Source organism: Nycticebus coucang, chromosome 12 (assembly GCF_027406575.1).
Source record: "Nycticebus coucang isolate mNycCou1 chromosome 12, mNycCou1.pri, whole genome shotgun sequence".
Lineage (NCBI taxonomy): Eukaryota > Metazoa > Chordata > Mammalia > Primates > Lorisidae > Nycticebus > Nycticebus coucang.
Genome location: NC_069791.1, coordinates 96,498,109 through 96,627,216, shown reverse-complemented (window position 1 = coordinate 96,627,216; position 129,108 = coordinate 96,498,109). Strand labels below are relative to the sequence as shown.

Here is a 129,108-nt window from a genome sequence, read left to right as displayed (position 1 = left end):
CTGAGTCCAGATATCCTCAGCATGGACCATTTTCTCCCAGTTTGGCAACATTCATGTTATGACTTTTTTTTTTTTTGTGGTCTCTGGCCAGGGCTGGGTTTGAACCCACCACCTCCAGCATATGGGACCGGCACCCTACTCCTTGAGCCACAGGCGCCACCCATGACTTTTATTTAATAGTGTATAATATGTGTAGATGGGCTTTTTTATTTTTGTTTTTTTTTTTGAGACAGAGTCTCACTTTGTCCCCCTTGGTTGAGTGCCATGACATTACAGCTCACAGCAACCTCAAACTCTTGGGCTTAACCGATTCTCTTGCCTCAACCTCCCAAGTAAGTAGCTGGGACTACAGGCATCTGCCACAGCACCCAGCTATTTAGAGGCAGTGTCTTGCTCTTGCTCAGGCTGGTCTCCAACCCATGAGCTCAGGCCATCCACCCGCCTTGGCCTCCCAAGTACTGGGATTAAAGGCATGAGCCACAGCGCCCAGCTAGGCTTTTTGGGTTTTATTGTGTGTGTGTGTGCTTTTTTTCTTGAGACTAAGTTTCACTCAATTGCCCCAGGCTAGAGTGGGGCAGATCAGCCTAGCTTACAGCAACCTTAAATTCTTGGGCTCAAGAGATCCTCTTGTCTTAGCCTCCCGAGTAGCTGGGACTACAGGCATGCACCACCATGTCCAGCTCTATACATATATGTATATATGTGTATGTATATACACATACATATATATATATATTTAGTTGAGACAGGGTCTCACTCTTGGTCAGACTGGTCTCAAACTCCTGAGCTCAAGTGAGCCTCTCACTTCTACCTCCCAGTTGTTTTTATTTGCTGTCGAAGTTGAGCATTTTTCCATATGATGATTAGAATTCATTATTTTATTTTTTTTTTTTTGAGACACAGTCTCAAGCTGAGTAGAGTGCTGTGGCATCATAGCTCGCAGCCACCTCCAACTCTTGGGCTCAAGTGATCATCTTGCCTCAGTTTTTCTGTTTTTAGTAGAGACAGGGTCTTGCTTTTCCTCAGGCTGGTTTGTTTTGGGTTTTTTTTTGCTTAGCAGGCCTTGGCCAGGTTCGAACCTGTTACCCCTACACGGGGCCAGCACTCTAACCTTTGAGCTATGGGCACCAAGCCTAGAATTAATTATTTTTGTGTAGAATCTGTTTATTCATTTTCACTGAACACTGGTCTAATGGACTCAGAATGTATTTCTGTAATTTGGAGATACACACACAAACACAAAATTCCCACACATTTGAGCTTTTCTTTCTCTTCCTACAGTTTCTTCTTTTTTTTTTTTTTTTGTGGTTTTTGGCCAGGGCTAGGTTTGAACCCGCCACCTCCGGCATATGGGACCAGTGCTCTACTCCTTGAGCCACAGGCGCCATTCTTCTTTTTTTTTAAGAGTACTCAAGTGCAATAGTGAGAAGATGGACAGAGTAGAAGAGGATCTAAAACTGACTGTGAACCATCAATTGAAATAATTCACTACCTTTGGATCAGCCTCTTCATTTTCTTCAGTATGTATTTTGTACATGTGTTTAAATTTTTTAAAATTAAATTTAAAAATTAAACTTATTATTAATTGTCTCAAACTCCTGGCCTCATGCAATCCTCCTGCTTTGGCCTCCCCAAGTGCTCGGATTATAACAATTACCCACTGTGCCTGGCTCATGGTTAACTCTAACACCAAACCTGGCAAAAGATGTAAGTACACCATAACAATCAGAAATCCCTAGCCCAGCACCACGGGGGCTCGAGCCTGTAATCCCAGCACTCCAGGAGGCTGAGGTGGGTGGATTGCATGAGCTCTGTTGGAGACCAGCCTGAGCAAGAGTGAGACCCCATCTCTAAAAATAGCCAGGTGTTGTGGTGGGTGCCTATAGTCCCAGCTACTTGGGAGGTTGAGGCAAGAGAATCACTTGACCCCAAGAGTTTGAGGTTGCTGTGAGCTATGATGCCACTGCATTCTACCAAGGGCGACAAAGTGAGACTCTGTCTCAAAAAACCCCACAAACAAACAAACAAAAAAAATTCCTTCCCACCTCTACACCTCCAGAGATAACCCTTAACCATTTCCTAGGATTCTTGAATATGCTATATGTATATAGGTAAAAACATATGTGTAACCTGTGTGGTATTGTGAGTTCTGCCACCCAGAATCTGATGCTGCCAGCTTTAAAGGGGACCAGTTAACACTCTTCTCAACGTCTTCCTAAAAGCTCCTGTTTCTATTCAGAAAAACAAAACATTTTTGTAAGCCCACAGTGACCTCCCTATTTAAAATTGCAATTCTTTTCTATTTTATTTTTTTTTGCAGTTTTTGGCCAGGGCTGGTTTGAACCTGCCACCTCCGGCATATGGGGCTGCTGCCCTACTCCTTTGGGCCACACGCGCTGCCCCTAAAATTGCAATTCTTGCAGAATGTTTGAGCTTCTTCCAGAATGTTTAAGGAAGTCTAAGGATTCTATGGAAAAGAATAAAAATCACTTACACCTCATCGCTCATCACTAACTTTTGGTGTTGTTTTCTGTGTTTTAGCTGAATTACCCTGATAATGCAGCTTCATACACTGACTCTTCTCATGGAGCTCCTACATGGCCATGTAGTTGGTTAGGTCTTCAGGCTCAGAAGCTTCCTTAGGACAGATTTCTAGAAGAAGAATTACTGAGTCAAAGGAATTGACTTTTCAAGGCAATACATTACTTTTCAAGACAATTACGCAGTCTTATAGTTGCAAAATTGGCTGTTTGAGGTCCACTGCTGGTGCCCTTCCTGACCTGGAGTAAGTTCAAGGTTTAGCAGAGACTATTTCCATATCTGTGTCTGGGCACAACAGATCCTGGGGGTAGCTTTTAGACCACAGGCCACAGAGGGGAGGGAAACCATGGTACACTACAGGCTCTTATTTTCGAAACTCCTCCCAGTAGGGGTCTCCAGCCAGAGTGGCAGCAGAGGCAGGGACTGGAGAGTCTGCAGTCTCTAGGCCTAGGGACGTGGGACTGGTGTGTGGGGCAGTGGGACCAGTGTGCCAAGATAGTAGCCTTAGTAAGTCAGTCTGGATTATCTTGTCCGCTGGACCCCCTTGGACTCCCTCTTCCTGAGCAGGATGACCTTGAACCCCTGGAGGTCCAGGCAGGGGGGTTGTAGGGTCTGTCGGTGAGAGGGGCAGTGATCCCCAGGAGGCCTGAGGGCAGGAGATAAGGACTCCTGCCCTGCCTCTTTAGGTCCACAGCACCCCTCTTTCTGTGGCAGACCCACAGGAGCCTTGTTGAGCAAGGTCCCCTCCCCAGCCTAGGACATCCCATGCAGGTCTCCCAGCCTTTGCCTGAGCTGGTGGCCCTTTGCTGGCTCTCCATTCTGTGTGACATTAATCTCTGCCTGTGTCCTAGAGTGCCCACTGCTGTGTGTGTCCACTCAGTCTTCTTTCCCGGGCTCAGGCTCCTAGAGCCATTGCAGCATTTGATGTCCTCATGTGTCTCAGAGGAGCTGGGTCTGAAGCAGCTCCTGCTCCTTCCCACAAGCCCGCCACCCACTTTGCCCTGGCCTCCCTGTCTGCCACTCTCTCCTCCCGAGGCCGAGGCCAGAAAGCACAATCACCCCATAGTCACCCCTGAAACTTGACATAGTTCCATCCCACATGAAGGAAAGCCCTCTCTCCCTCTTCTTCCCACCCACTGGCCTCCTTGATCCTCCCGGGGCTTCTCCCCCAAGGTTCTTCCCCAGTATTGTTGCTCCCTCAAATGTCCCCATTTTTATAAGCCCACAATGACCACCCTATTTAAAATTGCAATTCTTCCACCTCTGTTAAGCCCCCACTAGCCCACTTTATTTTTTCCACTGACAAAATTGTTTCTGTTTATCATCCACTAGAATGGAAGCTCAAGAAGGCAGGGAATTTTTGTTTTCAGTTTTATTTACTGGTTTATCCCTAGCACCCAAAACAGGACTGCCCATAGCAGGTTTCCCCAAAATACTTGTTGAGTGACTTGGTGGCTCCCATGCCTTAACTGCATTGCCTCCTCCCAAGCTGGTGGTCCTGTCTGTCTCCATGGGACACTGGGCTCAATGGTAGGAGGTGTCGGGTCTAGCATCTACCTGGTGGTGGACCAGGAAGCTGGCACTATCTTCATGGAGTGGACACACACATGCTCATCTTCAGCATGAGCAGGTGCTAGTTCTTTGGAATGTGAAAGGGTCCCTAGGGTCACCTGGGGATATAGGGAAACTGAGACACCAAGGGAAAGAGAGGCTGGCCAAAGTCACAAAGACTGCTGGAGGTAGCATCAAGGCCTCTGGAAAGAGAAACTTCTCAGAGTCAGGAGTATGTTTGCTCAAGGCCAGCGGGACCCAGAGATCAGGCTCTCATCACCTGCCCTCCTACAGCTCCGGTACAGTAAGGTGTGTACTCCTCTTCCTGCACCCCTTATCCAAGCCCTGGGATGAATCCTCCCTGGAGAAAGGGGGCCCACCTGGGCACCCCCCAGGACAGAGTTTCTGTGCAGCACTGAGAGCCTCAGACTCTAAAGTTGGGTGAGCAGCAGAAGCAACCTTGAGTGGGCCTGTAAAAGCTCCCAGAAGCTCCACTCATTCTTCTAGAATTATGTTTGGCCACTGGTCCCAGGCCAGGCCAGCTCTAACAGTCAGGGACACAGAGTGGGACAAAAGGAAAGGAGTACCTCTTTGGGGCTGGGGTTCTGGTGTCCTGGAGTGCCCACTACTGTGTGTGTCCACTGGACTCCTCCCCTGGTGGGGAAAGGACCCAGCATAGAATATGTGCAGCAGCCAACAGCCAGCATGTTAGTGAGAAGCAGAAATGCCTCTCTGAGGTCTGAGCTCCCACTGCCAGGCCTGTGCTCTCCTATCGGTTGTAACATTAAAACACCAACACCAGATACAGACACTCTGTGGTCATGATGGCCCAAGACAAAAGAACAGATAAGATCTGAACATCATCTAAACCACTAGACTAACCTGGCTAACTAGACTAATCAGAGTGACTGCTGATTCCTTACCCTTATCTTTAGCCTCATTTTGGGCTTCTCGCCTTCTGGATAAGAATTGTTGAGATACCCACTCATAAGATTATTTCCTGGCAGCATCTAATCCAGAGCCAAGTCCTACTCCCTTAAACTCTTCCCCAAGTCATCTGACACAAGCCCTTTTACTGAGACTTCTACAGTTCCCCATACTGGTTGGTCTTCTTCATCTCAGTGAGTCAATAAACCCGACTTATTTGACTAGAGAGGTTTTCCAGGTGGGCCTATGGCAGGCAAGGCAGCATTGGCATTAGGAAGGAAAAACAGGAAAGATAGGTAGTGCTGAGAGGGGCTGCAGTTTTAGACAAGATGGCCAGGGAAGATCTCATGAGAGTAAATTTGAGCAAGTATTTGAGTAGATGTACTCTCCTGAGTAGGTCATGAGATGTTTGGGGGAAGAGTATGTGTAACGGATAGAGGAAATAGCAAGTGCAGAAGCCCTTAGCCGGGGCCATGGCTTGATTGCTTAAGAGACCACAGAGGACAGTGACTGGGTAGTGAAGATGTGAGAAGAGGGTTAAGATCAGATCTTTCTTATTTATTTATTTATTTATTTTTATTTATTTAGAGACATAATCTCACTCTGTCACCCTGAGTAGAGTGCCTTGGCTTCATAGCTGACTGCAACCTCAAACTCCTGGGCTCAAGTGATCCTCCTGCCTCAGCCTCTAGAGTAGCTGGGACTATGGGTACCCGCCACAATGCCTGACTAATTGTTCTATTTTTTTTAGTCGGGGGTCTCACTGTTGCTCAGGTTGGTCTTGAACTCCTGAGCTCAATCTATCCACCTGCCTCTACCTCCCAGAGTGAGTACTGGGATTATAGGCATGAGCCAACACGCCCCGGCCCTCTTATTTAAATTTTAAAATGTTATTTTATTGTTTTGTAAAACAGGGTCTCTCTCTGTCACCCATGCTTGAGTGCATTAGTATGATCAGAGCTCACTGTAACCTTGAACTCCTGGGCTTAAGCTAAGCTATCCTCCCATCTTGACCTCTTAAAGTGCTGGGATTACAGGTGTGAGCCACCAGGCCCAGCCCAGCTCAGTCCAAATCTTGTAAGGAATAGTATTAATGGGCCAGGTACGGTGGCTCACACCTGTAATCCTAGCACTCTGGGAGGCCAAGGAGGGTGGATTGCTTGAGCTCATGAGTTGGAAACCAGCCTGAGCAAAAAGCGAGACCCTGTCTCTACTAAAAATAGAAAAACTGAGACAAGAGGATCGCTTGAGCCCAAGAGTTGGAGGTTGCTGTGAGCTATGATGCTACGGCACTCTACCCAGGGCGACAGCTTGAGACTGTATCTCAAAATAAAATAGAAAAAAGAATAGTATAATGATCTCTTATATTCCCCACCACCTGGATCCAATAATCTTCAACACTAGTCATGTTTGATTTGTCAGTATACTGTATATAGGAGTGTACTTGCATGCGCTTTTTTTTCCTGAACAATTTGGAAGTGGTAGGCATCATGAGGCTCTCTGCATATACTTCAGCACACATCTCCTAGAGGGAAAAGATTCTTCTAGCTAAATAATCACTGGTATGTTACCAATCTACATGAATTAACGTTGCCACATATCAAATTTCCCCATTCATCCCAAATGTCTTTTAAGTTCATTTGCTCAAATCAGGATCCAATCCAGGTTCAAACGTAGCATTTGGTTATCTCCTAGTTCTTTAATTCTAGGAGCTCTCCTTCCCCATATCAAAGCTTTTTTTTTTTTTTATGAGACAAGAGTCTTAGTATGTTGCCCTCAGTAGAGTGTCATGGCGTCACAGCCATCTGAAACTCTTGGGCTTAAGCGATTCCCTTGCCTCAGCCTCCCAAGTAGCTGGGACTACAGGTGCCTGCCACAACGCCTGGCTATTTTCTTATTGCAGTTGTCATTGTTGTTAGGTGGCCCAGGCCAGGCTCAAACCTGCCAGCCTTTTCTGATTGTTTCCTTGAAGTGTCATTTAGCTGCTTCCCCTGTATATTTCCTGTACGCTAGAAGTCAGGTTCAAAGTCTTGATTAGGAGCTCAGTGCCTGTAGCACAGTGGTTATGGTGCCAGCGCACACACCAAGGATGGTGGGTTTAAACCCGGCCTGGGGCCAGCTAAACAATTGCATCAAAAAAATAGCCAGATGTTGTGGCTGACACCAATACTCCCAGCTGCTTCAGACGCTGAGGCAAGAGAATGGCTTAAACCCAAGAGTTTCAGATGGCTGTAAGCTGTGACTCTACCTCACTCTACTGAGGGTGACATAGTGAGACTCTGTCTCAAAAAAAACAAAAAAACAAACAAAGGCTTGATTAGGGTCAAGCTAAAGCTTATGAGCAATAAAAGCCCATGGGATAGAAGAAAATATTTAAAAACCATATATATGATAAGGGACCATATATATTATGATATCCAGAATTAAAAATAACTTTCTTTTTTGTTTTGAGACAGAGTCTCACTTTGTTACCCTCAGCCAAGTGCCATGGTGTTATAGCTCACAGCAACTTCAAACTCTTGGGCTCAAGTAATTCTCTTGCCTCAGCCTCCCAAGTAGCTGGGACTATAGGCATCCTCCACAACGCCCGGCTATTTTATGACTCAACAACAACATAAGAACTCAATTTAAAAATGAACTAAGTAGTTCAATAGACCTTTCTCCAAAGTAGATCCAAAAATTGCACATGGAAAGATGGTTAACATCTTAGTCACTAGAGAAATGCAAACCAAAACTGTAATGAGGTACCACTTCACATCCAGGAGTATGGTAGTAATAATAATATCAAAAAAGTAAAATAACAAATGTTAGTGAGGATGTGGAGAAATTGTAACTCCCATACATTGCTGGTGGGAATGAAAATGGTGCAGCCACTGTGGAAAAGAGTTCTAAGAAGTTGAAACATATGACCCAGCAATTGTATTCCTAGGTATACACCATAGTTAAATGAAAACATACGTCTGCACAAACATGTGTACTGGGATGTTCATGGAAGTACTAGTCACATAGCTCCCAAATGGAAACAACCCAAATATTCATTAATGAGTGAATAGATAAAGAAAATGTGATATATTTATGCAATGGAATATTAGTCATTCATAAAAAGAAATAGAGTACTGATATGTACCACAACATAGATTAACCTCAAAAATAATATGCTTAGGGCGGCACCTGTGGCTCAGTGAGTAGGGCGCCGGCCCCATATACCGAGGGTGGTGGGTTCAAACCCGGCCTGGCCAAACTGCAACCAAAAAATAGCCGGGCGTTGTGGCAGGCGCCTGTAGTCCCAGCTGCTCGGGAGGCTGAGGCAAGAGAATCGCTTAAGCCCAGGAGTTGGAGGTTGCTGTGAGCTGTGTGATGCCATGGCACTCTACCGAGGGCCATAAAGTGAGACTGTCTCTACAAAAAAAAAACAAAAAACAAAAAAATGAAGTTTAAAAAAATAATAATAATAATATGCTTAATGACAGAAACTAGACACAAACGGGTACATATTGTATGATTCCTTTATATGCAATATGTAAAATAGACAAATCCATATAGATAAAAAGTAGATTGAGGCCAAGCTCCATGGCTCATGCCCATGATCTCAGCCCTTTGGGCCTGAGGCAAAGAATTGCGTGAAGCCAAGGAGTTTGAGACTAGCCTGGGCAACATAGCAAGATCCTTTGTCTCAAAAAAAAAAAAAAATTAGCCAGGCCTAGTGGTATATAACTGTAGTTCCAGCTAAAGGAAGGAGGAGGATCACTTGAGTCCAATAGTTCTAGGTTGCAGTGAAAAGAAAAAAGGCCGGGTGCAGTGCCTCACACCTGTAATCCAAGCACTCTGGGAGGCCAAGGCGGGTGTATCACCTGAGTTCAGGAGTTCAAGAGTAGCCTGAGTAAAGCAAGACCCTGTCTCAACTGAAAATAGAAAAACTAGCCAGGCATTGTGGCAAGTGCCTGTAGTCCCAGCTACTCAGGCAGCTGAGGCAAGATGATTGCTTGAACCCAAGTGTTGAGATTGCTGTGAGATATGACACCACAGTACTCTACCCAGGGTGACAGACTGAGACTCTGTCTCAAAAAAAAAAAAAAAAAAAAAGGCCGGGCTCGGTGGCTCATGCCTGTAATCCCAGCACTGTGGGAGGCTGAGGAGGGAGAATCGCTCGAGCTCAGGAGTTCGAGACTCACCTGAGCGACAGTGAGACCCCAATTCATGAAAAAAATGGAAAAACCCAGCCGGGCGCCGCGGCGAGCGCCTGTAATCCCAGCGGCTTCCGGAGGCTGAGGCAGCGGGTGCCCGCAGCCCGAGTCTGAGGTTGTGGTGAGCTACCACGCCCACTGCACTCTGCTCAGGGGCATAGGGTGGGACCCTGTCTCAACAAAAAAAAAAAAAAGAAAGAAAGAAAGGAAAAAAGAGAAAGGAAAGAAGGATTAGTGTTGCCAAGTACTGGGGAGCAGACGCTGTTGGGGTGCAAACAAGAAGTGACTGTTTAATGGAGACAGGGTTTCTGTATGGGGTGATGAAGAAGTTCTGAAAATGGATGTAAGACTAGCCTGAACAAGAGCGAGATCCCATTAGAAAAATTAACCGGGCATTGTGGTGGACACCTATAGTCCCAGCTACTCTGGAGGCTGAGACAGGAGGATTACTTGAGCCTGGAGTTTCAGGTTGCTGTGAGCTAGGCTGACGCCAGGCACTCTAGCCTGGGGCAGCAGAGTGAGACTCTGTGTCAAAAAAAAAATAGATATAAGTGATGGTTGCGTAACATGGTGAATATACTGAATGCCACTGAATTGTATACATTAAAGTGGTTAAATGGTAAATTTTAGGTCATGTGTATATTTTATCATGAGGAAAAAAGGAGGAACTAATTTGCAAGTGTCACAGTGATGATATGATCTTTACAAGCATCTCATAAAGGGGCATAGTATGTCAGATTGCTCATCTTCTTGATGGTAAGTTTGGTCACTTGGTTAAGGACAGGCCTGCAAGGTATCTCCATAGTAAAGGTATCTTTTCTCCCTTGCCATTGGTTAGGAATTTGGGAGTAATCATTTTGGCACTGTGGAAATGAAATATCCTGTTCCAAATAACCTTCATCCAATGGTTTTAGGAATCGCTGATGACGTTCCTTGAATCCGTTATGTATGTCATTGGGGATTACAGAATTGTGGTTTTCCAAATTTATGGTCCCTTCTATATTTATTAGCTGGCATTCTTCTGTAAAGACTTCTGAATCAGTTGGGGATGAAGGAATGATAGTTGCTCTAAAAAGGTAGAATTTAGGGCGGCGCCTGTGGCTCAAAGGAGTAGGGCACTGGCTGGAGGTGGCAGGTTCAAACCCAGCCCCGGCCAAAAACTGCAAAAAGAAAACAAACCAAAAAAAAGGTAGAATTTATATTTTCTTATTGACTTTTAATTGACAGTTTTTTTTTTTTTTTTTTTGTAGAGACAGAGTCTCACTTTATGCCCCTCGGTAGAGTGCCGTGGCATCACACAGCTCACAGCAACCTCCAGCTCCTGGGCTTAAGTGATTCTCTTGCCTCAGCCTCCCGAGTAGCTGGGACTACAGGTGCCCGCCACAGCACCCGGCTATTTTTTTGTTGCAGTTTGGCCGGGGCTGGGTTTAGAACCCGCCACCCTCGGCATATGGGGCCGGCGCCCTACTCACTGAGCCACAGGCGCCGCCCGACAGTTTGTTTTTTTAAACAGGGACTTGCTCTGTTGCCCAGGCAATAGTGTAGTGGCATTATCATAGCTCACTGGAACCTCAAACTCCTGTGCTCAAGCAATTCTCCTACCTCAGCCTCCTGAGTGGCTGGGGCTTACAGGTGCATGCTACAATGCCCAGATGATATTTTTTGTCTTTTTTTTTTTTTTTGTAGAGACAGAGTCTCATTTTACTGCCCTCAGTAGAGTGCCGTGGCATCACACGGCTCACAGCAACCTCCAGCTCTTGGGGTTACGTGATTCTCCTGCCTCAGCCTCCCGAGTAGCTGGGACTACAGGCGCCTGCCACAACGCCCGGCAATTTTTTTTTGTTGTTGTTGCAGTTTGGCCGGGGCGGGGTTTGAACCCACCACCCTCGGCATATGGGGCTGGCGCCCTACTCACTGAGCCACAGGTGCCGCCCCAGATGATATTTTTTATTTTTTGTAGAGATGAGGTCTTGCTGTTGCTTAGGCTGGTCTCAAATACCTGAGCTCAAGTGATCCTCCTGCTTTAGGCTGTCAGAGTGCTGAGATTACAAATGTGAGTTACTGCTCCTGGACATATTTATTTTATTTTATTTTTGTTTTTTTGTTTCTTTGAGACAGAGTCTCACTATGTTGCCTTCGATAGAGTGCCTTGGTGTCACAGCTCACAGCAACCTCAAACTGTTGGGCTTAAGTGATTCTCTTGCCTCAGCCTCCCAAGTAGCTGGGGCTACAGGCGCCCACCACGATGTCCGGCTATTTTTTTTTATTTTTTATTTTTTAATTTTATTTTATTATTAAATTATAGCCGTGTACATTAATGCGATCATGGGGCACCATACACTGGTTTTATAGACCATTTGACATATTTTCTTTCTTTTTTTTTTTTTTTTTGTGGGTTTTGGCCGGGGCTGGGTTTGAACCTGCCACCTCCGGCATATGGGACTGGCGCCCTACCACTTTGAGCCACAGGCGCCGCCCGACATATTTTCATTACAATGGTTAAAATAGCCTTCCTGGCTTTTTCTTAGTTATTGTGTTAAGACATTTATATTCTATATTTACTAAGTTTCACATGCACCCTTGTAAGATGCACCACAGGTGTAATCCCACCAATCATTCTCCCTCTGCCCATCCTCCCCCCTCCCTCCCCTCCCTCTTCCCCTTCCCCATATTCTTAGGTTATAACTGGGTTATAGCTTTCTTTTTCTTTTTTTTTTTTTTTTATGAGACAGAGCCTCAAGCTGTTGCCCTGGGTAGAGTGCCATGGCATCACAGCTCACAGCAACCTCCAACTCCTGGGCTCAAGCGATTCTCCTGCCTCCGCCTCCCAAGTAGCTGGGACTACAGGCGCCCGCCACAACGCCTGGCTATTTTTCAGTTGCAGCCATCATTGTTGTTTGGTGGGCCAGGGCTGGATTCAAACCCGCCAGCTCAGGTGTATGTGGCTGGCACCTTAGCTGCTTGAGCCACAGGCGCTGAGCCAATAACTGGGTTATAGCTTTCATATGAAAGCCATAAATTAGTTTCCTGGTAGGGCTGAGTACAATGGATACTTTTTCTTACATTCTTGAGATACTTTATAAGAAGACTATGTTCCAGCTCTATCCATGTAAACATGAAAGAGGTAAAGTCTCCATCTTTCTTTAAGGCTGCATAATATTCCATGGTGTACATATACCACAATTTATTAATCCATTCGTGGATCGATGGGCACTTGGGCTTTTTCCATGACTTAGCAATTATGAATTGGATGCCCGGCTATTGTTTTGTTGTTGTTGTTGTTGTTGCAATTGTCGTTGTTTAGCTGGCCTGGGTCGGGTTCAAACCCACCAGCCTGGGTATATGTGGCCAGTGTCCTACCCACTGAGCTACAGGTGCCACCCCATATTTTATTTTTGATAATGTAAAATATTTACATTAATTCAAAGGTTAACAGTATGCAGTTAGGCTTGGAGGAGCTTCCTTTCATTCCTTCTGACCATCCCACCCCACCTTATCACGTGAATTCATTTCCAGTTTATCCTCCCATGGTTTCTTTTTGCAAAATTAAGCAAATAGAACTGGCATGGTGGCTCATGCCTGTAGTCCTAGCATGTGGAAGGCCAAAGTGGAAGAGTTGCTTAAACCCAGGAGTTTGAGATCAGCCTGAGCAACATAGCAAAACATAGTGAGACTCTGTCTCTATTAAAAAAAAAAAAAAAAAGCAAAATTAGCTGGGTAAGGTGGTGTTCATCTGTAGTCCCAGCTACTTGTTTTTTTTTTTTTGTTGTTGTTTTTTGTGACGGAGTCTCAAGCTGTTGCCCTGGGTAGGGTGCCGTAGCGTCACAGCTCACAGCAACCTCAAAATCTTGGGGATAGACTGTGGGGAAGAGTGTGTCTGATGGAGCACTTGGATTCAGCTCCTTTATTTCCAACATGGAAGAAACTTACATCGACTCCCTAGACCCTGAAAAGCTATGCCCCTATGATAAAAACCACCAGATCAGAGCCTGCAGATTTCCTTATCATCTTATCGAGTGGAGGAAGAATCATCCTGATGTTGCAAACAAATTGACTACTTGTCCCTTCAATGCTCATCACCAGGTTCCTCGGGCTGAAATCAGTCATCATATCTCAAGCTGTGATGACAAAAGTTGTATTGAGCAAGATGTTGTCAACCAAACCAGGAACCTTGGACAAGAGACCCTGGCTGAGAGCACAGGGAAGTGTCCTCCTTGCGATGAAGACTGGGATAAAGATTTGTGGGAACAGACCAGCACCCCATTTGTCTGGGATACAGACAACTACTGTGGCAACAACAGCTCTGCAAGCAACGTAGTCATGGAACGTAAGAGTAACCTGGCTTCAGGCATGCGAGTTCCCAAATCTTTGCCGTATGTTCTGCCATGGAAAAACAATGGAAATGCACAGTAACTGAATATCTCATCAAATGGCAGATCCTAGAAGATTCTTTTTTTTTTTTTTTTGTGGTTTTTTTTTTTGGCCGGGGCTGGGTTTGAACCCACCACCTCTGGCATATGGGACCGGCGCCCTACCTGCTGAGCCACAGGCGCCGCCCATCCTAGAAGATTCTTACTGATTCCTGCTACCAGTGGGTTCTTCATTTTTCTCCTAATCCAATTACATATAGAATGATAAACAATCTGTGACTTTCAAACTGACAAGTACCTTTTTTTTTTTTTTTTTTTTTTTTTGTAGAGACAGAGTCTCACTTTATCACCCTCGGTAGAGTGCCATGGCATCACACAGCTCACAGCAACCTCCACAAGTACCTTTTTTTCCTGCCCCCCTGAGTCCTCATTTGATGCAAGAACACTTATACTCAGAAGCTTTCAAATAAACCGTCAATGTAGATTAAAAAAAAAAAAATCCTGGGCTTAAGCGATTCTCTTGCCTTAGCCTCCCAAGTAGCTGGGACCACAGGAGCCCACCACAATGCCCAGCTATTTTTTTTGTTGCATTTTGGCTGGGGCCAGGTTTGAACCTGCCACCCTTGGTATATGGGGCCAACACCCTAGTCAGTGAGCCACAGGTGCCTCCCAACACCTGGCTATTTTTTGGTGGTAGTTGTCATTGTTATTTGGTGGGCCTGGGCTATTCAAACCCACCATCTCTGGTGTATGTGGCTGGCCGCTTGAGCTACAGGCGCCAAGCCAGTCCCAGCTACTTGTGAGACTGAGGCAGGAGGGTCACTTGAGTTTAGGAGTTTGAAATTGCAGTGAGTGGCTTGGTGCCTGTAGCTCAGTGGCTAGGGCACCAGCCACATACACTGGAGCTGGGGGTGTTTGAACCCAGCCCAGGGCCTGCCAAACAACAATGACAAATACAACCAAAAAATAGCTGGGTGTCGTGGCAAGTGCCTGTAGTCCAGCTACTTAGGAGGCTGAGGCAAGAGAATCACTTAAGCCCAAGAGTTTGAGGTTGCTGTGAGCTGTGATGCCACTGGCATTCTACTGAGGGCAATGAAGTGAGACTCTGTCTCAAAAAACCAAACCAAAACAAAACATACATATGAACAAACATACTCACACGCTCACACAGCTGCACACAATGGCTATGCATATGTGTGTTTTCTCTCCTTTCTTACACGAAAAAATTATACTCTTTTTTCCTTTTTCACTTAATAAATCCAGGACATCACAACTGTACATACATTAGTAGAAATTATCCTTCTTTTTTAGTTCACAGGTCTTCATTGTGTGGACATTCCTGGTTCGTGCAGTTGGCCTCTGAGGGTGGGCACTTAAGTTTACTTAGCGAAGTAGGGTGCTGCAGTCATTTTGTGCCTCTGCGCCTGGTCCCTCTGCTGCACAGGTAGGAGGGGCTGCCTGCTCAGTGTGGTCAAATTGTTTTTTTTTTCTTTTGACACAGAGTCTCACTCTGTTGTCCTGGGTAGAGTGCGGTGTAGTCGTCATACAGCTCACAGCAACCTCAAACACTTGGGCTCAAGCGATCCCCTTGCCTCAGCTTTGGCAGTAGTTGAGACAACAAGTGCTGGCCACGATGCCCGGCTAGTTTCTGTTTTTAGTACAGACCGGTCTAGCTCTTGTTCAGGCTGGTCTCCAAGTCTTTGAACTCAGGCAATCCTCCCACCTCGGCCTCCCCGAGTGCTAGTATTACAGGAGTGAGCCACTGCACCCAGCCTGAACTCTTGGATTTTTGCTCATCAGGGAGATGAGAAATAGATCTCAGTGAGGTTTTTTTTTTTTTTTTAGGTTTTAAATGTAGTGTAGTGTTAATTTGCATTTATCTTACTGAGTGAGGTTCACCTCTTTTTCATCTCTGGGAGCCGCTGACATGTCACCTTCGATTTCCCCATTCAACTGTCAGCACCTGGGACAGGGTGCTTGTTTATTTTAGCTGCTGTATTCATAGTATAGAAAAATGCTTGGGCTGTCTGATGTGACAATAATTCTTTTTCAGGGGGAGACAGAGTCTCACTTGGTCACCCTGGGTAGAATGCTATGGCATCTTAGCTCACAGCAACCTCAAACTCTTGGGCTTAAGAGATCTCTTGCCTCAGCCTCCCAAGTAGCTGAGACTACAGGGGCCCGCCACACGTCCCGCTATTTTTTAGAGACGGGGTCTCCCTCTGGCTCAGGCTGGTCTGGAACCTCTGAGCTCAGGCAATCCACCGGCCTTAGCCTTCCAATTGCTAGGATTATAGGTGTGAGCCACTCGCCCGCTGACAATAAATGTTTTAATTGAGGAATGGAAGCGCGAACAAGTGCATGGCTCATACATCCATCACTGCCTTCTTTGTTCTGATCATGCCTACATCAGGAAATAGGACAAATTCAGGAGAAATAACTACAGAAACTCCAGGGAAACTCTAGGCTCCAGCACTGTCCCCAGAGTAAGGAACTGATGGTGGCCTTCCTCCACCAGCCTGGTCCGAAGTGCCCCATGCTCTGGGAGCTGCACACCCGTCTGCCCTTCTAGTGACCCTGGGGTCGTTGTCAAGGTCACCCGCAGCGTACCAGTGCCCCCAAGGCAGCCGGGGCGTCCCCCACCTCTCCTGCCCCATCTGCCCGCGGCCCCAAGGACCACAGAGACCAGCTGGACTTTGATTTATTTATTGGATCACCACAGCAAAAGGGAGGTCTGGGGAACCCTCAGGACAAGAGCGGGGTCGCTCAGCGGTACTTCTCGGTCAGGACAGAGGACACGACCGACATGAATTTGTCCCAGGCGGCGTGGGCCTCGGCCGTGAAGTCGGCAGGGAAGCGCGCGGCCACGGTGACCAGCAGGCAGTGGGACAGCAGCTGGAGGCGCAGAGGGCAGCTCAGAACGCTCAGCGTGAAGGGTTCCGGCGGCTGCAGCCCGCCCCGCCGGGACCCGGCCCTCGCCCCGGCCCTCGCCCCGCCCCGCCCCGGCCCACCTTGAAGTTGACAGGGTCCACCCGCAGGATGTAGGCGTGCAGCTCGCTCAGCTTGGCCAGGGCGCCGGAGATGTTGTCGATGTTCTTGACCGCGTCGCCCAAGGCGGCCACAACCTTTGAGCCGTGCGCACGCAGCTGCGCCGACCCCGCGTGCAGGTCGAAGTGCGGGAAGTAGGTCTTAGTCTGCGGGTAGGTGATGAAGAGCCTGCGGCGGTGGGTTGCGAGCTGTAGGTCTCCTTAAAAAGGCGCCGCAGCAGTCCCCAGAGCTTGGCCGGACGCCCCGGCCGGTGCCCAGCCTGCTGCGGCTCCTCGGCTCCTCGACCTCCCTCTGGGCTCGAGGCCCAGCTCTTGCAGCCCCAGCCCCCTCTCAGCCCCGGCCTGTGTCTTTGTTCCCAATTGGTCCCCAAGTCCACTGCGCTCTGCCTCCAGCACCTGGAGCGACCCGCCGCCCGCCACATCTCTCCCTGGGGAGAGGACCTCCCTCCCGCCCTGGACCAGGTGGCCTGCTGTGCCTTCTGGCAGGACTCATGTCCTCCCAACAGTATTTTAAGAGAGGAAGCTCTCTCTCTTCAGGAAACCTTCCTCTGACTTCCTGCCCGAGACCAGATGCTCTGATGTTAGTGGTGGCAGCAACCTGACTGCCTTGGAAGGCACTTAGACCTGGGAGGAAAACGTTTCCCCTCTTCACGTGCCAACTGAGCCTGGCCCTGCTCAGGTCTCTGTGAACTGTGGGTGACAGAGCCTGTGCACCTGGTCTCCTGGCCTTGTTCCCCCTCCTCCCCACTGATCCCCCCTCAGTGGCCCCTCCTCACTGACCCCTTCCTGGACACCCCCTCCTCACTGACCCCTTCTCACTGACCCCTGGCCTCTGACCTGTCCCTCAAGTAGTCTTGTCCAAGACTCACCTCTCCAGGGTCTCAGTGCCAATGATGTCAGCCTGCGTGGAGATCTTGCCCCACATGGACACGATGATGGCCCTCTCAGTCTTGGTCAGAGACATGGTGGTGGGGGTGGGCAGCTGGGCTGGAGCTGGGTCTGCTCAGGACTGGCCTCAGTGATGCTCAGCCCTCAGGGTCCCCTTATATGCAGGCATCTGGCTAGGCTGTGGCTGTGGGTGGGGAGAGGGGAGGTGCTGCAGGGGTGGGCAGCCCTTATTTTCTTATCAGATCCAGTGACAGGGCAGGCAGGGCCTGGTGGGGCTGGGGGAGGTGGCGTGAGGGGCTATCACTCCTGCCTGCCTTGCTTGGCCTTAGAAGGGGTGTTGTCCACAGTCTGGCCACAGAGTCCAGAAGAGATAGGGGCCCAGCCATCCCAGGGGGTCATCCCTGTAGTTGTGGTCCACTTCTGCACTGTCCTTACTGTGCTTCAGAATCACAAAATGGAGGAAACCAGAGGAGCAAGTTCAGAGACACATCCTCTTTGAGAACATCCCTGCACCATCCTCAGGTTAGCATAGGTCAGCCGCATGTCAGTTCCCTTCCCAATCCCTGGGTATGTCTACTGAGAAAGCTTCTGTTGCCCCAGCACTGAAGAAGATGAGGTGGGACTGTTTGCTGACCTGTGGGAGGAGGAAGCAGGTTAATAGAGGTCACCTAGTATAAGATGCTGTTGGTGACTGCAGTATTGCTGTTCACAGCAGGCATTGTAGCACCAATGAGGCAGATATTCCTTTTAATTTTATTTTAACATACAATGAAATTTACTTTATATTGTCTAAATACAACACATATATATCAATTTGCATAGCCACGGCCACATCTGGACGCAGAGCAGCTCCACCACCCTCATACACTGCCATACACTGACTTCTCATGAGCAGTCTCACTCTCTGCCTTCCCCTAACCTCTGACAAAGGCTATAATTTTGTGGGGGGTTTTTTGAGACAGAGTCTCACTATGTCACCCTCAGTAGAGTGCTATGGTGTCACAGCTCACAGCAACCTCAAACTTTTGGGCTCAAGCGATTCTCTTGCCTCAGCCTCCCAAGTAGCTGGGACTACAGGCACCTGCCACAATGCCTGGCCATTTTTTTGGTTGCAGTTCTCATTGTTGTTTAGCAGGCCCAGGTTGGGCTCGAACCCGTCACCTTTGGTGTGGTTGGTGCCCTACTCACTGAGCTACAGGCGCCGAGCCTAATTTTGTGTTTTTCAAAATACAGTATAAATGAAGCATCACAAGAATGGAGAAGCATGAATCCAATGTACTCAGTTCTAATATGAAGGTAGTAGATGAGCTAATATAAGCGGTGGGGTAGGCGAATGAGGAAATGGGGTGAGGGGAAGAGAGAGGGGATGGGGGGTTACGGTGTATGGCACACCTTTTGGGGGGTGGGACACAAAAAGAGGGACTTTATCTAACAAATGTAATCAGTGCAACCTAATTCTTTGTACCCTCAATGAATCCCAAACAATAAAAAAAATAAAATATAGTATAAATGGAATCACATAGTATTGTGATCCTTTAACACTGGCTTCTTTTATTTAGTATAACGTCCTTAAGTTATTCAAGTTATTGTGTGTATCAATAGTTGGTTCCTTTTTATTCCATGACATGAATATGTTATAGCTTGTTCATCCATATGCCCACTCAAGGACACTTGGGTTATTTCCAGTGTAGGGCTATCACCAATAAAGCTGCCATGAACATTCATAAATACATCTTTATGTGGACATAAGTTTTCATTTCTCTAGGGTACTTGCATTTCTAGGAGCAGGATTGCTGGGTCACATACCGAGTGTACACTGAACTTTATAAGAAACTGCCAAACTGTTACCCACAGTTGCTGTATTATTCTACATTTCTGTCAGCATTGAAGTGTAGTTGTAGTTGCCCCACATCTTTGCCAGTATTTTTGCATTTTAGCTATTCTCAGAGGTGTATAGTGATATGTCATCATGGCTTTCAAAGTACTGGGATTACAAGTGTGAGCCATTGTGCCTGGAATTTTTTCTTTTGCCCTTGGTAGAATGGCTATGGCATCGTAGCTCAGAGCAACCTAGAACCCCTGGACTCAAGTGATCCTCTTGTCTCAGCCTCCCGAGTAGCTGGGACTACAGTCGCCTGCCACAATGCCTGGCTAGTTTTTAGAGACGGAGGTCTTGCTCTTGCTCAGGCTGGTCTCAAACTCTTGACCTCCAGCTATAGTCCCATCTCAGCCTCCCAGAGTTCTCAGATTACAGGCATGAGCCACCACTGGCTGTTTTTTTGTTTTTGTTTTTTTTTTGAGATCGAGTCTCAGTTTGTCATCCTGGGTTGAGTGCCTTGACATCATCGTAGCTCACAGCCACTTAAAACTCTTGGCTTGAGCAATCCTCTTGACTCAGTCTCCCGAGTAGCTGGGACCACAGGTGTGTGCCACTACGCTCAACTATTTTTTCTATTATATGTATGTATGTATTTTTTTTTTTTTTTTTTTTTTTTTGGCCGGGGCTGGGTTTGAACCCACCACCTCCGGCATATGGGACCAGCGCCCTACTCCTTGAGCCACAGGCGCCACCCCGTATGTATGTATTTTTAAGGCAGTCTCACTTTGCTGCCCTCAGTAGAGTCAATAGCTCACAGCAATCTCAAACTCCTGGTTCAAGTAATCCTCTTGCCTCAGTTTTTCTATTTTTAGTAGAGATGGGGTCTCATTCTTGCTCAGGCTGGTCTTGAACTCCTGAGCTCAAGCAATCCACCCACCCAAAGTGCTAGGATTATAGGCGTGAGCCACCACACCTAGCACCTTTCATGTTCTTATTTGCTATCCATATACCCACAAAAATATACCCAATTTACTTTTTATAAATAAGAGGAGAAACTAATTCAGAGAAAATGTACAATAATTTCAACAAATAATGGTGGAACAATTGGACATCCATGAGGAAAAATCAACCTAGACCTAAACCTCATAAAAATTATCTCAAAAGGGATCATGCATCTCAATGTAAAGCATAAAACTTTTAAACTTTTAGGCTTGGCGCCTTGGCGCCAGCCACATATACTGGAGGTGGCAGGTTTGAGCCCAACCCGGGCCTGCCAAACAGCAAAGACAACTACAGCCAAAAAATCGCTGGGCATTGTGGTCGGTGCCTGAAAACCCAGCTACTTGGGAGGTTGAGGCAGGAGAATCGCTTAAACCCAAAGAGTTTGAGGATGCTGTGAGCTGTGATGCCATGGCACTCTACCGATGGCAACATAGTGAGACTGTCTCAAAAAACAAGAAAAAATATGTATGTAAAAAAAAAACAAAAAACTTTTAAGCTTTTAGAAGAAAACACAGGTAAAAGTCTGTGTGTCCTGTGGTTAGTCAGAAGGTTCTCAGGAGTGACACTGAGCATGATTCTTTTTTTTTTTTTTTAGAGATAGAGTCTCACTTTGTCGCCTTTGGTAGAGTGCCTATGGCGTCACAACTCACAGGAACCTCCAGCTCTTGTGCTTAGGCGATTCTTTTGCCTCAGCCTTCCGAGTAGCTGGGACTACAGGCGCCTGCCACAATGCCCAGCGATTTTTTTGTTGCAATTTGTCTGGGGCCGGGTTCGAACCCTCCACCCTCAGTATATGGGGCCAGTGCCCTACTCATTGAGCCATAGGCACTGCCTGAGTATGATTCATTTTTTTTTTTTTTTTGTAGAGACAGAGTCTCACTTTATGGCCCATGGTAGAGTGCCATGGCATCACACTGCTCACAGCAACCTCCAACTCCTGGGTTTAAGCGATTCTCTTGCCTCAGCCTCCCGAGTAGCTGGGACTACAGGCGCCCGCCACAACACCCAGCTATTTTTTTTTGGTTGCAGTTCAGCCGGGGCCGGGCTTGAACCCGCCACCCTCGGTATATGGGGCTGGCGCCTTACCGACTGAGCCACAGGCGCCGCCCGAGTATGATTCATTTTTAAAAGGCCAATAAATTGGATTTCCTCAAAATTAAAACCTTTGCTCTATAAGAGTTTGTTAAGAAACTGAACTGGGGTGACACCTGTGGCTCAGTGAGTAGGGTCCCAGCCCCATATACCAAGGGTGGCAGGTTCCAACTGACCCGGCCAAACAAAAAAATAGCCAGGCTTTGTAGTGAGTGCCTGTAGTCACAGCTACTCAGGAGGCTGAAGCAAGAGAATCGCTTAAGCCCAAGAGTTGGAGGTTGCTGCAAGCTGTGACGCCACAGCACTCAACTGAGGGTGACAGAATGAAACTCTGTCTCTAAAAAAAGAAAAAAAGAAAAAAGAAACTAGGACGATGCCTGTGGCTCAAAGGAGTAGGGTGCTGGAGGCAGGTTCAAACTCAGCCCTGGCCAAAAAAACAAAAAAATAAAGAAAAGAAACTGAACTGATGCTGGGTGCAGTGGCTTACGCCTGTAATCCCAGCACTGTGGGAGTCTCAGGAGGGAGATTTGCTTAAGCTCAGGAGTTCGAGACTTGCCTGAGCTAGAGTGAGATCCCCAACTCCTAAAAAAAATGAAAAACTCAGTTGGGTGCAGTGGCGGGTGCCTGTAATCCCAGCAGCAGGATGCCCACAGCCGGAGTCTGAGGTTGCAGTGAGCTATGATGCCATTGCACTCTGCTCAGGGCATAAGGTGAGACTGTCTCAACAAAAAAGAAAAAGAAACTGGGGCGGCGCCTGTGGCTCAAAGGAGTAGGGCACCAGCCCCATATGCCAGAGGTGGCAGGTTCAAGCCCAGCCCCGGCCAAAAACTGAAAAAAAAAAAAAAAAGAAAAAGAAACTGAACTGATAAGCTATGCACTAGGAGAAAATAGCCACAGGTTGCATACCTGATGAAGGATTGCATTTAGAATAGATACAGAACTCTAAAATTTCACTGATAAGAAAACACATAATTTAGCTGGGTGTTGTGGCAGACGCCTGTAGTCCCAGCTACTTGGGAGGCTGAGGCAAAAGGATCTCTTAAGCCCAAGAGTTTGAGGTTGCTGTGAGCTGTGATGCCACAGCACTCTACCTAGGGTGACAAAGTGAGACTCTGTCTCTAAAAAAAAAAAAAGAAAAGAAAACACATAATTTAAAAATGGGCGAAACAGGGTGGCACCTGTGGCTCAACAGAGTAGGGCGACGGCTCCATATGCCAGAGGTGGTGGGTTCAAACCCAGCCCCGGCCAAAAAAAAAAAAAAAACATCAGCGAAACAGGCAGCGCCTGTGGGTGAAACACTTGGAAAGAATGAGACCCTCTCTCTCCACAAGAAATAGAAGAATTATCTGGGTGTAGTGGCTTATACTTGTGGTCTCAGCTAGTTGGGCAGCTGAGGCAGAAGGATCACCTGAAGCCACCTGAAGCCAGGAGTTTGAGGTTGCAGTGAGCTGTGATGATGCCATTGCACTCACTCTGGACAAAAACCACCACCTCCACCAAAAAAACTAAAAAAGACATACTGGTACACATCTACTAGGATGACTATAATTAAAAAGACAAGTGTTTGCAAGAATGTAAAGAACTTGAAATCTTTATACACTGTTGATAGGAATACAAAATGGTGCAGATGCTGTGGGAAACAGCTTGGCAGTCTTCAAATGATTGAACATACAATTACAGTATGACCCAGCTGTTCTACTCCTAGACATATACCCAAGAGAAATGAAAGCATATGTCCATACAAAACTTGGATGATAGTAATATTATTCACAATAGTCAAAAAGTAGAAACCACCCAAATGTCTATCAACTGATGAATAAAATATGGTATAATCTATACAAATGAATACTCTTCAGTCGTAAAAAGGAATGGAGTACTGACGTGCCAAAACATGGATGAATCTTGAAAACATATAATCAGTGAAAGAAGCCAGACGCAAAAGACCACATGTTGTGTGATTCCATTTATATGAAATGTCCAGAATGGGCAAATACATAGAGAACCGAAGACCAGTGGTTGTCTAGGGCTGGAGTAGTGGGGGCGTGTGACTGCTGATGGATATGGGCTTTATTTAAGGGTGAGGAAAACATTCTAAAGTTGATTATAATGATGGTTGCATAACTGTGAAGACTCTAAAACTCACTTAATTGTACACTTTAAGTGGGTGAATTGTATGGTTTATTAATTTTATCTCAAAAACCTATTAAAAAATTGAGCAATGTGTGGGCAGTGCCTATGGCTCACGGAGTAGGGCACCGGCCCCATATACCGGGGGTGGTGGGTTCAAGCCCAGCCCCAGCCAAAACTGGAAAAAAAAAAAATTGAGCAATGTGGCTGGGCTTGGTGGCTCACGCCTGTAATCCCAGCACTCTGTGAGGCTGAAATGGGAGGATCCCTTGAGCTCGGGAGTTTTAGACCAGTGTAAGCAAGAATGAGACCCCCCTGTCTCTACTAAAAGTACAAAAACTAGCAGGGCATTGTGGCGAGCACCTGTAGTCCCAGCTACTTGGGAGGCTGAGGTAGGAGGATCACTTGAGCTCAAGAGTTTGAGGTTGTTGAGTTAGGCTGACACCATGACACTTTAGCCTGGGCAATAGAGTGACACTGTCTCAAAAAAAAAAGAAGAAAGAAAATATGTATGTAAACATAAGCAAATATTGAGCACCTTCTGTATGTTAGATGCTGCACTTAATGTTTTCCTTGTGTAATGGTGCTCATTTCTTCTGTGGCTGAGATGTGAGATTATGAGATGGTTAGGGGTCAGGAGCATCTGCTGCTCCTCCCTGCTCAGCAGATGGCAGGGTCTCACTCTGGCTGCTTGGTATCTCTTTGTGGCCTGGAGGTGGGTCCTTTAGGAAGCCCCTTCAGCAGCATTACCTGGGTCCCTCTTGTTCCTGCTCTGTTTCTTTTCTTTTCTTTTCTTTTTTTTTTTTGTAGAGACAGAGTCTCACTGTACCGCCCTGGGGTAGAGTGCCGTGGCGTCACACAGCTCACAGCAACCTCCAACTCCTGGGCTGAAGCGATTCTCTTGCCTCAGCCTCCGGAGTAGCTGGGACTACAGGCGCCCGCCACAACGCCCAGCTATTTTTTGGTTGTAGTTTGGCCGGGGCTGGGTTTGAACCCGCCACCCTCGGCATATGGGGCCGGCGCCCTACTCACTGAGCCACAGGCGCTGCCCTACTCACTGAGCCACAGGCGCCGCCCTCTTTTCTTTTTTTTTTTTTATGAGACTGACTCTCATTATGTTGCCCTCGGTAGTGTGCTGTGACGTCACAGCTCACAGCAACCTCAAACTCTTGGGCTAAAGAGATTCTCTCGCCTCACCTCCCAAGTAGTTGGGACTACAGGTGCCTGCCACAACACCCGGCTATTTTTGTTGTTGCAGTTGTCATTGTTGTTCAGCTGGCCCGGGCTGGGTTCAAAACCACCACCCTCGGTGTATGTGGCTGGCGCCGTACTGTGCATGGGTGCTGAACCCCTGCTCTGTTTCTTATTTCTATTTCATAGCTGCCTCTCTCCTCCTGTGGGAGGGTTGCCCCTCCTTGGGGGGTGTGCCCACACACTCTTGATCTTAAAATTGCTTGTCAACTGTCCTGAGGAATGCTGCTGCCAACTACAGAGAGCCCCGGGACGGTTGCCCCCAAGTTTATATTTTCCTCATCTCTGGCTCCTTCCAGACTGGAATGAGCTGGCCCTCTCTGGTCACCCTCAGCCTTGCTTAGTCCAGAAGGAAATTCCTGGCCCATCTCAGCCTGGCACCCAGGGCCAACTTAAGCAAGTGGATCTGCGGTGATGGGGTATAAGGCTGAGCCTGAGGCTTCAGATCAGGAGAGAAGGAGAGAAGGTGGTCAGGAGGGAGATGGAGACAGAGGAACAGACTGGTAGAGAAGACAGAAGGAATCCATGAGACAGAGGAGGCCTGTAAAAGTCACAGGGAGGAAAGTTCGTGGAGCAGGGAAGGTGAGTGCAGAGTAGAGGGTGGGGGAGGAAAGGAGGTACAGAGAGCTCTCAGTGAGGGGCACCCCTTAGAGCCTCCTTCCAGTGGCCTGAGGCACAGATGGACTCCTCTGTTTCCTAACAGAGGAGGTAACTACAGGGTCCTGCTTTCAGAGCATCAGTCTTTCAAGCTGGGTGATACTCTCAGGACCCAGGGCCTCCTCTGTCCCTCCTGGAAGCCCCTATAAAGAGAGAAGTCCATATGTCCTGTCTGTTTCTGAAACTCCCTAACCCAGCAAAGCATTGTTACAGGCAAGTGTTGTTTTCTTTTTTATCCTTTTCCCACTGTGAAGTGCAGCACAAGGAATATAGTATATATATATATATATATATATTTTTTTTTTTTTTTTTTTTTGAGATGGAGTCTCACTCTATCACCCTGGTAGAGTGCCTCGGCATCATAAATAACTCACAGCAACCTCAAAGTCCTGGGTTCAAGCTATCCTCCTGCTTCAGCTTCCCATGTAGCTTGGACTACGTGTGCCCCCCACAATGCCCAGTTAGTTTTTCTGTTTTTAGTAGAGACGGGGTCTCAGCTTTTGCTCAGGCTGGTCTCAAACTCCTGAGCTCAAGGGATCCTCCCACCTTGGCCTCCCAGAGAGCTGAGATTACAGCATAAGCCACCATGCCTGGCCAAGAAATATATTATAGCTTAATGAATTATTATAAAGCAGACCCTCAGCACCGCAGGCTTTCCCAAAGGTAAGCCTTATCTTTTGTTTTTCAATAACTTTTTAATCACCCTGATGTGCATCTTAAGCATTTTAGTTTGTTTTGTCTGCTTTTGACCTTCATAAAAATGAAAAAATACCACATGCCCTCATTTGTGTCTGTCTTGTTTTACTATCTGTGTTGGTGTGATTTATCAGCCATGTTGTCAATGTTCATTTTCATTGCCAAGTGGTATTGCCTTGTAGGAATATTCCACAGTTTGTTCATTGTACTGAGGATGAACATTTGGGTTGTTTGGTTCTTGGCTATTGTGAATAATGCAGCAATGTACATCCTTTTACATCTGGTGTCCACATGCCTGCATTTCTACTGGGGACATACCTTGGGATGGAGGGGACACAGGGCACGTGAATTTCCAACTTCAGTATGTAAGGCCAGGCTGTTTTCCAGAGTAGTCAAGCACCCTGCATTCTCACTAGCAGTATGTCAGCACCCCTTGTTCCACATCCTTACAAACATTTGGTATGGTTGGTATATTAGTCTGTTTCCTGTTGCTTATAATGGAATACTTGAAACTGTGGAATTTATTTAAAAAGGAATTTATGTTTTACAGTTACAAGGCAGAGAGTCCCAGAGTGAGGAGTTGAGTCTGGTGAGAGCCTTCTTATGGGACTCTGTATCAGGGGACTGAGCATGCTAATGTTCCAGCGTGGGTCTCTTTCCTTATGATAAACAATTCACTAATCCACTAATCCAGTCACCTCCCAAAGGACCCACCTCTCAAGGTGCCACATTGGGGAGTAAGTTTCAACATGAGTTTTGTGGGGGACAAACATCCCAACCATAGCAGTTGGTTTCCTGGTCTCCTTGAATTTTAGCCCTTCTGGTGGGTGTGTAGTGGTTTCTTGTGTTGCTCTTAATTCACATTTACCTGATGATTAGTGAGACTGAGACCCTATTCATTCATTTTCTGGCCACTTGGATTTCCTCTTTATTAAAGTGTCTAAGTCGTAATCACTTGTCTACTTTGTAGTTAGTCTTATTGATTTGTGAGAATATAAAAAATATTCTGGATATGGCCAGGCACAGGAGCTCATGCCTATAATCCTAGCATTCCCGACAGGCTGAGGTAGGCAGATTACTTAAGCTCAGGAGTTTGAGACCAGCCTGAGCAAGAGTGAGACTCTGTTTCTACTGAAAACAGAAAACAGCTGGGCCCAGGAGTTTGAAGTTGCTATGGTTAGGCTGAGACCATAGCACTCTAGCCTGGGGAAAAAGAGTGAGACTCTATCTCCAAATGTAAATATATATATTTTTATATGTACTTATATATATATTTATATATGCTTATATATAAATACATATATATTTATATATATTTTGGATGTAATTTCTTTGTCAATTTTATATGTTATGTCTGTCCCAGCTCTACAGTTTGCTTCCATTCTCTGCTTCCTCTTATTTATTTACTTGAGAGACAGGGTGTCTCCAATGTTGGCATGCAGTGGCCAATTACAGATGCAATCATGGTGCATTAAGTCTCGAGCTCCTGAGCTCAAGTAATCCTTATGCCTTAGCCTCCCAAGCAGCTGGAACTATGAATCCCTGCCACATTACCTGCTTGCCTCTACAATCTTAATGCTGCTTTTGGTTGAACAGAAGTTTGTCATTTTAATGCAAATTAGTGAGTTTTGCTTTTGTTTAAAAATGTTGTGCCCTTCTTTTTTTTTTTTTTTGTAGGGCCCTTTATGGCCCTTGATAGAGTGCTGTGGCCTCACACAGCTCACAGCAACCTCCAACTCCTGGGCTTAAGCGATTCTCTTGCCTCAGCCTCCCGAGTAGCTGGGGACTACAGGCGCCGGCCACAACGCCCAGCTATTTTTTGGTTGCAGTTTGGCCGGGGCCGGGTTTGAACCCACCACCCTCGGTATATGGGGCCGGTGCCTTACTGACTGAGCCACAGGCGCCGCCCGTGCCCTTCTATTTGTGATAGCCAAAAGATAGAAACAATCCAAATGTCCAGCAATGGATGAATGGAAAACATATTATAATATTTTCCTACAATGAGAGAATTATTCAGCCATAAAAATGAAGTACTGGTACATGCTATCTGTTACACGGGTAAGACTTAAAGCCATATACTAAGTGAAAGAAATCAGACCTGGGTGGCACCTGTGGCTCAGTCGGTAAGGTGCCGGCCCCATGTACCAAGGGTGGTGGGTTCAAACCCGGCCCTGGCCGAACTGCAACAAAAAAATAGCTGGGCGCTGTGGTGGGCGCCTGTAGTCCCAGCTACTTGGGAGGCTGAGGCAAGAGAATTGCTTAAGCCCAGGAGTTGGAGATTGCTGTGAGCTGTGTGATGCCATGGCACTCTACCGAGGGCCATAAAGTGAAACTCTTAGTCTCTACAAAAAAAAAAAAAAGAAAAAAGAAATCAGATCCAAAAGGCTACATACATATTATATGATTCCTTTTTTTTTTAAGTTGATGTTTATTTATTTATTTATTTATTGAGATAGTGCCTCAGGCTGTTGTCTTAGATAGAGTGCGAGGGCATCACAGCTCACAGCAACTTCCAACTCCTGGGCTCAAGTGATTCTCTTGCCTCAGCCTCCCAAGTAGCTGGGACACTACATGTCCCCACCCCAACGCCCGGCTATTTTTTGGTTGTAGTTGTCATTGTTGTTTGACAGGCCCGGGCTGGATTCAAATCTGCCAGGTCTGGTGTATGTGGCTGGCACCTTAGCTGCTTGAGCTACAGGCGCTGAGCCTTGTATAATTCTTTTTTTCTTTTTTTTTTTGTAGAGACAGAGTCTCACTTTATGGCCCTCGGTAGAGTGCCGTGGCCTCACACAGCTCACAGCAACCTCCAACTCCTGGGCTTAAGCGATTCTCTTGCCTCAGCCTCCCAAGCAGCTGGGACTACAGGCGCCCACCACAACGCCCGGCTATTTTTTGGTTGCAGTTTGGCTGGGGCAGGGTTTGAACCCGCCACCCTCGGTATATGGGGCTGGCGCCTTACCGACTGAGCCACAGGCGCCGCCCCTTTTTTTCTTTTTTTGAGACAGACTTTCATTTTATTGCCCTTGGTAGAGTGCTATGGTGTCACAGCTCACAGCAACCTCCAGCTCTTGAGTTTAGGCGATTCTCTTGCCTCAGTCTCCCAAGTGGCTGGGACTACAGGCTCCTGCCACAATGCCTGGCTATTTTTTGTTGCAGTTTGGCTGGAACCAGGTTTGAACCCTCTACCCTTGGTATGTGGGGCCAGTGCCTTACTCACTGAGCCATAAGCGCTGCCCGATATGATTCCATTATTTTTTCTTTTATTTTTTAGAGACAGAGTCTCACTTTGTTGCCCTCAGTAGAGTGCTGTGGTGTCACAGCTCACAGCAACCTCCAGTTCTTGGGCTTAGGTGATTCTCTTGTCTCAGCCTCCCAAGTAGCTGGGAGTACAGGCGCCCACCACAACACCCAGCTATTTTATTTTTAGTATTTATTTATTTTTCTTTCTTTTTTTTTTTATTAAATCATAGCTGTGTACATTGATATAATCATGGGGCATCATTCACTAGCTTCACAGACCGTTTACCAAGTTTCACATATACCCTTGTAAGATGCACCGCTGGTGTAATCCCACCAATCCCTTTCCCTCTACCCACCTCCCCCCTCCCTCCCCTCCCTTTCCACCTTCCCCCTATTCTTAGGTTGTAACTGGGCCAGCTATTTTTTTGTTGCAATTTGGCCGGGGTTGGGTTTGAACCCGCCACCCTCGGTATATGGGGCTGGTGCCCTACTCACTGAGCCACAGGCGCTGCCCAATGATTCCATTTTTTATGAAAAATCCAGAACAGGCAAATCCATAATGACAGAAGGCACATAAGTGATTGTTAAGTCTGGGGAGAGGGGAGGTGGGGCGACACTGCTTAGTAGGGAGGAGAATTCCTTTTGGAGTAATGAAACTATCCTGGCACTAGATAGAGGTGGTGGTTGTACAACCTGTAAATGTGCTCAATTTCACTGAATCGCTCTCATTTTTATGTTATGCAAATTTTACATCAACTTCTGTTTTTTTCTTTTTATATGAAGTCTCCTTCTGTTGCCCAGGCTAGAGTGTCCTGGCGTCAGCCTAGCTCACAGCAATCTCAAAATCCTGGGCTGAAGCAATACTCCTGCCTCTCCAGTAGCTGGGACTATAGGCCCTGCCACAATGCCCAGCTAGTTTTACTTTTTTTAGTACAGACAACGTCTCATTCCTGCTCAGGTCTGTCTTGAACTCCTGAGCTCAAGGAATCCTCCTGCCTTGGCCTCCCATAGTGCTAGGGAGGATTATAGGTGTGAGCCACCCCACCAGCCTACCTCAACTTTTTTTTTTTTTTTTTTTGAGACAGTCTTACTTTGTCACCCTAGTAGAGTGCCTTGGCGTCATAGCTCATAACAACCTCAAACTCTTCGGCTCAAGTTATTCTCTTGCCTCAGCCTCCCGAGTACCTGGGACTACGGGCCTCTGCCACAATGCCCAGCTATTTTTAGAGACGAGGTCTTGCTCTAGCTCAGACTGGTGGTGAAATTTTGAGCTCAAGCAATCCACCCCACTTGGCCTCCCAGAGTGCTGGGATTACAGGCGTGAGCCACCAGGCCTGGCCTGTGTACCTCAATTTTTAAAAAGAGTAAAAATCATTGTGCCCAAACACTGAAGTGAAGAGAATCTTCTAGATCCTGTTTCTGAAAGCTTTATTGTGTATTCTTTTGTGTTTGGTGACTGTCTGGATCTATTTTGTGTGGTGTGAGGTGAGTCTGTCTGGTTTTAACTGGCAATGAATGGGAAGTCCTGTGCACCGTACCATACACTTTTCACGTTGGGTACCTGACCCTCACAACCACTGTGTGAGGGAGGGTTTATTTTATTTTCATTTTATGTTTTAAGATAAGGAAATGGCTGCTCTGGGAGTTTATGAAATGTGTCCAAGGTTTCCATGGAGGAGGAAAACAGCCCTGAAGTTTTAGTGTGGGCTGGGCTGCTGGCTATGGCTGAGATGAGTCTCTTTCTATCTCTGGGCCTTGGTTTTTCCACCTGTGACATGAGGAGCCTGAATATGTGCCGTGCACCTAGCTCCCTGGTGCCTGCTGTTCTCTGAGCTGAATTCCCAGCTCCAGGAAAATTCTGAACTTCAGAGAATGAGGCTGGCCTCAGAGGGGTGTCTTGTCACTTCTGAGCAGTTGGACACTCAGCAGAAGTCAAGGCTGGGAGTCTGGAGACCGTCCCCTGAAAGTGGACCCTGGGTGACCCCAGGCAAGCTAATGAATCTCCTGAGTCCCAGGTTTACTCTTTAACCCCTATGATGGGGCTTAGAGGATCATCTTTGTCACAAGAGCTCAGGACACAACAGTATGAATTTAAGTTTACTTTTGTTAGCATTGTGGGTGAGTGATTCTTCCCTGGTGAGGCAGGAACACTGCAACTGAGCAGGTGGAGGTGGTGAGGCAGGTCCCAGATAGCCTCTGTGAGCTCTGCCTGGCCCTCCAATAGAGGGCAGAGGGCGGTGGTCCTCTAAGGCCCAGAGTGGCAGGACTGATAAGCCCTCAGGGGACCCACACAGGGAGAAAGGGTTGAAACTTTTGCTTTCCAAAAATTCACTAACTTCAAAAAGGCAGCTTATGAAACAGTTATTTACATTTAAAATGAGGAGGAACTTAGAGGTGTGAGGTCTTAGCAGAGAAGAGTCTGAAGATACGTCCTGTAGTAAATGAGATTGGCCCTGGCACTTCATTGCTCAGGAGACAATGTAAGAGCTTAAAGCTAGTCCTTAGAAACCACCTGCTCCAAATCCTGTTACTGATGAGGAAAATGAAGTAGGTCCAAAGTGGGGACCGCTGACTCTCAGGCCGAGGTGTGACAATAAGGTCTCATTTCTATAAGGCTGATAAGGTTGACAAATGCAGACATGAGCTGCTTCCATTGAGGGTGACAGTGGGATCTAGACCACCGTCCCTTACTCGATCAAGGGGCAGCAGCATGGCCAGGGAGTCAAAGGGGGAAGGTCTGAGTCACAGTATTGATGCATATGCCTGGTCACCTGAGGACTCTTAGTGCCCCTTTTGGGGAGGCCTCCATGACCACAACTCCCAGTCTCCATCTGCCCCATCCTCCCAGCATCCATTCTGCCTCTGGACCCTCATTTCCATTCCAGGAACACTGCCGGAGGTGTGTGGGATAACTCACAAACCTTTTGATTATACATAAAATCAGAACATACAAGACATAAAGGCTTACAAAATCTGTAACAGAGGGTAACTATCCCTCACAAATATACTTAAACCATCAAAAGAGGGCAGAGAACCCATAAGTAAAACATGAAGGCAATTCTCAGGTACTGGAAAATTGTCACATGATACAATTCTCTTCTCAGCAATAATCAAAAAATGCAACCTAGAACAAGACACCATTAAAATCAATGCTGTGCAGCCATATTCAAGGCAATGAATCTGATGGTAGCCACTGAGACATTTCAAATGCATGTGCCCTTCATCCTGGTAGGGTCAACCCACAAATATGTCCAGCAAAACACACTTCTTGTCTCAGTGTCAGTGCAAGAGGACTACTTTCAGCAGTGAAAATTCTTATCCCCTAGTCAATCAGTTAGGTTCTGATACATTTGGATGCTTGGGGAAGATTTGGAAATAGACACTGGAGGTTATTAACTTTAGTCACTTCCTGGGGAAGCCTCAGGATAAGTTTGGTGGGGTGATTTTTTCTAAAACACAACTTTACTGAGATATAATTCACATACCATAAAGTTTATCCAAAGTGTACACTTAAGTGTTTTTTTTTGTATATTCAAAGAGCTGTGCAAGCCATTACTAGCTAACTTTAGAACATTTTCATCACTTCTCAAAAATCCCGTGTCTATTAGCAATCACTCCTTACTTCCCACTAATCCTCCCAGCCCTAGGCAGCCACTAATCTACTTTCTGTCTCTGGGGATTTGTTTATTCTGGAAATTTTGCATAAATGGAATCATATATTATGAATGTTTTCAAGGTTGATTCATGTTCCTTCATACCTTTTTATGGTGGAATAGTATTCCATTGTAAGGATTATACCATATTTTATTCACACATTCATCAGTTGATGTACATTTGAGATGTTTCCACTTTTGTCTATTATGAATATTACTAAGAATATGTAGGGCGGCACCTGTGGCTCAAAGGAGTAGGGGGCCGGCCCCATATACCAGAGGTGGTGGGTTCAACCCAGCCCCGGCCGAAAAAAAAAAAAAGAGAGAGAAAGAATATGAAGTCTTTGTGTGGGCTTACCCTTTCTTGTCTTGGCTATACAGCTAAACAGGAGATTCCTGGGTCATATGTTAAAACCGTTCAGCCTTTTGAGGCCACACTATTTCCTAAGAAGCCTACACCCTTTTACATCCCCATTAACAACACATAAAGATTTCAGTTTTTGCACATCCTTTCTGACACTTGTTATTTTATCTTCTTGATTATAGCCATCCTAAGGGCTGTGATGTAGCACAGTTGTGGTTTTTATTTGCATTTCCCTGATGATTAATGTTGGGCATCTTTTCATGAGTTTATTGGACTCTTGTCTATATTTTTCAAAGAACTATCTAGCCGTACTCTGCTCATTTTTCGAAACCACTGCCTAATCCAAGGTCCTGAATATCTACTCCTATGTAGACAGGAGACAGAGTCTCACTTTGTCACCCGCAGTAGAGTGCTATGATAACACAGCTCACAGCAACCTCAAATTCTTTGGCTTAAGCGATTCTCTTGCCTCAGCCTCCCAAGTAGCTGGGACACAGGCGACCGCTAAAATGCCTGGCTATTTTTAGATATGGGGCCTTGCTTTGGCTCTGGCTGGTCTCGAACTCGTGAGCTCAGGCAATCTACCCGCCTTGGTCTCTCAGAATGTTAGGATTGCAGGCGTGAGCCACCGCGCCCGGCCGAGGTTTTCTTTTTTAAGACAAGGTCTTGCTATCACTCGGGTTGCAGTTCAGCGGCGGCATTTGCACCTCCCTGCAGACGGGAACTTCGGCGAGTCTCCAGTTGGGCGCTTCCAAGAGTTTTACAGTCTTAGTTCTTACATTTGGTTCTGTGAGCCACTTAACTTATTTTTTAACTTATTTTTTTTTTTTTTTTTTTTTTAAGAGACAGAGTCTCACTGTACCGCCCTTGGTAGAGTGCCGTGGCGTCACACGGCTCACAGCAACCTCTAACTCTTGGGCTTACGCGATTCTCTTGCCTCAGCCTCCCGAGTAGCTGGGACTACAGGCGCCCGCCACAACGCCCGGCTATTTTTTTTGTTGTTGTTGTTGCAGTTTGGCCGGGGCCGGGTTTGAACCCGCCACCCTCGGCATATGGGGTCGGCGCCCTACTCACTGAGCCACAGGCGCCGCCCTTTTTAACTTATTTTTTTAAACTTTCTACGTTCAAGTTGGAACTTTATGCCCAAAGATAACAGTACTCTTACAACCAAGAAAGCAATATTTAGACTACGCCAAATGCCCTTCCAGCAATGCTAGGGCAGCCCCGTCCCTCGCGCGTGCGCTGGAGTGGGACCGTGGCTTCCTGAAAGCCTTGCGCCTGCGCACGAGTCCGCCTGCGCCTGCGCAGTTCTCTTGGCTCGCGCAGCAGCCTTCTCGGTGCCTCTTCCTGGCAGCGTTGCGGAAGTCTCGCGAGCCTTCAGGGTCGCGCTAAGAGTAGGTGACTGGCGCTGGTTTGCTCGGCCTCTGGCGGAACAGTACTGCCCCCTCCTCTCCCGAGCCCGCCCGCGTCTGGCTGCCCGCCCCCCACTCTCCCGGCCCGGCCTCAGACCCCCTCCCCAACCCCAGCCAGCCCCCACGGCAGTATGGGGGACAACACCAGCCCCATCAGCGTGATTCTGGTGAGCTCGGGGAGCAGGGGCAATAAGCTGCTGTTCAGGTACCCCTTCCAGAGAAGCCAGGAGCACCCGGCATCCCAGACAAGTAAGTGAGCGCTGGGCGGAGGGCCCGGCGCTCGCACCCCGCGCCTGGCGGACTGGAGCCGGGTTCCTTGGCTGTCTAGCACGGTGCACTGAAAGAATTTTTGAAATAACTTTTCCTGGTCATACACTCGATACCTACTCTTTATAGAGTATTTGCAAAGTATAGAAAAAGAAAAATAGAAGAAAAATCACTCATTATTCGCCATGACAAAACAACTATTGTTACCATTTCATCAGTCTCCAGCCTTTAAAAAAATTATGAATATGCTTATCTCGGGAAAATACAAAATCATGGATACATCTAAACTTGTCCTTGATCACCTCCTCCGAGTTTTATTTTTATTTATTTTAGAAACAGTCTCATTTTGTCACCTCGGTAGAGTGCCGTGACGTCACAGCTCACAGCAACTCCAGCTCTTGGGCTTAGGTGATTCTCTTGCCTCAGCCTCCCGAGCAGCTGGGACTACAGGCGCCCGCCACAACGCCCGGCTATTTTTTTGTTGCAGTTTGGCTGGGGTCGTGTTTGAAACCGCCACCCTCGGTACATGGGGCCAGCTTCCTACTCACTGAGCCACAGGCACCGCCCTTCCTCCGAGTTTTGTTCTTCCTGCCCCTCTCTGGGATAACTGCCTACCATTTTAGTAATTATCCCTCCTGCGCGTAGTTTTTCCTCACATAAATACATGTTGTGCAGTGCCCTTTTCTCCATTAAACGATCTCCAATTTAGTAAATAGAGATCCAGTTCCTTTTCTTAGTTGCAGCGTACTGTGCAGGATGCGAATGTAACCTTCGTCTGTGGCGGGTGGACAAGTACCTCTCCTCTACCCCCAGCTCGCCACCTTTCCATTATAGGGACACATACAGTTAGCATTTTCCTGTATATCTCTCTGTAATATTATAGAGCCTTTATGTAAATGTAAGCATATGCATGCGTTATTTTCTAGGCACAAGTGAAAGCACACTGTATGTACTGTTCTGCCCTGTTTTCATTTCTTTTATGTGTGGGTCCCATGCTAATTATTGTAACTTTTATCTTATTTACTTATTTATTTTTTTTTTTTTTGTAGAGACAGAGTCTCACTTTATGGCCCTCGGTAGAGTGCCGTGGCGTCGCACAGCTCACAGCAACCTCCAACTCCTGGGCTTAAGCGATTCTCCTGCCTCAGCCTCCCGAGTAGCTGGGACTACAGGCACCCACCACAAAGCCCGGCCATTTTTTGGTTGCAGTTTGGCCGGGGCCGGGTCTGAACCCGCCACCCTCGGTATATGGGGCCGGCACCCTACCGACTGAGCCACAGGCGCCGCCCTATTTACTTATTTTTTTTGTTGTAACTCTATGCTGTTACTATTATATTAGGTTAAATAAGTTGCTTGTCATGATCTTTATTTTTCAGTTATTATCCTAGCTGTTCTTAGTTAACATTGCCCTGTTAACTTTAGCATCAAGTGTGTGAGGGCCCACTTTCAACCCCTTAGTGTTGTATTGGAGGTAGCTTTAACTGTATTAACTGGGAAGGCGTCTTTACGTTGGATTTTACCACTCAAGAACATGCTCTGTCTTTGTTCATGTTTTTCTCCCTTGTTAGCATTGCCATTGTCTTTGTGGGCCTCTTGCACCCTTCTTAGATTCATCACTGTTAGGTTGTTAACATTTATGTTAGGTTTTTAACATTTATCACTCTGGTAAAGTATTGTTCTTTGTATGTATGGAGGCTATTGCCATACGTACGTTTAAAACTACTTTATTTTGCTTATCCTTTTTCCATCATGTACTTAGAAGGTGTGTGTGTGTATGTGCATATAGGCATATTTCATTTTATGGTGCTTTTTACAAATTGAAGTTTTGTGGCAACCTTGTATCAAGCAAGTCTCTGCCATGTTTCCGAGAGCATGTGCTCACTTTGTGTGTCTGTGCCACATTTTGGTAATTCTTGCACTATTTCAGACTTTATTATCATATCTGTCATGGTGATTAGTAATCCTTGATATTAATGTTGTAATTGTTTTGGAGTGCCACAAACCACTCCCACATAAGACAGTGAACTTCATCAATGAACATATGTGCTGTGACTGCTCCTGCTGGCTATTCCCTCTCCCTTCCCCCAGACAAAACAGTATTGAAATTAAGCCAATCAATAACCCTACAATGGCTTCTAAGTTTTCTTTCTTTCTTTCTATTTTTAGTAGAGACAGGGTCTCTCTTTTGCTCAGGCTGATCTGGAACTTGTGAGCTCAAGCTATCCACCCACCTCGGCCTCCCAGAGTGCTAGGATTATAGGCGTGAACCACCATGCCCGGCCCTGGCTTCTAACTTTTTAAGTGAAAGGAAGAGTTGCATGCCTCTCACTTTAAGTCAAAAGATAGAAATGATTAAGTTTAGTGAGGAAGGCATTTTGAAAGCTGAGCTAGGTGGCTGATTCCTTTGCCCCAATAGCCAAGTTGCGAATGCAAAGAAAAAGTTCTTGAAGAATATAAGTTCTTGAAGAATCTTCAAGCTGAGCTCCTGCAGTTCCAGCTGCTAGGGAGGCAGAGGCAGGAGATCCCTACAATCCAGTGGTTAAATTCAGCCTGGACAATGTAGCAAGACCTCTTTTCTTAATTAAAAAAAGTATTGCTCCAGTGAACACATGAATGATAAGAAAGAGAAATAGCTCTATTGCTGGTATCGAGAATGTTTAGTGGTCTGGGTAGAAGATCAAACAAAGCTTAATCCAGAGCAAGGCCTTCTGGAAAGGATTCACCATTCTAGATTCCATTAAAAACTTTTTTGTAAAAAAAAAAAAAAAAGAACTTAAAAAAAAAAAAGAACTTTTTTGTGATGCATTGGAGGAAGTCAAAGCATCAACATGAATAGGAGTTTGGAAGATGCTGGTTCTAACCCTCATGATGACTTTGAGGGGTTCAAGCCATCAGTGGAGGAAGTCACTGCAGAAGTGGTGGAAATAGCAAGAGAAAGAGAAGTGGAGCTTGAGGATTTGATTGAATTGCTACAATTTCCTAAAATTTGAACAGATGGGCTGCTTGTTATGGATGAACAAAGAGGGTGGTTTCTTGAGATAGAATCTGCTTCCCGTGAAGATGCTATGAATGTTATTGACGTAACAAATAATTTAGAATATTATATAAAGTTAATTGGTAAAGCAGTGGCATGGTTTGAGAGGAGTGACTCTTTATTTTGTTTTAATTTTGTTTCAATTTAATTTATTTTTTTTTAGATAGAGACTCATTCTGTCACCCAGGCTAAAGTGCTATGGCATCAGCCTATCTCACAGCAACCTCAAATTCCTGAGCTCAAGCAATCCTCCTGCCTCAGCCTCTCTAGTAGTGGACTACAGGTGTCCATGACACAACCAGGCTAATTTTTCTATTTTCAGTAAAGATGAGCTCTTGCTTTTGCTCAGGCTGGTCTAGAACACCTGAGCTCAAGTGATCCACCTGCCTCGGCCTCTCAGGGTGCTAGGATTATAGGCATGAACCACTGTGCCTGGACAGTATTTGTCCTTTTGTGTCTGAATTTTCTTTCTTTTTTTTTTTTTTTTTTATTTGGCCGGGGCTGGGTTTGAACCCACCACCTCCGGCATATGGGACCGGCGCCCTACTCCTTGAGCCACAGGGGCCGCCCTGTGTCTGAATTTTCATTCAGCCTAATGTTTTCAAGGTTTATCCATGTCCATTCCTTTTTTTTTTTTTCTTTTTGAGACGAAGTCTCACTATGTCGCTCTTGGTAGAGTGCTGTAGCATCACAGCTCACAGCAACCTCCAACTCTTGGTCTTAAGTGATTCTCTTGCCTCAGCCTCCCAAGTAACTGGAACTACAGGCACCCGCCGCAATGCCTGGCTATTTTTTGTTGCAGTTGTCTTTGTTTAGCTGGCCCAGGTGGGCTTGAACCTGCCACCCTCAGTGTATGTGGCTGGTGCCGTAACTGCTGTGCTACTGGTGCTTAGCCCATGTCCATTCCTTTTTATGTTTGAATTATATGTACGTGTTCTCTATTGTATGGATAGACCACTTTTTAGAAAACATGGATTTTTTAAAAGTTTCAGATTAAGATGAGGGCATAGATGATTAGGTTACATTGTTTACATTTGTTAGGTAGAGTCCAAGTTGTAGTTGCGCCCCTCACCCAGGAGGTGTGCCATGTATCCTTACATTGTGCCTGTTAAGTGAGAGCTTACCAGCCGCCCCCCCCATTTGAGTTAATTGTGTTTTTCTCTTGTGTGAGTATGTATTTGTTTATCTACTGGTTTCATAATAGTATTGAGTACATTGTATTCTTGCTTTTCTGTTCTTGGAAAACATGGATTTTAATGGCTCCGTAATCCTCCTGTATGTGTATGGAGGGATCATACTTTCTTAGCCATTCTCCCCTTTTTGCCCTCACTCAGATAAGCCACGTAGCAGATATGCTGTTAACAACATGGGCGACCATACCGATGACCAGGATGGCGACTCCAGGTAAGAACTCTGTGGTCACTCCAAGATAGAGCTTATCCTGGTCCCAGGTCTAAGTAAAGTCCCAACTCTTATTGACCCAGATGTTTTCTTCCTTGAGAAATCCAGTGTCCTTTTTTTCCATTTAGTGGATGCTTTCAGGTAGCACAGAGCTGAGGATTGCATTGCCGGTCTTTGGCTTGCCAAAGTAAATAACTGGGGTACATGTTTTAGTTTGGGGCTATGTAGTTGGCAAAGCAAGAGAACAGATGAGGCCATGTCCATGGGGGGGAGGGGTATTTATCTCCTATGATCCTATGATGAGAACATAGAGGAAAGGAGACCCCGTGTTGTCCTTGGATCTAATTCCTTGAGCTTGTACCTAGAGGTGCAAGTGCAGATACTCACATACGGCACAGCCTGGCCAGGTCCTTCTGGGTAGCTGGGCTCAGGTGGTGATACAGGCAGCGGCTCAGGGTAGTGTGGCCCTCTTTGACACAGATGATTGATTGGTGGGTCCTGTTCCTCCTAGTATTTGTTCCCATTCTTCTCTCTGGGAGGTTCTATGAGGACAGACACTTGAAAAATGACTACTTCTGTCTTTTGAGGTTATTTTAAAGCTTAGCAAATGGTGACATAGGCCTCAGTAAAGGAGGCAAGATTGTAAGTTACTTGCCCTGGGGGTTCTCCTGAAGACAGATTTGGGGCCTGCGTGGGGTAAGGGCCTTGGCTTCTGCTTCCCAGGAGAAGGTAGTTGAGGTGCCTGTGCCAGACCTTTGTCACACAGTGAGTTAGTGTCCTTTCTGTCCATTCTCTGACAGGGCACCACACCTCCATAACAATTTGCAGTTCTCCAAGTGTAATGTTTACACTCTTTTTTAAGCATGTCAGGGCCTCTGGTATGACTAGTGACTGCCTCTGAGGGGGTGAGCTTTGGAAGAGGTACCAGCAGGTAGGGGTAGCAGGGGACAGGAGGTTGTTGGACATCCCAGGGGATGATCTTGTTGATGTAGAGGCTATAGTTGTCTTGTCCCGTAAAGGTGGTGGCTTGGAACGAACTCTTGTTTGTCAGAGGCATATAGCAAGCTTTTGCCCCTCACTCTGGACAGCTGTGTCTGTCTTGTCCTCCCTTCATCTGTGCCACAGATAAGATTAGGTGGAGCTTGCTACTGTCCAGCCACCATGTTCTCCACATTCCAAGCTCTAGTGGGTGTGAGGTTTAGGCTGCTGAAGACTCTGAAAGGGACTGTTTCTGCAGAGAGATTTCTTGGGAAAGCTGGCAGCACCTAATTCTTGCAATTAATTTTCAGAAACTTATCATAAAATGACCATGAGGATGTTTTCTGTGGAATTAATTCAGTATTTAACATAGTGAAGAAGGAAAACCGGGGAAGGGAAATGGTTCTCTCTGGAACAGTGGTTCTCTCTAGAACAGTGGTTTTCAACCTTCCTAATGCTGCGATCCTTTAATACAATTCCTCATGTTGTGGTGACCCCACAACCATAAAATTATTTTCATTGCTACTTCATAACTGTAATTTTGCTAGTGTTATAAATCGTAATGTAAATATTTGATATGCAGGAGACCCCCAAAGGGGTTGCGACCCACAGGTTGAGAACCACTACTGTAGAATCTCTTTTAAATTTAAGAATTGTTCCATTTGGTAATTGTAATACATTATATGGAGTATCTGTGGATCCTATTGCCTACCCCTCGTGTTTTTAGGATATAAGCGAATGCCCTTAGGGTCCCAGTTCCCCACCTGCTTTGTTACATAGGCCCACTAGGCCCTGCCCTGCCCTGCCCTGTAGCAAAGGGCATCTTCTTGAAACTAGGCAGTGAAGGTACGTCACCCATTCTCTGTGTCTTCTTTTATTTTTTTGCAGTTTTTTGGCCGGGGCTGGGTTTGAACCCGCCACGTCCAGCATATGGGGCTGGGGCCCTGCTCCTTTGAGCCACAGGCGCCACCCTCTCTGTCTTCTTTGATCGTTATTCTAAAAGGTGCTTTTCTGGGGCAGCTCCTATGGCTCAATGGAGTAGGGCACCAGCCCCATATGCCGGAGGTGGCGGGTTCAAACCCAGCCCTGGCCAAAAACTGCAAAAAAAAAATAAATAAATAAAATAAAAAATAAAAGGTGCTTTTCTTTCTGGAACCAGTGAGATGTTCTTGCTTTGCCAGATCAAAACAGTGTTAATAGGCTGCAACCTGAACTTCCGAGTGGTGGTGGCTGCCTTAGAGAAGTGAGGACAGCAAAGCCACGCTGCTCAGTATTGCAGACACTAGATGGTGTGGCCATTTAAATCAAAATTAACTCAGATTAAATAAAATAAAAAAATTCATTTTCTTAGGTGCACTAGCCACATTTCAGGTGCTCATGGCCCCTGTATGAAATGGCTCATATTTGGAACATTTCCATTAGTGTGTAAAGTTCTGCCATACAGAACTGGCTTAGAGAATGGGCTAGTTTTGTAAGGTGAATCAGCAGGACGTGTTCCTGGGAATAGGAGTTACCTGTTACTTATTTTTTATAATCCTTTTTTAGAATTCAATGAAGAGAAAAGAAAATAGATATTGTTCAGTATCTCTAAAAGGTGAAATTCAAGGTCAGAAGAGTTGTAGTATTCCTGTAGGTTGGGTGTCAGGAGTTGGCGTGCTAATGCTTAAATGTACCATATGTCCCCACACTGGTAGGGGACAAAGCCATCAAGAGAAGTCAGAGAAAGCTTGGTGTCTCTCAGAAAGGCTAATGGGCATGTGTCCCCTCCCTGTATAGAGAGCTATCTTCTGGCCCTACTCTCTTGAGGTGATGAGCAGTACTCTGCTGCTGCCTCAGAGAACAGGGAGCCTAGAGGCTTGAAGAAGAGTTGATTCCTTTATTGCCAAAATGCTCTGAAAGTGTCTGATTTTAAGCACAATGAAGCAGACCACCTGGTTCCATCTCTAACTCTTGCATGCTGCTGGGGGCCGTGGAAGGAGGTAAGATGCTGCCCTTCTCAGTCTTGACTGTTCACTGGGCAGCAGTGGGTACAGCTTGCAGGTATGACTAGGTCCTAGGCCAGTTGGGTTGCTGGCCAGACAGGCACAGTCTAGCCTGCAACATGCAGATCCTTCCACCAGCTGCATGTGGGCTTGGCACTGGCCTCTCTTGACAGCTTCACTTATGTATGCTGTCATGTATGTTTGGAGCTCTACATCGATGTGGTGGAAAGATGCCCCCTCACTTCTGTAGCTGGGATGGATACACAAGAAAGTGACAGTTTTGTCTCCAAGCTAGACCATTCCCCACCTCCTCGCTGGCCCAACCACTACATCCACGTGGCAGGGCAGTGCACCGGCACAAGGGCAGGCTCAGGGTTTTAGGTTTGTCTCTTGCTGTGCATCCTACAGTGCACCATCTTGTGCACATTTGTAACCGTTTAAAGCCACACTACCTGATGAGCCAAGTTTGTGAGCTGCTGAGGAAAGGGCTTCCTGCTTGTGTATTTCTCTTGTGTGGGTCTTTGGCGATATGTCATGGCAGGACTTCCACATTGTTTCCACTCCAAGATTTAGGTCCCCTTTCTCTTTCAGGATACATAGAAAGCAGCATGCCCCAGAACAAGATCTCTGCAGAGGAGCATAGATTCTTAAACTCTGACAAACACACACACACACACACACACACACACACACACACACACACACACACACACACACACACACACACACAGAGAGAGAGAGAGAGAGATGTACCAAGACTGCCTCATTGCTCCATAGATTCTTAAACTCTGACAAATACACACACACACACACACACACACACAGAGAGAGAGAGATGTACCAAGACTGCCTCATTGCTCCAGGCAGAGGCTCAGGGATGTTAGCGTGCAGGCAGTCATGATATCTTAAGAATTGGGGCTGGTAATATTCACACTGCAATCTTCAGAAGGCTTTTGCTTTAGAGGGTCTTATTTGATCTTGTGTAGACAATTCTTGCCATACAGGTGAGAAACTGATTTTTAGAAAGGGTAGATACTGTACATAGGCATCTTGCTAATACATATAAGTGTGGTGCTTCTAGCCTTATACTTGCTTCTGAAAAGTGACTCTTCTCCCTGCCCAGCCTGTGTTTGTGTGTGAGAATTTGACCTTTAGTGAGAAAACCCCTTCGTAAGTGCTCAGCATGGGGAGTGTATATATCCTTTTTCTTGTCCAGTGAGTTGCTAAGTCTTTATACCCAGCAGTTAATGCTTAATGATGGTACTTCTGCTAGACTTTAATACTGTTTTTATAAAACAAGCTCAGAAATTTTCATGTTTTTTTTTTAATTTTTAAACAATATGTTTTTATTTGGTCTTGATGGTGCTGTTCCTATTTCAGTGAGCCATATCCTCCAACCGATGAGCAATTGGTTGCAGGGTAAGACCAAGACCTCTCCACCGTCTTTCTGTCTTGATTCCACTGCTGTTTCTTCTTGTAATTGTGCTTAATATTCTTGATTTCCCTTAATGTTGAAGAATGACTAATGAGGCATACAGGCCCTAGCTTGGATCTCACTGCCCCATGCCTCCCACGAGTGCCTAGACTTCCCTATGGCCCTGCCCTTTCTCTACCCAGTTATTTAGCTATCTTATTACCTGCGAGGCCAAGGCATGATTGGCTGTCACCAGGCATGTCACACAAACTTATTCCTCCTCCAGATAGGCACTGGTAGTCCTGTAAGGTTGGTGGGTGAGCAGGAGGGACACCTGTCTTCCTGTCCCACTGCCACCCTAGAGAGACCTGTGATTATTGCTCCTTGTCTTCATTTTTCAGAGGGGTTTAGTTGGGTGCCTTACCCAGGGGTTGGTCATAAAGTGTGATACTCAGGCTTGGATGCAATTGGATGTGCCCACTAGAGGCAATAGTGTGCCCATAGAGCTGATGTGGTGGTGTTCCAGGAGAGCAGGGTGGGGTGGAACTATGCTGCCCCCCTTGACAGTGTATCTCCTGTGGGCCTTGGAGGTACACATAGGTCTATGAGCTCCCCACAAGGAGGTAGCTGGTGGGGAGAGCAGAGAAGAGCTGAGCTCCCTTCCAGGCTGTCTTCCCATCCCTTTCTTTGGCTGAGATAGAGATAGAGAACAAGACCTGATCTACAGTGGCTTAACAGGAATAGAAGGTCATGGCCTAATTTTCCAAGTAGACTTTTTTCATCTTCCTGAATGTGTTTCTCTTAAATTTCCAAATTATTCCAAGAACTTTTAGTTTTCATAACAGCTATTTTATTGTCTCATGTAATACATTTATTAGGCCTTTCACCATCAAAACAAAGGAAAAGGGCCAGGTACAGTGGCGCATGCTTTAACCCTAGCACTTTCAGAAACCAAGGTAAGATTGCTTGAGGCCAAGAGTTTGAGACCAGCCTGGCAACACATTGAAACCCTGACTTTGAAAAAAAAAAATTTTTTTTTTAAATTACCCAGGCATGGTGGCACATGCCTGTATTCTCAGCTACTGGAAGGCTAAGGCAGGAGTGTTGCTTGAGCCCCAGGAGTTTGAGAATGCTGTGAGCTATGATTGTGCCACTGCACTCCAGCTAGGGTGACAGAGCAAGATCCTGTCTCAAAAAAAAGAAACCAAAAACAACAACAACAAAAAAAATAAGAGAAAAGAAAGAAAAAGGGAAAAGAATTTTTACAAATTTTATTTATTTTTATTTTATTTTTTTGAGACAGTGTCTTAACTATGTTGCCCTCAATAAGGTGCTATGATGTCACAGCTCACAGCATCCTCAAACTCTTGGGCTTAAGCAATTCTCTTGCCTCAGCCTCCCAAATAGCTGGAACTACAGGCACCTGCCACAAGGCCCAGCTATTTTTTTGTTGTAGTTGTTGTTGTTTAGCTGATCTGGGCCAGGTTTGACCCTGCCAGCCTCAGTGTATGTGGCCAGCACCGTAACCCCTGTGCTACGGGAGCCAAGCCTACAAATTTCAGAAATAAAAATCATTGTCACTTGTTTGTATGTGGTTCAATTTGCTATTTATGATTATGCCCTTTCCTCTATATCTCATGATATGATTCTGTCTTTGTGCATATTTATCACCAGACACACTATATTGAAAGTATAAAGACACTCAAAAGTGTTTTTCCATTACACATGTAATAGTAACACAATGTAGGCTGGGATTAAGCCTGTAATCCCAGCTGTCTGGGAGGCCGAGCTGGGTGGATTGCCTGAGCTCAGGAGTTGGAGACCAGCCTGAGCAAGAGTGAGACCCCGTCTGTAAAGTATAGTTAGGTGTTGTGATGGGCGTCTGGAATCCCAGCTACTTGGGAGGCTGAAGCAAGAGGATCGCTTGTGCCCATGGGTTTGAGGTTGCTGTGAGCTATGATGCCATAGCACTCTACTGAGGGTGACAAAGCGAGACTGTCTCAAAAACAAGAACAACAACAAAAAAAACTACTAAGACAATGAGTAGATTTCTGCATGTGTAAGATTTGTCAGATTAGCAGAGTGGCTGAGCACCACCCTGCTGGCTGCCCCCCCCCCCGTACCCCCCCAACTTCTTCTGGCAATGTGACTTTCTTTTTTTCTTTTTTGCAGTTGTCATTGTTGTTTTAGCTGGCCTGGCCTGGGTTTAAACCGCCAGCCTTGGTGTATGTGGCTGGCACCGTAACCACTGTCCTATGAGCGCCGAGCCAATGTGACTTTTTTTTAAATTGAGACAGAACTCTCATGGTAGAGTGCTATGGCGTCATAGCTCACAGCAACCCAAAACTCTTGGGCTCAAGCGATTCTCTTGCTTTAGCCTACCTAGTAGCTGGGACTAAGGTGCCTGCCACAACGCTTGGATTTTGTTTTTTTTAGTTTAGCAGGCCTGGGGTGGGTTTGAATCTATCATCCCTGGAGCATGTGGCCGGCTTCCTAACTATTGAGCTATGGGCACCCAGCCTGGCAATGTGACTTTTAATTTCAACTTTGCATTGCTTTCCAGCTTGTTCTCTTCCCGGTGGTGAGCAAAGAGCTTTTTATTTGACTGTATATGGCACCTTGGGATTAGGTCTTTATAGATGGGAGCTGGGTCCCCACTGCTTGCCTCTGAGAAGCCCAGGACCTATCCCACAGCCAGTCCCTGAACTGGTGCTTGAAGGCTGGGACCTGAGGCACATCTTTGGCTTTCCTGACAGAGCAGCAGTTTTTGGTGGAGATTTTTGGCTATCAACAGGAGCAAGTGAGCTTTCTGCAGTGGTAGAGGTTATTTTTCTGTTATTTCTGGGGCCCTGGGTGGCACAGTTGAAGGGTGTTGTTTGTTTATCAGCAGTTCTCAACCTGTGGGTCAAGACCCCTTTGTAACAATGAAAATACATCGGGACATTAGGAAGGTTGAGAACCACTGGTTTAGATGTTGGCACTGGACCAGTTGTTAGAACAGAAATGTTTGGTGAGGTTTTAATTCTCTACACCCTTTTTAAATATCACCATGTCACCTGAGATGACAGTTATAGGACAGAGTGAACCCTTTATTTTATTTATTTATTTATTTTTGAAACAGTCTCACTATGTCGCCCTTGGTAGAGTGCTGTGGCATCACAGCTCACAGCAACCTCAAACTCTTGAGCTTAAGCAATTCTCTTGCCTCAGCCTCCCAAGTAGCTGGGACTACAGGTACCCGCTGCAATTTTTTGGTTGCTATTGTCGTTGTTTAGTAGGCCCGGGCCAGGTTTGAACCCACCAGCTTCGGTGTATGTGGCTGTTGCCCTACTCACTGAGCTATGGGCACTGAGCCATGTAAGCGTTTTCTTGCCTGAGCCTCCCAAGTAGCCACAATGCCCAGCTATTTTCTGTTGCAGTTGTCATTGTTGTTTAGCTGGCCTGGGCAGGTCTTGAACCCACCAGGATTGGTGTATGTGTCTGGTGCTGTAAGCACTGTGCTGTAGTTCAAGTTTGAAGAAAGCATATGAGCTGGGTACAGTGGCTCATGCCTGTAATTGTAGCACTCTGGGAGGTTGAGGCAGGAGATTCACTTGAGCCAAGGAGTTCATAACCAGTCTGAGCAAGAACGAGACCCTGTCTCTCCTAAAAATAGAAAAATTAGCAGGGCATCATGGGGGGTACCTGTAGTCTTAGCTACTGAGGCAGTAGGATCGCTTGAGCCCAGGAGTTTGAGTTCCTGTGAGCTCCAATGGCACCACTGCATTCTAGCCTGGGCAACAGAGTGAAACTGTCTCCAAAAAAAAAAAAAGAAAAGAAAAAGCATATGATGGCAGCACCCATAGCTCAGCGGGTAGGGCACCAGACTGGTGCCACAGACAAGTGGGAACAGCTATGCTGGCGGGTTGGAACCAGCTTGGGCCAGCTAAAACAACAGTGACAACTGCAACAACAACAACAACAACAACAACAACAAATAGCTGGGTGTTGTGGCGGGCGCCTGTAGTCGCAGCTACTTGGGAGGCTGAGGCAAGAGAATCGCTTAAGCCCAAGAGTTTGAGGTTGCTGTGAGCTGTGATGCAATAGCACTGTACCCAGGGTGACAGCTTGAGACTCTGTCTCAAAGAAAAAAAAAAAAGAAAAAGCATATGATGCCTGTGGTCTAAGACATTGGAATCTTCCTTCTCCAGTTTAATTATTCCTGAGAGTAGTATTCCAGGGAAGGAGAGACCTGTAGTGGGTAGCCAAAGACTGGTTGTGGGTCTTGCATTTCCAAGGGTGTCTGTGACTCTATGAGAGTCAGGAGCCTGTTCTGACCACACCCACTCATTAGGACAGTAAATGGTATGCCAGCTTTGGAGGGAGACTGGAAACTAGCCTGAGCTCCCAGACCTGCCAAGACTTAGAGTCCCACAGCTGTCTTGCCTTTTGGGCTGTTGCCCCAGGCTGACTCTAGTTCAGTTCTCTTCTAGCCCTGCTTTGTGTGAGGTTGCCTGGGACAAATGGCCCTTTCCTATAGCTTTGTTAGCCCAGATCATTTGCTGCTCTGAAGTTGGGCTGGTGCAGCAGCAGTTCAAAACAGCCCTTCCTTTTCTATCATTAAATGGAGGAGTTAGGATGTTGGCGTCTCTCACCCTCACCCAGATGACCTCCAGGAGAGAAGCATGACTGAGGATGTATTCTGGAATGTCTTTCCTCAGTGGTCTCTTCTAAAACTCTCCCTGCCCAGGGACAGAATGTGGCCCTGGAGGAGTTGGAGCTGCCTTCTCTAAGATATTTTAGCCTCCTGACCCAGATATTAGAAATAGTTTTCCTGGGTGGAGAGATGAGCATGAGACTTCTCTACCTTCTAGGTCCAAATCAGCCATGGTGCATCTGTGTTTCTAGAACAGAGGCCTCAGAGATAAGAGCCAGCACCTACCCGCTCTTATCCAGATTCCCCCAAGCAGGGGGGATCAGGGTTACAGTGAGGAGACAGAAGTATACAGATAAACATCAGAGAGGGGTGAGCGCTCTGCCACAGCATAGCTGTTCCCACTTCTCTATGGCACCAGTCTGTGCAGGCTGTGCCTGTGCCATTGGAATAACCGTGATCGCAGTGGGTCTGCAGGTTTTGCACAGTTTCTTCCCTGATAAAATCTGGAAAGTTCAGGTGTTCAGGAGTGAGAGGCTGGAAGCCATGCTTTGGGCAAAGTAGCTTGCACTTTGCACGGATGGCTGAGTGCTGTTCCCTTGCCCTTTATGTGCCACTGTGGGCCAAGGGGGCTAGTGATTGAGGGGCGCTGCTCAGCACACCTAAACACAATTGGGAAGGCTCCTCTCTGCCTGTGAGCCTTAAGGAGCAGCTTCTCAGGGCAGTGCTAGCTCTAGCTGATCCTCCTTTTGAAAGCAAACTGCACCTGTTTCTCTCCTGAATTTCCTAAAGCATGTGGAAAAATGACAGCATGTACCTTCAGTCTGTGCTTCTTGGGTCTTTTACTTTGTAATTCTGGTGATTCTACATCCCTAACCTGGGGCATTGCTTCAAAAGGGCTCCTAATAGAATCTTTTGTCAGCAGGGGGGCTGAGCAGCTCCGCAAAGCCTTTAGGTACTAAGACCCTTCCTGTCTGGGGCCAATGGGGTGTGGTGCTGTGATACGTTGTTAATTTATTTTCATTCTATCTTTTTTTTTTTAACTTTAAGGTTTTCAGATGTTATTCTGGCAACAATTTTGGCAACCAAGTCTGAAATGTGTGGCCAGAAATTTGAACTGAAGATTGATAATGTTCGGTTTGTTGGACACCCAACACTGCTGCAGCATGCTGTGGGGCAGGTATGGCCCTCTGGGCAGATGTGGCCCTCCCTAGGCAAGCAGACCCGGCCCATCCTAGCTGTGGATGTGCTCAGTCCCATTAGGACTGAGACTGATGCTGGCTTTGGCGAGGTAGTCATTGGCTGGCAGACCCAATCAGGTACTTGCTATGAGCTGTGCATCTTCATAGGCCCTGGGGGTCCGGAAAACGATGGGCAGCTTTGCTCCAGATATTTCAGTCCCTGCCCCTAGCTTGTGCTCTTGGCATTCTGGGTCTCTACTGACTATGTCCTTACTGCTTATATGTAGGATGTGTGTTTGCAGAGGGGCCAAGAGAATGAACTAACCAACATCAGTCAGAATCTCGAACTTCCTTCAAAGTGGTACAAGCATTTCTTATTATTAAATGAAGAAGAAGAAATTCTAACAGCCTGTATTATTATTATTTAGCATTTACTATTGTGCTAAACCTCTATGTTCCCTGATTTATCAGTGTCACAGCACTGAGGAGTTGTCAGCAAAAAGGAATGCATTGTTACCCAGGAGGGTATACCAGAGCCTGCCAGTCAGCTCTTTTATGCAGGCAGGATCCAAGACATCGGATTTCTGAAGGGTTGCATGTGACAGTGTAGGATTTATCTACATTTATATGATGTAGAAATTCTGGGAGATTCTGTGATGTAATTTGCAAACCTCAATGAATAAGCCTCTGGAAAGAACTTTTGAGGCAATTGGATGTGTTTGGCCTCACAGACAGTGACCTTTTTTTTACCAGGGCCCCCGTAGCTGGGGCCCAGGCCCCTGTCTGAGTGATGGAGGGGAGAACTCCATTCATGCCCTGTAGCGCTGGAGATACTGGCAGGGGCAGGGGTGTATGTTGGGATGGCTGTGGCTCTGACTCCCCCTGGTGACAACACTTGTAATTGACCAAAGAGCTCTGTGTTGACCCCTTGTAATGCTGCTTTTGAGTGCCTTGGTTGGGGGACCAAAAGCACAGAGGTAAGTATGTGGATCTGTCTTACCAAGGCCTGCTCAGGTCCCTGCTAGCCATGAGCATTGTCATGTTAAATTGTTTTGAGTACTTGTCACACCTGATAGGTAGGTGCAGGAGACACTGGGGACAGCAGGGTTGGGCCTGGGTCCTTCACCCATTTGCACCTTCTACATCCCTGGGCATTGTCAGTCACTTCTGTGGACTGGTTGGTCAGAGCACTGACCTCTTCGCTCTTGTCACAGTTGTGATTCTGTGTCCATCAGGCACACCTCTAGAGCAAAGGCACTAATTGGTTTTCAAAGACTTGGGGCTCTGTTTTTTTCTGGTTCTGCTATATTATGGGCCCTTTCCCATGTTGAAGTGGAGCAGCTCTAAACAGATTTCCCTGGAAAGTCACAGCTCTCAGTTTATTAGCATTATCCTTCTTTTACAGGTCTCCAAAATAGATCCATCCCCAAAGAGGGAGGCACCTACTATGATTCTTTTCAATGTGGTATTTGCACTGAGGGTGAGTATTTGTATACATGGCTTAGATCAGGGAGGAGGGTGAGGGGAAAGCAGCTGTCTCTGATGACTGTGCTGTTGCTTTAGAGCTCAGTCTGTGACGGGGGATGCGCTGGCCCTCCTGAGGCGTAGGCAGAGTCTGCCTTACTGTTTACTTCTTTTTGTTTTGGTAAAATACACATAACATCATTTACCATTTTAAAGTGTACAGTTTGATGCCATCAGGTCATTTATCATGTTGTGAAACCATCACCACTATCTAGATTCAGAGCATTTTCAACACCCCAAAAGGAAACCCTTGTACCTATCAGCAGATACTCTTCATTCTCTCCTTTTCCTCCCAACCCTGGAAACAACTAGTCTGCTTTCCGTCTCTGTGGATTTACTTATTCTGCATGTTTCATATAAACGAGATCATACAGTACACAACCATTAGTGTCTGTCTACTTGGCATGTTTTTAAGGTTTATCAGTGTCGGTAGCATGTATCAACATGCTGTTCCCTCTTATGGCTGAATAATATTCCTTTCTGTGCATAGACTACTCTCTGTTTATCTAGTTGTCTGTTGGTAGACATTTGGGTTGTTTCCATATTATGGTTATTAAGTACAGTGCTGATATGCACATTTGTGTACATGTTTTTGTGTGGACACATTTTTTTTCCCTCTTGGATATATACACACTTAGGTGTGGAATTGTGGGTCATGTCGCAACTCTGTGTTTAGCCTTTGGAAGAATCACTGAAGTGTTTCCCACAGAGGTGCCATTTAACATCCCACTAGCAATGTGTGAGGGTTCCAGGGTCTTGGTGTCTTCACCATCATCTGTTGTTTTCCATTTTGTTGATTAAGTCTAGTTGTTTCTTTTTCTTTTTTTTTTTTTTTTTTTTGTAGAGACAGAGTCTCGCTGTACCGCCCTCGGTAGAGTGCAGTGGCGTCACACAGCTCACAGCAACCTCTAACTCTTGCGCTTACGCGATTCTCTTGCCTCAGCCTCCCGAGCAGCTGGGACTACAGGCGCCCGCCACAACGCCCGGCTATTTTTTTGTTGCAGTTTGGCCGGGGCTGGGTTTGAACCCGCCACCCTCGGCATATGGGGCCGGCGCCCTACTCACTGAGCCACAGGCGCCGCCCAGTCTAGTTGTTTCTTAAAACAGCCCAGCTTCTGAGGTTGTTCTCACCACTTACAGGAAATACAACTGGTAGAAAGCCTGTTACAACACAAGGATCCAAATAAACAGAAAATGTACCCCTGGGTAGGGACTGGCTTATGTTATGAAATACCTAGGAAATTTGTATTCAGTGATTGTTAAATAACAGAATTCTGAACTATCTCACTATCTCACAAAGAATCCAATAGTTTTTTTTTCTGGGCACATGTGATTTGCACAGTGGCTTATGTACAGAAAGTGACAGCAAGGAATTGACTAGATCTCGGTGACAAAGGACAGTGTATTCTCTGACATGCTGCACTATTGGATACCATTCTTGCCTTTAATGCTGAGAGGTGCAATCAATAACAAGAAGAATTATAGACACCATTCTAAATTTCAAAGTGGTTTTTTCCCATTGATGCTTATTTGGTTGGGAGACCATAGGTCTCAATGTAAATGGTTCCAAATCACAATAATGATAAAAAGAAACTCTTTTTTATTTTATTTATTTATTTATTTATTTTAGACACAGAGTCTTATTTTTTCACCCTCGGTAGAGTGCTGTGGCATCACAGCTTACAACAACCTCCAGCTTTTGGGCTTAGGCAATTCTCTTGCCTCAGCCTTCCAAGTAGCTGGGACTTCAGGCACCTGCCACAATGCCCAGCTATTTTTTGTTGCAGTTTGGCCGGGGCTGGGTTTGAACCCACTACCCTTGGTATATGGAGCTAGCACCCTACTCACTGAGTCACAGGCGCCATCCAAGCAAAACTCTTTTTAAATGGAGCTTAATTTTTTTTTTTTTTTAAGAGACAGAGTCTCACTTTGTCACCCTTGGTAGAGTGCCGTGGCATCACAGGTCACAGCAACCTTCAGCTCTTGGGCTTAGGCAATTCTCTTGCTTCAGCCTTCTGAGTAGCTGAGACCACAGGCGCCCGCCGCAACGCCCAGCTATGTTTTGTTGCAGTTTGGCCAGGGCCAGGCTTGAACCTGCCACTCTCAGTATATGGGGCCGGCGCCCTAGTCACTGAGCCACAGGCGCCACCCAAAATGGAGCTTAATTTTTAAGACTGGCTCTTTGTTGATAATAAAGATCTACATATTAAAACAAAAGGCTTTGTTTTTTGTTTTGTTTTGTTTTTTGAGACAAGAGTCTCACTTTGTCACCCTTGGTAGAGTGCTGTGGTATCATAGCTCATAGCAACCTCCAATCAACTCCTGGACTTAAGCAATTCTCTTGCCTCAGCCTCCCAAATTGCTGGGACTACAGGCACCCACCATAGTGCCCGGCTATTTTTTTTTTTAGAGATGAGGTCTTGGCTCTGGCTCAGGCTGGTCTCAAACCTGTGAGCTCAGGCCATCCACCTGCCTTGGCTTCCCAAGTGCAGCAAAAGTCTTTGTTAATGGTGGTTGTTCCTGTGGTATAAGATTTCAGGAGATCTTCACTTTATGCTTGATACACTTTCACATATTTGTATTTTCACAGTATCTTTGTATTTGTTATATAATTACATAATACAGCCACAAAGAGAGATAAATTAAGTACAAAATAAGCAAGTATGAGACGGGCACAGTGGCTCCTGCCTGTAATCCTAGCACTTTGGGAGGCTGAGGGCAATAGGATTGCTTGATTTTAGGAGTTGGGAGACCAGCCTAAACAAGAGCGAGACCTCATCTCTACTAAAAATAAAAAAACTAGCTGGTCATCATGGCAGGTACCCATGGTCCCAGTTACTTGGGAGGCTGAGATAGGAGGATCGCTTGAGCCCAAGAGTTTGAGGTTGCTATGAGTTAGGCTAATGCCATGGCACTCTAGTCTGGGCCTGAATGACAGAGTGAGACTGTCTCAAAAAAAAAAAAAAAAAAGGCAAGTGAATAAACATGATCTGTGATGAATTCTGTCCTCCTGTCAGCACTGATAACCCCTGTGGGAGGGGGTTGAGAAGCAGCCTTGGCCCCACCTGGGCGTTGCAGGCAGCCAGTCATCTCTGGGAAGGAGCAGAGAATGTATGATGCCCTTAGGCCTAGAGTCTCATCATTAGGAATGTTACCAAGAAAACAAGCAGCTTTTATAACTGTATAAAGAGTTTTGTAATAATAATTAAATTGGAAATGATTTGGGTATAGTAGTTAGGGAATGATTAAACAGTGTAGTTAGGATTATATACTGGCCCATCCTGTGGCCATTAAGAAAGAGAAATGGGCATGAGACCAAAACCTGGGGAAGTATGGATGGACTACTGCCAGGTGGATGCAGCAGGAAACGAGACAGTGTAGGGCTTCAGCTGGCCCTGACATGGGAGAGTGGGGAAAATTATATTTTATTTTTAATTTTTATTTTTTTGAGACAGAGTCTCACTATGTCGCCCTTGGTAGAGTGCTGTGGCATCACAGCTCACAGCAACCTCTAACTCTTGGGCTTAAGTGATTCTCTTGCCTCAGCTTCCCAAGTAGCTGGGACTACAGGAACCCGCCACAACGCCCAGCTTTTGTTGTTGTTGTTGCAGAACCCTCCAGCCTGGGTGTATATGGCGGGTGCCCTACCCACTGAGCCACAGGCACCGCTCATGAGCCTGGAAAATTTTAATAGTGTAAGGAGTTGGTGTTTAGGGTGGACATGTTTTTTCTCTTTTCAGTAGTGATGTAAAAATTATACTTCTTTACTTTGAAAAGTTTTAAACAAACTATAAACGAGAGAGAATAGTCTAACAAACCTTATGCTCCTGTCTCTGAAGTTTGATAGCTGCTGCCTTTGCATGCTCCATCTGTTCCTCCCCTCTTTCTTTCTTTCTTTCTTTTTTTTTTTTTGTGACAGAGTCTCACTATGTCACCCTTGGTAGAGCGCTGTGGTGTCACAGCTCACAGCAACCTCAAACTCTTTGGCTTAAGCGAGTATCTTGCCTCAGCCTCCTGAGTAGCTGGGACTACAGGTACCTGCCACAATGCCTGGCTATTTTTTTTGTTGTTGTTGAAGTTGTCATTGTTCTTTAGCAGGCCCGGGCCGGGTTTGAACCTGCCAGCCTCGGTGCATGTGGCCAGTGCTATAACCACTGCTATGGGTACTGAGCCCCTCTCCTCTTTCTTTGTTTCTGGATGACTCTCAAACGTCATGGCTGTTCATACTACATACTTCAGAAGGTACCATTATAAAATATGGACACTTATTTTATGCCATGATACCCTTTTTACATCTGACAGAATTTGCTATAATATGTTGATATCAATTATTAACCTGGTCAACTGAGACTTTTCCTGATGGTTAAAACATTTTTCCCAGTTAGGCTGTCTGAACCAGGATGCAAACTGGCATCCCTGGGCACAGCCAGGACTCTCCCACCCTTTCTCCCACTGAATGTTCCATGTTCATCTCATTGTGCAAATAGTCAGACTTGCGCTCTATCCCTGCATTTCCTGAAAGCTAGAAGTTAACTTTGAAGGCTTGGTTACATTTGGGTACAAAGTTTTTGGGGTAAGAAAGTCTTACAGGTGATGCCCTAAATCTAATGCTACTTCCTATCACATATGGTAAAAGTGTGCAGTTTCTAAGAGTTCCCACTCTGGTACACCCTGGATGGTAGATTTCTTAGCATGTCCCTTATTCAGTGTTGGGCTGTGTAGAGAGGACATGACCTGTCATGCAGGTCATGGAGACTTGCCCAGGGTGAGCACCACGTGTGGGAAACTCTAGCAGGTGGTCCCCAGATACATAACTTAAAGCTGCTGTGGTGGCTGTGCTGGCCGGACTTCCAGCAGAGGATCAGCTCTCAGCTGTAACTTGAATACTTCTTCATGGGAAGAATCATGTGTCCAGGGTCATTCTCTCCCTGCTTTACTGGTGGGTGTATTTTTATACAGATTCTTCCAAATATGTGTTTTTTATATACTCTATAAGTAGGCCTTCCAGTTCTCAGGATGCTGTTGAGAGAACAACCTTGACAAGGAGGGCAGGTCTGCTGCCCAGTGGTGGGCACAGCATAGGAACTATAGTCCTCCCCACCCCGGGCATGTAGCTTTGTTGTAATCTGCCCATTTATGAGTTCTGTTTCTGATCATAGGATCTGCTGAGAATAGGAAATCTCTCTAACTCCAAGTAAAGAAAGTGTTTACTGTGTGGGTCAGGTTTGGGCTCTAAAGTCTGCCTGTGAACATTTTGGGCATGGCCCTGCCTACCAGATAAACAGGAGCAGAGGCAGCACCAGGGATTCTAATCAGCAGCAACCATTCATCCCTCTCCCTTGTCCCATCTCCACCCCTAAAGATGACTCAGCAGCCCTGTTTACCCCCAGAAGCGCTGAGTCATGGTTGACCTGATTATCAGCTCCCTCTAGTCCTCTCACAGGCCCCACAGCTGCACACTCCACCCTCAGCCTGGGCAGGTGTGGTTCTTGGTTGACTGGTCCTTGATAGGATAAGGAGGGGTGAGGGCCTGTCTTGCTCCTGAGAGCCACCTGTACCCTCCTTTGACCCAGTCAACATGAGGGCAAAAGGAGTGCTAGGGCTTCAAACCTGCTGGCTTTCTGATTAACCAGCATCATTTCTGCTAGGAAGAGTGCTCATCCTTGAGAATAGAAAGTGTTCAGTAAACAATAAGCATAGAACTGTTACTGCACCGTGTACCCCTGTGGTGATGTGGCTTGTTGTGACTGAATTCTTACATGTTATAGGCCACTCTGCCTACTAGTAGTCAGCAGGACAGTGGTGACCACAGACCCTTCCAGGCGTTTTACATAGGCAGGCTCTTGTTCCGAGTGGCTTTATGAGTCTGACTTAAAACGCCCTCCACTCAGGCTTTGGTGAGGGAAGTAGATTGCTGATTTTCCCAGATGAGGGCCTGTGACCCAGCGTTACACGACAGGTGAGCAGGCAGGATATATCCCTCAGCTGCACCCTGCCTTTCTTTACAGACCTGGCATAGTGGAAATGCCTGTGTGCCCCACAGGGAAGCCCCACAGAGCCGTTCCTGTGTTAGCATCCGGGTGGACATTCCCAAGATGGAGGATGGGGGCTGGCAGCTGGTGTTTCTGTGAGTGGGCGCTGGAGGGGACTCAAGAAACTGGGGACACCCCTGCCCCTGGAGAGGAGCCTGGGGGAAGATAGGAGAAAGTTTCTTTCATGGTTTGAGTTTTTGCGATGCACATGTGTTAGTGTCACTTAAACTGCGTGGAGCTGTGTCTCTTGAGTCTGAAAATGGCCTCTCTCCTACAGGCAAATGCTGACCCATCAGTGATAAACTGTCTGCACACTCTCTCCCGGCGCATTGCCACCGTGCTACAACACGAGGAGCGCCGCTGCCAGTACCTCACTCAGGAGGCCAAGCTGATTCTGGCCCTCCAGGACGAGGTGTCTGCTATGGCTGATGGTGAGTGTGGTGGAAGACCATGGGCCCGGGTCTAGGCTGGCTGATGGCCTCTCTGCAGTGTAGATTGGTTAGTGTCAGCGATGCAGTCAGGAGCTGGGAATAGCATCAGTGTTAGTGAGCCAGGGATTGGAAGGGAAGTCCTCACAACAGCTTTGCAACATGGGGGCCATGATCATCTCTGTTTTGCAGATGTAGATACTGAGGCTTAGAAAGGTACGTTATCTTCACTTGGGCTGATTGATTGTGCCTGGGGGATACAGGAAGGCTTCCCAAGGGGCACATTTGTAGGTCTGCTTTCTTGCATGGATATGCTGAAATTGAATTCCCTACTGGAAATTTTCCCCTTCTCCACGCACCACTAGATGGTGACCCTTCGCTTGGGACAGGTGCCTCTGCCAGCCCTTGTTCTGGTAGACGTGTTACCCTGGGGCAGGCCTGGGGCAGGAAGACCCAGGAGGGTCCTCTGGGAATATCAAGTTGACGTGGTCGGTGGTTTATGGTTCTTTGCTTTCAACCAAATTGAAGGGCAACCTAATTGAGTTAACTAACCAATTATTAAAAATAATTTTTGCCAATAGATCACTGTGTCATTTTGGCATGCCATCAAGATTTCAAAAGCATAGAGGGACATCCATATAAACACTCCCACTCTGTTTTCTTTGGCTAGCATCTCAGGCATAAAAGAGCAAATTGGGAAGGAAATTGAAGCCAGACCTAGTTATTTCAGCAATAAAAGTATTAATTGTCATATGTAAATTAACAACAACAAAAAAATCAACCCTGTCTGGCAGACACTGCCTCTTCTTATAGTCGTCTGGTATCGGCCATGATCAACCCCAGGGTGTTCTTCAATACTGCCACTGAGGGCAAGCCCTTGAGCTGCGTCTCCTTCAAACTGTTTGCAAAGTTCCAAAGACAGCAGAAAACTTTCGTGCTCTGAGCACTGGAGAAAAAGGATTTGGTTATAAGGGTTCCTGCTTTCACAGAATTATTCCAGGGTTTATGTGCCAGGGTGGTGACTTCACATGCCGTAATGGCACTGGTGGCAAGTCTATGTATGGGGAGAAATTTGAAGATGAAAACTTCGTCCTGAAGCATACAGGTCCTGGTATCTTGTCCATGGCATATCCTGGACCCAAGACAAATGGTTCCCAGTTTTTCTTTTCTTTTTTTTTAAGACAGAGCCTCAAGCTGTCACCCTGGGTGGAGTGCCATGGCATCACAGCTCACAGCAACCTCCAACTCTTGGGCTCAAGCAATTCTCTTGCCTCGGCCTCCCAAGTAGCTGGGACTACAGGCACCCGTCACAACGCCCGGCTATTTTTTGGTTGCAGCTGTCATTATTGTTTGGCGGGCTCCGGGCTGGATTTGAACCCACCAGCTCAGGTGTATGTGGCTGGTGCCTCAGCTGCTTGAGCCACAGGCGCTGAGCCGGTTCCCAGTTTTTCATCTGCATTACCAAGACTGAGTGGTTGGATGGCAAACATGTGGTCTTTGGCAAGGTGAAAGAAGGCATGAATGTTGGGGAAGCCATGGAGCGCTTTGGGTCCAAGAATGGCAAGACCAGCAAGAAGATCACCATTACTGACTGTGGACAACTGTAATAAATTTGACTTAATGTTTCAACCACCCAACCATTCCTTCTGTAGCTCAGAATACCCCTCTACCCCATTGGCTCGGAATATCCTATAATCTCTGTGCTCTCACTGCAGTTCTTTGGGTTGCGTATTTTCCTTATTCCACTTCATGTCTAGTTGGATTGCAGAGTTAAAGTTTATGATTATGAAATAAAAACTAAATAAAAACCAAACAGCCCTATCTTTACCTTGTATGTTTGACAGCTACCAAAATTTGCAGTGTATTTTTGTTTTGACCAATTATGTACTAATTATAAGTAGGATAATAACAGTCCATAAATTTTCTTTTACAGTATTCTCTACAGAGACTGTGACTTTATATAGGAAGTAAAAAAAAAAAAATTAAGTTAAAGTATATGTATTTAGGCTTAGTGCCTGTGGCTCAAGTGGCTGAGGTGCCAGCCACATACACCTGAGCTGGCGGGTTCGAATCCAGCCTGAGCCCTCCAAACAACACTGATGGCTGCAGCCAAAAAATAGCCGGGTGTTCTGATGGGCACCTGTAGTCCCAGCTACTTGGGAGGCCAAGGCAAGAGAATTGCTTGAGCCCAGGAGTTGGAGGTTGCTGTGAGCTGTGATGTCATGGCACTCTACCCAGGGCGATAGCTTGAGGCTTTGTCTCAAAAAAAAAAAAAAAAAAAAAAATTAAGTTTAAGTATATGTATTTATATTTTTTTCCAGAAATTTAGGATAAGGATTAGTAAGACTTTTCAACTGTAAAAGTTGAAACTGTAAAACTAAGGTTTTTTTTTTGTTTGTTTGTTTGTTTTGGGACAGAGTCTTACTATGTCACCCTCGGTGGTGTTTTTTCAAGTACAAGCCCCTTTGCTAGTGGAATACACTCAGTTGTGATGGCATCACAGCTCACAGCAAACTCAAACTCTTGGACCCAACCGATTCTTTTGCCTCAGCCTCCCAAGTAGCTGGGACTACAGGTGCCTGCCACAACACACTGCTAAAAAATAAGTTTTTTGGTTTTTTTTTTTTTTTTTTTTTTTTTGAGACAGAGTCTCAAGTTGTTGCCCTGGGTAAGTGCCATGGCGTCATAGCTCACAGCAACCTCTAACTTGGGCTCAAGCGATCATCTTGCCTTAGTTTTTCTATTTTTAGTAGAGACGGGGTCTCGCTTTTGCTCAGGCTGGTCTTGAACTCATGAGCTCAAGTAATCTACCCACCTCGGCCTCCCAGAGTGCTAGAATTACAGGCATGAGCCACCACTCCCGGCCCATAAAAATAAGTTTTATTAGCAGATACATTTGAGGGGGAGGAATGAGATATGGTAAGAAAACACCTGATCACTGAAACAGGACAAGGTTTGGTGGTCTGAGGGAGGAGCTCAGGAGGGACCAGTGAGACAGTTTGCTCTGTAGTGCTGTGACAGTAGGTTGGGAGGGCCAGGGTAAAGTTTAAATGCAAATGTTCCAGGTAGTTAAACAAATCAACCTAAGTCTAATTTTAGTTCAAATAGATGCATAGATTTTGTAAAAAGAAATGAGAAGTTTCTTGATGTTTGTTTTAAATAGTCACTTAAAATTCTTTTCAAGTTAAACTTGTTTTTAAAGGTATTTCTTATTCTAACCTATAAAAGTTTCCTTGCTTTGAAAGCTCTGAATTCTCCTGTGTTGTGATTCTTGCAGGAAATGAAGGTCCTCAGTCCCCATTCCATCACATCCTACCCAAGTGCAAGCTGGCCAGGGATCTCAAGGAAGCTTATGATAGGTAAGCCAAGTAAGCATCCTCATTAAACCCCCTCCTGAGTCAGCCATCCTGAGGACCATCCACAGATGGGGCCCTCCTGTGCTAGACACCACTCTCTCAGTGTGCAACTTGTTAGAGCTCTGCTGAGATTGGGGTGAGAGAGCACTGGGAAGGGATAATTCTATGGTTGCCCTTAAGAGAAGTAATGGTGGTGTTTGTTCTTTTCTTTTCTTTTTTTTTTTTTTTTTGCAGTTTTTGGCCGGGGCTGGGTTTGAACCCACCACCTCCGGCATATGGGGCCGGCGCCCTACTCCTTTGAGCCACAGGCGCTGCCCTCTTTTCTTTTCTTTTCTTTTTTTTTTTTTTTTCAGTTTTTGGCTAGGGCTGGGTTTGAACCCACCACCTCTGGCATATGGGGCCGGTGGCCTACCCCTTTGAGCCAGAGGCACCACCCCAAATGGTGGTGTTTTTTCAAGTGCAAGCCCCTTTGCTAGTGGAATACACTCAGCTGGGGCAGTCCCTCCAGATGCCTCTTAAAATAGAAGGTGAGCCTAAAGTTATGCATGAGAGTCTCAGAGTATTTTGAATTATCAAACAAATACAAGTACCAAGTTCTTTTTTTTTGAGATAGTCTCACTATGTCACCCTCCATAGAGTGCTGTGAGCCCACAGCAACCTCAAACTCTTAGGCTTAACTGATTCTCTTGCCTCAGCCTCCCAAGTAGCTGGGGCTACAGGAGCCCGCCACAATGCCTGGCTATTTTGTTGTAGTTGTCATTGTTGTTTGGCAGGCCTGGGCTGGATTCTAACCTGCCAGCTCCAGTGTATGTGGCTTGTGCCCTTGCTGCTGAGCTATAGGCGCCAAGCCACAAGTACCAAGTTCTGAGTCCACCTTCGCGAGGTGTCACTGAGCCCACTTTTCACCCATGAGGAAACTGAGGCCCAGTGGGTAGAGCTGGGGCTGGCTGTGCTCCTCACCACATTGGAGCAGCCAGGGTTTGGGACACTGAATGTGTAAAGGCAGCAAGTGTTGTGGCTACGGGGCCCTTATGGTTGTGCTGATTGTGTTGGCAGCTGAGCATCAGCTCTAGTAAACATGGACAAGCAAAGATTTCCTTTTCTCTTTTTTTTTTGCAGTTTTTGGCTGGGGCTGGGTTTGAACCCGCCACCTCCAGCATATGGGGCCGGCGCCCTACTCCTTTGAGCCACAGGTGCTGCCCCGATGTCCTTTTCTCATTAAGGGCATCTATGTCAATGCCCTTCACATAGATGAAGGGCTGCTCCACAGCCCTGGGTCCCCGTGCTAGTTTTGGCTCCTTTTGGGCCCTGAAGCTGAAGCTGGGGATGAGTACCTTTCCTGTCCCTGCAGCTCCAGTGCCCATTCGCTTAGTGCCTTGTCACAGCTGCGGGGACCACATAGCTCCAGGCACGTTGCTGGGAAGATAGCACGTCTGGTACAGGCCTTTCTCCTCAGCTCAGCCAGTCCCTCTGGGCCTCCCTTGCTACTTTAGGCTTTTCTTTTCACCTTCCTGCCTTCTCTTCCTCCTTCCTGGTTCTCTCATGTCTCTACACTCTCCATTACCATGTGTTCAGCTCAGTGCCCCCACCCCCTCCTGACAGACCCCTTACACCCTGTGCACTCTCCTTGAGGTGGGCCTGCCCTGGAGAATTGGCAGGTGAACTCCATTGTGGCCCCATGAGGTGTGAGCAGTGATGTTTTATACAGGACCATTTCTTTTTTTTTTTTTTTTTTTTGTAGAGACAGAGTCTCACTTTATGGCCCTCGGTAGAGTGCCGTGGCCTCACACAGCTCACAGCAACCTCCAACTCCTGGGCTTAAGCGATTCTCTTGCCTCAGCCTCCCAAGTAGCTGGGACTACAGGCGCCCCCCACAATGCCCAGCTATTTTTTGGTTTGCAGTTCGGCCAGGGCCGGGTTTGAACCCACCACCCTTGGTATACGGGGCTGGCGCCCTACCGACTGAGCCACAGGCGCCGCCCAGGATCATTTCTTTCTTTTTTTTTTTTTTTTTTAAAGCATTTATTGTTTTTAGATTATGTTTTCTTTTTCTTTTTTTTTTTTTTTTTGTAGAGACAGAGTCTCACTGTACCGCCCTCTGGTAGAGTGCCGTGGTGTCACATGGCTCACAGCAACCTCTAACTCTTGGGCTTACGTGATTCTCTTGCCTCAGCCTCCCGAGCAGCTGGGACTACAGTAGATTATGTTTTCTGATGATCACTTTATGGTTTTTGGCTGGGGCTGGGTTTGAACCCGCCACCTTCCGGCACATGGGACCGGCGCCCTACTCCTTGAGCTACAGGCGCCGCCCCAGGATCATTTCTTTAAAAACTTTTTTAGGGCGGCACCTGTGGCTCAGTCGGTGGGGCGCCAGCCCCGTATACCGAGGGTGGAGGGTTCAAACCCGGCCCCGGCCAAACTGCAACCAAAAAATAGCCGGGTGTTGTGGCGGGCGCCTGTAGTCCCAGCTACTTGGGAGGCTGAGCCAAGAGAATCGCTTAAGCCCAGGAGTTGGAGGTTGCTGTGAGCTGTGTGAGGCCACGGCACTCTACTGAGGGCCATAAAGTGAGACTCTGTCTCTACCAAAAAAAAATTTTTTTAAATATTTTTTTCTGATTTTTACCAACAATGCTTCTTCATTATGGATATTTAGAAAGATGTAAAGAAAGTAAAAGTCATCTATAATCCTGTACCCAGTGATAATCATATTCAAATTTTGCTAATTTTCAATTTCTTTTTTTTTAACTTCAACATTTTTTTGAGACAGAGTCTATGTTGCCCTCAATAGAGTGCTGTAGCATCACAGCTCACAGCAACCTCAAACTCTTGGGCTTAAGCGATTCTCTTGCCTCAACCTCCCAAGTAGCTGGGATTACCTGGGCCCGCCACAACACCTGGCTATTCTGGGTTGCAGTTGTTATTGTTGTTTAGCAGGCCCAGGCAGGGCTCGAACCTGCCACCTCCGGTATATGTAGCTAGTGTCCTATTCACTGAGCTACGGGTGCCGAGCCGTCCAGCTCTTTTTTGGTTGCACTTGTTTAGTTCGCCCAGGCCGGGTTTGAACCCGCCACCCTTGATGTATGTGGTTGGTGCCATAACCACTATTGCAGGTGCTGAGCCTTAACTTCAACTTTTGAAAAGGCCACGTATTTATTAACTTTGAAAGTCTGAGTGGCTCAGTACCTGTAGCTCAGCAGCTAGAGTGCCAGCCACATACACTGGAGCTGGTGAGTTCAAATCCCAGGCCTGCCAAACAACAATGACAACTACAACAACAAAATAGCTGGGCATTGTGGTGGGCTCCTGTAGTCCCAGCTACTTGGGAAGCTGAGGCAAGAGAATTGGTTAAACCCAAGAGTTTGAGGTTGTTGTGAGCTGTAACGCCACAGCACTCTACCCAGGGTGACAGCTTGAGACTGTCTCAAAAAAAAAAAAGAGAGAAAGTCTGAGTGCCTTGTGTCCTTCCTGTTGTTCCCTCTAGCTGATCCCCCCACCCTAGTGGCAGGATGTGTCTGGCAGGGAGCCATGTGTCTCCTATCACACAGGCAAACACAAATCTTTGTTTCTTTTTACACAGCATTGGCATACTATGCATGCAATTTTGCCCTTTGCTCTTGCGGTTTAATAGTACATTATAGATGCCTGTCTGTACTGTAATGTAAGGACTTTTTCATTCTGTTTTCAGTTGCGTAGTTAGCTACCCTGCATAGGCTACGGCAGGAGGATAGCTTGAGGCTAGGAGTTTGAGTCCAGCCTAGGCAATATAACAAGACTTTGTTTCTTTCTTTCTTTTTTTTTTTTGAGACAGAGTCTTACTATGTCACCCTCAGTAGAGTGGCGTCACAGCTCATAGCAACCTCAAACTCTTGGGCTTAAGTGATTGCCTCAGCCTCCCAAGTTGCTGGGACTACAGGCGCCCACCACAATGCCCAGCTAGACTTTGTTAACAAAATAGAAAAAATAAAAGGAATACCATTCTTTATATTTCTAGAGAAAGAATGGGCTATATTTCTTGGATTTGAATTATGTTGGAAAGTTAGAAGGAAATAAAGACTTTGGACTGCTTGTTAGATGGTCTGCGTGGGTGCAAGCCGCTTGGAGCTTGAGGCTACCCAGCGCCACATAGTGGCCTTTTTTTTTGTGACAGAGCCTCAGGCTGTTTAGAGTGCCATGGCGTCACAGCTCACTGCAACCTCCAACTCCTGGGCTCAAGCGATTCTCCTGCCTCAGCCTCCCAAGTATCTGGGACTACAGGCACCTGCCACAACGCCCAGCTATTTTTTGGTTGCAGCTGTCATTGTTTGGCAGGACCGGGTTGCATTCGAACCCACCAGCTCAGGTGTCTGTGGCTGACACCTTAGCTGCCTGAGCCACAGGCGCCGAGCCCATAGTGGCCATTTTTAAAGGGCAGGAATCAGAGATCCTGGTGATTATCACTCAGTATTCTTCCCCTAAGACAGGCATTCTGTTTGTTAGTTCCCAGGAGCACGTTTCCTCTAGGGGAACTCCCACCCCCACCCATCCTGAGTCTGGGGACTGTCCCAGCGATGCTGGAAGCCATGCCCCTCTGTCAGGGTCCTGGCAGCAGTTTGCTCTCCTGTGCTCTGCTCCTGCCTGGCTCTAGCACGGTTTTGCATCCATCTAGGAGCCCCTCTGGTCTGTGGCCTCCCTACTCTCCTCGTTCTAGCAGGTCTGTGGTTGGCTTTGAGGGCCTGGTCTGCCACTGCTTCCGCAGGATGGACTGTACCTTTGTGCTAGGAAGGGAACTAAGTTGACCTTACCAATCAGGGCCCCTCTTTCCTGACAGAGACTCTCTTAGTAAGCACTAACCAGGCCCAACTTGCTTAGTTCCTGAAGTCCGATGAGATCAGATGTGTTCAGGGTGGTATGGCCATAGACCTGACAGTGACTTCTGCCAGATTCCTGAGGAAGTTTTCTCAGAGCAGAACTGAAAGGCTAGAAGCTGTGAGATTTAATGAGGTTTGAGATTAGAGTGGGATTTTTTCAAAGGAATTATTCTGGATTTGCTTTTTTTTGGACATAGTCTGAGTCTATGTGCTCAGGCTAAAGGATTGTGGTGTCAGCCTAGCTCACAGCAACCTCAAACTATTGGGCTCAAGTGATCCACCTGCCACAGCCTCTTGAGTAGCTGGGACTACAGGTGTCTGCCACAACGTCCAGCTAGTTTTTCTATTTTTAGTAAAGACGGGGTCCCGCTCTTGCTCAGGTTGTTCTCAAACTCCTGAGCTCAAGAGATCCTCTTGCTTTGGCCTCCTGAAGTGCTAGGATTATAGGTGTGAGCCACTGTGCCTAGTCTTGGATTTGCTATTTTAACTAAAAGCCAGTAGCCTGGTGTCCTTGTCCCCTGGGACCTGTGTCTCTGTGAACATAGGCTGAGAGTGTGAATCCCTCAAGAAGCCACCCCACCTACCCCAGCACCTGTGTCTCCCTGTGGTGCTCAGAGACCTCAGTGACAGCATCTCATTCCTGAAACTATTGGGTTTTGTCCCCCAGGAGGGCAGGGCTGTCCCTTCATTTTCTGTAACATGATCCTTATCCTTAGCATGTGGAAGCACTGCGTGTCTGCTAGTGGTGGAAGGAATTGTAGACAGGAGTAACAGCAGTGTAGATTTGTAGGGTATGTTGGAGGCTGTCTGGGTTAGCGGGGCCTATGGTGGGGCCTGGGAGGCTTGGCTTGTGCAATGCTGGCCAGGGCCCAGCCAGGCCAGATGATCCTTGTAGCCCTCACATTGCTGGCTTTTCAGAAGGTCAGGCCTGTGGATGCCCTGAATATCCTGAGAGTTCTAGCCCCTGTATCCATAAAAGTATACCTGTGCCTGAACTTGTGTTTGAAATTTCAAGAGAGGGCTTTGGAGCTTCCCTAGATCTCTGGGGCCATGCAGCATCCTCATATATGTGGTAGGAAGTCTGGCCATGGTAGGACCAGGGAAAGCAGAGTATACAGAAAGCTTCATAGATCTCTGTCCTAGGGGAGAAAGAGTAATAAACAGAGGAGACCAAAAAGTAACATTTCTGTTATAAGCTAAAAGTGAGAAATTAACATTCTTTCTCAGACGTGGAAATGTAATGGTAATGGGATAAGTTCGTGCATATGTTCATCTTGGATATGAAAGAGATAAGAGCACGTTTTAAAGGCCAACTACTGCCTTGCGCACAGTCATTGCACAGGATGCAGGGCTCTGGCAGAAGTGTCTATCTCCTGCCACAGGCTGGGCTGGGCTCTTCTGGTTGTTGGGAGGGTCTGGATAAGCCTCAAGGGGAACAGTGTTTTCCTACTGAGTGTTTTCAGACTAAACTATTAAACACACTGCAAACAGAAATATAAACTTAATAGGAAACCTTTCAGGGCCCCAAATCTTTCTTTGCTATGGGATTTTGTCTCAACATTGAAGAATTTAAAAGCAGGGACAAACTTCTCTTCCCTCCCTTGGCAGACTACAGTATAGCTTCTGGCTTGCACTCCTGCTGGAGGGAAGCTGCAGGGCTTCCCTGAGAGCTGGGGGCTGGAGGTTAGGCAGGCATATTTGCTTTGCAGCCATCCCCTGACATCTGTCAGGGAGCCTCCCGGGTCTGCTGCTGGCCTGGGTCTGCTGCTGGTGGTGGAACTCAGTGTCCTACACTCAGGAGCTGGGTTAGTTCATTAACAAAACACCAGCCTCAGTGCAGAGTAGTCAGAAGGAAAAGGTGACTGGTGGAGGAGCAGATGCTGCTACCCTCCCTTGGGAAATGGAATGAAGTCCCCATCTCTCCCAGAGATGATCAAACTGGGCAGATGCTATAAGGACCTTAGTGATTTCTCTCTCTCTTCTCCCACCACTCTCCTTCTTTGCCTCTCCCTCCCTCCCTACATCCACAGCTGAGACTTGTTCCTGGCTCTGCATGAGGCATGTCCTAAGCTCCCTCTTCCCATGTACATCTGTACTATGCCCTCCCCCCCACCGCTTGTCCTCTTTCCTGTAACTTTTCTAGCATTCTATTCAATTTGCTCAAGACTATGAATATCTTTCTTTCCTGATGCTGCTGTGCGGGGGCTCCCAAGGGCAGGGCAGTAAGGTTTTTCTTCCCTGCTGTGCCCCAAGTGCCTGAACCAGTGTTAGGAGCCTCAGCACATGTCTCTTGCTTGTCAGCTCATGTGCGGCATTACTGAGATACTTGGTGGAGCAAGACGACCGCATTTGGAATGATAGGAGTCTCAGTATTTAATTCTGGTTCTGTGCTGTTCCAATAGCTACTTGTTTTTTTTTTTTTTTTTTTGAGACAGTCTTTTTTTTTTAGAGACAGAGTCTAACTTTATCGCCCACGGTAGAGTGCCGTGGCATTTCAGCTCCCAGCAACCTCCACCTCTTGGGCTTAGGCGATTCTCTTGCCTCAGCCTTCCAGGTAGCTGGGACTATAGGCACCCACCACAACATCTGGCTATTTTTTGGTTGCAGTTTGGCCAGGGCCAGGCCACCACCCTCGGTATATGGGGCCAGTGCCCTACTCACTGAGCCACAGGCGCTGCCCTTGAAACAGAGTCTTGCTCTGCCACCTGGGTAGAGAGCCGTGGTGTCATCCTAGCTCACAGAAACCTCAATCTGTTGGGCTTGCACAATCCTCCTGCTGCAGCCTCCCAAGTAGCTGGGACTACAGGTACCTGTCACCATGCCTGGCTATTAATAATTTTTCTATTTTTAGTACAGATGGACGGATGGATGGAATCTTGCTCTTGCTCAGGCTGGTATCAAACTCTTGGGCTCAAGGTATCCTGCCTCAGCCTCCCAGAGTGCTAAGATTATAGGCATGAGCCACTGTATCTGGTGCATGGAGTGGTCTTTGATTTCATAAGAGGATGGACTGTTTCTCGGGTTTGATGTGAGATTTCCACCCTACAAAACTCAGGCCAAAGTGAGGCAAGGCTCTGGATGGCTCCATCTGCTCAGACACACTTGACTCAGTCCTGCAAAAAGCTGAGAGTGGTGCCCTCCTCTGGAACCTTGGGGAAAGACCTTGGTCTTTTCCCCAAATCCTCTGTCACCTAGCTGGAGTGCAATGGCATCATCATAGCTCACTGCAACTGCCAACTCTTGAGCTCAAGAGATCCTTCTGGCTCAACCTCCCTACGGGCATGTGCTATCATACACAGCTAATTTTTCTGGGTTTTGTCGAGATAGGTTCTCGCTATGTTGCCCAGGCTGGTCTTGAACTCCTGGCCTTAAGCAGTTCTCCTGCCTGGATCTCCCAAAGTGCTAGGATTATTGGAAGGAGCCACCATATGTGGCCCTATTCCAAAAATCTTGACACTTACCACACATTCTTGTGTATTTCACTCTGGGAGAGGAGGGACTGGCAGTGACCAACCTTTGCCTTCACACTCAGCCTCAGCCTACAGCCCTTACCCCTGGACCCTTCCCCAGAGATTCTGCAGTGGGAGAAGCAGGTGTGGGTTTTCTGATGCTCTAGAGAGAGGGCAGGTGGGGTGTTTGGCAGCTGTGGACTTTGCAGTGAGCAGACAGTTGGGGTTGGTGGGGGTCTCGGGGGTAGTTGGGGTTATACATATGTTCTGTGTTCTTCTCATGCTTCTTTTTCCCACTGCCTCTTCTCTACTTGAGAGAATAAAGACTTATTTTTGCATTTAAAACTCTAGGCTAAGGCCAGGCATGGTGGCTCACACCTGTAATCCTAGCACTCTGGGAGGCTGAGGTGGGTGGATTGCTTGAGCTCAGGAGTTCAAGATCAGCCTGAACAAGACCCAGGTCCCATCTCTAAAAATAACTGGGCATTGTGGTGGGTGCCTGTAGTCCCAGTTACTTAGGAGGTTAAGATAAGAGAATCACTGGGGCGGCGCCTGTGGCTCAGTCGGTAGGGCACCGGCCCCATATACCGAGGGTGGCGGGTTCAAACCCGGCCCCGGCCAAACTGCAACCAAAAAATAGCCGGGCGTTGTGGCGGGCGCCTGTAGTCCCAGCTACTCAGGAGGCTGAGGCAAGAGAATCGCGTAAGCCCAGGAGTTGGAGGTTGTTGTGAGCTGTGTGAGGCCACGGCACTCTACCGAGGGCCACAAAGTGAGACTCTGTCTCTACAAAAAAAAAAAAAAAAAGATAAGAGAATCACTTGTGGCTTGGCGCCCATAGCTCAGCGGTTAGGGTGCGGGCCACATGCACTGGGGCTGGTGAGTTAAACCCAGCCAGGGCCAGCTAAACAACAACGACGACGATGATAACAACAACAACAAAAAATAGCTGGGCATTGTGGCAGGCGCCTGTAGTCCCAGCTACTTGGGAGGCTGAGGCAAGAGAATTGCCCAGGCCTAGGAGTTTGAGTTTGCTGTGAGCTGTGATGTCATGGAACTCTACCGAGGACAACACAGTGAGATTCTGTCTCAAAAAAAAAAAAGAGAATCTCTTGAGCCCAAGAGTTTGAGGTTGCTGTGAGCTATGATGCCGTAGTACTCTACCAAGAGTGTCAAAATGAAAAGAAAAAAGAAAAGAAAAGAGGGTGGTGCCTGTGGCTCAGTGAGTAAGGCGCTAGCCCCATATACTGAGGGTGGCAAGTTTGAACCCGGCCCCAGCCAAACCAACAAAAAAATAGCCAGGCATTATGGTGGGTGCCTGTAGTCCTAGCTACTCGGGAGGCTGATGCAAGAGAATTGACTAAGCCCAAGAGGTGGAGGTTGCTGTGAGCTGTGACACCATAGCACTCTACTGAGGGTGACAAAGTGAGACTCTGTCTCTAAAAAAAAAAAAAAGAAAAGAAATTACTGGCCATTGTCTCTGCCAGCCTTCTGGGGGGATGCTTGGGGTTGTTGGTTTGTTGCTTGAGGCTTCAGAGAAAAGATTCTAAGAACCATCTGTGGGTGCCAGGAGTGAGGGCTGTAGGGTCACTTCCCTCTCAGGAGACTCAGAGAGAGGGCTGTCTGCACCTTCTAACTTGGGCAGGCATAAGTCTGGCCATGCTTCATGGAGCTGTCTGCTGCCCCACACTTAGCTGGGTGTGGGTGTGCTGGCCCGTCCTGCCTGGAATAGCAGAACAGGGTCAGCGGTGATGGGAAAGGGTGATGGGAAAGGGAACAGAGAAATGTGGGGGAAGTGCTATACAAATTGGCAGTTTGGAGAAGACCTGATGTATTTTTTTTTTTGAGACAGAGTATCACTATGTTGCCGTTGGTAGAGTGCTGTGGCCTCACAGCTCATATCAGCCTCAAACTCTTGGGCTTAAGCAATTCTCTTGCCTCAACCTCCCAAGTAGCTAGAACTATAGGCACCTGCCACAATGCCTGGCTATTTTGTTGTTGTAGTTGTCATTGTTTGGCAGGCCCGGGCCGGCTTAAACCCACCACCTTGGTGTATGTGGCTGGTGCCCTAGCTGCTGAGCTACAGGCACTGAGCCAAGAGCTGATGTATTTTACTTCTATTTTAGAACTGTTTTTTTTTTTTTGTAGAGGCAGAGTCTCACTTTACCGCCCTCGGTAGAGTGCTGTGGCATCACACGGCTCACAGCAACCTCCAACTCTTGGGCTTATGTGATTCTCTTGCCTCAGCCTCCCGAGCAGCTGGGGACTACAGGCACCTGCCACAACGCCCGGCTATTTTTTGGTTGCAGTTTGTCCGGGGCTGGGTTTGAACCCACCACCCTTGGTATATGGGGCCCGCGCCCTACTCACTGAGCCACAGGCGCCTGTGTTGCCATCCGGAGGCTTTGTGTGCCTCCTTCCCTATGCAGGATGCAAGAAGGGTGCCTGCCCCAGCTCTTCTCAGCCTCGCTGGATCAGAGCGAAGGCCAGGCCTTGACAGAGCAGTAGAGTTCCCACCACATGGTGCCTGGAGCCCTGGGGGACACGTGAGGACCAGCCATAGAGGGCTTTGCTGGAGCAATTGCTATTGGCACTTAATGAGGGGACCTTGTGGCTGAGCTGTAGGGCAAGGTGGGGCATGGGGGCTGGCTCTCCCTCAGGGAATCTAGGATACTCCTGCTGGAAACAACCCCTTCCTCCCTCAGTGTACTTCCCACAGTGAGCTGCATGGAACCACATGCAGCTGTGGAGCATGAGAACAGGGTAGGGGCTTTCTGGCAAAGAGAGTGCACCCAGGGGGACAGCTTGTCCCTTAGTTCTTTTCTTTCCTCCATTCACAAAATGCTGCTCTGTGGCCACCATGTGTCCACCCCTTTACCAGAAGTGCAATGAACGAGAGCAAAACTCATGAGCCCTTTCCTGTGAGTGTGTTCTGGTGGGGGGATAGCATTTGGCAGCAGATAAGTAGCATCCTGTGGCGAGGTGCTCAGGACAAGTATGCGCAGCATGAGGGGCCAGTATGGAAGTGGGGCTGGGGTGAGGGGATACTTCACTGAGAATGTGACAGTTGAGTTGAGACTGAAGGATTGAAGAAGCCCTGAGGTATCTGGGGAGAGATCTTGTGGCTGAGGGCCAGCACTAGGGTCCTGAGAACAGCCACACCTGAGTGACTGGACATACACCCAAGAAATGTGTTGCAAGGTCTTGGTGGGACTGCCCAGATGGGAGCCGTGGAGCAGTAGACAGGGGCCTGTGCTATGGGCAGCTTGGGCCTGGCGGTACTAAAAAGGTCTGGCTTCTGGATGGCCCTGCAGGTGGAACAGATAGGATTTGCCGATGGTGTTGAGGTGGGATGTAACAGGAATAGCGAGTCAGGGTTTGTGTTGCTGTGCTTTGGCCTGAGCAAGGCTTGGGGCCTAAAAGAACCAAATTGCATTAAGAGAGGGAATATAGAGTGGGAGGCCTGCTATGATGGTAAAGTGGCGGGGCTGGGTGGGCCATTTGGTTTATGGTGACACATTGCTCCTGAGGTACTGCTGGTATCTGCAGGGTACAGGTTCTGTGTACTTCTTGCCACTGGGACGTCCTGGGGGCATGGCACCACGAAGCCTTTTAGAGACTCTCCTAAAGAGTCTCCCCTCTCCTCTTTGTAGGTAGGCCCATTCCTGCCTGGCTGCTCCCGTGCCTGGGCCTCCATCAGATGTGCGGGGCAGGCTCACACACATGAGGATGCACCCTGGTGCTGGTGTCCACCAGGGCCTGGGCAGCCAAGGGCAGGATTAGGAGGCCTCTAGTGTATTAGTCCTCATGAAGTTGTGGTTAGAATACAGATTCTGGGGTTAGCTGGAAATACTTTTTTGATGTGTATTCCTGTCATGTTTTCTTGAATGTGCTGACCTCTGAAAAGATGCTGGCTTACCCATGAGGTCTTCACTTGCAGCTTCCTCCACCCAGTGGGGCAGTGTGCTTGGGATAAGCACCCCTCAAGCAGGGTGTTTAGAAAACTTTTGTGTGAGTGGGTGGGTGGCATCCCCTGTAGCAGCATCCACTCTCCACAGCCTCTGCACTTCCGGCGTGGTGCGGCTTCACATCAACAGTTGGCTGGAAGTGAGCTTCTGCCTGCCCCACAAGATCCACTATGCAGCTTCAAGCCTGATCCCCCCTGAAGCCATCGAGAGGAGCCTGAAAGCCATCCGGTGAGTGCCTGGCTTGAGTGCCTGGCTTGAGTGCCTGGCTCGCACACACTCCCTGCTGTGGCCCTTCCCTCTAGCTTCTGCCTGAGACTGACCACTTACTTTGCTCCAGAAATTCTCTTCTCTTCCTACTACAGAAGTTGGCAGGTAGGGCTCAGCTGCTTACAAATGTTAAAGCCCATGCTTTTATACCCAGCTCTGTCCAGAAGTGACCAATCCTAGGTTTCCCCAGGCCCTCCTGGCATCACCTGGGTGAGTGGGGCTCCCTGCCCAGGCCCTTGCCCCAGGACAGAGCAGCCTGGGTAGGTCTGTGGGGCTGAGCATCCTGGAGAGAAGTTAGAAGGAGTTTGTCTTCTTGGTGTTGCTTCCTGGATCTTCTGCATTTGAATCAGAACTCGTGGGATCTCAGCTTCTTAATTGATTTCCTGCAAGAAAAGAGCTGAGCCTGGGCAACGCCTATGGCTCAGTGGGTGGGACGCCAGCCCCAAGTATGGAGGGTGGCAGGTTCCAACCCAGCTCCAGCCAAACTGCAACAAAAAATAGCTGGGTGTTGTGGCGGGCGCCTGTGGTTCCATCTGCTCAGGAGGCTGAGGCAAGAGAATCGCCTGAGCCCAGGAGTTGGAGGTTGCTGTGGGCTGTGCACTCTACCCAGGGCAATAAAGTGAGACTCTGTCTCTTAAAAAAAAAAGAAAGAAAGAAATAAAAGAGCTGAGCCTGAACTGTCTCCCTGCCCCATCAAGCCTCCTGTTTCCTTGGGAAAAGGAATGTGTATATATATATATATATGTATATATATATATATATATATTTTTTTTTTTTAATATAGGGTTTTACTCTGTTGCCCAGGCTGTGGTGCAGTGGCATCATCATAGTTCACAGCAACTTCACACTCCTGGGCTCAAGTGATCCTCCTGCCTCAGCCTCTTGAACAGCTGGGATTACAGGCCTCGCCACAACACCTGGCTAGTTTTTCTAGTTTTAGTAGAGATGAGGTCTTGTTCTTGCTCAGGCTGGTTGTGAACTCCTGGCCTTAAGGGATCCTCCTGCCTCCCCGATTACAGATGTGAGCCATTTCACTTTGCCCTTGAATAGGTTTTTTTTTTTTTTTTTGAGACAGAGTCTCATTATGTAGGCCTCGGTAGAGTGCTGTGGCCTCACAGCAACCTCAGACTCTTTGACTTAAGCGATTCTCTTGCCTCAGCCTCCCAAGTAACTGGGACTACAGGCACCTGCCACAATGCCTGGCTATTTTTTTGTTGCAGTTGTCATTGTTGTTTAGCAGGCCCAGGCCAGGCTTGAACCCACCAGCTTTGGTGTATGTGGCCAGCACCCTGCCCAGTGAGCTATAGGTGCTGCCCACACTTGAATAGTTTTTAATTGTAAAAAGACATCTGGGTATATTCCTGAAAATTTGGAAATGACAGGAAGCAAAGCACTACAAATCCTCTTTCCACCCTCTCCAAGTCCTATGCATCAAGTCAGATGTGTTTCCCTCCCAGTCTTTCTTGCAAGCATTTTTTTTTTTTTTGCAGTTTTAGCTGGGACCAGGCTTGAACCTGCCATCCCTGGTAGATGGGGCTGGCGCCCTACTCCTTGAGCCACAAGCGCTGCCCCTGCTAAGCATATTTTTAAGTAGTTCTGTTCATAGTTTGTGAAGGGGATTTGGCTTTTTCCATAGTTGAGACTATTTCCTTAGGAACATTCTTTTCTTTTCTTCAGTCAACAAACATTTGCTGTGCCATCCCAAAGGTGAGATACAGAGTCTGGCCTTCAAGCCTTCCCCAATTTTGTTCTGATTTGTTTTTTTCTGAGGGTGACAGTGATCCTTGCAGATTTTATGAAGGCCCCTAGACACACTACTGCTCTTCTCTCTGATTCCTTCCATGGCCTCTTCTCTCTGCAGTGCAGGGCTCTAGCTGTACCTTTGTGTTCCAAATGCATACCTGGGGCAGAGTACTCTGACAGGTGACTGTTTTGCAGCCCTTACCATGCCTTGCTGCTGCTCAGTGATGAGAAGACATTGTTGGGTGAACTCCCCATTGACTGTTCCCCTGCCCTGGTGCGGGTGATCAAGACTACATCTGCTGTGAAGAACTTGCAGCAGCTAGCCCAGGATGCAGACCTGGCCTTGCTGCAGGTGTGGCCCTGGGGCCTGGATGGGTGAGAATGAGGGGCCCCGGGTGTATCCTGAGGATGTGGGAGTCACTGGGGTATCAGGAAAGCAGACCACCCACCAGGTTGTCTTCCCAGCACTGTCCAGCTGGGAGCTGCTGTGAGCCTGCAAGGGGTAAGGGTGGGTCCTGTGATGTTTGGAGATGCTGGTGTCTGAGACTGACCTGGGTCTTGGGCTGCCTCTTCCACGTGGTGAGGAGGTGAGGCGAGGCTGTAAGAGAATGGAGTGAGGTGCTCCTAGCGCTGGCAGATGAGACACTGGGACTGGGCTGCGTGGGCAGGAGCATGCAATGTGTGGGGTCGTCTCATGGGGTATTCACAGCAGCCCGTGCAGTAGCGTGTGGGAAGAGAGGCCAGGAAGGTCAGACTATTTTTTTTTTTTTTGTAGAGACAGAGTCTCACTTTATGGCCCTCAGTAGAGCGCCGTGGCCTCACACAGCTCACAGCAACCTCCAACTCCTGGGCTTAAGCGATTCTCTTGCCTCAGCCTCCTGAGTAGCTGGGACTACAGGCGCCCGCCACAATGCCCGGCTATTTTTTGGTTGCAGTTCAGCCGGGGCCGGGTTTGAACCCGCCACCCTCGGTATATGGGGCCGGCACCTTACCAACTGAGCAACAGGCGCCGCCAACTCAGACTATTTCCTTAGGAACATTCTTTTCTTCAGTAAACAAACAATTGCTGTGCCATCCCAAAGGTGAGATACAGAGTCTCACCTTTTATATAGGGTCTTACCCTGTTGCCCAGGCTGTGGCGCAGTGGCATCATCATAGCTCACAGCAACTTCACTCTCCTGGGCTCAAGTAATCCTCCTGCCTCAGCCTCTTGAACAGCTGGGATTACAGGTCTTGCCACAGCACCTGGCTAGGTCCTGCCCACTCGCAGAGCCAGGACCAACTGTGTGGGCACATGTGCTGGCCTGTGCTCTTTGTGCAAGGTGCCACCTCCTCGTTGTGCCATGTGCTGTGGGCTGGTCTGTGCAGAGGGCTATGCGTTCTGAGCAGGTAGAGGCCCCTCAGCCTTGTCTGTGGAGCTGGTTGGCACCTGTGAGAGTGAGGAAAAGCAGAAAGAAAAGTTGGAGACAGGAGAAAGTGGCCTCCAACGACAGGCTGCTGCCCAGGGTTATGGGTACTATCCAGAGGACAGCCTGAGAGCAGGGCCAAGTGGTGCCTATAGCTGGCCAGGACCCGCAGGCTGGTGGCAGTGTGCACCACACGGCCACCAGGAGGCAGCAGTGGCCTGGCACAAAGAATTCCTAGGTTCCGGAAGAGGTAGGGGCTGCTGCTGCTTCTCTCGGCCTGTGGAGAGGGAGCCAAGCATAAGGCTGGACTCTGTTACGGCCTATGAAACATACTAGAGAGCTCATCCCATTATTTTTCCCTAAAGCAGCCTTTTAAAATTCTTGTTTCCAAGTAAATCTCTCCCTCCTCTGCACCCCATGACCTTTTATGCGCTCCCTGTGAGAGCACTTACCTGATTCTGTCTGTATTTCAGTCATTTTCCTAGGCTTGACAGGACCAAGTCAGGACTATGTCCTGCTCACCTTCGTAGCATCCATGAAACAAAATTTTATCTTAAAAAAAATTTTGTGAGTGTTTGCAGGTCCCATGTTATGCCCTGAAAGGAGCTGGCCACTCACTTTCTATGGGGGCCATCTGATGGGGAGTCTGTGCTGGATGTTGTGACCCCCCTTGTTGTCAGAGTTTCCTTGGACAAAGCTTTGATGTCTCTCTTTTTTTTTTCTTTTTTTAGAGACAGAGCCTCACTTTATCACCCTCAGTAGAGTACCATGGCGTCACAGCTCACAGCAACCTCCAACTCCTGGGCTTAGGCGATTCTCTTGCCTCAGCCTCCCAAGTAGCTGGGACTACAGGCGCCTGCCACAACGCCCAACTATTGTTTTGTTGCAGTTTGGCTGGGGCGGGTTTGAACCCACCACCCTCCATATATGAGGCTGACGACCTACCCCCTGAGCCACAGGTGCCGTCAGGCCACAGGCGCTGCCAAAGCTTTGATGTCTCTGATGTCCCCTCATTTTCCTGGCATGGCCTTACCTGGTAGAGGCAGGCTGCACCCCCAGCCTACATCTGGTGTGGATCAGCCAGTGTTTGGTGCTACTTTACTATGTGGAAGCCTCTGGGGCCTAGCCCTAGGAGTCATCTTGCTAGCTTCTGATATCACTCTTCCCTAGAGATGGTCTCTTCAGCCCAAGGTGGGGTGTTGGCCCCAGGGGTGTGAATGTCACCAGATGATTTGAAATCCCTCATATTTATGTAATCCAAAGAGGAGCAACAAGTAAATTCTAGGGGTTTTTTGGTCAAGATAAAAAATGTTACAAATTGGCGGCACCTGTGGCTCAGTCGGTAGGGCGCCGGCCCCATATGCCGAGGGTGGCGGGTTCAAACCCAGCCCCGGCCAAATTGCAACAAAAAAATAGCTGGGCGTTGTGGCGGGCCCCTGTAGTCCCAGCTGCTCGGGAGGCTGAGGCAAGAGAATCACTTAAGCCCAGGAGTTGGAGGTTGCTGTGAGCTGTGTGAGGCCACAGCACTCTACTGAGGGCCATAAAGTGAGACTCTGTCTCTACAAAAAAAAAAAAAAAAGTTACAAATTATTATAGATACAAAAATAGAAAGTTCCCACTACCCCAGAGGTAAACTTGTAGATCTAAAGTTTTAATTTATATATGTAAACATATTATTATTATTATTATTTTTGAAACAGAGTCTCACTTTTTCACCCTTGGTAGAGTGCTGTGGCATCACAGCTCATAGCAATCTCAACTCCTGGGCTCAAGCGATTCTCTTGCCTTAGCCTCCCCAAGTAGCTTGGACTAAGGCACCCATCACAATGCCCAGCTGTGTTTCTTTTTTAGTTGTAGTTGTCATTGTTGTCCGGCAGGCCTGGGCTGGATTTGAACCCACTAGCTTCAGTGTATGTGGCTGGCATCCTAGCTGCTGAGCTACAGGCGCCGAACCATAAACATTATTTATTTATTTTTTTTTTCTTATTTTTATTTTTTATTTTATTTTATTTTTTTGTGGCTTTGGCCGGGGCTGGGTTTGAACCCGCCACCTCCGGCATATGGGACCGGCGCCCTACTCCTTGAGCCACAGGCGCCGCCCTCATAAACATTATTTTTAAGTAACAAAATTAGGGCCACATCTGTATGTTCCTTTTGTTGAATGATGGCCCCTCCAGACAGCTACATCCAAATCCCTAGAACCTATGAATGTAATCTTATGTGGGACTTTGGTGATGTTATTAGCTTAAGGAGCCTTCCTTAAGATGAGAAGATTATCCTGGCAGGGCCCTTATGAGAGGGAGGCAAAGGTGGGAGTGACATGGCCACATGCCTCGAGGGGAAGCATGGTGCTGCTGTTACTTGCCCTGTAATGCTGATATTGAGTTCTGGCTTCCAGAATGGTACTCTGGCTGCCTGTGGAAAGTGTCTCAGGAGGACAGAGAAACTAGAGAGGGCTGATACAGGGAGAGGTGGAGATCACCAGGCTGGGTGGCAAAGGTAGAGAAAAGTGGGCATGAGGCTTTGCTTTAGAGCAGATATCAGGGGCCCTGGATGAGAGAGAAGAGGATGGTGATGACACTGGAATCAGCTGTGTTTGGAGTTGGCAGTGGCACCAGAGGTCTCATTGTCTGAGATGAGGAAGATGTTTTCTCAGCAGCATGGCAAGCACTGCGTCCAGTTAGGGACACAGAGGATCAGTGGTGTCAGGTGAGGTAGTAAGTGAGGTGGAGCTGGGGTCGGCACTCCTTCCCACGGAGTGCTGTGCTTACGCACCCTCTGAGCTGGGGCTGCCAGAGGTTTTCCCTGGAAGGGATTTTGGGTATCTGAGTTTATCTATATCTCCTGGTGTCTGGGAGTCCAAATGCACAGGGCAGGGGGATTTTCTCCAGGGTAACGAGGGCACTTAGGAGGAGTGTGGGGCTCATGTGTGTGCACATTGAGTGACTGACATCCACTGTCATTGGGGGAGACCATATGGGGTCCTGGTAGGTGTGGGAGGGCCATGCCTCTGCTAGGACACTGAGCCAAGCTGACTCGGTGTTCTCCAGCACCCCAGATGTCCTCATGCTTGGGATTTGCAGCATGGGTCTGTGACCACTACTCAGTGGAAGCCCAGACAGCACTGCAACAGTGATAAAAGGTGTTGTGTATTCTCTATCCAGTGCCCTGATGAGAGGTGGGGAAGATGCTGGTCAGAGGAGCCTCATGAGCCATGGCCACAAAGTTTGTGCTGTGGCCACCAGGCTAAGCACTGCCTGCAGCCATGGTGAGACAGCCTCCCCGCTTCCTCTTTGCCCACAGGTTTTCCAGCTTGCAGCTCACCTGGTATACTGGGGTAAGGCTATCATCATCTATCCACTGTGTGAGAACAACGTCTACATGCTATCTCCTAATGCCAGTGTGTGTCTGTGAGTACTCCTGGTTACCATAGCCTGCAGCCTTGGGTGGGAAGGTGTGAGGCTGGTGGACTTCAAGGTGGTGCTCCCAGGTCAGCCAGGCATTAGAGGCTGTGGAAGCCCTGACCAAGGTCAGGCTGTCATTTCAGCCTCACATCCAGCCTCTGGTGTGCCCAGCTGCCAGTCTGGTCTGATTCAGTCCTGTGTGGCCCTCCTGGCTGGCTCTCCTTACCCATCCTGAGAGATCTGAAGATGTGCAGGGTAACCTGTATCCATAGCTCCTGTAGTCACTGAGCAACAAGTTCCTGGACTTTGTCCCCTAAAGGTCTGCACAGCTCTGCTGTGCCTCCTCCTATGCTAATCCCCCCGCATCCCTTCTATCTGCTGAGCTTCCAGTAGTGAGAGCATGGTGGGGGTGGCTGAACTCACCATGCCCTCCTGCCCCCAGGTACTCCCCGCTGGCTGAGCAGTTCTCCTGTCAGTTCCCATCTCATGACCTGCCATCTGTCCTCGCCAAGTTCTCCTTGCCTGTCTCCTTGTCAGAATTCAGGAACCCCCTGGCTCCCCCTGTGCAGGAGGTGAGTTGCAGAAGTTCTAGGAGCCTGGTGTGGTGGGCAAAGTGGGTCAGGTCCACTTACCTGTCTGTTGGCCTCAACCTGAGCATCTTTGGCCCTGCTTCCCCCTCACCTTGGTTGTGGGGACTTGCTGTACAGATGCTGCATCCTGTCAGAGCACTCCAGTAGCTGACCAGACCACCTGCAGACACTCGAGCAGTCGTCCCCTCCCCGTGGAGCTGCCCTGGCTGCAGTGGGTAGCTCTTAAAGTCAGGAGGGAGCTGACCTTTCCCAAGCCAGCAGAACTTCCATGGGCCCGAGGGCTTCACCCTGGTCCTCTAAGAGGATTTAGCTTCTGGCCCCTTCCCCCACCATGATTCAAGTGTCCATGGGATCTGTGGGTATGAGTTCTGGTGTCAGTGGCCCCAAGATGTCCTTATGGGAGAGACCTGGAGAGGACCAGCCTGGGTGGTGCTGTGTAGTGGGCCTGGGTCAGGGCAGGGGCACGTGTAGCAGGAAGTGGGGCTCCTGCAGGTGTGGATGAACTTCTAAGTCTGCATCTATAGCAGTCCTTTGGCTTCCCCTGTGGGCAGTAGTAGGGTGTCGCTTTTCACAGCCTTGTGCCAGAGTGTCCATAGAAACCAAGGAGGTTTTGTGCCCTTCTATCTGCTAAGCTCCTGGAGCTTATCAGGGCAAGAATCCAGGATAAGGCCAATAAGACAGGTGTTGGAGACACCCCCGTGCTTTGTCTCTAGAAATGAAATAATTTGTTTCAGTAAATGCCAGATCTATTAGGCAAAACCAATCCTTAAAGTCAAACTCTTCTCAGCTGGGTATGGTAATCCCAGCACCCTGGGAGGCCAAGACGGGAGGATCAGATTCAGTTCAGAAGTTTTGAGACCAGCCTGTGCAACAGTGAGACCCCCATCTGTACTAAAAACAGAAAAATTAGCCAGGCTTGATGGTGGCACCTGTAGTCCCAGTTACTCAGGAAGCTGAGGCAGGAGGATTGCTTCAGCCCAGAAGTTTGAGATTGCTGTGAACTGGGGTGAGGCCACTGAACTCTAGCCTTAGTGACAGAGTGAGACTCTGTGTCAAAAAAAGAAAAATCAAACCCTTTCCTTTCTCAAATTATGAATGAGAATAAGGTCCTGGTTTTCAGCTCCTTTAGACGCTGAGCATGACAGAGCTCTGAATGCAGTCTTTCATAGACCCTCTGGCTTTCAGGAACTGTGCCAGGTTGTACTAGCTGAAGAAAAGACAAGCTTTGCATCTGCACCACCCGCCCTTCCTTCTGGGGTAGTGCTGGGAGGGGCTGCTCATGCCCCTGTCCCAGCAGAAACTTCCCAGTGGATTAGATAATGGAGTGGATTTTCCATGACGGAGTGGCTGCCCCAGGCCTTGTCACAGAGCCCAGATAGAGCCAGATTTTGTTCTGCCCAGTCTAAGGGACAGGCTCTCCAATGCTGTGACGCCCCTTTGTTTTCTTTCTTTCACGTTAAGGCTGGATATTTTGCAATCCTTTAGAATTTTATTGGCTTTTGAGCACATTACCCACACTTGTGGTGTGTCCTCCATTCCCCCTCCCAGGAGGTGGCCCTAACCAAGCAGTTCCTTGTATACCCTTCACAGACAAGCAGACAGGTGTGTATGTCCAAGGACATTGATGCTTTTTAAGGATTCCTTGCTACCTCACATCTGGGTCTGGGAGGTGTTTTTTCACTGGTGCTGGGCTCTGCCTGCACTGCTCTTAGTCAGTTGCTAGCCTGCCCTGCCGTCCCACAGGCACATGGAGGGTCCCTGTGCCCAGCTTCCTTCTGGAGTCACCCATGTGACCAGGGTACACCCTCACGTAGATCCAAGAAGACTTTTTGCTCTCAGGGCATCTGTCCACAGCCTCTTTCTGAGAGTGCCTGGGCTTGCCTGGTAGAGGACCAGCTGCCAGGCCCCAGTAGGCTGCTGGTGGGGGAGGCAGAGTAGAGGCAGGTCCAGTAGCACAGTGGGGGTGTTGGCTCAGAGGAAGTGGGTATAGGGGCCTCCAAGTGGCAGGTCCTGCTGCCCAGCCAGATACTGGCCCAGCCCAGGTGTGTGGTGTAACCTTAGGGCTCTTCTGGCCCTTCTTCCTTCCCTGGAGGATAAGCTGGCCTGGCAAAGCTCACTGGAAGCTGGGGCTCCTTTTCTGAGATGAGGGCCTTCCTACCCAGGAGTCAGCACCCAGTGAGCACACTGGGGCTATGTCTGGGGCCGCCATGGCTCCCTGAGCCCCCAGGAAGGGATTGGGCCTTAGGGGGCCGGGCTTACCTGCTGCCCGCCTGTAGACCCAGCTCATCCAGATGGTGGTATGGATGCTGCAGCACCGGCTCCTCATCCAGCTGCACACTTACGTTTGCCTGATGGCCTCGCCCAGTGAAGAGGAACCCCGCCTGCGAGAGGATGATGTCCCCTTCACTGCCCGGGTTGGGGGCCGCAGCCTCAGCACGCCCAATGCCCTCAGCTTTGGCTCCCCAAGTAAGCAACCCAGGATATTTATCTGGTGGTATAGAAAGACTTTTGGGGATGGCAGCCAAGAGGCCCCCCCATGGGCACTGCTAGGAATTGAGGGGCCTTCACACAGCTGTGCACACACAAGTGTACACCCACTCATGTCCCCAAGGAGACCCTTTCCCATCTCCCCTGCACCACCCACTGTGAGGAGGTGGTGCTGCCTCTGGGTGCTTCAGCAAGGGCTTGTAAGGGTGAGGAGCAGCCCCTAGCCCTCCAGTCCCTGCTGGAATCCCCTGCCGTAGCCTGGGATCAGGGCAGGATCTCACACTATCACCAGGAGAGTCAAACCTCTGTCTGAGGGCCCATGAGAAGACAATGACTGTCACAGTTTCTTCTTCAAAGAGCTGTGTGGCCACCAGGTGCCTCCAAAGGCTATTGCCCCAGCCCCTGGTAGAGGAGAAGCTACAAAGATCCAGTCCCACGCTTGGGGAAGGAAAGGGGATGGGAGGCTTTTTTTTTTTTTTTTTGCAGTTTTGGGCTGGGGCTAGGTTTGAACCCGCCACCTCCTGTATATGGGGCCGGCACCCCACTACTTTGAGCCACAGGTGTCACCCCGGGATGGGAGGCTTTGAAAGTCCTCCTCTCCATTTGGGAACCAGCCTCCAGTATTAGGCTCCATGTAAGGGCCCTGCCTGCCTAGGGCACTTGTCCTCACTGTCAGGTGAGGGCAGGAAGCTCAGGCCTGCCTTGAGGTGTCGGGGTGCACAGCTTACCTCTTCAGGGCCCACAGGACTGTTCCCATAGTGGGGAGGCTCCTTTTCCAGGTCAGCCACTCGAGAAGACTTGTGTCATACCCGCAGGAGGGGGTGGTGGTCAGTACCCTGTAGGACAGATGGTGCCGCTAGGGCCCTAGGTGAGGCATTGTGGAGGTAGGTGTATCCTGAGGGGTTCAGCTACTGGCTCTGCCCTGGCTGTTCCCCCTGGCACCCTGACATCCAGGGTGCTATCACCCTGACCTGCACCCACCCACAGCCAGCAGTGATGACATGACCCTCACTAGCCCCAGCATGGACAACTCCAGTGCAGAGCTGCTCCCCAGCGGGGACTCACCACTGAACAAGAGGATGACAGAGAACCTGCTGGCCAGCCTATCAGAGCATGAGCGGGCAGCCATCCTCAGTGTGCCTGCAGCCCAGAACCCTGAGGACCTCCGAATGTTTGCCAGGTGGGGACAGGATGATCAGATGGAGCTGGGGCCAATCTCAGGGTCAGGATAGAAAGCAGACAGGGATGTGCCCAGCATGATCACAAATTTAAATCTATTGACAGCAAACAGTACTCTCCTGGTTGAGGTGGTATCTCCAGCACTCAAGTGTCCCCACCTGGTGCCTGTGTGCAGGGCAGGTGCCACCAAACCAGGCTTACAGAACACAGACTATTGGGTCTGGGGCCAGATGTGCCTATCTCTGGGAGTCTTCCCAGTACTTCCTACCCAAGCCTGGTCAGAAAGGTAGTAAGTTCTCACCCACAGGGATTTGGCAGGGTTTGGCCAGGACTCGGCTCTGGGGTTTCTCACATCATAGGTGAGGTGGCTGGACCATCTCTTGTCACCCTCACCCTCATTTGAGGGGCACTGTAGGTGCATGGTTTTCTGGGAGAGGGCAGGTTAGCAGGGTCAGAGCCCCCAGTGGAAAATCACACTCCAGGTCCCCGAGACTCTCTGCAACACTTCGAGGCAGCTGGCCCAGGCCTTGTCTGCATCTTGGCTGCTTCTGTGCCAGCCTCATCTGAGACCCATGAGAGCAGTGACCACTTGGGTTCAGAGCCACATAATACTCTGTTGGAGTAGCACAAAAGAGAAGCCACAAAGCACGGTACTCTGCCGAGGGTAACAGCTTGAGACTCTGTCTCAGAAAAAAAACGAGAAGCCACAAAGATCCCTTCCCACACCAGAAGGCAGGAGTGGGCAACTCGGAGTTTGAGAGCTGTGCAGCCTCCTGAACACACTGCAGGCCCAGCTGCTGGCTTTCCCACCCTTGGTGGGGCCGCCTCCCTTACCCCCCAGTCCCAGCCCTCCTCAGGCCTCTGGTTGCAGGTAGAACTCATGCAGACCCTCCCTGCAGGCTCCTTCACTACTTCCGCGGCCGCCACCATCTGGAGGAAATCATGTACCATGAGAATGCACGGCGCTCCCAGCTGCTCACACTCTGCGACAAGTTCCGTAGTGTACTGGTGGTGGCCACCCATGAGGACCCTGTCATTGCCGTCTTCCAGGCACTGCTCACGTGAGCCCAGGTGCAGTGTGGAGAGGCTGCTGGAGTGTGCTGGTGGGGCCAGCCTCCCTTACCCTATAGCCCCATCCCCATGTGCCTGAGCCCTCTTGGCCCTAGGCTTCAACTGGATGGTCCACCTAGGCCTGCCTAAAGCAGAACCCCCGCTGTCCTCCTTGCTGCAGGCGGGTTCAGTCTGGTTTACAGCGAGTGCTGCATTCTTACTCTGCTCACCCAGTCCTAGCAGCAGCCTTCATGTCATCGAGCTGGAGGGAGCCTCTCAGGACTCAAGTCTGATGAGGCCTGTGTCCTACGTGAGTGCGGGCTGCACGTTTCTCAGGCGTTCCTCCCAACTGGCTATGCCCCATGGCCCCACTGTGTGGACACCCAGGAGGTATAGGAACATGTGGTCAGCCTATCCCCACGCCTCTGAGTGCTGTCCACTTGTGAGGTCTTGCATGGTCCCCTTGTCTAGCACCACCTCTGCCCATCACATGCTGCTTCTTCCTGGCTTGGGTCAGCCCTCACTATGGCCCCAAATAAGCCACCAGCAGACTCATATGGAAGCTGTCACCTATCCTGACCATAAGACACTCCAGGGCCTGGACTGCCCCACTGGGCAGCACCCTGTGCCTGGTTGTGCAGGAGGCCCACCCTCAGAGGGTTGTCTACACGCTCGCTGATGACTGCCCCATCACCCACAGTGGGCCTGGTGCTGTGCATAGCTGTGAGCCCTTCTGTACTGGAGACAAGCACTGACCAGCCAGGGGGTGCCTGGCTAAGATAGCAGTTTTCTAGAAATAAAGAATTTATTTGGTTTTTAAACAATTAAAAATCCTTGTCTGAGCAGGTACTTTGCTCAGGCCCGTGCATCCTGCTCAGCCACTTTGTCCACCACACTGACCCAGGGACTGCCCCGGATATAGAAGCGCAGGGGCTTCTGGGCCCACTCCCCTGAATAGCCAACACCCACCCGGGCTGCTGCCACCACAGCTTGCTCACTGGGCCCCAGGGAGCCATGTTCCAACCATAGGGCCTCATCCTCAGCCAGGTCCTTCTGGTCAAAGCTCTTGTCGATAGCCAGGGCTTGGCACAGCTTGGAGGGGCCACTGCAGAGCTCACGGTCCTTGAGGGTGCGGCAGGCAGTGCCTTTCCGGAGGGTGCTGCGAAGCTGCCGCATGGTCTCCAGGCCTCCCAGGGGCTCTAGTGCTCGCAGCAGGATGCAAGCCCCATCCCCTGTGGGCAGGCAAGCAGCTTAGAAGCAGAGCCTCCCCAGGTTCCTGCCCTCCCAGCCATAGGGCACACCAGTGCTACAGAGGTGGTACAGAAGCCTTTCTGCTTGTGGCCTGTGCCCACTGCCTTCTGGGTCTAGCCCAGGGGAGGGGTCTGCATCTCACTGTGTCTGGATCCTTCTGCCTGCTCCTCCTCTGTGCCTGTACCACTGCCCACTGGGTAGCCCAATGGCTGCTCCCATGAAGCCAGAACCAGCTTGAGACCCTGGTGAGTGGCTAACACCCATTAGCTCCTTTCTCCCTGGCTTCCCTGGTCTTGCAATTGGCAGCACATACAAGGCCAGTGCAGGAAGTGGGGGCCCCCTGGTGGGGGCCTCTCTGCCAGGAAGGCTTGGGACTAGCTCCAGTCTCTACTAGTTTCTAAGCAGGCTCCAGGGCTCCTCACCTGCCTCACCAACTTGGCATCCATGTTGGCCAAGCCTGGAGTAGCCTCCCATGTGCACAGGAGGCTGAGAGAGCTCATCTGATGACTCATGGGAAAACGATGAAGCCCCCTTGGCTTCTCTTGGGATGTCCCCCACCCCCCCACCCTGTGCAGCGTCTCCCTTCCTTACCAGTATGGGCTGCTCCAGGATACACAGGTGCCCAAATTTCCTCTGCCATGGATATATGGGAAGCCCGCTCAGATTCCTGGCTAGGACAGTGGTGATGTGGACCCGAGCCAGAGGAGCCCTGACCTTCCAGCAAGGCACTTGCTCTAGCTCACCTATGTTCTCCTGGCTTGCCTCCTTACTGGGAGTTAGAGGCTCAGCTGGAGGGTGGCCTTCGCCACATGGCCTCTGTATCAGCGCCAGGAGCCAGTCCTGAGTGGGCAAAGCCATGCCCTTTGGCACAGTCAGCATCTTGGCAAATGCAGAGTTCATGTGAGCCCTTAAACCAGCCAGTTGTCAACGTATTGCAAGATACAGGGATAGGCACAGCCTTGAAGTCTCATCCCGTGTGATTCCCACCTGTTCCCAGCTCAACAAGTGTGCTCCCTCTGTGCCCCTGAGCCACCTCAGCAGAAAGAGGCAGGACCCCATAAGTCCTTGTGGGTGCAGGACACATGCCCCCTACTATTTCATTGAGCCCCCAAATCCCTTGCAAATGAGACAAAGGAGCAGCCTGGTTGCCCCCATTACCACACTCCCTTCACTTAGTTCCTTCACCTGGAAGGCATCTAAGTCCCATATCTTGACAGTTAAAAACGCTGACTCCTTGGCTCTCTTCCTGCCAGACCTCTATACCCTCACCTCTACTCTGCCCTCCCTGGCCCTGCTCTTAGCAGCCTCATCCTCATCTTGACCAGCTTTCTTATCTCCATGTGCTGCCTCCACCCCAAGGGCAGGTGATGGCCATGGCCTGGTCTCCCTTCACCTCCACTCCACCTAAACAACCCTAGCTCTGACCACCTGCACCCATGGTGGGGGGCAGTGCAGGGCCCTGCCTTCCAGACCTGGACCTTCCTGGGGCATCTTGGTCTCAACATCCAGATATTATCATCCTACTCCTGCCCTGGGCTCCACCCCTCCTTTGTAGACATGGCACCAAGTGTTTCTGTGCTTCTTTCTCGAGTTCAGAGGTGCGCCATGTGAGGGGCTGGTTCCACGGCCAACAGAAAGCCCCATGAGCAAGCTCCCAGGGCAATGAGATGGCCCTTGTGGGGGAGGGAGGGCTGCCATCTTCTAATGTCCACTCAGTTTCCCTCAGCACTGGCTTTTTGCCAGGCCAGGGACAGTCCTGGGGTCTCCACAGCCTTCAGCCCCCATGGCTTCATTCATTAGACACCCCTGGCTGCCTGATTGTCGTGGTCACAGTCCTCACATGGCTGTACTCAACAAAACTGTAACTCACAATGTTACATTGTTACGTGCCCTGGGCTGCTCATAGGCCTCCCTAAGCATTAGCTCATCTTGGGGTGGGTGGGGAAGGCTTAGCCAGGGGGATAGGAGTGGGGGTGGTCTGACAGACCTTGCTCCTGGTCAAGCAGTGGCTCTGACCCTGACTTCTTCCTCCTGAGCACAGAGAATCCCAGGAACACAGGGCCACATGTTCCCCAAGGACAGAGCCTGTCCCAGCGCTGGGCCCACAGAGACAAGTGGCTTCCAGGAGCTCAGGCCTCCCTCTCCCCACTGCTGATGTTTGGGAGCCATCCTGTGTGCTCTGTGTGCTGGGCAGCAGCCATGGCCTCCACACCTAAGTGCCAGTAGCTACTCTTAGCTGTGATGACCAAAAAATATCTCTAGACATTGCCTAATGTACTGCCCCCAGTTGAGAACACCTGATTCAGATTCCATAATAGGCTACCTGGCAAGGTTCCTACCTGAGCTCAACTCACCCCAAATTGATTCCATCCATTTTTACGTGACCAGCCCCTACCGAATCTACCCAGGGCCATCTTTCCCACCCAACTCCAAACTCTGGGACCAGCAGTGGCCTCCCCAAATCCGTCTGATCTACATTCAGGGCTATCCATTGGCCTCTTTTTTGTGGGGGCCGCCAGCCCCTCCAACCTTGCATCAACAATGTAGCCAAAGATCTCAAAACCCTACCCTAGGGTGGGTGCAGTGGCTCACGCCTGTAAACCTAGCACTCTGGGAGGCCGAGGCAGGTGGATTGCCTGAACTCACGAGTTTAAGACCAGTCTGAACCAGAGTAAGACCCCATTTCTAAAAATAGCCAGGTGTTGTGGCAGGTGCCTGTAGTCCCAGCTATGTGAGAGGCTGAGGCAAGAGAATTGCTTGAGCCCGAGAGTTTGAGGTTGCTGTGAGCTGTGATGCCACAGCACTCTACCGAGGGCAACAAAGTGAGACAGTCTCAAAAAAACAAACAAAACAACCCCAAAACCCTGCCCTAGCATTGACATCTCCTCGTTCCAATGTCCACCTCACCCAGTTCCCCTAAGGGTCCCCTGGCTACTGGCTGAGGGACTCTCTCTGCCAGCCCTCCTGTTTCCCTAAGCCCAAACACCCCAGCACTGCTCACCTCGGCTAGAGACGTTCATGCAGAAGTACATGCCGTAGACGATGTACACATACAGGGTCCCTGGCTTCATGAACATGCCTCGGTTGCGGGGGGTCTGCCGGCCACCCCTTGAGTGGGCAGCTTCATCCTCTGGCCCCAAGTATGCCTCGGTCTCCACAACACGGCCTCGGAGCTCTGTGCCATCGGCGAGTCGCCGGACCAGGACCTGTGGGGAGTTAGTTTATGCATAGGCCAGGAATAGACGGGTCCACCCACCTTGATTGTCCCCAGTCTGGGCCTCCTCATCTCTCCAGCACAGAGTGTGCCAGATGCCCAGGTCTAGCCAGTGCCCCGTCCCACTATTCCATCATCCTATCTCTTGCTCCAGCTCAAAAGCCTGGATGCTGCTGTCTATCAGCAATCTCTCCTTCAGCCCCACTGGACCACCAGACTGCTGCCCTAGCTCCAGAGTCCTGATCACAGGTCACAGCCACCGCAAGCTCCAGCTGGGGCCAGGCTGGAAACCAGCACTTGTGGATTCACTGTGCAGGTCAGCCTCAGGTCCTCTCAGTGGGACCCTCCATTCCTCCACCTCCTCCTTTCCCAAGGAGGCCTCTTCAGAGAACCATAAATATTTAGCATGAGGCCAGGTGGCATGGAAGGCAGTAGGCCCCCAGGGTGTCCCCACACAGCCTCTTGGGACATTCCAGAGCCTGTACAGTGCCCCCAAACTGGGCTGCAGAGTCAATGACCAAGGACCCACATAGCCATCTCCTACCCACCAGCTCTAAGACCTTTTTGAGCAGCAGGACCAGCTGCCTCACCATACCCCATCCTGGACCATGGTGCTGAAAGTGGCCAGCAGCTGTGCTCCAATGCTCGGAGCCCCAGGCCTGTAAAGGTGCACACCATAACTTTGGGGATCATCCAAATCCCTAGCATTTGTCTCCTCAGGCCAGAGGGGTGAGTGGGATGCCAGGCCACTCTGCCTCAGCACAGGAAGCCCTGTGGTGCCTGAGGCCATGATTAGTGCACAGGACAGGGAGGAAGAGCACCAAAGCTTAGAGGCTCATGGGGGGCATTCAGGAAGCATTCCTGGAGATAGGGTGCAGAAAAGAAGGGGCTGATGCTTGTGTTGGAAGCCCAAAATAATCCAAAGTCATGTGCACAGGAGTGAACAGCCAACACTGGCAGACCATTTAGGGAGGAGAAGGGCAGAGAACTGCATGCTCCCACAGGGGACACTCTACCTTCTGGAGATTAGATTCCTACAGCCCTTTTCTCAATTTTCTCTTCCATCCCGATTTTCTTTTTTTGAGACAAGGGCTCCCTCTGTCACCCAGGCTGGAGTGCTATGGTCTCATCACAGCTCACTGCAATCTCAAACTCCTATTGTGGAGTGGTGTGGTGGCTCATTTGATCATAGCTCAAGTGATCCTCCTGCCTCAGCCTCCCAAGTAGCTGAGACTATAGGCACCTGCCACCATGCGTGGGTAATCTTCCCATTTTTTTTTGCAATTTCTGGCCGGGGCTGGGTTTGAACCCACCACCTTCAGTGCCCTACCCCTTTGAGCCACAGGCACTGCCTAATCTTCCCATTTTTTGCAGAAACAAGGTCTCGTTCTTGGTCAGGCTGGTCCTGACTCCTGGCCTCAAGCAATCCTCCCACCTCAGCATCCCAGAGTGCTAGAAGCCAACCCCGGCCTAGCCATCGAATCATCCCTGGCCCTCCAACAATTTCTTTCTTTCTTTTTTCTTTTTGTGAGAATCTGACTTTGCTGGCCTTGGTAGAGTGCCATGGTATGATAGCTCATAGCAACCTCAAACTCTCAGGCTCAAGCAATTCTCTTATCTCAGCCTCCCAAGTAGCTGGGACTACAGGTGCCCACCACAATGCCCAGCTATTTTTAATGATGGGGTCTTGCTCTTGCTCAGGCTGGTCTTGAACTCACGAGCTCAGGCAATCTACCCACCTCGGCCTCCCAGAGTGCTAGGATTATAGGCGTGAGCCACCACACTGGCCCCCCATCAAGATTTTCTGATCTGGGCAGCGAGGATGGCTATGTGGTGCTGAGTGTGTCAGCAGGGCACATCACATTACCTGTCCCAGAAATGCCCGGGCGAGGGGGACTGCTGGCTGATCGAAAAATTCCAACCCTAGTCGGGTAAGATTCCCCTTTGGGCTTGAGAAATAGACACTGCAGTAAGGGCCCAGGGTCGTGGGCAGTTCCACATTGGGTTCCTTGAGAGAATGTGTCTGGGCTGTATCTGACGGGCTCTGTGGCTGCTCTGCCTCTGCCAGTTGCTGTTTTTTTTGCCTCATCCTTCGGGAAAGCTGTAATGGGAAAGAAAAAAATTAAGCAATTAAATAAGAGAGAACAGGCAGTTGTGTGGGTGTGGTGAGGCTCAGGGAAGTCAAGGGCCAGATCTGACCACCTGCTTCAGTTTCTTCATCTGCTAAGTGGGGTGACCACTTTGTAGTTATGAGGCACACACAGAATACTATACCTGGGGCCAGGCATGGTGGCTCATGCCTGTAATCCCAGCACTTGGGAGGCCAAGGCAGGTAGATTGCCTGAGCTCACGGGCTTGAGACCAGCCTAAGCCACAGGGAGACCTCTCTCTAAAAATAGCTGGGCATTGTGTCGGGAGCCATAGTCCTAGCTACTGGGGAGGCTGAGGCAAGAGAATCTGCTTAAGCCCAGGAGTTTGAGGTTGCTGTGAGCTATGACACCACAGCATTCTACCAAGGATGACAAAGTGAGACTGTCTCATGAAAAAAGAAAAAAAGAATACCGTTACTTGACACACGAAACACTTAGCCTTGGAGGCTTCAGAAAAAAACCACACCTGACAATGTGCTCCTGCCCAGTGGCAGGGCAGCCACTCTGCTGCAAGTGCCCTGAACATGAACGAGATGCTTGATGTGGGGCTTGAGCCTGGGACAGGAGAACTGGTACCCTCTGATTCACACTAATTACGTGGACACCAAATAAACTTGTGAACTGGTTTCTGGAATCCTGTTGTTTGCACCCAAGAGTGGCCGGGAATTAAAAAACACAGCTGGAGGGTTGGGTGTTGAGGCTCACACCTGTAAATCTAGCACTCTGGAAGGCTAAGGCAGGTGGATTGCCTGAGCTCAGGAGTTTGAGACCAGCCTGAGCAAAAGTGAGACCGTGTCTCCACTAAAATAGAGAAACTAGTTGGGCATTGTGGGGGGTATCTACAGTCCCAGCTACTTGGGAGGCTGAGGCAAGAGGATTGCTTGAGCCTAACAGTTTAAGGTTGCTGTGAGCTATGATGCCAGCGCATTCTGCCCAGGGTGACAGGGTGAGACTGTCTCTAAATAAATAAATAAATAAAAACAGCCAGGACTTCGGCCAGCCTGGCTCAGAAATAGATTGTGAGTTTTCTCCACTTACTGTCCAACTGACAGGGGCTCCCACTCCCCAGATTGCCCAGAAGGCCTGACTCACACAGATGGGTGAGCCTGAGGCTGACCACTGGCCTAACCTCATCCCCAGTGCTTGTGGAATGACCCCTGTGAGTCCCCAACTGTCCTCTACTTCATTGCCCAGGACAGAAAACAATGAGCAAATGGGCAAAGGCAGGTCTGCAGAGACTCCGCAGGCCGGCCACCACCCACCTGCCGCTACAGGGCCACAGGAAACCTGGTCACAAATCCCAGCTGTTCTGGGGAAGCCACTCAGGGGCAGGCCTTCAACGGTACCCAAGTCCTCCCGGCATGTGAGACTCGTTATTTTTAACATCACTGCTGACGTTCCTGGTGAACCAAGACCGCCGGCCGGCCAGCCGGGAATGGATACTGACGTGACCGTCTCCGCAGCCTGGCCCACTCTGCCAACATTCGTCGTGGGCTCGGACTCCGGGACGCAGCGGCTACTGCTCTCACCCCAAGTTTGGCTCTTGGCCAGCCCATGGCACTCAGGCCACTCTGGGTCCCGCCCTGACTCCGTTTGCGCGGAGGGACTAGGAAGGCATTGGGGACGCTCCTCAGGACCCGGCCGGCGTGTCCGCACATCGCTGAGGCTCCGCAGGCTCCGGCCCCCGCAGCTTATGGCTGCGCCGCTCGGGGCGCGCGTCTGTCCGGCGGGGCGACCGGGAAGCGCGCTCACTCGGATGCGCACTCACCTGGGACACCCTGCACGCGGACATGCCGATGCTCGAGCCACAGGGGTCGCGGGGCTGGCAACCCAGACAGACCCCCCTCCTCCGTCAACTCCGGAAGTGCCGCCAGGCCCGGGGGTGGGGCAGACGCATGCGCGGAAGGGGAGGGAAGCCGGGTGTAGGGTGGAGCGGCGCTGGATCCGCCCTCAAAGGGGTGGGCCGGCCGTGCCGGCCGCTCGGAGGCGGGTCCCCCCGCTGGCTTCGGTTTCTCAATCTGGACCCATACACTGGAGCTCGTGGCGAGAGCCAGGAGGTGGCAGCCGGAGCCCCCTCCCACTGTGTCCCAGTGTCCTTCTCGTGACCCGCTCTGCGTTCCGGTCACCCGGCAGCCTCAGAGCCCACTCCACCAGCCGGTGGTCAGGTCACCAAGAGGACCGGGCCGTTACGAACCTTGACTGGGTTCTCCCTCTAGGGGCCCCGTCACAGATGTAGTGCTTCGTGGGAGCGGGGAGGATCCAGGCGGTTCGGGATGATGGTGGTGCTTGTGGAGTGTGCGTGTGAGGCCGCAGCCAAGCCCTGATCCTTGGGATCAGTCTTCCCTGACCTCTGGGGGCATTTGAGGGGAGAGGGCGTGGTCATCTCCGGCCAGTGGGAGGAAGTAAAGAGAGAGCGGCGGGATTCTGTCTGAGTCCCTCCCGCCCACATGCTGGGTTGGGTGTCTGGAGCCTGGCTTGCCTGCCTCAGAAGACTGAGGCCAGAGACTCTGGGGTCCGTGAACACCCGCCTGGCAATGCAGCTGCCCTGCACCTCTGAAGCCCAGCGACCCAGCACCTGCCCACCTTACCTGTAACCTCTCTAGCCAGATTGGTGCCCTCAAGGAGGAGGAAGGAAGCCTGACTCAGAGGAAGGGACCAGGAGGGGGCCCCAAGTGGGAAGGGCACACTCCTGGCTCCTGTGGTTCTGTGGCAGCCCCAACACCCAGCAGAGCCATCCCTCACCCCACTCTGCATTTTAGGGTTTATCTGGGTCCCGAGGACCTCTGCCGCAGCTGGCAGAATCCCTTTCCCACAATCCACAACTCACCTCTGCCCTGTAGCATCCTTAAGGTGCTTGTCCTAAGCTCTCTTTGATTTCTGTGGCCTCTTGGCCCTGCAAAGAGGTACCTGAAAGGCCTCAAAGAGCAACTGGGTGTCTAACAGTGCCAGATGTTAGATGCTGGGCAGAGGCACAGGCCATGTTTTTGGGACCATCCGGTGAGCAAGACAGGTGGTCCTAGGGTAAAGCCAGCAGGGCTAAACTCTGATTTCTAACTGTTTCTCCTTTTCTGACCAGCTCAGGGGCTGAACTCTGACCCAGGCTGGAGCCACACTGTCCCAACCAGGACTTCCTGGGGAGGGAGGGACCACTGCCTGCTGGAAGCTACCCAGCTGTGTGTGGCACTGTGCTTCCGGGGGTGAGGGGCAATGTGTCATGAATACATACTTGTGAGGCAGGACTGGATGTGACCCCACCCTCCTCCTCCTTGTCCATTCCAACCAAACAATGACTCCCTTCCTGTGAGAATAGTACCCTCATCCTTCCCCCACAATCTAAGAGGGAAACTGAGGACCCTTCTGGGCCCTTGTCTCCCCGATGAGGGCAGGGAGAGAGTGGGTGTTGTTTTGTACTAATATTTATTCTGATTTCACAAATATGCCTGGTCCTTGTAGAAATCATGGGAGAGTCTAGAGGCTCCCAGAGAGGTGTTTTATCCCTACCTCTCAGATGGGGAAAGAGAGACTCATTCAGTGGGTAGCCTGGCCCCTACCAGGAGGAGGAGCTGGGGCCTGTGCCGGCAACCCACTTCTCCAGATGTTCTGAGTGTGTATATGGGGGAGGGGGGACTTATGCAATCTCTGCCACCTTCCCTGCTATCCTCTCTCCAGCTCACTTCCTGGTTTGTGGTCCACTGCTGGTGGAAATAGTGGGCTGAGCATTCCCACCATGGCCTACAGAGTGAGCTGGCAAACTAGCCAGGGGCAAGACAAGGTGGTGCCAGGTGAGAGGAAGGGACCTGGGGTTCCTGTGTCCCCAGTGTGTCCTGCTGCTGGACTAGGAGAGGCTTGTTGGAAAGGATATCAGTGGAAGATGGAGGTGAGGATACCCTTGACACTTTGAAAGGATTCAAGGACAGGATCAGTGCTGAGGTGAGCAGCTCTGTCCCTCTTGCCCCTTGCAACAAAGGCTGTGGAGGGCTGGAACTGTAGCTATGGCATCCATCCCTGCAGCCTTTTTTTTGGAGACAGAGTCTCACTATGTCACCCTTGGTAAAGTGCTGTGTGCTTACAGCAACCTTGAACTCTTCGGCTCAAGCGATTCTCTTGCCTCAATCTCCCATGTAGCTGAAACTACAGGTGCCCACCACAACACCCAGCTACTTTTCTTTTGGTTGCAGTTGTCATCATTGTTTAGCAGGCTCAGGCCAGGCTCAAACCCACCAGCCTTGGTGTATGTGGCTGGCACCCTACTCACTGAGCTATGAGCACCAAGCCCATCCCTGCAGCCTTGATAAGCAAGGCCTTAAAAGAGGACGACTTTACTGGCCACAGAGGCTAGGGTTCCAGTACTGGCCTCACAGTACTGGGGTGCTGAGCACACTGACGCAGGCTTCTCTCTAGTGGAGAGGTGGCTGGCAGCTTTTAAGTAGGGATTGGGGTCAGAACCCAGTGGGCTTTTACACATATCTGCCTCAAGCACCCATCTGGCAGCTGCTTAGTAGGGTGGCTGCTGGCCTCCTGACTGGCCTGTGGGACCCTCTGTGTCTGGTGGGCCCTGGGGAGGGGGATGTTAAAAGTTCCTTGGGCAATAGAAGGGAGCTACTAGGCTGGCTGAGGAGGGGTATTTGGGCTGTACCCTACCTTGCCAGTGCTGCTGGGCCCTGGGACCAGGTGCTTATGGGACCCCTTTGCTAAGCCCTGGGCCATGCAAAGGGGTAGAATAGCCCATGGCTTTAGGCCACTGGCTGGCCTGTCCCACGTCTACCTCCTCTCATCCCTGCAGCTATCCTCTCCAAGCAGGGCCAGTTTCTTCTGAGGCCCCACAGGCCCTCCAAAGCCAAGGGAATGGCTCTCTGGGGTGACTGCTCATGTCCTAGAAACTGAGCTGAGGACTCCAGGGTAGCTGTTGGGGACTCCTCTTACTGGTTAAGGGTCCCATGTCTTCATATTCTGGAGTGAGGTCCACAAGCCCTGACAGGTCCAGACACACCCATCCTCAGGTGCTTGCCCACTAGCTCTGGGATTGCTGGCAACAGCAGCTGATTTTCATTTCTCTAGGGTGGATGAGGGGGTGAGAGGGGAAGACAGGTTTCCACGTTGGGGCTCCTCTACCAGAGCATAGTGTAGTAGGGCAGGCATGAGGCAGAGCCCAGTGGGCAGAGCACATGTAGACGCATAGACCTGAGCCCATGTGTATCAGCAGCTCTCTGCTCACATCCTACTCTGACATCCTCATTCAGGAGGTCAGAGTGGGCAGAGCCCAGAGATTCCTGGCACAAACTGGGATGGGGATTTGCCTGCAGGAGTGTGCTAGGAGTGCGCTCTCGAGAACAACACCTGTGAGGGTTAAGGGACCAGGGTTTGCAACAGTGGCCACTGTGGGTCCCACAGAGCTTGGGGTCTGATGGGGTTCTTGGGAGATAATACTGGATGGAAACAGTTGGGAAGCCTTTTACCTGCCTCCAAGTGCAGACTGCCTTTTGTGTGGATGGTACATGACTTTGGACAAGACAGCTCTCCAACAAAGATGACTCCTGGGTGGTGGTGGTGGGGTGTTTCAGCTGTGGCTGGTGCTCAGGGAAGTGGGGTGAGTGTCTGGGTCTTAAAGCCGGTCTGGGTGGTACCTAGTGTCCACTGCAGGAGACCTGCTGAGAGTAGATGCCCAGCTGTGGCTTGCTTTGGAGGCAAGCCCAGACCCTGGCTTTCCAGAGAGGACCACTGCCAGCCAGTCTGGGCATCCAGGCCAGGCAGGGCTTGCTTATCCCTGGCAGGGGTCAAGAATGCTAGGCATGGAGACTGCCCTCTCTCTGGCTGTGAGCCTGGCATGGGAGGGGCACGTGCAGCCTTTAGGAGCCCGAGCATCAGCACCAGGCAGCCTCCCTCTTAGCTCATGTCCCTAATGTACCAGTAGTCACCTGCCATGAGGAAGCTCCTCTTTACCTCTCCAAAGCTTTCACTGCCCTTCTTCCCTTGGAAGGACGGTGTTCACAGAAAATCTGCTATGTGCAGCCGCCCCGCAACAGTCCTATGGTATGGACAAGATGTGGGCAGAAGATTCTGCCTGTTGCTGAGCGCAAAGCACCTTTAGTTCTCATTGTCAGTTTTATTTTCTATATAGCCACGGGCCAGGCCATTGTCTGCAGGTGGGCATTGGATGCACCTTTGGCAGCAGCAACTCCATTCTGAGAGGGCTGGTGCCTTCTGGTCCCAGAGGATGTAGCTGAAGCAGCAGCCTTGTGAGCAAGACACAGCCTGAGGACATGTTTATGGACCCTCCAAGGCCTGAGGGGGCACCTAGTGGAAGGGTTTGTAGGGACCTATAGCAAGAAAGGAGCCCCTGGTACCCTCTACTGAGAGGAAGACTGGGCCCCTCTATCACTCACACTCCTGGATAGCCTGGCCTATGGCCTGCTGTTGGCACCCCACCCCCTACTCCTTTCTCTGGCTGGGTCAGCCCACCCAATGTCCAGAGAGAAGACTGCTAGGGAACTCCCACACACAGCCTCAGCTGAAAGCAGATGGGCCATTTTGTATCTGATTCAGAGAGTGCAGGGTTAAGTCACATGGGGTGATGGTTAAGGTCTGACATAAAGGGAAGAGAACAGAGTGGACACCAGAATTGGTGCTGCTGCTTCTGCTCAGTAGCTTCAGGAGGGCTGGGTGCAGCCTGGCCTCAGAGCACCTGCTGGGGGGATAGGGGTCTGGGGAATGGGTGACTTCTCTGAGCTTGACTTGGGTGTGGGTGCATGTATTGTGTGTACAGATGAATATGACTGTGTATGCTGTGTGTGCACATGTGCAATATGTGAGTATATACCCATGAAAGTGTGTGCAGGAGTAGGTGTGTGCACATGTAAATGAATGCACAGGCGTGTGTGTGACTGTGAGTGGTCGGGTGCGTGTGCACGTGGATGTATGCGAGGTAATGTCAGTGGTCGTGAGGGACTGAGTGCCTGCGGGTAAATGATTTGTCAGTGCGGATATTAAGGGGATCCAGCGACACTCTCCCATCCCACACCCTCCTCCCTCAGGTGCTCTTCCTGCCTCACTCCCCGCCTTCTCAAGCACAAGTGAAGGCAGGATGAGGCCAAGACTTACTCTGGGGTCAGACCCCAGGACTGCTGTTGAGCACCCATTCCACCAGGCCTTCCATCCTGGACCAAGACGCTTGCCACCCGCAGCCACAGGTGTCCCCGGCCGGGCACTGGGAAGAACAGAGACTGCTGCCTTCCTGGAGGAGGCGACTTGGGCCTGGCGGGCGGGCGGCGCGCATTCCTGAGCCCTGAGTCAGCGCAGCCGCCCCCTCGGCCGGGCCCGCCCCCGACGCGCACGCCCCTAGTCCATGGCATTCCCGGGCGGGCCGGACCGGAGGGAGGGCGGGCGCGCGGGCGGGGACTCGGTGCGGGCGCCCTCCGGGCCAGCGGTTGTGGCCCCTCCCCGACACCCTGCGGACCCTTGGAGGACCCCGGCGGCGGCGGCGGCGGCGGTGAGCGGGTGCGGCTGGGAGCGGGGCGCGGGGTCCGCGGGCAGGGCGGGTTGCGGGGCTGTGTCCGCCGAGCGCCGTGGGTCCTCAGCCAGCCGCGTTCGGAGCCGCTCAGAGCCGCGGGGGTCGCGGCGGGATCGGGCCGGGCCTGGGGCCGGACTGTGGCGAGTCCCCGCTGGAGGCGGCCGGACTTTCCTTCCCGGAGTTTCCAGAGCTGCTCGCGGAGGCGGCCCAACCCGGATTCCTAACACGGCGCGCCGCAAAAATAGCTCGTGGCCGGATTAGCATGTCCCCGCGGCCTGACCCGCAGGACAGCGCGGCTCCAGGCCCCGCCCGACAGCTGAGGGTCCCAGGAGCCGAGGGCTCGGAGTCGGCGGCATTCCCTGGTCCCTCCGGTTCCCCCCCTCCACCGACGTTTTCCTTCCCGGCCACCGCCGGTGGGTGGTGTCTGCAAGGCGAAACTCCAGCTCAGAGGGTGGGACTTCTCGGATAGTCCCTGTCCCAGCGGTTCTCGCCCAGTGGGAATAACAGCAGCTGTGGAGCTGGGGGTGGGGGCTGATCTTAGCTGCAGCTTCACAGCAGCCCCTCCCCCAACGTGAGAACTCCGAGATCCAGGGTGGGCTGGGAGCTCCTCCCAGAGACATCCCCCTTCCCTGTGCTCGGCGGCCCAGAGCGGTAGGGTGGGGCTGGAGGCCACTGTCTAGTGCCTTGAAGCAGGCCTTCTCCTGCTGGGGTGACAGCCAGGCCCCAGGTGCTTAGGGCACTGGGACTGGGTCTGGCTATCTGCCCTGCTGGGGGCATGTGTGTGGGGATGTGTGGGGAGTGGTCAGGGCATCCCGAAGCCAGGCCTGCCCCCAGCCCCGATTGGGACTGTGTGTCTGTGTGTTTGTGTGTCTGTGTGGGTGGGGCCTGGGTTTGGAGACCCTAACAGGGACCCCCCCCTCACACACACTTCCTGTTGCAGACCAGGAGAAGATTCAAAGATGAAACAGGCTTTTCAGGTTTGACCCAGCTAGATGCCTGGGCATTCCCAGGCTGGGTTCTCCCCACCCTTATGGAGCCAACCCCAGCCCTATAACCCCCAGCCCAAGATTGGGAGGAAGCTGCAGAACTAAGCAACTGACTGGGTCTCAAGGAGTCCCTGAGGCTGACCCCCCTGCCACCAGATGTCACTCTGTCACTTTTCCTGAGAATGGGGCAGGACAAGTTGGGGGCATAGGAGTCAGGTAGTTCCAAATTGAAGATAGTGAGCTTCAGACATATTCCCAGCTCCTCCTAGCAGCCTCCAGCAGAAAGTAGCAGAGTGGGAGGGGCTCTGTGTTCATCATTCATTGTCCAGTATCAGCCAGCTGACCAGACCAATCTCCACCCTGGAGAACTGCTTTTCTGGGGGGTGGGCTTTGATTCAGGGGTAATCCCCCAGGCTTTCTTGGACTTTCAGGGACCATTCATCAGCCAGCTGACCAGACAAATCCCCACCATGGGGAACTGATTTTCTAGGGGGACCTTTGGTTCAGGGGTAATCCCCCAGGCTTCCTTGGACTGTCACTATCTCTTTTGCTCCTGTGTGGTCTCAGCCCCTCCCTTACATCAGCTCCAGTGTCCCACTTCTTCTTTTTTTTTTTTTGCGACAGAGTCTCACTTTATCGCCCTCAGTAGAGTGCTGTGGCATCACATCTCATAGCAACCTCCAGCTCTTGGACTTAGGTGATTCCCTTGCCTCAGCTTCCCAAGTAGCTGGGACTACAGGAGCCCGCCACAACGTCCGGTTATTTTTTTGTTACGGTTTGGCTGGGGCTGGGTTCAAACCCGCCACTCTCGGTATTTGGAGCTGGCGCCCTACCCACAGGCACTGACCATCCAGTGCCCCACTTCAGTGTCTGTGATGACAGAATCAACTTTCTGCCCAAGAATTGGATTATTTGGCTTCTGCTCATTTTCTGGGTTGGGTGTGTTTGGGGTGATTCCCTTCTCCCTCAACTGAGGTGCCCTTGGAAGGGTGGGTGGGATAGGGGCCCATAGGGTAGGGTCGCATGTGGTCTGCCCCCTCCTTTGCAGCCAGGGCCAATGGGTAGGCAGATGGAGTCCCTTCTACCATAGCTGCTGGGCAGACTTGGTCCAAAACTTTGAATTCCCTTAGAGGCTCTGTGGTCCTAGCCAGTGACTGGCCTCTCTGAGCCTCAGTTTCCTTATCTGTAAAGTAGACTCAGAGGCCCCTCCGAGAATTTATAGCAGGTCAATGGGATCAGTCGGCATCAGGTTTGAGGCAGGTGTGCCTGGCTCCTGCTGCCAATGGGTCCAGGAAGAGGGTTGCTGAGCCTGAGGAAGCCTGGGCTCCAGGAAGCATGTGTGTGAGTTCAGCCAGGGACACTTCTGGAGTGCTCTGATGGTGACTGGGCTGCTTATGTGCTCTCTGGCCAGCATGTTGATGGTATATGGGACTTTCCCCTGTCCAGCCTGGAGAGGATGCTTTCATTCAATTCTGAGACCTAGCTGGACCCCAGATAGGGAACAGAAGTGTCCAGATTAAAGGGAAAGTTATACCCAGAATCTGATATAGTCCTTGTTCCCACACTCTTTCTGACTGTATGGCTGTATAGCTCCCCTAACCTGAGTCCTGGGTTCCCTGACACCCAAGTGGGCCTGTCAGCTCCTGTCAGCCCCGGCTGGGTCAGGGGCTTTGACTCTGGCTGTCAGTTGCCCTGTGCCAAGTGTTCTGGCTGAGCCTGGGTCAGTGCCCCTTTTCTAGGGCTGGCCCCTTTCCTCCCCTGTGTACCGTCTTCTTAGGTCAGATCCCAGAAGTGTCTTTTTATCACCAGGGGTCCCTGTGTCTCCAGGACCTTGGATGGCCTTTCTCACAGCTGGTCTACAAAAGGAAGCCTCTAGTTCTGTTGTTGCCCTCTGGGTGATATGGGGACGCAGGGATGCAGCATGTACTCCTAGGGCTACCCGTCTAGACAGGTTTCAGACCTGTCCTGCTCTAACCTGAACCTTGTTTCTTCTACAGAAAAGCAGAGGGGTCCCTGGGAGGGTGAAGAATGCTTGTGATTTGCAAAGGGCCTGGCAAATCTCATTCTTGGTATGATCCCACTTGCAGATGAGGCACAGAGAAGCCAGGTGATTTTTACTTTGCCACACAGCAGCGTGTGGGGGCAGGACTGGATTCTAGGCTGCCAGACAGCTGCCAATTTCCCTCTCAGGGGTCCAGGTGGGGCATAAGATTAGGGGTCAAACAGAAGGCTGAGGTTTGGAGAACCAGGTGCAGGTAGAGGTGCTGGAGGAGCCAGGGGACCTGGGACCAGGCTTGGTCGAGTTGAGGACACGTCTGGGAAGGTGTCCCAGGGTGAGGCCTGTTGCTTCAGCTGATCTTGGTAGTGGGCAGTCCCTTGGGCAGAGCAGGGCCCACGCTTGATGATTCTGGCCCTGGGGCTGGCTGTCTACTCTGCCTTAGGTTGTCCCTGCCAGTATCATCCTGTGAGTGTACCGGACAGGCCTGACATCAGTGGTTGCTGCTCACAACAGAGGGTGCAGCTTCACGCTGGCTGTGGCCACTGTCCAGGAGTAGGCTGGACTTCTCTTGTCACTTCTTCTTTTTTTTCTTTTTTTTTGCAGTTTTTGGCTGGGGCTGGGTTTGAACCCGCCCCCTCCAGCATATGGGGCTGGCACCCTACCCCTTTGAGCCACAGGCACCACCCTCTTGTCACTTCTTAAACTCATCTCCTTTGAAGGGTCCTGTCTCCAGGCTCTCTGGCCCTCCTGTTGCATGTGCTCTGGGCCCTCTCTCACCCCACTCCTCCCTGCAGTTTGGGCTGCCCTCCTGTCCTGCACAGGCCCTGGTTTCCACAAGCAGTTCTTGACTTTCTGTTGTTGATTCAGCTGCCACCAGTAGAGCACTTACTGTGTGCTGGGCACTGCTATGTCCCTGATTTTCGGATGTGAAAACTGAGGCTTTCCTAAGGTTGTAGGTGGTGAAGACAAATGGGTTCTGAGTGCAGCTGTCTTTACTGGCCCCCCTGCATTGGCTCCTATGTTCTGGGATGTGCTGACATTTTGTTACCCCCACCAGATTCTGTCACCTCTGTTAGTGTTTATTCTTCAGCACTTCCCACCTAACTTCTATATATATATATATTTTTTGAGACAGAGTCTCACTTTGTCACCCCTGGTAGAGTGCTGTGATGTCACAGCTCACAGCAATCTCAGACCCTTGGGCTCAAGTGATTGTCTTGCCTCAGCCTCCTGAGTAGCTGGAACTACAGACGCCTGCCACAACACCTGGCTATTGTTAGAGGTGGGGTCTCACTCTGGCTCAGGCTGGTGTCAAACCTGTGAGCTCAGGCAGTCTACCCGCCTTGGCCTCCCAAAGTGGTAGGCATGAGCCACTGCACCCGGCCTCCCACATGACTTCTAGATACCCCTGTGGGTGCTGTCTGATGTGGCTTGGCCAGGTTTGGCAGCCATGAATGCTGCTGGAGTTGATGCATGCTGTGTGACTCCAGGCGGTCAGGCTCTCCATGGGCTGTGGTTTTCCCTGCACTGTGGGGTTAGCAGAGGGGAGATGCTGCTGGGATTCCCCCTGAGGGGTTGTCTGGGAACAAGAGCCCACTGTGTGCCTGGGGAAGGCCTGGACACTGAGCCACTGTTTCTGAAAGGCAATGTGCAGCTCTGTGGCCCAGACTCTTTGTCTAGCCTGGGCCTGCCCCATCCCCTGCTCCTGCTGTGGTGTAGCAACCTCCCCCCCAACCCCCATGCCTTGTGAATCCCACTCACTTGAGGCCATGATGGGGTGCCAGGCACACAGGGGTATGGCAGGCTAGGGTCACACAGCACTGAGGGCAGGGTGGGTGTCCTCTGCCATCTACTGGACCTAGAGCTGTGTGGGGAGGGCAGGGGGTGGTGCCTGCCTCTTGAACTGAACTGTAGTGTTTCTCAGGGCCACCTCAGGTGGGGACTGAGGGGATGTCAGGCTCCCTGTGTATGCTTATAGCCTCGGCCCTTCTCACCTCCTATCCCATGCTGTTCCCACTCCTATCCTCTCACACCACTCAGTCCCCTACCAGACCCAATAGAGGACTTAGCTCTCTGAAGAATCCTTACCCCAGAACATGGTGCTGGCCTGTGCTCTGCAGTGATCAGTGTTTAACTAGCAGAGGCTTCAGAGAAAGCCTGTCTTCGGCACTGTGGACCCAGCAATGACAGGACAGAGGATTGCACATGTATGAATGAACTCCCCTGCTGTGCCATGCTATGCCAGATTGGGAATGGGCAGCCGGACTGAGGCTGCAGGTCCTGTGGTGTATGGGAGGCTGGGAGACTGCATTTGTTGAGGGGCTTGGGATGGGAGGGAGCCAGGTATGAGGACAGGCCTTGGGAGGAGTGCAGGTGCCATGGGGGTTATGGACAGTATGAGCTGATTGGGTGGTAGAGGTTGTTTGCACTCCTGAGTGAAGGCCCCAGCTGGATATCACTAGAGCGGCTGGGCACAGTGGGGAGGCTCCCATGGAATAGCCTCTGGCACTTGGTGTGGTGACCCCAGTGGTGGCCCTGCGCCTCTGTGGACCCCATAATGACCCATTTTCTAGGCAAGAACACTGAAACTAGCTAAGGCATGTGACTATTGGGTAGCAGAGCCAGAGTGGCTACTTGGGATGGATGAAAGGCAGCATGGCTTCCCCTATTGAAATGTTGAGGGATCTCCCTCTTGCCTGGTGCCTGGCCCCTTGCCCACAAGGCCCCTGGGGCCCACACAGCCTAGAGATCAAAATATCTAGGGGCAGAGGCCCTCCCCGTGAGTGGGGACAGATGCAGGCCCTGAGATCATGCTAGCTGAGGGCAGTGAGAGGAGCGCAGACTTGTGGGGCCATGTGGTTGGAAGGACCCCATGCCTGGGGGCTTCCCTGAGCTTTGCCTCCAGCTCCTCCCCGGGACCTGAAATGTATGGTCAGCTTAGAGAAGGGGCTGGAATATGAGGGTAGTCTGGAGAAGGCATTTGGAAGGATACCCTCCCACTTGGCCTATTTCTGGCCCACGTAGGACCAGGAGGAGCTGTGAGCAGCACCTGGAACTGTCTCTGGTCAGTGGAGGTCCCTGGGTAGTATAAGACCATTAACAGCTATGAGCAGTGTCTTGGGCCTGTTCTTAGTATGCTGCCCTGAATATGTGACCTTAAGCAGGGCAAACCTTTTTTTTAGGCCTCAGTTTCCCTTCTTGTATGGTGTGGGTGGGGTTTACTTTATAGCCCCTTCAGGCAGTTGGGAGGGAGACTCACAAGTGGAAGCCATTTCTGGGGGCATTAGTGGGAGCGTTATGACTCTATAGCTCAGAGTCTATCAGGATCTGAGCTCTTTGAAGAGGCTGAGGAATTTTGTTTTTTTTTGCCCAAAATTGCTTCAGGAAGCACCAGCGATCCCCCCACTCTCTGTGTCCCTGTTGTGCTTCCAATCTTGGACCTCCATCACTTTCCAGATCCTGTTGTCCCATTTGATGAGGGGAGAGGTGCAGATCTATCACCAAGGTGCAAGGGGGGAGAGTCCCAAGGAGGCCAGAACTGTCTCATAGTCATATGGCCAGGCAGTAGTGGCCCAAATCAAATGCTGGCCTCTCTGCTCTGGACTCCTTTGTGTGCCCAAGTGGTAGGTTTGGGGTGCACTGCTTCTCATTACACCCCCATCCTCACCCCCTGCAGAGCCCCTTATGGCTGTTTCTGGGCACATGCACCACCTGGTGGTCATTGTGGTGTCTGTGCCATTCCTGGACAGTCATTTGCGTGCAGGAGCCTGGTGTCATCAGGGACCTCTGTGTCCTTTGGTGGAAGTCATGGTTGAGAGGGTTCGGTAGGGGTACAGATAGGGGTAAGCCCCAATCTCACCAGGACCTGGAACTGGCTGCTCATGTGTGAGGCCCTCTGTAGCCCCAGCTGTACTCACTCTCCTCCCTCAAGCCTCTGTTCATGTCACCTCCCAGGGAGGCCTCACTGCCTCCTACCAAGGAACCAGAACTGAGGACTGTAATCTGCTCTTTTCCCTATCACACTTAGCATCTTTTACTGGAGTATATTTACTTATTTGTCAGTTTATTCTCTAGATTGTATGCTCCTAGGGGGTGGTAAGGGTTTTGTCTTCTTTCTTCACCAGTTTGTCCCAAGCACCTGGAAAAGTACCTTGGTCACAGTAGGTACTCAAAGAGTAGTCTGTGGAGGATGTACATTGTCTGAGGATCTCGCGTGCACCTGGCACTGTCTCTGGGGGCAAGCGTGTCAGTGTCTGGGCCTGATGGTCTTCAGAGTTCTGTCAGTGTTGTCGTTGTTGAAATTCCCCCTCTCCCCCACACCAGGCCTGCCTCACTCTCCCTGGAACCATGAGTGAGGCCCGCAGAGACAGCACGAGCAGCCTGCAGCGCAAGAAGCCCCCCTGGCTGAAGCTAGACATCCCGGCTGCGGCACCCCCAGCAGCAGAGGAGCCCGGCTTTCTGCAGGTAGGCCCTGACCAGCAGGGACTGTGGGTGCACACTCTCTCCCAGTGCCCTCACCGTGACCCTATGGCTCAGCCCCTGAGGCGCCAGGCTTTCCTGCGGAGTGTGAGCATGCCAGCTGAGGCAGTCCATGTCCCTTCGCCCCACCCTGAGCCCCGGAGGCCAGTGCTGCAGCGCCAGACATCCATCACACAGACCATTCGCAGGTACTGCAGTACCCCAGCCATGCCACAAGGTGGGGGCTGGGGTGGTGGGGATAGAGGCAGATATACTGGGCTGGGACTGGGGCAGGGGCCCTCCTGTCCAATGTTTTCCTCAGTCTTAGTCCCTATGCCTCCTGTCTTCCTGCTGTTCTAGGGACTGACTGCTCTCCCTCTATCCCCATCCCAGCACTCACCCTCCATTTCTTCCACCTCCCCAATGCTCTGGCCTCTCAGCAGCCGACAAGTACGCTTTGGGTGTGTCCACACTCTGCCCCTCTTGGGTCCCCAGGCCTGCAGGGCCCTCCCTCAGCGCCAGTCTCTCTCTTGGTCCCTGCTCAGGTGCCTCATACAGGTCATGAGTGTGTTGGTGTTTTCTGGCGTATGCATGGCATGTGGCCTCGGGAGCTGCCAGTGTGGTTGACATTCCTTGGGGTGCTTAACAGTGGGTGCTGCCAGTGTTTTGTTTGCATGTCCAAGGGCTGTGGGGAAGCACCTGCTGTCTGAATCCTGTGGTGTACTGGGTTGGGTTGCTGCCTGGGCTGAGCTTCCTTGGGCTGAGCTCTCAGCTGCCTGTGTAGATACAGTATCCTCTTCAGTTCAGGGATCGATCTGGTGAGGGCCTGTGTGAAGTGCTTAGCTGGGCAAGTCCTGCTAGCTGCAGCCTAGTGGGGATTTGGAGTTGGCTAACTATTTAGCGGGAGGTCAGGGACAGTGCATACTCATCCTCTTAGTTAGACCATGACTACTAGAGTGACAGGAGGCCTGGGGCAGGGCATGCTGCCTGGAGGAGGGCCTTTGAAACCCCCTGTGTAGGAGCAGGGAGGTCTGCCTGCCCCTTGCTGAGTCCTTCCTATGCCAGGGGGACAGCTGACTGGTTTGGAGTGAGCAAGGACAGTGACAGTACCCAGAAATGGCAGCGCAAGAGCATCCGTCACTGCAGCCAGCGCTATGGGAAGCTGAAGCCGCAAGTCATCCGGGAATTGGACCTGCCTAGCCAGGACAATGTGTCACTGACCAGCACTGAGACACCACCCCCACTGTACGTGGGGCCATGCCAGTTGGGCATGCAGAAGGTATGATGCTGGCTGCTGTCCCTTCAGGCCCCTCATTCTTTTCCCCTGGGCTAGGGCTGGGGACATAGCCTGCCTGAGCAGAGGCGGTTCCTCAGGCAGGAGGAGTGGTCAGACAGTCCCTGGAAGGCACTTGAGATACTCTCTGGGGAGGAGGATTTTGTGGTGGGGACTGGGTCCTAGGATAGTTCCCAGGGCTCAGCCTCTGGATGGGGGAGCATCCCAGTCTGAGCAGCAGTCCACAGACCTTACTACCAGGGAGAAAGACCTGTAGGGGCTGAAGGGTGGGAAGGGTACCCACAAGGAGTCAGAGAAGAAACACCCGTGACTGTGCACAAGGCTTGTGTAGGCCTGGGTATGTGAGGAGCCCCCATGTTGCTGACCCAGCCCTGACCCCAGCATACCCTCCCCTCCACCAGATCATAGACCCCCTAGCCCGTGGCCGGGCCTTCCGGGTGGCAGATGATGCTGTGGATGGCCTGAGTGCCCCGCACACGCCCATCACGCCAGGTGCTGCCTCCCTCTGCTCCTTCTCCAGCTCCCGTTCAGGTTTCAACCGGCTCCCGCGGCGGCGCAAGCGTGAGTCGGTGGCCAAGATGAGCTTCCGGGCAGCAGCAGCATTGGTGAAGGTGGGTGCAGGGCCCAGGGTGGGGGTGGGGCTGGCTCCTGGGCCCTCTCTCAAGTTTTTGCCCCCAGGGCCGCTCAGTAAGAGATGGCACCTTGCGCCGGGCCCAGCGCCGAAGCTTTACTCCGGCCAGCTTTCTGGAGGAGGACACAGCTGATTTCCCAGATGAGCTGGATACATCCTTCTTTGCCCGGGTAAGAAGTGACCAGGCCATCACCCCTGTCCTCTTCATTTCTGCGTCCACCCTGACCTCACATGTTTGCTCAGGAAGGTATCCTCCACGAGGAGCTGTCCACATACCCAGATGAAGTGTTCGAGTCCCCCTCAGAGGCAGCTCTCAAGGACTGGGAGAAAGCCCCGGAGCAGGCAGACCTCACTGGTGGGGCCCTAGACCGCAGTGAGCTTGAGCGCAGCCACCTGATGCTGTGAGTGTGGGAGGCACATGAGGGTCCAGCAGGAGAGCCTGTGGCCCCTCAGGAGCAGCTGGGCAAGGCTGGACATTCACAGTCTTGGAGTGACAGAAAGGGACACTTCATGGGCTGGGAATCCACCATAGGCATGAAGCCCGGGGCTGGGCACGACCCCCACATAACTGCCTACCTGTGGCATTGGATGATAATCCCAGAGACAGAATCCAGTGGGGAGCAGCAGGTGACTTAGTAAATACTTGCCAAAGTGGAGAACCAGGACTCTAGTGGGTCCTGGTTCCTTCCTCCTTGCTATGGCCTGGGAGGGGGCAGGGCTGTTCTTTTCCTGGTGAGGAGGCTTGACCCAGCAGGCATCTTCCCTGATAGTCCTGGGATGCACAGTGACCGTCAGGTGCCCCAGTTCCTAGGTGCGGGGGAGGAAGGGACGGCAGCAGGTTGGGGGTCTGGGACGGAGGTCCATGCGCTGGCTCCCTCCAGGCCCCTGGAGCGTGGCTGGCGGAAGCAGAAGGAAGGCAGTGCAGCAGCCTCACAGCCCAAGGTGCGGCTTCGGCAGGAGGTAGTCAGCACCGCGGGGCCCCGCCGGGGCCAGCGCATCGCGGTGCCGGTGCGCAAACTTTTCGCCAGAGAGAAGCGGCCGTATGGGCTGGGCATGGTGGGGCGGCTCACCAACCGCACCTACCGCAAGCGCATAGACAGCTATGTCAAGCGCCAGATCGAGGACATGGATGACCACAGGTAGGTGTGTCTTGGGAGTGCAGCCCTGGGCCTGCGGTCCTTTGGGTTAGGAGGGAGACTTCTAGATGAGGGTGGGGGCTGTGGGTTGGCATGCAGCCCCCACTGACGCTCCGCCTCGCAGGCCCTTCTTCACCTACTGGCTCACCTTCGTGCACTCGCTGGTCACCATTCTAGCCGTGTGCATCTACGGCATCGCACCTGTGGGCTTCTCGCAGCATGAGACGGTGGACTCGGTGAGCCCCTGTGCCCTCCCCGGGTCCGAGATAACTGCGGTTTGGGCTCTGGAACCCTTCCCACCCTGGGAGAAGACAGCCCAAGTTGGTCTGTCTGATCCTGCTCCCAACTTCCCAGGTGCTGCGGAACCGCGGGGTCTATGAGAACGTGAAGTATGTGCAGCAGGAGAACTTCTGGATCGGGCCCAGCTCGGTGAGGGCGTGGCTAGGGGGCGGAGCCTGGCTGGGCTCTGCCTGGAAGTGTCAGGTGTGCAAATGGCCTGGGGCTGAAACCGCACATCCCCCTTCGCTCACAGGAGGCCCTCATTCATCTGGGCGCCAAGTTTTCACCTTGCATGCGCCAGGACCCGCAGGTGCACAGCTTCATCCATGCAGCCCGCGAGCGGGAAAAGCATTCGGCCTGCTGCGTGCGGAACGACAGGTCGGGCTGCGTTCAGACCTCGGAGGAGGAGTGCTCGGTGCGTTTCCCTGCCCCGACTCCCATCCTGGTCTGCACTGTAAAGGATTCTATACATCCTTTACTTTTGTCCTTGGCACATCGCATGGTCTGTGCAAGGTCCTTCCTGTCACATTCATTCCGTATCTCCATCCTCCTTCATCTCCATTTCCTCACCCATTAGATAAACATTTGAATTTTTGATTTGGTCTTTGGATTTGGGTGTACTCATTCAGTATGCATCCTGTTTGTGTGCATACATCTTCAAGTTTACATAATTGGCATTGTCGTTTTCCCCACTAAACAGTTCTTTGAAAGATTGATGATCCAAGTTTTTATCATATCATTTTATATGCAGGTGCCATAGTTTATGCCAGTTCCCTGATTTAGGACACAAAGTTGTTTCTAATTTTAAGTAAGTTAGTAGTAATTATGGTGTTGAACTCTTCATAACAGAATCTATTCCAACATGCACATGCATTTCTGGAGTGTAAATTCCAGAGTTGAGGTGCAGAGTCAGAGAGAATTTCAGTGGTTTTGCCTTTGACTCCTGACTCCCAGAGCCCCCACATTGTCCTGGCTGAATTAGGCAAGTAGGTTCTGACCAGGGGCTGACCCTGTGTCCCCTTCACAGTCCACCCTGGCAGTGTGGGTGAAGTGGCCCATCCATCCTAGTGCCCCAGACTTTGCAGGCCAAAAGAGACAGTTTGGCTCTGTCTGCCACCAGGATCCCAGGTCAGTCCTGCTAGCTGCTTTCCTCTCTGCTTTTGTCCACGCTTTCCTGGAGGGTGTGATGGAGGGGTGTCGAGTTGAGTGGAAGGGTACCAATGTTAGGGGCTCAAAGCAGGGTCTGACCTACACACTCGGCTTATGCAGGGTGTGTGATGAACCCTCCTCTGAAGATCCCCACGAATGGCCAGAAGACATCACCAAGTGGCCAGTAAGCTGGGGTGGGGAGTTGTTGGTGAGTCACCTTTGTCTGTGGGGGAGGAAGCGACACCCACCCATTAGGTAATGCCAGAGACTCCCACATTTTCAGATGCTGTGCCCCTGGCCTTTGCACAGCCTGTCCATCAACCACAGCCTGCCCCTCTGAGCAAGTAGGCTAGGTGAAGCACTTGGGAGGTCTGCTGATACTATTCCAGTTTGACTGATGGCCCAGCTAAGGGTTAGGATAGCCTGACTGAAGTCAAGGAAGGCCTGTTTTTGCTTCATGAGCTTGTCCATCTTTGCCTTAGCTCCAAACATGGTGTGGGGTGGAGGGTGGGAGGAGGTCCTACCCATCTCACCCCTATCTGTGACCTAGATCTGCACCAAAAACAGTGCTGGAAACCACACCAACCATCCCCACATGGATTGTGTCATAACAGGCCGGCCCTGCTGCATTGGCACCAAGGGCAGGTAGGTTGCAGCATTGTCCTAGGCCCATGCCTTTCTCCCTCACCAAGTCCTGCAATAACCTAATATACTGAGACATGTAGGGTGAAGAAGGGTCTGGACTTATTCAAGGCAAACAAAGGTGGGTGGGTAGGCTGAAACAGTAGTGGCACCCTCCAAACTCTAGCCTGACCTTCCAGGTGTGAGATCACCTCCCGGGAATACTGTGACTTCATGAGGGGTTACTTCCATGAGGAGGCCACACTGTGCTCTCAGGTAGGCCTCCAGGGTGAGGGTGTACCCCTCTTCCCAGCCACTGTGCGTGCTGATGGGCTGCTCCCACAGGTGCACTGCATGGATGATGTGTGTGGGCTCCTGCCTTTCCTCAACCCGGAGGTGCCTGACCAATTCTACCGCCTGTGGCTGTCCCTTTTCCTGCACGCTGGGCAAGTGACACTGTGGGCAAGGTGGTGGGGTCTCAGGAACCCCAGGAGTGGCTGGTTGGGAGTGGTAGAGAGGTCCCCTTCCCTGCTGAGTGCTTCCCCCCCATCCGCCACAGGATCCTGCACTGCCTGGTGTCCGTTTGCTTCCAGATGACCGTCCTGCGGGACCTGGAGAAGCTGGCAGGCTGGCACCGAATAGCCATCATCTACCTGCTGAGTGGTGTCACTGGCAACCTGGCCAGTGCCATTTTCTTGCCATACCGGGCGGAGGTAAGCCTGTCCTTCGGGGTGGGGAGCCTCCCACATGCTCCGGTAGTCTGGGTCTCCACAGAGCCCAGCCTGGGAGCATCTCCATGTGGCTCCTCTGTCCTGATGTGCTACTCTTGGCCATGGGAGGTGGGATGAAAAGATGAGGCCCTGGTTCAGGAGGCCCACTCAGCCTCCCACTGGCTCACAGCTACCTCCACTGCCCCCCAGGTGGGCCCAGCAGGCTCGCAGTTCGGCATCCTGGCCTGCCTCTTTGTGGAGCTCTTTCAGAGCTGGCAGATCCTGGCGCGACCCTGGCGGGCCTTCTTCAAGCTCCTCGCCGTGGTGCTCTTCCTATTCACCTTTGGGCTGCTGCCCTGGATTGACAACTTTGCTCACATCTCGGGCTTCATCAGTGGCCTCTTCCTCTCCTTTGCCTTCCTGCCCTACATTAGCTTTGGCAAGTTTGACCTGTACCGTAAGCGCTGCCAGATCATCATCTTTCAGGTGGTCTTCCTGGGACTCCTAGCTGGACTGGTGGTCCTCTTCTACTTCTATCCTGTTCGCTGTGAGTGGTGTGAGTTCCTCACCTGCATCCCCTTCACTGACAAGTTCTGTGAGAAGTATGAACTGGATGCTCAGCTCCATTGAGCTGGCTGCCAGCATGGGTGGCCATGCACTCCAACAGGCCAGAGCCAGATGGGCATGACCACCCTTAGCCTCATAGGCCTGTGGGACTTGCCAGTTTCCAGAACACAGACTCTTTGTGCCTTGTTCACGTCTGTTGAACCCTTCATACTGCTGGGCATTTTTTATGCTAGTTCCTGTGATAATCTTCTAGTAACTAGTCTCTTGACGACCACCTCAAGTGGCCAATAAATGGACTGGGAGCGTTTTAGCTGCCACTAACTTGACCAGGCCTTCTTCCTCCTTCCACCTTGTATCTGGCTGGTACTATAGAGGGAGGCCAGGGGAGGTCCCTGGCCTGACTCACAGTGTCAGGCACAGGCACAGCCATGGGGTCTCAGTCAGAGGCACACCTTGCTCCCCATTCCTTACCAATGCTGGGGCAAGGCCCAAGGGACATGCTATCATGTACCCCTCCAACTGGGAAGTACTCCCCTCACCCCAGCAGCTCCAGTTTCCATCCTGTGCTACATCCCTTTCACTGAACTTGAAGGCACTGCTGTACATGAACCCTGTGGGCTGAGGCTAGAGTACCCACCATGGCTGTGCCACACCGTCGTTCCCATTGTGGCTCTGGGATGCATGCCCTTGTTTCCTCACAGGATAAAAAGAAAGACAGCTGCTCTGCTAGTGTTTCCTCCATGCTGTGGAGATCATGGTAACAGAATCATGTGATTTGGGGAGTGGTGTGGCCACAGCTCAGATGTGACACACCTGGAGTTTAGAACATACCTGCGTCAATTATCTCCTCTTCCCACCATGATAGGGAGGCCTAGTCTCTCCTACACAGGGTACTGTGGCTTTTTGACTTTTCAGACTAAGCAGCAAACAGATTTATTCTGTACACAGAGCCACGCCCACAGTCTGTAGGATTGGCTGTGTGGTTGGGGTACTTGGGCCCAAGGAGAGGTCAGGCTTAGGCCAGATAGACAGGAAGGGAATGCTGGCTCATCCTGTCCTAGTCCTCAGGGCTGCAGGGTTCATGCTGACAATCCCAGGTGGCCACACCTGGGCTGAGGTCCCTCAACATCCTTTCTGTAAAAGAGGGACAACTTGAGAGCATCATCCTTCTGAAAAAAGCTCGACCACCAGTGTGTAGAGTTGTCCTTATCTGGAGGTTCACTTTTGCCTCAGCTTTTTGATGAAGGAAACCTCATCCCGATTCCGGATACCATAACTGGAAGGAAAGGAAAGGTGTATGTGTCTGACCTATAGAAGTGGACATTTGTGACTCCCAACCAGAGGCTTGTGAAGGACTAAGAATTTGAAACACCAGGAGAGATGAGTGTGGCACCTAGGAGGTGGTAGGGGACACTCTCTCATAGACCCATTGTAACAGCAGGGCAGTCTTTCACTCCATGTCCATTCTCATTTCCCTTCTCCTTGCACTGCGCAGCCCTGAGCTGCTGCTGGTGAGAAACAGCAGGGCCCCTCCAACTGTACCTCTGCCTGCCATTCTTCTAGTGGGGAGAGCTCCAAAGAAGCGCCTTGTAGGAAGGCATCACCTCCTGGGAGGGGGCTGCCCTACTCTGGCAGAGCATGAGGGCCTAGAGGGCAACAGACCAGATGTCCTCCTACAGCTAAAGACGTGGCCTGCACTTACTCTCGGAGCTTCTTCTTGTCTTCTGTGAGCTTCTCTCCTGCAGAGGTCAGATGGTATGTCCTCCACACATAAGACCTGCAAGAAGGGGACTCAGGTAAATTTTATGCCCTGAGCAGGGTAAGTTGAGTGGCTGTGCATGACAGGGGCTCAAGGCATCAGCCCAATGGGATGTCAGGCAGGTGTAAGGAGGCACTATTCTTTTTTTTTTTTTGTAGAGACAGAGTCTCACTTTATGGCCCTCGGTAGAGTGCCATGGCCTCACACAGCTCACAGCAGCCTCCAACTCCTGGGCTTAAGCGATTCTCTTGCCTCAGCCTCCCAAGTAGCTGGGACTACAGGCGCCCGCCACAACGCCCGGCTATTTTTTGGTTGCAGTTTGGCCGGGGCCGGGTTTGAACCTGCCACCCTCGGTATATGGGGCCAGCGCCCTACTGACTGAGCCACAGGCGCTGCCCCCAAGGAGGCACTATTCTTAAAGGGCTGCAGGGCCAAACACACTTCGCTAATAAAATAGGTGGCACTGCTAAGACTCAGCTAACAGGACACTTCATCCAAAAGGAGGGCGAGGGCTGGAAGCATGTAGGTGAGGAGGGACATGCTGTTCCACTCACCAGCTGATGTGCTGAACACCCCCTTCACGCTCCTGCTTGAGCTGCACATATCTCTGGATGGCCTTCTTCAGGTCCAGGACCGTGGCATTCTGCACTACAACCACAGCTGCAACCATGGATGCAAAGGGGAGAAAAGCCATGGTGGGAACCTACAGCCATAGCCTCAGATGGCAGAAGGGTAACCCAGAAGCTCTACCGAGCTCTGAACTGTGGGCAGGGCAGGTTTGTGGTTGCCCCAGTACCCCTGGTATGGGCAGTGAGTTCCTGCTAATTAGTGCAGTTAACACTGTGCCCCCATGAAGGCTCAGACCATAAGGCCTGAAGGGAGAGGGCAGCACTTACGCATCACTTCTCCATCCATCTTGCATACTCGGACTGTCATTGCTTGGCCATATTCTAGTGCTATTTGGGAATTGACCTCTTCCAAAGTAACCTAGAAAAGACCAAGAGTGGAAACAGGAACCCTGGCTTTCTTTACTACCTCAAACAACAACAAAGAAAAACAAGCTGCCAGAAAGTGGTGCTTCCTGTCTTAGGGTTTCCCGCTTCTTCAACACCCTGAACTCAAGTGCCACCCCCATTTTTATGTGCAAAATTTACCAAAAAACAATAATGGTAATACATACTTTAACATAACAGTTAAGAAATACAAGTTAATTTTAACCACGCATGATAGGCAAAATATAAAAAAATTAATTAAAAAGCGTTGAGCCAAAGCAGATTGATGCTTAAGGCAAATGGAAAAAGCAGTAATACTGATCTTGTCTTCATTTAAAATTTGCTTACCTTTTAGACTTTAGATCATTCTTGAATAAATTTTGGCTTTTCAAAATATTACCATTAAAATGTCATTTATCCCGACTAGTAAGTTTTCTAGTGTCCCTTTAAATTCCGCGCCCTAGACAAGCGCCTCGCTGGCCTCAGGCGGCCCAGCTTAAGACCTCGTTTATGCCCAGAGAAACATTCATGGGGTTCCCGGACCACAGCCCCCACTCAGCACCCACATGGCCATTCTGGTCCAGACGCGGATCAGACCGGCACGACCCTCTGCCCTGGCAGCTCACGCCCCGCCTTTCCTGTCAGCGCGCACTTGGATCGGTAGATCGCAGAGTAGCGGGTCCTGCACCACCATGGCGAGACCCTCCTGGAACATGTCCACAGCCTCGGAGTGCGGCAGCGCCTCCTCTTCGTCCTCATCGTCCTCCGGCGTCTCAGGCTGACCGGTCTCCTCCGCTCCCTCTAAGGCCGCCAGTCTGCCGCTGTTCTCTGTAAGCGCTGCCAGTTCGCGTTAGAGAGGCGTAGTGCGCACGCGCGGGAGCTGCGGCCCGCCCCAGGGAGGCAGCCCAGCCATTGGTGGGTTGGGGCGGGGCGTCTGTTGTGACCAATGAGAATTGCGAGACGGCCTGCCGCAGGGTCGACTGGGAAGGCAAAATCGGCATGTCTATTGGTGGGCCGAGGGGCGGGGCGGCTGCCAGGACCAATGTGAGCTGGAGGCGGGCGGTAGGTCGGCGCAAAGAGGCCCCGGAATCCTCCCAGAGCGGAATCCTGAGGGGTGTAGAGGCTACGATGCTGCTGTTCTGCCCGGGCTGCGGGAATGGGCTGATCGTGGAGGAGGGACAGCGTTGCTACCGCTTCGCCTGCAACACCTGCCCCTACGTGCACAACATCACCCGCAAGGTGGGACCCGGGAGCCGGCGCAGGGCCGCGGATACCTCTCGCAGGCTTCAAGCTTCATCTCACAGCGCCAGCCCAGCGTCTGCTTCTCTTGGCTCTTTCGGACACGCCCTGCCCGTTGGCTTCTGATCTTGTGGTCTGCCCCCGAGTGCACCCAGAGTTCGCCGTTTCTCACTCCCCGGTGCAGTCACCCTGGCTGGGCCGCCGCCTCCACCCCGGGGCCATTACAGTAGCTTCCTGCCCCACTCTCGCTCCCTTCGCTGTATTCAAACAATGGCCAGACTGATTCTGCTAAAGCCCAATCAGATAATGTCCGTCAGTTCTTGGCGCACTCAGTAAAAGCCAAGCCTAAGTTCTGCTAGGTTCTGTCACTGACCCCTCCCCAACTTGTTTTGATTTTTAGGTCCTAATGCCCCTCTTGCTCTTCTGTCCCAGTAACACCCACCTCCTGGAGGCTCTCCCGTCGTTCACGCGGCACTAACAGGGCTAGCACGTAACTTTATTCTGTTTACTCTTCTAGATGCTGCCTTACTGTTAATCTTGTCTTAGAAGATTATTCTACTTAAAATTTTAGCCCCTCCCTTCAATTCATTCTCCTTCCCTGTTTTAAATTTTTCGTAAGACTCATTACTTGCTAATATATTACATAATTTATTTACGGCTTTGTTTAGTAATACTAGCACATAAGCCCTAAGAGGGCAGGAATTTTTCTCTTTTTTTCCCTTATGCGTTCTGGCCTAGAATGAAGTCTGGAATACATCGTGTACTCAGTGAACGGATGATGCATTCTTAGCTACAGCTCGTTGTTTTCCCTTGATAATACATCTTTAATTTTTAGAACACCTTTGCTTATTAGAAGTTAGGGCACACTACCTCATTCTTAGTGTTTACATACTACTAGAACTTACAGCTGTGTTGTGGGAGTTTAGAAGAGTGAACTCTTCAGTAAACCTGAAGTTTTAGGGACATCTGATAGGACTTGGGAAGTAAAGTAAGTGTGACCTGCTTTGAAAGCTTTCTGTCTGGAGTGACTAGGATACTCAACTAAATGGTATTGGTTGGCTTCAGTTGTGTTCATTTCTTTCATCTTGGGTTATCAAGTTTCTTTTTTTTTTTTTTTTTGTAGAGACAGTGTCTCACTGTACCGCCCTCGGGTAGAGTGCCGTGGCGTCACACGGCTCACAGCAACCTCTAACTCTTGGGCTTACGCGATTCTCTTGCCTCAGCCTCCCGAGCAGCTGGGACTACAGGCGCCCGCCACAACGCCCGGCTATTTTTCTGTTGCAGTTTGGCCGGGGGTGGGTTTGAACCCGCCACCCTCGGCATATGGGGCCGGCGCCCTACTCACTGAGCCATAGGCGCCGCCCATTGGGTTATCAAGTTTCTTAGAGGTATGGAAGAAGAAGAAGAGAGTCACACTTAAGCTGTTTTTCTCTCCCCCTATTCTGGTGCTTTCTGTAGTCTTTTCTTTTTCTTTGAGTCAGGCTCTTGCTTTGTTGCCCGGTCTAGAGTACAGTGGTGCCATAATCTCGAACTCTTGGCCTCAAGTAGTCCTCCCACATCAGCCTCTTCAGTGGCTAGGACTATAGGTGGGCACTACTGTACCCTGCTTTTTTTTTTTGGCAGTTTTTGGCCGGGGCTGGGCTTGAACCTGCCACAGGCGCCGCCTCCCTGCTATTTTTTTTATTATTCTGTAGAAACAGGATATTGCTGTGTTGCTCAGGCTGGTCTCAAACCTTTGGCCTCAAGTGCCCCTCCAGCCTCAGCCTCACAAAGTGCTGAGATTACTGGCTGATTCTCCAATCTTTGCAGAGATTTCTGACAGCTGGATCTCCCTCTTCTGCATGGAGGCTATCCCAGTCATGGATCCTCTAAATTCTAGTGGAGTCTGCTCCTCTCTATGAACAGGAACCTTATTTTCATTTGGTATCCTTCCATTTTTGTTGAAGGAAAGAAGTCCAGGAGACACTTGAAGGCAGTTGTAGTTTGGTGGCCTCAGTTTGTACCATTCACTTATTTGTAGTCTGAAGGCTTTTTTTTTTTAAATTAATTTTTTATTAATGCACACATTTTTTGAAGGCTTGTTTTCTATTTGTTAGGTGACAAATCGAAAGTATCCAAAGCTGAAAGAAGTGGATGATGTACTTGGAGGAGCAGCTGCCTGGGAGAATGTTGACTCTACTGCAGGTAAGGAGGAGAGCCTTTTCCATTACTGAGCTGTGGATAATTGTGAGACTGCTGACCATGTGACTTCATGTCAGGGTCTATGATGTGTTTATGTAACCTCTAGAAATAGAAAATGTTTTCTTCTTTAGTAAACATCATTTGTATTTGTTGTTATTTATAATTTGTTACACAAATAACATTGGTATAAGCCCTGGATTCATACAGGCCTGGGTTAGATTCCAGGGGCAGACTCTTTTTTTTTTTATTGTTGGGGATTCATTGAGGGTACAATAAGCCAGGTTACACTGATTGCAATTCAGGGGCAGACTCTTAATTGTTGTAGGACCTTGATTGGGTCTCTTGACCTATCTGGGGCTATCCATGTTCTTAGGTCATAAGAGCACGAAGTGTTTGGTGTATAAGAAGCACTTAATAGTTGGGAGCTCTGATGATGGCAACAATGACTAGACTAATACAGGGTGGCCATAAAGTTTAAATTGCACATGAACTTTATGGCCACCCTGTATATTGTAAGATATGACCGGTATCAAAAGGGGGAAGAGCTGACTGATGATTATTAATATCTTTTTCCCTCTACAGAAGAACATTCAAATCTGCTATGTTAATAAGTTAGATTGGCAGAATTTGTCACTAAAAGATGGATTAGGTATCTAATGTTAGAAATAGAGTTTAGGGTGGTGCCTGTGGCTCAGTGGGTAGGGCGCCGGCCCCATATACCGAGGGTGGTGGGCTCGAACCCGGCCCTGGCCCAACTCAACAAAAAAATAGCCAGGCATTGTGGCAGGTGCCTGTAGTTCCAGCAACTCGGGAGGCTGAGGCAAGAGAATCGCCTAAGCCCAGGAGTTGGAGGTTGCTGTGACCTGTGATGTCACGGCACTCTACCAAAGGTGATAAAAGAGACTGTGTTTCAGAAAAAAGAAATAGAGCTTAAAGGGCTGGGTGTAGTGAATGGCTCATGCCTGTAAATCCTGGATACTTCCATTTTGTCACCTAACAAATAAAAAACAAGCCTTCATACTACAAGTAAGTGAATGGTACAAACTGAGGCCACCAAACTACAGCTGCCTTATCTCACAAGTTGAAGACCAGCCTGAGCCAGAGTGAGACCTCATCTCTAAAAATAGCTGGGCGATGTGGTAGGCGCCTATAGTCTCAGCTACTGGGGAGGCTGAGGCAAGAGAATCACTTATGCCCAGGAATTTGAGGTTGCTGTGAGCTGTGATACATGGCACTCTACCAAGGGTGACAGAGAAAGACGACTCTATCTAAAAAACACAACAACAAAAAAGAAATACAGTTTAGGAAGTTACTTTGGATGTAAACATATACCTTGGGGCATCTTGAAAAGGTATGGAGTGTGTGGCAAGATGTTGATAAGAGCAGCCTGAGGAACTATTGCCAGAATAGTTCCCTGGACACAGCCAGTCATTGGGAAGATGAGCGAGAGCATGTGTCCACAGCCCAGGGGAAGGTAATACACTTATTAGGGGAGTCTACATGGTGTACAATATACACAGCAGCCATAAGTCACTGGTGTATTCTGTTTGTGCTGCTCTAACAGAATACCACATACTGGGTAATTTATAAAGAACAATTCTGGAGGCTGGGAAGTCCAAGATTAAGATTCCAGCAGGTTTGATGTCTGGTGAGGGTTTGAGTGGGAAGTGTGGTACTGGAATGCAGAGAGCTGAGATAGCCCTGGGCAGCCCCAAGGTTCCATGAGTGCCCTGAGCCCTTCCCTTGAAACCATTCTGCCCTCAACGCCCTAGCACTTTGGGCCTATGATGGATATGAAAGCCTTCCACCCCTCCCTCAAGATCTCCAAAATGCCTGGAGGTGGGTATCATTCTTTCACTGTCTTGGCGAATAACATCTGGCTTCCTTTCATCCATACTGATTTTATTAAATACCCGTTTGACCATACCTGTGGCTTTCTTTCTTAAACACACTTTTTATTCTCTTTATAGCCAGGCTGAGAATTTTTCAAATCTTTACATTTTACTTCCCATTTAATTATAAATTCTGGCTTTAAATTGTTTCTCCTCTCTAATTTTACTCTAAGCAGCCACTAGATTCCATGCAGCATCCGAGCATTTTGCTGCTTAAACGTTTCTTCTGTCAGATGTCCTAGTTCTTTGCTTTAGAACTTTGTAGAAGTTCTGCCTTCTATAAAGTCCTAAGATACAGCCAAGTTCTTTGCTGCTTTGTAGTAGGAATGGCCTTTCCCCCAGTTTCCAATAAGATGTTTCTTACTGTTGTCTGAGACCTCATCAGAATAGTCTTCACTGCCCATATATATATATATTTTTTAAGAGACAGAGTCATGGTAGAGTGCTGTGGTGTCACAGCTCACAGCAACCTCCAGCTCTTGGGCTTAGGTGATTCTCTTGCCTCAGCCTCCCGGGTAGCTGGGACTACAGGCCCCCACCACAACACCTGGCTGGGGCCAGGCTCGAACCCACCACCCTCGGTATATGGGGCTGGTGCCCTACCCTGCCCATATTTTTAACTAACATTCTGTTTAGGGTCACTTAGGGAATATCTAAGAAGAACCGGACTTTCCTTATAGCTCTTCTCTTGTTTTGAATATACCCAGAGTCACCCTTAATGCTCTGTTCATGGTGCACAGGCATTTTCCAGGGTGTTACTTCAAAACTGTTTCATTCTCTACCCATTACCCAGTCTGCATTTTATCATAGCAGCACTAAGTCAGCTGTATTATGTCTAATTAACTAGATTTGAGAAAACAGTGGTGTCTAGGGAGGGAGGAGCGTTTTCAAGGTCATAGGTCCCTTGCTTCCCTTAGTGCTAGAGTGTAGTGGGACCGATGCCACTGTTTTTAGGGCTAGCCTTGGCAGGTGACCAGATGAGCAAGTAGGGTTTTGACCATCTTTAAAAGTATTAGTAATAACAGGTGTCTTTGTCATGAATATCACTTTTGCATAAAGTGGATCACTTGTTGGTTTTTCTCATTGCCAGAGCCGTGTCCCAAATGTGAACATCCTCGTGCTTACTTCATGCAGCTTCAGACCCGCTCTGCAGACGAGCCAATGACCACCTTTTACAAGTGCTGCAATGCTCAGTGTGGACACCGCTGGAGGGACTAGGGCCAGGGTGGCCCGGCTGCCTGAGGGTCTGCTTAACCTGTCCCTCAGTGTGCATTCTCAGCTGGGAGTATGAATTTTGTGTCCTGAGGGTCTTCACTGGTCTGACAGAAAACTAACCCTTTTCAGTGTCAAGAAAAGTAGCCTATTTGCCCATCAGAATGAATGGATGAAGTTATTAACGTCCAGGGAGTTTTTGTGTGTGGAGGAGACTGATAACTAAGTATTCTCTGTTTAAGGTCCTGTTTAGTCATCTTTTACATTTATTGGGCAGTTGACATTCCCTTACCACCAACTGATGCTGTTAAATATTTATAATGTTTGTACAACTTAGTACGTTAAATGTCTCTAAATATTTAATTGTTAATTATAAACTTAATCAGGATTTATTCTGATTATTCATTAAAATGTAAAGTCTAATATTGTCTTCTTGGTGTTTTAAATACCTTAAGAGATAGACAGCAAACTTAATGTCACAGTGATCCCAAAATTGACTATCATGCTTAGGTTTAGTAAGTTTATAATGCTAAAGCATGGATTTTAATTTCTTTCTTTCTTTTTTTTGGAGACAGAGTCTCACTTTGTTGCCCCCAGTAGAGTGCCATGGTGTCACAGCTCACAGCAACCTCAAACTCTTGGGCTCAAGTAATTCTCTTGTCTCAGCCTCCCAAGTAGCTGGGACTATAGGCATTCGCCACAATGCCCGGCTATTTTAAGAGACAGGGTCTTGTTCTTGCTTAGGCTGGTCTCAAACCAGTGAGCTCAGGGCAATCCACCCACCTTGCCCTCCCAGAGTGCTAGGATTACAGGTGTGAGCTACCACACCCAGACCTTCAATTTCTTTTTTTTTTTTTCTTTTGTAGAGACAGAGTCTCACTGTACCGCCCTCGGGTAGAGTGCCATGGCGTCACACAGCTCACAGCAACCTCTAACTCTTGGGCTTACGCGATTCTCTTGCCTCAGCCTCCCGAGCAGCTGGGACTACAGGCGCCCGCCACAACGCCCAGCTATTTTTTGGTTGCAGTTTGGCCGGGGCAGGGTATGAACCCGCCACCCTCGGTATATGGGGCCAGCGCCCTCCTCACTGAGCCACAGGCGCCGCCCGACCTTCAATTTCTTTATTATTTTTATTCTTATTCCGTCTTTCTTTTTTTTTTTTTTCTTCTTTAGTAAGAAAAGGAGGGTTTACTAACTATAAATCTAAAATGTTGGGCTTCAAGGCTGCTGCCTATTTCCTAAAATGTCAGGATTTTAGGTGGCTGCCTGGGTCCTTGGTTCTTGAAGTGCTCTTGGTTGGAAAATTGTTAGACACCCCAAAGTAAGGCAAGCATGAAGCAAAGTTTATTTTATTTATTTATTTATTTTGAGACAAGAGTCTTACCATGTCGCCCTTGGTAGAGTGCCCTGATGTCACAGCTCACAGCAACCTCAAATTCTTGGGCTTAAGTAATTCTCTTGCCTCAGTCCCAAGCAGCTAGAACTATAGGCGCCCACCACAATGCCTGGCTATTTTTTTTTTTTTTTTTTTGCATTTTTTGGCCTGGGCCGGGTTTGAACCCGCCACCTCTGGCATATGGGGCCAGCACCCTACTCCTTTTTGTTGCAGTTGTCATTGTTGTTTAGCAGGCCAGGGACAAGTTCGAACCCGCCATCCCTGCCCTCTCCATCCTTGCCCCCTCCTCCCCCTTGTGGCCAGCGTCCTAACTGCTGAGCTATAGGCGCTGAGCCGAACAAAGTTTATTGAGAAAGAAAGATTTGCAGAGTAAGTGCAAGATACAGGCTTATAGAGCAAGATACGTCCACTCTAGACAGTAAGAGGACCCCGTTGTTACGACAAGTAATGAGGCTCCTTATTTCATTTTTTAAACCTTCCCTGATTGGTTTCTTAGGGTTACATGAAATGTGTTAGGTGCTATGTTTTTATTTTTCTTTTTAAATTTTATTAATTTTTTAGAGACAGAGTCTCACTCTGTCACCCTGGGTAGAGTGCTGTGGCATCACAGCTCACAGCAACCTCCAGCTCTTGGGCTTAGGCGATTCTCTTGTCTCAGCCACTCGAATAGCTGGGACTATAGGCACCTGCCACAATTACGGCTATTTTTTTTTTTTTTGTTTGCAGTTAGGCCGGGGCTGGGTTTGAACCCGCCACCCTCGGTATATGGGGCTGGTGCCCTACTCACTGAGCCACAGACACCGCCCAAAATGCTGTGTTTTTAAACTTTATACTTTCTGTGCTAATCTTTCCACTCAGACATACTTTATACTTTCTGTGTTAATCTTTCGACTTGGAAAAGAAAAAGGACATTTCAGACTAGCTGGGAGCAGTATCAGATTCTAGGTTCTTGATAGGTTGATTCTATTTTTTTTTTTTTTCCACTCTGTCACCCTTGGTAGAGTGCCATGGAGTCATAGCTCATAGTAACCTTGAACTCTTGGGCTCAAGAGATCCTCTTGCCTGAGCCTCCCAGAGTAGCTAGGACTATAGGTGCCTGCCCCCAATGCCCACTAGCTTTTTCCAGTCTTAGTAGAAATGGGATCTCACTCTTGCTCAGGCTGGTCTTAAAATCCCGAGCTCAGGCGATTCACATGCCTCAGCCTCCCTAAATACTAGGTTTTTTTTTTTTGCAGTTTTTGGCTGGGGCTGGGTTTAAACCCTCCACCTCTGGCATATGAGACCAGCGTCCTATTCCTTTGAGCCACAGGCGCTGCCCTTTTTTTTTTTTTTTTTGAGACAGTCTCACTTTGTCACCCTGGTAGAGTGCTGTGGTGTCATAACTCACAGCAACCTCAAACTCTCAGACTCAAGGAATTCTCTTGCCTTAGCCTCCCAAGTAGCTGGGATTACAGGTGCCTACCACAATACCCAGCTATTTTTAGAGACAAGGTTTCGCTCTGGCTCTGGCAATTTACCCACCTTGGCCTCGCAGAGTGCTAGGATTATAGGTGTGTGCCACCGTGCCCGGGTTTTTAGGTGTGAGCCACTGTGCACCCAGCTGATAAACTGATTCTTACTCAGGGCCATCAACTTTTAATTGTTTTTTAAATCTCTCCTTTTTTTTTTTTTTTGTGAGACAGGGTCTTGCTCTGTTGCCCAGTTTGGGTTTCAGTATTGTGATTATAGCTCACTGCTGCCTTGAACACCTAGGCTCAAGCAGTCATGCCTCAGCCTAATTTAAGGCTGAGCACGGTGCCTCATGCCTATAATCCTAGCACTCTGGGAGGCTGAGGGACGTGGGTTGCTTGAGCTCAGGAATTAAAGACCTGCCTGAGCAAGAACAAGATCCAATCTCTAAAAATAGCTGGGTGTTGTGGTGGGTGCCTGTAGTCCCAGATACTCAGGAGCAAGAGGATCACTTGAGCCCAAGAGTTTGAGGTTATTGTGAGCTATGAGGCCATGGCATTCTACTGAAGCTGATAAAGTGAAAAAAAATTATTAATTTATTATTTATTTTTTTGGAGACAGAGTCTCACTTTGTTGCCCTCTGTAGAGTGTGGTAGTTTCACAGCTCACAGCAACTTCAAACTCTTGGGCTTAAGCGATTCTCTTGCCTCAGCCTCCCGGGTAGCTGGGACTGCAGGGGGTCCACAACATCCAGCTATTTTTAGAGACGGGGGTCTCGCTTTTGTTCAGGATGGTCTCAAACATCTGAGCTCAGGGCAATGCACCCAACTTGGCTTCTTAGATTACAGGCATAAGCCACTGCGCCCGGCCTATTTTTGAGACATTTTCACTTTCTTGTCCCTGGTGGAGTGCTGTGGCATTATAGCTCCTGGCAACCTCGAACTCTTAGGCTCAAATGATCCTCTTGCCTCAGTCTCCCAGGTAGCTGGGACTACAGGTGCCCTTAGCAATGCCCGACTTTATTTTATTTTATTTTATTTTTTTTTTGAGACAGAGTCTCATTATGTTACCCTTGGTAGAGTGCGATGGAGTTACAGCTCACAGCAACCTCAAACTCTTTGGTGTAAGTGATTTTCTTGCCTCAGCCTCCCAAGTAGCTGGGATACAGGCACCCACCACAACGTCTGGCTATTTTTGTTGTTGCAGTTGTCATTGTTGTTTAGCTGGCCAGGGCCGCGTTCAAACCCGCCACCCTCGGTGTATGTGCCTGGCACTGTAACCAGTGTGCTATGGGCGCTGAGCCCTGACTTTATTTTAGAGATGGGGTCTTGCTCTTGCTCAGGCTGGTCTCGAACTTGTGAGCTCAGGCAATCCTCAGCCTCCCAGAGTGCTGGGATTACAGGCGTGAGCCACTGTGCCCGGCCCCCCCAATAATAATATTAAATTATTATTTTATTTATAATAATAATAATTATTTTTTGAGATAGAGTCTCACTTTGTTGCCCTTGGTAGAGTGCTGTGGCATCATAGCTCACAGGAACCTCAGACTCTTGGGCTCAAGCAATTCTCTTGCTTCAGACTCCCGAGTAGCTGGGACTACAGGTGCCTGCCACAACACTCAGCTATTTTTTAGAGGCGGTGTCTTACTCTTGCTCAGGCTGGTCTCAAACCTGTGACCTCAGGTAATCCACCTGCCTCAGCCTCCCAGAGTGCTAGGATTATAGGCGTGAACCACTGTGTCCTGTCTCCAAGTTATTTTTGTAGAGACAGGGTCTCATTGTGTTGCCTCTGCTGGTCTTGAATTAGCCTGACATGATCCATCCCCTAACTTTCCAAAGTGTTGGGATTACAGGTGTGAGCTATCATACCCAGCCTCCAAATCTCTTTATAGTGAATTTTTTTTTTTTTTTGAGATAGTCTCACTATGTTGCACCCTTGGTAGAGTGTTGTGGTGTCACAGCTTACAGCAACCTCAAACCCTTGGGCTTAAGTGATTCCCTTGCCTCAGCCTCCCAAATAGCTGGGACTACAGGTGTCCGCTGCAACACTCCGCTATTTTCTTGTTGCAGTTTTTTTTTTAGCTGGCCTGGGCCGCGTTCGAACTCGCCACCCTCGGTGTATGTGGCTGATGCCATAACCACTGTGCTACAGGCGTCGAGAGTCTTTTTGGTTTTTGAGATAGTTTTATTCTGCTTGCCAGGCTAGAGTGCCATGGTGTCAACCTAGCTCACAGCAACCTCAAACTCCTGGGCTCAATCCTCCTGCCTCAGCCTACTGAGTACTTGGCACTGCAGGTGCTTGCCATGATGCCTGGCTAATTTTTTTCTATTTTTAATGGAGATAGGGTCTCTATTTATTTATTTATTTTGATTTTTTAAATTTACCTTCTTTATTTTCTTTGTTTTATTTATTTTATTTTTCCAGAAAGGAGATGTGTATATGCGATAGAGACAGGGTCTTGGTCTTGTTTAGGCTTGTCCTAAACTCCTGAGCTCAAGCACTCTCCCATCTCAGCCTCCTGTGGAGTGCTAGGATTCCAGGCATGAACCACTGTGCCTGGCTCATGAATGTGACTTTATCTTGAGTATTATTTTAAGTATCTTCTGCTTATGGCATGAATTTTATTTCCTCACGTGCTAGTTTTTCTGTTTAAGTTTGTTGTTGAGAGGCAGCCATAGATCAGATGTATAGACCACACATTCTGAAGCCAGCCTCCTTAATGGCACCTTAGCTGTGAGACCTTGATCAAGTTGCTGAACCTTCATTTGCTCATCTGTGCAATAATAATAATAATCTGAGATAATAATCTATTTCAGGGGTTTACAAACATTGTTTTCTTTTTTTTTTTTTTTTTTTTGTAGAGACAGAGTCTCACTTTATGGCCCTCGGTAGAGTGCCGTGGCCTCACACAGCTCACAGCAACCTCCAACTCCTGGGCTTAAGCGATTCTCTTGCCTCAGCCTCCCGAGTAGCTGGGACTACAGGCGCCCGCCACAACGCCCGGCTATTTTTTGGTTGCAGTTTGGCCGGGGCCGGGTTTGAACCCACCACCCTCGGTATATGGGGCCGGCGCCTTACCGACTGAGCCACAGGCGCCGCCCACAAACATTGTTTTCTTAAGGGCCAGAGAAGGAAATATTTTAGACTTTGATGGTCAAGAGTCAAAATCTAGGCAAACACAGAATAATTGCCATGAGTTTTTTCTTTTTTGCAGTTTTTGGCCGGGTTGGGTTTGAAACTGCCACCTCTGCGCCTGTGGCTCAGTGAGTAGGGCGCCGCCCCACATACTGAGGGTAGCGGGTTCAAAACCGGCCTCAGCCAAACTGCAACCAAAAAATAGCTGGGCGTTGTGGCAGGCGCCTGTAGTCCCAGCTGTTCTGGAGGCTGAGGCGAGAGAATCGCGTAAGAGCCCAAAAGCTGGAGGTTGCTGTGAGCTGTGTGACTTCATGGCACTCTACTGAGGGCGGCAAAGTGAGACTCTGTGTCTACAAAAAAAAAAGAAAAGTAAAAAAAAAAAGTAATTGCCACCTCCAGCATATGGGGCCGGCGCTCTACTCCTTTGAGCCACAGGCGCCACCCTGCTATGAGTTTCTTTCTT

At 49.7% G+C, this 129,108-nt stretch overlaps 7 protein-coding genes and 1 pseudogene across 19 annotated transcripts; 5 read left to right on the top strand and 3 right to left on the bottom strand.

Moving 5' to 3' along the window:
* The first annotated feature begins 13,066 nt into the window (after window positions 1–13,066).
* Window positions 13,067–13,656, top strand: LOC128562347 (gametocyte-specific factor 1-like). The gene has a single exon (XM_053557213.1). It carries the CDS (start codon window positions 13,119–13,121, stop codon window positions 13,614–13,616), a length of 498 nt encoding a protein of 165 aa, XP_053413188.1. The 5' UTR covers window positions 13,067–13,118; the 3' UTR covers window positions 13,617–13,656.
* Window positions 13,657–16,269: 2,613 nt separating this feature from the next.
* LOC128562038 (hemoglobin subunit zeta-like) lies at window positions 16,270–17,584 on the bottom strand. Its single transcript, XM_053556645.1, has 4 exons — window positions 17,490–17,584; window positions 17,273–17,310; window positions 16,585–16,820; window positions 16,270–16,468 (listed from the first exon to the last, which is right to left on the bottom strand). The coding sequence occupies exons 1-4, from the start codon at window positions 17,582–17,584 to the stop codon at window positions 16,340–16,342; spliced, it is 498 nt and encodes a 165-aa protein (XP_053412620.1). The 3' UTR covers window positions 16,270–16,339.
* Window positions 17,585–34,748: 17,164 nt separating this feature from the next.
* Window positions 34,749–86,080, top strand: NPRL3 (NPR3 like, GATOR1 complex subunit). Of its 6 annotated transcripts, XM_053554159.1 has the most exons (15): window positions 34,756–35,070; window positions 39,457–39,526; window positions 43,864–43,902; window positions 49,581–49,710; window positions 51,117–51,191; window positions 57,545–57,698; window positions 60,973–61,054; window positions 73,403–73,540; window positions 75,518–75,674; window positions 80,032–80,138; window positions 80,575–80,704; window positions 82,999–83,188; window positions 84,197–84,389; window positions 85,288–85,459; window positions 85,620–86,080. In XM_053554159.1, exons 1-14 carry the CDS (start codon window positions 34,953–34,955, stop codon window positions 85,451–85,453), a joined length of 1,749 nt encoding a protein of 582 aa, XP_053410134.1. In that variant the 5' UTR covers window positions 34,756–34,952; the 3' UTR covers window positions 85,454–85,459; window positions 85,620–86,080. The 6 variants fall into 6 exon arrangements, with proteins under 6 accessions (XP_053410137.1, XP_053410134.1, XP_053410133.1 ...); XM_053554158.1 differs by having other exon boundaries at window positions 85,288–86,080; XM_053554162.1 differs by lacking the exon at window positions 43,864–43,902 and having other exon boundaries at window positions 34,749–34,803; window positions 85,288–86,080.
* LOC128560761 (peptidyl-prolyl cis-trans isomerase A-like) lies at window positions 58,525–59,497 on the top strand (annotated as a pseudogene).
* A 144-nt stretch (window positions 86,081–86,224) lies between the features above and the next one.
* On the bottom strand, window positions 86,225–95,117 carry MPG (N-methylpurine DNA glycosylase). 4 transcript variants are annotated; one of them, XM_053554166.1, is made up of 4 exons: window positions 94,881–95,117; window positions 91,771–92,004; window positions 89,691–89,895; window positions 86,225–86,670 (listed from the first exon to the last, which is right to left on the bottom strand). In XM_053554166.1, the coding sequence occupies exons 2-4, from the start codon at window positions 91,990–91,992 to the stop codon at window positions 86,294–86,296; spliced, it is 804 nt and encodes a 267-aa protein (XP_053410141.1). In that variant the 5' UTR covers window positions 91,993–92,004; window positions 94,881–95,117; the 3' UTR covers window positions 86,225–86,293. The 4 variants fall into 4 exon arrangements, with proteins under 4 accessions (XP_053410141.1, XP_053410140.1, XP_053410139.1 ...); XM_053554165.1 differs by lacking the exon at window positions 94,881–95,117 and adding an exon at window positions 94,248–94,396; XM_053554164.1 differs by lacking the exon at window positions 94,881–95,117 and adding an exon at window positions 93,822–93,960.
* Window positions 95,118–99,205: 4,088 nt separating this feature from the next.
* RHBDF1 (rhomboid 5 homolog 1) lies at window positions 99,206–113,716 on the top strand. 5 transcript variants are annotated; one of them, XM_053554152.1, is made up of 19 exons: window positions 99,207–99,539; window positions 106,869–107,009; window positions 107,082–107,212; window positions 107,444–107,548; window positions 108,069–108,282; window positions 108,699–108,908; window positions 108,976–109,098; window positions 109,172–109,329; window positions 109,810–110,067; window positions 110,189–110,300; window positions 110,419–110,493; window positions 110,597–110,758; window positions 111,371–111,471; window positions 111,613–111,676; window positions 112,043–112,137; window positions 112,314–112,389; window positions 112,459–112,559; window positions 112,673–112,826; window positions 113,034–113,716. In XM_053554152.1, the coding sequence occupies exons 1-19, from the start codon at window positions 99,396–99,398 to the stop codon at window positions 113,451–113,453; spliced, it is 2,844 nt and encodes a 947-aa protein (XP_053410127.1). In that variant the 5' UTR covers window positions 99,207–99,395; the 3' UTR covers window positions 113,454–113,716. The 5 variants fall into 5 exon arrangements, with proteins under 5 accessions (XP_053410128.1, XP_053410127.1, XP_053410129.1 ...); XM_053554155.1 differs by having other exon boundaries at window positions 99,439–99,547; XM_053554154.1 differs by lacking the exon at window positions 107,444–107,548 and having other exon boundaries at window positions 99,211–99,539.
* A 126-nt stretch (window positions 113,717–113,842) lies between these two features.
* Window positions 113,843–117,025, bottom strand: SNRNP25 (small nuclear ribonucleoprotein U11/U12 subunit 25). Its single transcript, XM_053554157.1, has 5 exons — window positions 116,794–117,025; window positions 116,046–116,136; window positions 115,704–115,809; window positions 115,093–115,167; window positions 113,843–114,666 (listed from the first exon to the last, which is right to left on the bottom strand). The coding sequence occupies exons 1-5, from the start codon at window positions 116,854–116,856 to the stop codon at window positions 114,609–114,611; spliced, it is 393 nt and encodes a 130-aa protein (XP_053410132.1). The 5' UTR covers window positions 116,857–117,025; the 3' UTR covers window positions 113,843–114,608.
* A 195-nt stretch (window positions 117,026–117,220) lies between these two features.
* On the top strand, window positions 117,221–123,072 carry POLR3K (RNA polymerase III subunit K). Its single transcript, XM_053554150.1, has 3 exons — window positions 117,221–117,380; window positions 119,477–119,564; window positions 122,544–123,072. Exons 1-3 carry the CDS (start codon window positions 117,270–117,272, stop codon window positions 122,669–122,671), a joined length of 327 nt encoding a protein of 108 aa, XP_053410125.1. The 5' UTR covers window positions 117,221–117,269; the 3' UTR covers window positions 122,672–123,072.
* Window positions 123,073–129,108: the final 6,036 nt, after the last annotated feature.

Excerpts from the sequence above, each read along its gene's own strand:
- LOC128562347 (XM_053557213.1), top strand. The coding sequence starts at position 13,119 with ATGGAAGAAACTTACATCGACTCCCTAGACCCTGAAAAGCTATGCCCC.
- LOC128562038 (XM_053556645.1), bottom strand. The coding sequence starts at position 17,584 with ATGTCTCTGACCAAGACTGAGAGGGCCATCATCGTGTCCATGTGGGGC. Across the intron at positions 16,821-17,272 it reads GGGCCAGGCTCAGTTGGCAC|GAGACCTACAGCTCGCAACC; the intron begins GTGAAGAGGGGA and ends CGCCTTTTTAAG. Across the intron at positions 16,469-16,584 it reads TGGACCCTGTCAACTTCAAG|CTGCTGTCCCACTGCCTGCT; the intron begins GTGGGCCGGGGC and ends CTGCGCCTCCAG.
- NPRL3 (XM_053554159.1), top strand. The coding sequence starts at position 34,953 with ATGGGGGACAACACCAGCCCCATCAGCGTGATTCTGGTGAGCTCGGGG. Across the intron at positions 49,711-51,116 it reads TGCAGCATGCTGTGGGGCAG|GTCTCCAAAATAGATCCATC; the intron begins GTATGGCCCTCT and ends CTTCTTTTACAG. Across the intron at positions 83,189-84,196 it reads CCTCAGCTTTGGCTCCCCAA|CCAGCAGTGATGACATGACC; the intron begins GTAAGCAACCCA and ends ACCCACCCACAG.
- MPG (XM_053554164.1), bottom strand. The coding sequence starts at position 93,845 with ATGTCCGCGTGCAGGGTGTCCCAG. Across the intron at positions 92,005-93,821 it reads CCGCGTGCAGGGTGTCCCAG|CTTTCCCGAAGGATGAGGCA; the intron begins GTGAGTGCGCAT and ends TTCCCATTACAG. Across the intron at positions 89,896-91,770 it reads CCCGGGCATTTCTGGGACAG|GTCCTGGTCCGGCGACTCGC; the intron begins GTAATGTGATGT and ends AACTCCCCACAG.
- RHBDF1 (XM_053554152.1), top strand. The coding sequence starts at position 99,396 with ATGGCATTCCCGGGCGGGCCGGACCGGAGGGAGGGCGGGCGCGCGGGC. Across the intron at positions 110,759-111,370 it reads CCTCGGAGGAGGAGTGCTCG|TCCACCCTGGCAGTGTGGGT; the intron begins GTGCGTTTCCCT and ends TCCCCTTCACAG. Across the intron at positions 112,827-113,033 it reads TCTTGCCATACCGGGCGGAG|GTGGGCCCAGCAGGCTCGCA; the intron begins GTAAGCCTGTCC and ends ACTGCCCCCCAG.
- SNRNP25 (XM_053554157.1), bottom strand. The coding sequence starts at position 116,856 with ATGTTCCAGGAGGGTCTCGCCATGGTGGTGCAGGACCCGCTACTCTGC. Across the intron at positions 116,137-116,793 it reads TCTGCGATCTACCGATCCAA|GTTACTTTGGAAGAGGTCAA; the intron begins GTGCGCGCTGAC and ends GGTCTTTTCTAG. Across the intron at positions 115,168-115,703 it reads GGTGTTCAGCACATCAGCTG|GTCTTATGTGTGGAGGACAT; the intron begins GTGAGTGGAACA and ends CCCTTCTTGCAG.
- POLR3K (XM_053554150.1), top strand. The coding sequence starts at position 117,270 with ATGCTGCTGTTCTGCCCGGGCTGCGGGAATGGGCTGATCGTGGAGGAG. Across the intron at positions 117,381-119,476 it reads TGCACAACATCACCCGCAAG|GTGACAAATCGAAAGTATCC; the intron begins GTGGGACCCGGG and ends TCTATTTGTTAG. Across the intron at positions 119,565-122,543 it reads GAATGTTGACTCTACTGCAG|AGCCGTGTCCCAAATGTGAA; the intron begins GTAAGGAGGAGA and ends TCTCATTGCCAG.